The sequence below is a fragment of the Moschus berezovskii genome, chromosome 1 (genome assembly GCF_049115385.1).
Source record: "Moschus berezovskii isolate FMDL1 chromosome 1, NW_MosBer_1.0, whole genome shotgun sequence".
NCBI lineage: Eukaryota > Metazoa > Chordata > Mammalia > Artiodactyla > Moschidae > Moschus > Moschus berezovskii.
Genome location: NC_142460.1, coordinates 29,109,975 through 29,233,697, shown reverse-complemented (window position 1 = coordinate 29,233,697; position 123,723 = coordinate 29,109,975). Strand labels below are relative to the sequence as shown.

Below are 123,723 nucleotides of genomic sequence, written 5' to 3'. Positions count from 1 at the left end.
GTCGCGGAGAGTTGGACACGACTGAGCGACTGAACTGAACTGAACTGAACTGAGCGGGTCTGCACTCAGCTTCTCTTTGTTGTTTTCAGTCGCTCAGTCGTGTCCGACTATTTGCGACCCTATAGACTGCAGCACGCCAGGCCTCCCTGTCCTTCACCATCTCAGGGAGTTTGCTTAAACTCATGTCCATCGAGTCGGTGATGCCATCCAACCATCTTGTCCTCTTCTCCTCTGACCTTGGATATTTCCCAGCATCAGGGTCTTTTCTAGTGAGTTGGCTGTTTGCATCAAGTGGCGAAAGTATTAGAGCTGCAGCTTCAGCATCAGTCCTTTCAATGAATATTCAGGGTTGATTTCCTTAGAATTGACTTGTTTGATCGCCTTGCTGGCCAAGGGACTCTCCAGAGTCTTCTCCAAAACCCCAGTTCAAAAGAATCAATTCTTCAGCGCTCAGCCTGCTTTATGGTCCAACTCTCACATCTGTACATGACTACTGGAAGAACCATAGCTTTGACTATACAGACCTTTGTCTGCAAGGTTTTTGCCTATATTTAGCCAATAGCAATATAGACCTCAGAACACCTCCTGTTGACTTGGAGGGAATTTGTAGTCCATAGAGTGCTTTGCAAATTATCTAGATTAGCTTATATACTATATAGCTCCTGCTGCTAAGTCATTTCAGTCGTGTCCCACTCTGTGTGACCCCATAGATGACAGCCCACAGGCTCCCCCGTCCCTGGGATTCTCCAGGCAAGAACACTGGAGTGGGTTGCCATTTCCTTCTCCAATGCATTCATGCTAAGTTGCTTCAGTCGTGTCTGACTCTGTGCAACCCCATGGACAGCAGCCCACCAGGCTCCTCTGTCCTTGGGATTCTCCAAGCAAGAACACTGGAGTGGATAGCCATTTCTTTCTCCCGTACTATATAGAGAGCGTGGTAAAAGGGCATGGTAAAAGGAACCCAAGTTAAAGGGTGGAATCTTTGTGCCCAGAATGCTGGGTGGCACACAATGGGTGCTCAGTGTATATTTGCTGGATGAATGAATGCGCTTGCATTCAGTGTGGTGTCTGATTCCTTTGTCCCACTAGTATGTTGCTGCTATTGAAGTAAGCCTTCTGGAGGTGAAGTATGGAAATGCTGTTATTCAAAGTTGTTCATAGCTACGACTTTATTTAAATCGTGTAAATTAACAACCCGCTCCGTAGTCTTGCCTGGAGAATTCCATGGACAGAAGAGCCTGGTGGGCTTCAGTCCATGGAGTCGCAAAGAGCGACTGAGCGACTAGCACTGACTTCACTAACAAATTCACGCCACGCATTTTCTCCGTCGGCTCCTTGACTTGCTATTGAAACATACCACCACCAGATGGCGGTACGGACTAAGGAACAGATGGCACCACAAGGCTCCCTCCTGTGGGGGAAATTGGGCGGTGGTCACAAGGTACAAAATTGTAAGATAAGTAGGTACCGGGGATGTAATGTACATGAGGGCTGTAATCAACAATGCTATATGGTGTATTTGAAAGTTTCCAAAAAAGGAAATTCTTGAAAGTCCTCATCACAAGGGAAACTGTTTCGATTTTGAAACTACGTGAAGTGATGGATGTTAACTAAACATTGTGGCAATCATTTTGCATTACATATACATACATTGAATCACTATGCTGTACACCTTAAACAGTGTTGTACATTAGCTATAAAAACTGGAAGAAAAAAATCACTCTGTTCGTTGATAGATCTGTCTCCTTGGCCACAATTTTACATTCACAATTGCACAGGGTAATTATCTTCAGCTTTTAAAGAAGTGTTTAAGTGTCCTACCTTGAATTTATACCCAGTCCAAGTTTTATTCATTTAAGATTCTGTTTCAAAGCACAAAATATACATATGTCGATATATATGTGTAATATGTATGTGGGGGGAGGTGGATCTTTTGCTTCCTCCTTAAATCTGTGTACAGTTATTCCCTTGGCAATCTGTGTTTCACTAGTGAAGCTGTCTTTCTAGTGAAACTGTTTCTAAGAGGTGAAGTAAACTGCATCCCCTCTCTTTCTAAGAGAGGGGATGCAGTTTTAGAGAACTTGAAAGACCTACCTGAGATGGATCTTTGGTCAAGAATTCCCCCAAAGATGTCTTTACCCTAATTGAGAACACAGGATTCAGTTTGAATGGGGGCTCTCATTGTACAACTTTCAGTTCAGTTCAGTTCAGTTCAGTCGCTCAGTCATGTCCGACTCTTTACGACCCCATGAATCACAGCACGCCAGGCCTCCCTATCCATCACCAACTCCCGGAGTTCACTCAAACTCATATCCATAGAGTCGGTGATGCCATCCAGCCATCTCATTCTCTGTCGTCCCCTTCTCCTCCCGCCCCCAATCCCGCCCAGCATCAGAGTCTTTTCCAGTGAGTCAACTCATCGCATGAGGTGGCCAAAGTATTGGAGCTTCAGCTTTAGCATCAGTCCTTCCAACGAACACCCAGGATTGATCACCTTTAGAATGGACTGGTTGGATCTCCTTGCAGTATAAGGGACTCTCAAGAGTCTTCTCCAGCACCACAGTTCAAAAGCATCAATTCTTCGGCAATCAGCTTTCTTCACAGTCCAACTCTCACATCCATACATGACCACTGGAAAAACCATAGCCTTAACTAGATGGACCTTGGTTGGCAAAGTAATGTCTCTGCTTTTTAATATACTATCTAGGTCCACGTATGAAAGATAACTAATGAGAGCCTACTGTATAGCTCAAGGCACTCCACTCGATGCTTTGTAGTGACGTACATGGGAAGAATAAGAAGGGTATGTGTATCTGTACAGCTGACTCACTGTGCTGTACAGCAGAAACTAACAACATTGTAAAGCGACTCTCCTCCAGTGAAAATAACTTTAAAATGTATATAAGCCAGTTTCATGGAAGATGGACCAAAAAAGGTCAAGGACCTGTTTTCAATTAGAGGAGAGAGACGTGCAACTAACACCTGTTTGATCCTTGCTTGGATCTTGGATCAGAAGGGAAAAAAATGTACAAAGGATATGATTATGAAAGCAATTTGAATATGAACTGTGTGCTAAAGAATATTCTTGAATCAATGTTGTATTTGTGGATTTGATCATTGTATTGATAGAGGAGAAAGACCCTTTCCTTGGGATATAATGTTGAACTGTTTAGCAGTGCAGCCTCCTGATGCCAGTTAGTCAAATGGTCCAGCAAATATAGAGCGGGCAAGAGCAATTAAATAAATGTGGGAGCAAAACGCTTCCAATTGGCGAGGCTAAGTGAGGTGTTGATGGTCCCGCTGTTTCAACTTTACTCTCAAATTTTTCCAAATAAAATGTTGGGGGAGTGACCACAGTAGTTTTCAACCACAGAAGTTGGTTTTGCTCACACTGCATTTCTGGGGCAGCTGGTGCGTGCCCGCGGAGTTCTTTTCAGCCTTATCCTAGATTCCAAGCTGTTAGAAGCATTACTGAAACTGGGGTCTGATGCTCTCTGCTCAAAAACCAACAGAGAAGCCAGGTTGATGGACAGGAAAGTTTGCTTAATTTCAGATGCCAGCAACTCGGGATTGTGGGGGAGGGGGGCACTTGTGTCCAAAGGCCAAATCCCTCCACTGACAATCAAGGGGCAAGAGCTTTTATAGGCTGAGGGAGGGGTCTACATGCAGAAACAGCACAGTCAGCTCCAACAGTCATCTTGAAATTGGTCATCGGTGGTCTGATCAAGCTTCATTTTGATTGTTTTAAGTACAATTAATCTTCAGTTCCAGGGTCAGTAAGTTTGCATTTCTTAGAGGCCAGCTCTTGGAATTGCGTCACACTTTATGTCACAGCTACAGTCTTGTCATCATGCGGTTAACTTCTCCACCTGGTGGGGATTTGGGTATCTATAAGACAACTCACAGGCTATAGCTTAGAATATTATCCAAAATCCTTGTGCTGCTCTGCTCAGTCATGTCTGACTCTTTGTGACCCCATGGACTGCGGCACTCCAGGCTCTTCTGGCCGTGGGATTTTCCAGGCAAGAAAACTGGAGTGGGTTGCCATTTCCTCCTCCTTCCCAACCCAGGGATCGAACCTGCATCTATTCCATCTCCTGCATTTGCAGGTGGGTTCCTCATGACTAGCGCCATCTTGAGAGGGTGATTATGCTTCAGTCCGTTCAGTTCAGTCCCTCAGTCGTGTCCAGCTCTTTGCGACCCCACAGACTGCAGCACACCAGGCCTCCCTGTCCATCACCAACTCCAAGAGTTTACTCAGACTATGTCCATTGAGTCGATGATGCCATCCAGCCATCTCATCCTCTGTCATCCCCTTCTCCTCCCGCATCAGGGTCAATTTCAAATGGGTCAGTTCTTCACATCAGGTGGCCAAAGTGTTGGAGTTTCAGCTTCAGCATCAGTCCTTCCAATGAATATTCAGGACTGATTTCCTTTAGGATTGGCTGGTTGGATCTCCTTGCTATCCAAGGGACTCTAAAGAGTCTTCTCCAACACCACAGTTCAAAAGCATCAATTCTTCTGTGCTCAGCTTTCTTTACAGTCCAACTCTCACATCCATACATGACTACTGGAAAAACCATAGTTTTGACTAGATGGACCTTTGTTGGCAAAGTAATGTCTCTGCTTTTTAATAAGCTGTCTAGATCAGCCATAACTTTCCTTCCAAGGAGTAAGCGTCTTTTAATTTCATGGTTGCAATCACCATCTGCAGTGATTTTGGAGCCCCCAAAAATAAAGTCTTACAGTCTTTCCACTGTTTCCCCATCTATTTGCCATGAAGTGATGGGACCAGATGGCATGATCTTATTTGAGTTTTAAGCCAATTTTTTCACTCTCATCAAGAGGCTCTTGAGTTCTTTTTTGCTTTCTGCCATAAGGGTAGTGTCATCTGTATATCTGAGGTTATTGATATTTCTCCTGGAAATCTTGATTCCAGCTTGTGCTTCATGCAGCCCAACATTTCTCATGATGTACTCTGCATATAAGTTAAATAAGCAGGCTGACAATATACAGCCTTGATACTCCTTTCCCAGTTTGGAACCAGTCTGTTGTTCCATGTCCAGTTCTAACTGTTGCTACCTGACCTGCAAACAGATTTCTCAGGAGGCAGGTCAGGTGGTCTGGTATTCCAATCTCGTTCAGAATTTTCCACAGTTTATTGTGATCCACACAGTCAAAGGCTTTGGCATAGTCAATAAAACAGAAATAGATGTTTTTCTGGAACTCTCTTGCTTTTTTGATGATCAAGCAAATGTTGGCAATTCGATCTCTGGTTCCTCTGCCTTTTCTAAATCTAGCTTGAACATCTCAAAGTTCACAGCTCACGTACTATTGAAGCCTGGCTTGGAGAATTTTGACCATGACTTTGCTAGCGTGTAAGATGAGTGCAATTGTGCAGAAGTTTGAGCATTCTTTGACATTGCCTTTCTTTGGGATTGGAATGAAGACTGACCTTTTCCAGTCCTGTGGCCACTGCTGAGTTTTCCAAATTTGCTGGCATATTGAGTGCAGCACTTTCACAGCATCGTCTTTCAGGGTTTAAAATAGCTCAACTGGAATTCCATCACCTCCACTAGCTTTGTTAGTAGTGATGCTTCCTAAGGCCCACTTGACTTCTCATTCCAGGATGTCTGTCTCTAGGTGAGTGATCACACTATTGTGATTATCTGGGTCGTGAAGATCTTTTTTGTACAGTTCTTCTGTGTATTCTTGCCACCTCTTAATATCTTCTGCTTCCATACCATTTTTGTCCTTTATTGTGGCCATCTTTGCATGAAAAGTTCCCTTGGTATCTCTAATTTTCTTGAAGAGATCTCTAGTCTTCCCCATTCTATTGTTTCCCTCTATCTCTTTTCATTATCACTGGGGAAGACTTTCTTATCTCTCCTTGCTGTTCTTTGAAACTCTGCATTCAAACGGGTATATCTTTCCTTTTCTCCTTTGCTTTTGCGTCTCTTCTTTTCACAGCTGTTTGACTATGCTTAATGACTATGTAATTATTATTTGGGCTCCTTTGACTGCTTTCCTTTGTTTCTGCCTTTTCTCGTTTCTCTGATTAAACTTATTCTGGGGCTAGAGTTTTTCCACAGATGAAAGGCAGGCCGAGGACATGTTGGGGGTGGAGGCCAGGACTATAGGGGCCTGCTCCCTTTCGGAAGCGGTCCCTGCCTGGGCCTTGTGCGTCTGTGGCAGAGAGGAAGGAAAGCAGGGACTTTTCAGGACTCTACAGAGTGTCCACCAAGACCTGCCTGGTTCTCGGCCTCCCAGTCCCCTAACCCAGCAAGTCCCACAGCCCAGTCCAGTGGCGTCCGGCAGGAGGCATCTGCCTTCTCTATGGAGTCAGAGAATGAGGTCACAGACGTCTCCTTCCAGAAGCAGAACACTGAAATCAGGAATCCGGTAGCCCAGTTACTCTCCCCCGTCAAGAGATGAGTTCAGATGCAGATCCATCTCCAAAACCGATGCTTTCTTTTTTCTCAAGTTTGCATGTTTTTTGAGCCAAATACGTGACTGAACATCTTCAAATGATCATGCATTCCTTCACTTGGAAAATAAAACGTATATATATATTGTAGGGTACACACACCAGGAAAAGGTACCTCTCACCCTCTGTCCCCATTCACAGGTTCTCTCCAAAATCTCACCGGGGATTTAATCTTACAACTGTGATTAATTTCTTATGTATGCTGGAGAGTTCTTGAGTCCTTAGTCTGCTATTTCAAGTAGATGTTCTTATTTTCCACCCTTTTTGAACCATAAGCAAGCTCATGGTTCTTTGCCTTGAAAAGCTATACTTTTTTTTTTTTTTCAATCAGTTTGTGTTCACCTGGGTCCCCCGAGGAAAGAACCACAGACAGAGTGAAACAAGCAAGGGTTTTATGAAGGGGGTCATCTGTGAGGATAAAGGGGGCTCAGCCTGGTAAAGCCGATGCCACGCAGAAGAGAGAAGGACGGAAGGTAGAGCGGAGGTTAAAAAAAGAGTCCTCAAGGCCTGGGGGTGGGGTGCCCTTGAGCCAAAGTCCACCATCAGTGGGGTCCCGGTGCCCCAGGAGTGGTCTTTGGCTGCAGCAACTGGTAGGAAGAGGATGATGCGGCTGCCAGCAAGGCCATGGGTCTCAGAGGGCCATGGGTCTCAGAGTCAGCAACTGGGGCTCTCGGTCAGGGACGCCCCCTGTACTTGGAGATCTGGGAAGCACACAAAGTAAGCTGTGTCTAAGAAATTAAATAAAGACGCCCTTGCTATGCATTTTACATTTCCTACGTGTTAAACACACACACACACGTTTCTGTCAATTATTTCACATCAGGGCTTAACACCCCTGGCTTGCTCCTGGCCTGACAAGTGAGGATGGACAAGCTGCTGCTGAGAAACAGCAAGTGCAGCCCAGGGCTAAATGGTACTTCACTTCAACATCGGGCACGCGTGTTTGCTCAGTTGCTCAGTCATGTCCGACTCTTTGAGACCCCATGGACTGAAGCCCACCAGGCTCCTTTGTCCATGGAATTCTCCAGGCAAGCTTACTGGAGCTGGTTGCGCTTTCCTCCTTCATGAGAACTTCCCAACCCAGGGATTGAACCCTCATCTCCTGCGTTGCAGGTGGACTCTTGACCACTGAGCCACCAGGGAAGCCCCTCACTTCAGCATCAGGCCTTACCAGCTCCTTAATGGGCTGAGGTGGCGGTGGAGGGTGTGTATGTGTGTGTGCTGATGGATTTCTGGAGAAATGAAACGCAGTTGAATATAAAGATGTACACATAGTTCGCTTCCACTACCATTCCTCTTTAAACCACCCTTTCTTCTTTATACCATAAGAAAATCTTAACAGTTCTTTTCCTAATAGTAAAGAGAGAACCAAGGATACAGATCATCAAGGTATAGAGTTTATCGTATGCAATATTTTGTTTTTTAAATGTGTATATATACATGTGTATAAACTGTATAAGTAACACAGTTTCTGACTCGTTAATAAATGGGCTTCCCAGGGAGCTCAGTGGTAAAGAATCCACCTGCCAATGCAGCAGGTGTGGGCTCCATCCCTCGGTGAGGAAGATCCCCTGGAGTAGGAAACAGCAACCCACTCCAGTATTCTTGCCTGGAGAATTCCATGGACAGAGGATCTTGGTGGGCTACAGTCCGCAGGGTCACAGAGAATCCCACACGACTGAATGAATAACACTTTCATGAATAAATACCAAATAATTTTTATTTAAAATACGAATGGCTCCGTAAAGTTTTGAAAACTGTCAATTAAATCACAAGTTGAGAAGATAGTAAGGATCATTTATTACACACACACACACCCCACCTCATTTAATAGCTAGAGAAGATGAGTTACAGAAAGGCTGGTATTTGGCCCAAGGTCACACAGAACGCAGCTGTAGCGTCTGGGATGACTGGAGATACCAGGGCACGCGAAAAATGCCAGGCCTCCTGAAACGGGCATGTGTTCTTCAGAAGGCCCTGCATCCTCCCACTCTGTGATAGCCATAGCAAGGTTTCAGCTCACAGTGTGGCGGACACTGCAAGAATTCTCCCATTTGCTTAGGGTGTCAAAGAGGCACTAATCCGGCAAACACGTGTTAATACGGACTTTCTTTGATGAAAAGAAGCAGATACAAGCTTGCTTCTCCAGAAGTAAGCTCCTCCTTCAGGACCACCCCCTCACATCCTATTTCAGAATGGGAACCATGGCTACAAACTTAGAGTCTTGTTAGGATGGGGGAGGGGGAATAGGTCATGCTCCTGGCAGTGGGGTGAGAGTTAACCACTGTAATGCTCTTTTCTCTTTTTTTCCCGTTTATTTTGTCTGCACCGGGGTCTTAGCGGCAGTGTTCGAACTCTCGGTTGTGACCTGTGGGATCTAGGAAAGAAAGTGAAAGTGTGGGCCGCTCAGTCGTGTCTGACTCTTTGTGACCCCATGAACTGCAGCTGGCCAGGATCCTCTGTCCACGAGATTCTCCCAGGCAAGAATGCTGGAATGGGTGGCCATTCCCTTCTCCAAGGGATCTTCCCAGCCCAAGGATAGAACCTGGGCCTCCCGCATGCAGATATCAAACTGGGTCCCCTACATTGGGAGAGCAGAGTCTCAGCCTCTGAACACCAGGGAGGTCCCAAAGATGCTCTTTCAATGAAGCAGAATACTTTCGCCCAGAGTCGCTCTCACTTAATTAGACATAGCCTTTCTCCACTCTGTATTGCTATGGGAATTGCTTCACTTGCCCTGTCTTATTCCTTATCCCTCAGCTGGGACATCTGCCTGTCCTCTCTCCCCTCCCCACCGTCCAGTCTTGACCTGCCCTGGGAAGAACACACAAGCCGAGTCATGAACACCCAGAGCCACCTGCAGCCACAGGCTAACTCAGGAAACACGGTATACCAAGGACTGAACGGCTAAGTTAGATCCCAGATCCCGACTTCTTAGCCCTGTGGCCTTGGGCCAGTTGGGCCATGACTTACACAGCCACAATCTCTTTGATGTATACTGTGAAATGAAATATTTTGCAGCAGTGAGCATCTAGGTATCTAAAAATCTGTGCCTTGATGTAAGTATTCCGAAGAAGAGCTTCCTAGCGGTGGAACTGCTTGGTCAAACGTGTATCATTTGAAAGACAGATAAGGGCTTCCAAAATGTCCACTGACGTCATTAGCACACAAGATGAAGCAGAGATATGTTTATTCCAGATGGTAGTTGCAAATATTATCATAGTGGTAAAAGGTTACACTTTCCCGCCTCTTCAGATTCGCAGCTGAGGTCCCAGGTCACACCCTCTAATCTTGCTCGTTTTATGTTTCAAATGAGAGCACTGTTTTAATCAGGCCAGGCATTCACCTGTTCAGTGGCGTCATCAAAGAAAATGCAAACTCAGAGCCAATCATTTCAACTTCTGTCAACTTTTGGTTCAAAGGGCTGAATTGTATCTCTAAATCCTATAATAAAGGTTTGGCCACCTAACTATCTCCTTGATTAGAATCATTTGATATAATTAGATTTTTCTTGGTGTTTACCTCTAGACTCCCTCTTAACTATTTTTATGTTCTTTTTTTTTTAATTGCAGCTTTACATTACACAAACAGCATAGTCTATCTGTAAAAATCCAAACATTAGGAACATATAGGGGGTAAAGTATGAAAGACATCCTTCCTGATCTTGCTGCCCTCTGTATATGTATCTGGAGCTATTTCTTAGGCTTCCCTGGTGGCTCAGCGGCAAAAAATCTGCCTGCAATGAAGGGGACTCAGGTTCGATCCCTGGGTCAGGAAGATCCCCTGTAGAAGGAAACAGGCAACTCACTCCAGTATTCTTACCTGGAAAGTCCCATTGACAGACCAGCCTGGCAGGCAACCAGTCCATGGGATCGCAAGAGTCGGACATGACTTAGGGACGAAACCACCATGGCTACGTCTCAGATATTCTTGTTTTTTTTTTAATCCCTTACTTAGAGTCTAACTGCTCTGTAGTGACATTATGCAGGTTATTCAAGTAACTTTCCAAGTAAAGTGGCAAAAGCAATGAAACAGAAGGACAACAAGAATAAAGAAATAGCAACTCCCCGAACAATTCTCTCTGTGACAACTGTGGGAGTATTTTGATAACTGTTGGCAGCAGGACACCACATGTGACGTGGAAAAGGAAACCTTGGCATTCAAACAAGCAAATGGTTTGGCGACAATTTGTTACATTTCTGCCATGCTTGCAAATGCCAGTGACAATTTCTCAGAGGACAGAATTACTGCATGTGACAGGTTTGAGAATGTTTCACAATTGTCATCAAGTAAATCACCCTTCAGGATTCAAAATTCTATGAACTCTTTGAATAACAGTAGCTGGAGTTATTAATAAAGCTGGAGTTAACCCGTGCATTTTGTATGTTTATCTGCCATAGAATGAGGCTAAGCTAAAACATCGAAGTATTAATTAAATTATAATTCAGTTTTACTGGTAGGTTTCCATCAAACTATTGTATTTTCTGCAGGCCAAAAATAGTCCACAGTCTTTTGTAAATTTATGGCTCTAAATGCCTATGGGGTCACAAAAGTCGGACATGACTGAGCGACTGAACTGAACTGAAATGCCTATATTAAAAAAGATTTTAAGTCAATAGCTTTACACCTTAAGAAAATAGAATAAGAAGAGCATACTAAACCAAAGGCAACAGAAAAAAGGAAATAATAAAATTAGAGTGGAGAGTGATGAAAAAGAGAATCAAAAAACAGAATAATCAACGAAACCAAATATTAGTTCTTTGAAAGAATAAACAAAATTGACAAAACTTTAGCTAGATTGACCAAGAAAGAGAGAAAACACAAATTACTAAAATCAGAAATGAAAGCAGGCACATTACTGCCAACTTTGATGTAATAAAATGGATTATAAGAAAAGCTATAAACAACTGTATGTCAGCAAATTCGATAACTTAGATGAAAGGGACAAATTCCTAGAAAGACACAAACTACCAAAACTGACTCAAGAAAAAATAGAAAATAAGTGTCTCACAAGTAAAGAGATCACATTGTAATTTAAGACCAATAAAAGATCCACCAATAAAATACCAGGTTCAGATGACTTTACCAGTGAAGTTGGCCAAATATTTCAAGGAGAATTAATATTAATTTTTTACAAACTCTTCCAAAAGATAAGAGAGGCAGGAAAACTTTCCAGCTCATTTTATGAGGCCAGAATTACTCTGAAAATCAGAAAAAGATAACAAAAGAAAAAATGCAGGCCAATATCCCCTAGGAATATCTGTGCAAAAAATTCACAAGAAAACACTAGCAAATTGAATTCAATAATCTACAAAAAAAATTTTTTTATATTGTTTGGGATATAGTTGCTTAAAGTTGCTTTACAATGTTGTGTTATATGTACGTGGTGGGGGATGGGCTTCCCAGGTGACTCAGTGGTAAAGAACCTGCCTGCCAATGCAAGAGACATAGGAGACAGGGGTTCGATTCCTGTGTCAGGAAGGTCCCCTGGAGGAGGAATTAGCAACCCACTCCAGTATTCTTGGCTGGAGAACCCCACGTAAAGAGGAGTCTGGGACCCCCACAGTCCATGATGTTGCAAGAAAGTTGAACACAACTTAGTAACTTAACAGCAACAACACCCCTCTCTCTCTATATATATATATATATATATGTATGCTTATTTAACTTATATGCAGAGTACATCATGAGGAACGCTGGGCTGGAAGAAGCACAAGCTGGAATTAAGATTGCTGGGAGAAATATCAATAACCTCAGATATGCAGATGACACTACCCTTATGGCAGAAAGTGAAGACGAACTCAAAAGCCTCTTGATGAAAGTGAAAGAGGAGAGTGAAAAGGTTGGCTTGAAGCTCAACATTCAGAAAACAAAGATCATGGCATCTGGTCCCATCACTTCATGGGAAATAGATGGAAAAACAGTGGAAACAGTGTCAGACTTTATTTTTTGGGGCTCCAAAATCACTGCAGATGCTGATTGCAGCCATGAAATTAAAAGACGCTTGCTCCTTGGAAGGAAAGTTATGACCAACCTTGATAGTATATTAAAAAGCAGAGACATTACTTTGCCAACAAAGGTCCGTCTAGTCAAGGCAATGGTTTTTCCCGTGGTCATGTATGGATGTGAGAGTTGGACTGTGAAGAAGGCTGATCGCCGAAGAATCGATGCTTTTGAACTGTGGTGCTGGAGAAGACTCTTGAGAGTCCCTTATACTGCAAGGAGATCCAACCAGTCCATTCTAAAGGAGATCAATCCTGGATGTTCATTGGAGGGACTGATGCTAAAGCTGAAACTGCAATACTTTGGCCACCTCATGCAACGAGTTGACTCACTGGAAAAGACTCTGATGCTGGGAAAGGTTGGGGGCGGGAGGAGAAGGGGACGACGGAGAATGAGATGGCTGGATGGCATCACCGACTCTGTGGACATGAGTTTGAGTGTACTGCGGGAGTTGGTGATGGACAGGGAGGCCTGGCGTGCTGTGATTCATGGGGTCGCGGAGAGTCGGACACGACTGAGCGACTGATCTGATCTGATCTGATGTATATATACATATATTTGTACATATGTAAGTTTACATTCCCCCAACAGTGGTATAGGAGGGTTCCTTTTTCTCTGCACCCTCTCCAGCATTTATTATTTGTGGACTTTTTGATTATGGCCACCCTGAGCAGCGTGAGGTGACACCTCATGCAACCCTTGTGAATTACGTCATTTGCAAATAATTTCTCTCACTCTGTAGGTTATCTTTTCATTTTGTTTACGGTTTCCTTTGCTGTGCAAAAGCTTTTAAGTTAATTAATTAGGTCCCATTTATTTTTGCTTATATTTCCATTAATCAAGAAGACATAACCAAAAAAATTATTGCTGTGATTCATGTCAAAGTTATTACTGTGACTTATGTCCAAGAGTGTTCTGCCTATCTTTGCCTCAAGGCGTTTTATAGATCTGGTCTTACATTTAGGTCTTTAATCCACTTTGAGTTTATTTTTTGCATATGGTGCTGGTGAATTTTTAATTTCAGTTTTTTACATGTTACTGTCCAGTTTTCCCGGCACTACTTATTAAAGAGACTATCTTTTCTCTACCATTTATTCTTGCCTCCTGTGTCATAGATTAGTTTACTGTAGTGTGTTGTTTTATTTCTGGGCTTTCTATTCTATTCCATTACCCTGTCTTGATAAAAGTACTCAACAAATTAAAAATAGAAGGGAACTTCCACAGCTATCCACAGCTAACATTATACACAACAGTGAAAGACTAAATAATTCCCCTTAAATCAGAAACAAAAAAGAAAAGGGTATCTCGTCTTTCCTCTTCTATTTAACATTGTGGTTACATTAGGGCAGTAAGGCAAGAAAATAAATAAAAGCATCTAGATTAGAAAAGAGGAAATAAAACTATATCTATTTGCAGATGACATGATCTTATATATCAAAAATCCTAAGGAATCCACTAAGAAGTATTTGTACTAATAAAAGACACAAGAAGGTTGCAGGATATAAGATCAATATACAAACAGCAATTTTATTTCTATAGACTTGCAGTGATAATTCTGAAAATATAATTAATAAAATAACTCCATTTATAATATCATCAAAAAGAACACATTAGGTATAAATTTAGCAAAAGAAGTGCAAGACTTGTACACTGAATATCACAAAACATTGCTAAAAGTAACTAAAGACTTAAATAAACGGAAAGACATCCCATGTTTGTGGTTCAGAAGACTTAATATTGCTAAGATAGTGATACTCCTCAAACTGATTCACAGTTCCAGCATGCTGCTACTGCTAAGTCACTTCAGTCGTGTCCAATTCTGTGTGACCCCATAGACAGTAGCCCACCAAACTCCCCCGTTCCTGGGATTCTCCAGGCAAGAACACTGGAGTGGGTTGCCATTTCCTTCTCCAATGCATGAGAGTGAAAAGTGATCATCTCTACCAAAATCCTAGCTGGCTTTTGAGGAAACTGACAAACCCATTCTAAAATTCATATAGAATTTAAAAATAATCTTAAAAAAGCAGAACAAAGTTGGAGGACTCATATTTGTGATTTCAAAACTCAGTACGAAACTACATGAAAAAGACAATGTCACACAAGCGCAGACATAGAATAAACTGAGTGTCTAGAAACAAACCCTTACATTTATGGTCAGTTGATTTCTACAAACGTGCCAAGACATAACAGGGAACGAGTCATTTTTTCAAGAAATGGTACAATTGCTTTGGCAAACAGGCTTACATTTCCTCAAAATGTTGACTATAGCATTATCCTGTAACCCAGAAATTCAACTCTTAGGTATATACCGAGAGAAATGAAAACATACATGCAGACACACAAAAAATATTACATAAATGTTCATAGAAGTATTACTCATGATAGGCAAAAAGTGGAAACAACCCAAGTGTCCATCAACTAGTGGATGGAAAGCAAAATGTGGTCTATCCATACAATGAGATATCATTCCTCAGTAAAAAGGAGTAAAGTACTGATACGTGCTATAAGATGGATAAATCTAGAAGCCAAATGAAAGAAAGCCATCCATCACAAAATATCACATACTGCATGGTTCAATTTATAATGTGTTTGTCATGGGAAAGGGCGGTGGGAAATTGGATGGAAGGTGACAACTAATGGGTAACATTTCTTTTCTATTATTCACTCAGTCATGTCTGACTGTTTGCAGTCTCCTGGACTGTAGCCCACCAGGCTCCTCTGTGCATGGAATTCTCCAGGCAAGAATACTGGAGTGGGTTAGCCCTTCCCTTCTCCAGGGCATCTTTTCAACCCTGGGATTGAACCTGGGTCTCCTGCACTGAATGAAGGAAGGTTCTTTACCATCTGAGCCACCAGGGAAGTCCCTGATCTCTTACAGAAGGGACTAAATATTTTAAAATTAAGTGAGGATGACTGGACATCCCTATAAATATGTTAAACAACACTGAATTTATACTTTAAGCGGGTGAATTGTATGGCATGTGAACTATATTTAAATAAAGCTGTTTTTAAAATACTTCCTGACCAGTCTGGCTGACCTTTTGAAAAGACGCCTTATTCCTGATTCCCTGGTCATGACTTTTGCCCGCCTCTTCCCATCAACCGTGATCTGTCCTAACAAGAAGACACAGCTGGGTCCTGGCCACCCAAAATCTCCCTGCACGCTGGATGCGACCAGCATGAACTCCCTGTAAGAGAAGCATGGACTCCAGCAGCAAGCTGCCAGTGTTGAAATCTCTCCTGTCTACTGCTTAGTTTTTGATGTTTATTAAACTTTATTTTCACTTCATGGTTCCAATTAACCGTATAGTAGAATAATTGTTATACTTGCCTTGTAGCACTTGGGGATGATTAGAGCAGTTAATGGGCTTCCCTGGTAGCTCAGATGGTAAACAATCTGCCTGGAGTGAAGGAGACCTGGGTTCTATCCCTGAGTCAGGAAGATCCCCTGGAAAAGGGAGTGGCAACCCACTCCACTATCCTTGCCTGGAGAATCCCATGGACAGACAAAGCGGACGCAAAGAGTTGGACACAGCTGAGCGACTCTTACTGCACGTCTTCAGAGCAGTTAATACCTAGAGGGTGTTAAGCACTCTAACAGGTACTAGTACTGGTACTCAGGAGGGTCCAGACTTCTCACTCGGTATTAATTAGCGATGTCAAACATCTTTTTGTATGTCTGTTGGCCATTTGTATGTGTTCTTTGAAAGAATGTTTGTCTTCAGCCACACCACCCTGAACACGCCTGATCTCATCTGGAGAAATGTCTGTTTAGGTCTTCTGTCCATTTTTTTGATTGGATCATTTAAAATATTTATTGTTGTTGAGCTCTATGAATTTTTTTGTATATTTTTGGTCACTTCATTTGCAAATGTTTTTTCCCATTCTGTAGGTTGTCTTTTTGTTTTATTTATGATTTCCTTTGCTGAACAAGAGGCTTCCCTGAGAACTCAGTTGGTAAAGAATCCACCTGCAATGCAGGAGACTCCAGTTCGATTCCTGGGTTGAGAAGATCCCCTGCAGAAGGGATAGGCTACCCACTCCAGTACTCTTGGGCTTCCCTTGTGGCTCAGCTGGTTAGGAATCTCCCTGCAATGTGGGAGACCTGGTTTCGATCCCTGAGTTGGGAAGATCCCCTGGAGAAGAGAAAGGCTACCCACTCCAGTATTCTTGAGAATTCCATGGACTAGTATAGTCCATAGGGTCACAAAAAGTCAGCATGACTGAGTCACTTTCACTTGCTGAACAAAAGCTTTTAAGTTTGATTAGGTTGGGTGTGCTTTGCATTTTTTGAGAGAAGTTTGTTTTATTTACTTCTACACAAGTGAGAATTCCGGTGAAGTGTCCTCACATCCCTTGCCTCCCGCTTCTTTCCTGCGCTCTTCTCCCTGCAAAGAACAGCAGGAGCATTAGAATTAGTTGGAGAGAGAAAGACAGAAACAGTGAGCAGTTTCTGTTTTTCTCGCCCAGTGAACTTTCCAACTAGCAGTCAAATCCTCTGTAAAGTGAAACTCGTTTTGATAGTGATTACTTCTCATGGATCGACTAAGTGGAGTCAGTAACATAGCAGAGAGATGTCATCTGTTACTATCTTGAAGATCCAGCAAGTTTCCCCCAGGAGGAGAGGAGATCAAATTAAACCAAGGCTTTGGTTTCTTATTTATGAAGATGAGGTTAAATTTTCATTCACTTTCTGTTATGTGTATGAAGTTTTGAAAAGTGTGTGTAATATGTGTGAAACATGTCAACCCTACAGAAAAGAAGAAAAAATCATATAACAAATGTCATATCCCCACTGCATAAGTTAACAATTAGCCACACTTTGCTTCCTCCACTTTTTTACAAACTATTTTCTTTTATTCGCTTTTAAAATTGAAGTGGAGTTGGTGTATAATGTCATGTTAGTTTCAGGTATAGTATACAGTGATTTGGGGCTGCCTCAGCGGCTTGAGGTAAAAGAATCCACCTGCAAAGCAGGGGATGCAGATTTGATCCCTGGGTCTGAAAGATCCTCTGCAGGAAGGAATGACAACCGGCTCTAGTATTCTTGCTTGGGAAATCCCATGGACAAAAGAGCCTGGCGGGCCACAGTCAGAAACAACTGAAGTGACTTTGCACACAAGCACGCGTGCAGTGTTCTAACATTTGCACACATTATGAAATTATCACCACAGTAAACCTAGTAACCACCTGTCCTTGTACAAAGCTATTATCACATTATTGACCATTGTAATATAAAATTACAGATATTTTGACATTTCACTTCTAATTTTTCAGTGTGTATATTTTTTAAAAATAATGACATTTTCTTAAATAAAAGCAAGTTTCACTTGACTAAAACTTTTGAGGTTAAAATTGGAGAGATTTCCGGACCACAAAACTTTCATTATTATTATTTCCATCAGTCTCTCCCTTACTAGCAGGAGAGGAAGGAAAAGCGTGGACCTGTTAGAACTGGGCCAAGTACCAGCCAAGACTCTTTTTTTGGTGTTTCCAGAAAGTTTTTGACATCAGAAAGCAAAAATCTCTTTAATTCTAAACTATTAACAAAGACTGTGGTCAAGTTAGGCCAAAAGTCAAAGCTCTCCTCATTGAAAACTGAAGTAGAGAGATTTGGCTAAAATACCGGTAGCTTTTTCTTAATTAAGAATCTCAGTCAACATGTTGGAAGTTTTGGATGCAAAAAGAAAGGAGGGGAGTGTAGAAAAAAGACAAGCAATGATAAGAGGAAGATTAGAAAAGAGAAAAGAAACAGATAGTCTTGTAAATCCTATCTCAGATACCACAATCAAGGCATCTCTTTTATCTGCATATATCCCCTTTTTTAAAAAGGGTTTTGTGAGTTTCTGTTGTTTTATTATTTAGCATTCAGGATCTTTAGTTGCAACATGCAGGACCTAGTTCCCTGATCAGGGATCAAACCAGGACCACTGCATTGGAAGTGTGGAGTCTTAGCCAGTGGACCACCAGGGAAGTCCCTTTCCTGTGTCTCTTTCTATTCTAACATCCATAACTTACTACGATAAAATCAAATATGCTTTAAACAGTTTATGAGAGAGCAAGAGAGACTCTGTGTGTGTGTGTGTGTTCAGTGGTTGGGGCAGGAAGGGAAAGAAAAAATTTGCAGTAGTTGAGTAGAGATTGCTTATCATAGCGACAACTTTTCAGCAACAATAAAACATGATATTGTTATTAGAAGACTTGCTTATTCTCTGTTTCTGAATCTGAAACTTCAAACAGTAGACTAGTTCTGTATTAATAGTAGAAAAAGCCTTTAAAATTATATATGTCAGTCCATTCTCTGTATGAGTGACTGAGTGATAGTTGCTCAGTCATATCTGACTCTTTGCGACCTCAGGCAAACTGTAGCCTGCCAGGCTCTTCTGTCCCTGGACTTCTCCAGGCAAGAATACTGAAGTGGGTTGCCATTTCCTTCTCCAATTTTCTGTATATAAGGAACCAAAGTTCTAGAAGTTTTAGGTGGCTCATCTGAAAGTGTCTCTAGGAGAAAAATGTAGTTTCTAGAATGGCCAATATGTGTCCACTTTAGATTTGCATTGCTCCACGATGCTGAACCCCTATCCTAGGAAGAAATGACAAGGATGGCCATTTCCTCCATCGGACCTAACCCCTGTATGCTGCTTCTTAAAAGGCATGCAACTCCATCAGGCACTTTCAATGTCTTCACCAAAGTTCCCTGCCATTGTGTTCACTGGCCCCAAGCCAGCAGACAAATATTTGAACTTCTGTCCCTCCTTGCGAGGATTTCTAGCACTTCAGAGAATCAACAGCCTGGCCTTCATTATACTATCACATTTCCAGGAAAAAAAAATTTTTTTTGAAAACTGTTCCAATAGTAGCACTCACATCGATAAGGCACAAGTTGAACTTTAAAATTCAGTGAAACAGTGAGAGGGTTTTTAAAGGCCATCATATGAGGAAGCATGCCCTTTTTTGACTTCTCCACAAAAACACAAATCTTGGCTTGCGGGGTGAACAGAACGTGGTCACTTACCAGTGTTATCAGTTGTGAAAACAAATGTTAAACTTCTGCTTATTTTCCAGTCAGCTACTTTTCATCAGGGCCAAAAAGAGCATTCCAGAAAGACTAAAACTATCCACCTGCTTAAAAGGAGGCAGATCCAAGAGCACAGCGGAATTCCTAAATCTTTGGGAGTGAAAATGCATGGTTCTGTTTTTTGTCTATCCACCTAAGTTTCACTGTGACAAGTTTAGTCATGTTCTCAAACCTCTTCCCAAAGATCTTAAAGATCAAAGATGCGGTTGAGAGGTGGGCAAGACAGTTATTTCAGGTACAGAATTGCATCAGCATTAAGAATTTTTTTAAAAATGAATGGTTTATACAGTTACATTATAGAAAACTGTGTTGAGAATACATCAGCTCAGTTCAATTCAGTCGCTCAATCATGTCCGACTCTTTGCGACCCATGAATCACAGCACGCCAGGCCTCCCTGTCCATCACCAACTCCCGGAGTTCACTCAAACTCATGTCCATCGAGTCGGTGATGCCATCCAGCCATCTCATTCTCTGTCGCCCCTGTCTCCTCCCGCCCCCAATCCTTCCCAGCATCAGAGTCTTTTCCAGTGAGTCAACTCGTCGCATGAGGTGGCCAAAGTATTGGAGTTTCAGCTTTAGCATATAGTAAACACCAAATAAATCATAGAAAGCCTGTTTTTGCTGCAAGTTCTCTTATTTATCTGACTTAAGTCGGGAATACATACTAAATTTTTTACTTGTAAAATAAGCCTTGAGAACCAGGTCTAAAGAAAAAAGGCTACAGTAGATTTTATCTTTATTCCTATACTCCAGGATTGTTATTCAGTCACTAAGTCGTGTCCAACTCTTTGCGGCCCCATGGACTGCAGCACGCCAGGCTTCCTTGTCCTTCACTATCTCCCGGAGTTTACTCAAATTCATGTCCATTGAGCCAATGATGCTATTCAACCACCTCATGCTCTGTCGTTCCCTTCTCCTCCTGCCCTCAATCTTTCCCAGTTCAGGGTCTTTTATTCCAGGATAAATAAGTGAAAATACAAAGAATATTTAAATCATGTTTTTCTTTGTGGGTACAATGGTAAAACATACCCTCGTGGCAAATAGGCAGGTAATATAACCCACCCCTAAAACCTCAAATACTACTGTTTCCAATTTGGCTATATGAATAAAAACCTCTGACTTTTTATCACCAACTATCCCTAAGGAAATAATCAGACAAGAGGATAAGAGTATGCATATAAGAATATCAGACAAATATATAAGAATATGCATCACAGCTTTCTTTATGATATTAAAAAGTCAACACAACCTAAAAGCAAAGAAAATAAGGATCTGTGAAACAGTTATCATATCCCTACAGTAAACACAACGGTACCCTCAGGACTGATGTTGGAAAGATGGTCGTAAGAGTGGAGGTAACATGGCAGTGCTATAGAGGGAAGGCTTTAGATGCAGACAGATCTGAATCAAGTCTAGTTCTGCCGTTGACCAATGGCTGTCCTGGGGCAATTTATTGGGTCTCATTCAGACCCTCAGTTCCTTCACATGCAGAATTATAGTGAAAATGGAGCATTTAGCAGTGAGATTGTATGTAGAGATATTGAAGCTTAGAAGTACTATTGACTTCAAAAGACATTGTTAGGTGTTACAGACTGAATGTTTGTGTCCCCTCTAAATTTATAGTTTGAAACCGTAATCTCAGTGTGATGGTACTTGGAGGTTGGACCTTGGGAGATAATTAGGTCATAAGGGTGGAGTCCTCATGAATGGGATTAGTGTGTTTGTCAGAAGAGTCTAAGAGCTAGCTGTCTTTCCTCCAAGAGAGGATAAGTTGACTCTCTACCTACAGCCCCAAAGAGGGCTGATTGTGGAACCTGATTGTGCTGGCATCCTGACCTCAGACTTCCTATCCTCCAGAACTTGAGAAAGGAATTTCTGTTGTTTATAAACCACCCAGTCTCCAGTGCTTTGTTATAGAAACCTGAACTAAGCTGTTACATTAAAAAAAAAAAAATTTATACTCGCACTCGGGTGAAAGATATATGGCTCAGTATATCCAACCAGTAGCCAGATATTTATTGAGCATCTAATAACTGACAAGCGCTTCTTAGGAAAAGAGATGGTAATAATGAGATTCAAAATTAGACAAACCCTGTGTTCACGGAGTCCAATCCACTATTGGTGACTGATTGTGACCAAATGAGTTTCAAATCTCAGCTCTGATGCCAGAGAGGAAGGGGTGACGAGAGTTTTCAATAGTAGGGTTTGATCTCGTCAGGAAGGGCAGGAAATGTTCCTGAGGAAACTGAAGTTTAGCAGAGACAGAAGGATGAACATGTGGTGATGAGCTGAGATGGAGGTGAAGGGCTGGCAGTAGTCTTCATGGTTCTGTGCTTTGTGTCTGGACAAAGCCCAGTGTGGCCGCAAACTTCAATTCACCCCCACCGGCTACTGTGATTCTGGGATTGTCGGTCTACCTCTCTGTCCCAACAACCTCACCTGTAAAATGGAAATAATAGATTTTTCTCATTTATATGATTGTTATTGTTGTTGTTTAGTCGCTAAGTTGTGTCCAACTCTTTGTGACCCCCAAGGACTGAAGCCCACCACCCTCCTCTGTCCATGGAGATTCTCCTGGCAAGAATACTGGAGTGGGTTGCCATTTTCTTCTCCAGGGGATCTTCCTCACCCAGGGATCAAATCCACGTCTCCTGTATTTATGATTATGAGGATTAAATTAGGTAATATGAAAAGAGCTTAACACGGTGCCTAACATATGGCAAATATTCAGTCAATACTAGATAATACTAAAGAAAAAAGAATGAGATCCAAATGCAAAGAAAGACAAAGATCCAAGTACAAGGAGCGAACAGCATATGCAAAGGCTCGTGATGAGAAAAAGAGAGTGAAGGCAGTGTTGTGTGTTCTGCTTTTATTCTAAAAGCTGCTGGGAGTCCTTGAAGGTTTTCAGCTGGGGACTCCATGGCTCCAACACTGTCCCAGTCAATCTCCGTGCTCCAGCCACAGCTGCCAATTCTCACTCTCCGGACTTGTCACAAGGTCTGTGCACTTGGTATTCGCTTTTCATAAACTATTCTTTCCACCTGTTTGCTCCCACTTCCTTCAGCTTTCAGAGTCCCTCTCCTGACTTCCCAGATAGACAGACTCTTAATTAATCAGCGTCCCTGGTGTGCGCCCTTGCTTTGTCTGGTCAGCGTCAGTCTCCCCACCTACACATCCACGAGATGCGACATCGCACAGAAGTGTGTCTCAAGCCATCAGCATAGTGATTGGCCTATAGTTCGTGCTTATTTCATGCTGGGCACTGAAAGAAAGAAAAGATGGGAGAGAAGGAGGAAGGTTAAAAATCGGAGAAAAACGGGGACGTCCCCAGTAGTCCAGTGCTTGAGACTCTGCGTGACCACTACAGACGGTGTAGGTTCCCTAGTCAGGGAACTAAGATCCCACATGCCTTGCAGCACAGCCAAAATGAAAAAATAAAAGAACAATTTTTTTTAACTAGAGAAAAATAAAGTTGGGTGAAGAGGTGACAAGACCAGCTCAATTTATGCTTGATTTTACTCTAAATATTTTTAAATCAATCACTTTAGCTGATTTTGAGTGGTACATCTAGATGTTCTAAAAACAGGGAAAACCGATGTAAAGTTCAAGAGAAAAGTTTGAGCTAGAGAGATGTATAGGCTTCCCAGGTGGTGCTGGTGGTAAAGAACTTGCCTGTCAATGCAGGAGACATAAGAGACGCAGGTTTAATCCCTGGGTTGGGAAGCTCCCTTGGAGAAGGAAATGGCAACACACTCTAGTATTCTTGCCTGGAAAGTTCCATGGACAAAGGAGCCTGGCGGGCTACAGTCCATGGGTTGCAAAGAGTTGGACATGTCTAAGCATAAACATACACATTAACTGTAACTGTAGTTGTCCTGGACAAGGGGTGCAGGAAGAAAATTAGATATAAGATTTGTTGCTGTTTAATCACTCAGTCGTGTCTGACTCTTTGCAACCCCATGGACTGCAGCCTGTCAGGCTCCTCAGTCCATGGGATTTCCCAGGCAAGAATACTGAAACAGGTTGCCGTTTCCTACTCTGCAGATCTTCCCCAGTTCAGTTCAGTTGCTCGGTTGTGTTCAACTCTTTAAGACCCCGTGGATTGAGCACACCAGGTTTCCCTGTCCTTCACCAACTCCCAAAGCTTGCTCAAATTCATGTCCATCAGGTCAGTGATACCGTTCAACCATCTCATCCTCTGTCATTCCCTTCTCCTTGTGCCTTCAATCTTTCCCAGCATCAGGGTCTTTTTCAATGAGTCAGTTCTTCGAATCAGGTGGCCAAAGTGTTGGAGCTTCAGCCTCAGTCCTTCCAATGAATATTCAGGACTGATCTCCTTTAGAATGGACTGGTTGCATCTCCTTGCAGTCCAAGGGACTCTCAAGAGTCTTTTCCAGCACCACAGTTCAAAAGCATCAATTCTTTGGCATCCTAGAGTGGGCAGTCAAGTGGGATCTTCCCCACCCAGGGATAAAACCTGAGTCTCCTGCAAGTCTTTACCACTTTACCACTGAGCCCCTGGGGAAGCCCAGATATAACACACGTCAAGTTATATACAAAAAGGTAAACTCATTCCCAGCCAAAGCGGAGCGATTTACGTTGTTTGTGGGGCTGCAGAGGAGAGACAGGACTAGGGTTCATTCCAGGCCTGGCTCTTTTCTTTTCTTGCTGTGTCATCTTGAGTAAATTATATCACCCCTCTGGGTCTCATCATCCTTAACTGTGATATGAGGAAGGGGGAGGAATGGAGGGGATGGATTTGGGAATTATATTTCTCCCCCAGCTTTAGTTGTTATGACTCCATCCTTACAGACTAAAAGGTTCTCAATCTTTTTGGCACCAGGGACCAGTTTCGTGGAAGACAATTTTTCCATGGGTGGAGTTAGGGGGGATAGTTTCAGGATGATTCAAGGGCATTACATTTACTGTAAACTTCATTTATATTATTATTACATCAACTCCACCTCAGGCCATCAGGCATTAGCTCCCAGATGGTGGAGCCCCCAGGACTAACTGATGCCTGTCCTTCGTTTGTTTAACCCTGGAAAATATTTGTTAAATAATATCTCCTGCATTACCTAATTCCCTATGAAATTGCTAATTATTATCCAATTTAAAAGAAAATTGAGTTGATATTAAATGTGCTTTTTAATTAAAAAGGAAAAACTCAATTGGTCATGTCTGACTCTTTTGCACCCCTATGGACGGTAGTCCGCCAGGCTCCTCTGTCCATGGGATTCTCCAGGCAAGAATACTGGAGTGAGTAGCTAGTCCCTTCTCCAGGGGATCTTCCTGACCCAGGGATCAATCACAGGTCTCCTGCATTGCAGGCCGATTCTTTACCTTCTGAGACACCAGGGAAGAAAGTATTAATAACAAATAAGGAAAGGAAGCCTTAATAACTAGTTTACTGATCACAGGTGAACTTCACTTAGTGTCAGGTAGAGCTACCTTAGAGCTGTTAAATCATGTAGGGGCAGAGACTGAAAGACTGTCCTGCTTGCAGTAATTCAAACCAGGTGAGGCTAGTGAGGGTTTTTGTCTTTCTTGGAAGAAAGTTTTGAGCCTGTATTGTTATAATGTATATGAAGAAATACGTCACTTTGGGAGAGTCATGAAGGCTATGTGCTGGGGATACTGGGCTTCTCTGAGAAGGTTCATTTGACTGGAAAAGGCTGTGGTTTGAACACCAGCTCAAAAACACCTGAGCATTTTTGTGGGCATATCTGAATGCAATGCTGAAATCAGGTTTATTCCAGAAAAAAGATCTGAGGGATAATGATGAGGGATAAGTAATAAGGATCCCATGAAAGACCTTGAATTCTATCCATAGGCATTTAAAATGCATATGAGAGACTCTTGGGAATTTATGTGCTTCTGGAAATAGAAGGCTTCCCCCTCCTCTCTTTTCTCTAAATTGCAGAGCGTGGGCCACTTTCCAGCACCTTCTCCACACCCATGAGGGAAAATAACCCACTCTGCACAGAAACACCAAATCTGAGATGTTGTGAGAAGTCATTCAATTTAAACTCAGCCCTTCTCTGCATTGCTTGTTTTAGGAAATGCACCTTGCCACCTCCTCAGCATCACCTGGAATTCAGAATTAGAATGGGTGGAAAGGAGGAAAAATGGTCAGGCTTGCTGAAACACCAAATCCCCAATTTTACCTGACAAAATGCTTATAGTATCAGAGTGAAAGTGACTCCGCACGAGGGAGGGGCAGGGAGGGCACAACCATGGAGAACAGATCGCTTGGAGGGATGCCCGTGGCGAACCCTCCCATTCCTCCCTACAGTTGCCTAGTCCTCCGGGGTATATGGATTCTCACAAGCAGAACAATAATGAAACACACTCCCACCACCCAGAAATGAAGCAGTATAACTGTTACTGTTATTACTATTCCTTTCTCCATCCTGCTGCTGAGTTGGGGGTGGGGAGGGTCTTCACCACACAGCTTGTAAGATCTTAGTTCCCTGACCAAGGATCAAATCTGGGCTCTTGGCAGTGAAAGTGAGGAATCCTAACCAGTGGACAGCCAGGGAAATTTCAAGAGTGTCACACTTGAAGAACCATTTGAATTTTCCTTCTGGGAACTCTCTAGGGGTGGCTTGTGTGCTGCTGATGTTTGCAGTCATTTCAGGATTCATTTTTATTGTATGTACTAATGTGCAATATTGCATTTTTATTGTATGTACTAATTTTAGTGTACTTAATTATTAAGTAATTATTAAGTACAAAAATTATTGTACTTAATTTTTAAGTAAAGTAAATGTCTTTAAACTTTTTCTACAGGGAGGCTTGCTTTCTCTATCGTCTATGTGGGTGATGCCCTCGTAATTACTAAAGCAGGCCTGGCGTACTGCAGTCCACGGGGTCACAAAGAATCGGACACAACTGAGCCACTGAACCGAACCGAACTGAAATTACTAAAGTAGGAAACAATTCTCAGGCGTCTTTTTAGCACTGAAGATGGTAAATCCCTCCACCTCCTGATTCTCTCTGAGCTCCTCTCATACATTTCTTACTGCTCTTTCTTGTGTTCTTTTGTTTGCTCTAAGTTTGTTACTAGACTTTATTTTTTAGGTTTTATTTTACTTTTAAAAATTTACTTTTAAATCCAGCTGTACTGGATCTTCCTTGCTGTGCCGGCTCTTCTGTAGTTGCCACCAGTGGAGGCTAGTTGTGCATGATCTTCTCACTGCAGCTGCTTCTCTAATTGCAGAACGCCGGCTCTAGGGCATGCTGGCCTCAGTAGTTGTAGCACGTGGGCTCAGCAGTCGTGACTCCCAGGGTCTAGAGCACAGAATCAGTAGGCATGGTGCACGGGCTTAGTTGCTCCGAGGCACGAGGGATCTTTCCAGACAGAGATCGAACCTACGTCTCCTGCTCCGGCAGGCAGATTCTTTACCACTGAGCCACCAAGTGAAGTGAACGTCACTCAGCTGTGCCGATTCTTTGTGATTCCATGGACTGTAGCCCACTAGGTTCCTCTGTCCATGGGATTCTCCAGGCAAGAATATTGGAGTGGGTAGCCTTTCCTTTCTCCAGGGGATCTTCCAAAACCAGGGATTGAACCCATGTCTCCTGCACTGGCAGGCAGATTCTTTACCTCTGAGCCACCAGGGAAGCCCTACTTTTCAGGTTTTAGATTCACAACAAAGTTAAGCAGAAGGTACAGAGATTTTCCACATCTCCCCCTGCCCCCAGTGCATCACAGCCGCCGCCTTGGTCAGTGTCTCCACCAGGATGACGCATTAGCTACAACGGGTGAACCGACACTGACGCATCACAATCACCCGGAGCCCACAGTTTGGGTCCATTTTTTGTGATGTATATTCTAGAGGTTTGGACTGTGGACAAAGAAATGTTGCCTGCCATTTCAGTAAACAAAGAATATGGCCCACATCAAGCCATCAGTCACTGCAGCCTCCCCCAGTGGTGCACCCTGAGGGGAATTCAGGGTGGAGGAAAACAGGATACCGGCCTCAGATAGTTAAGATGTGTATCAAAGGAATGATTTCAATGAACTCTGACTCTTAATCTTCCTGTACATAGAAAAGCAGTAAAATCATTAACTCGAGATGTCTGTTTTTGTGATTAGCAGGACCTTTTCCTTCTGATGTTCGGCTACTGTCGCTGCTGCTTTTTTCCAGCAAAAAGGCTTATATATCCTGGCTCAGCATTCTAAGGCACCTAAGTCTTACAGAACTTTCTGCAGTAATGGACATGCTCTGTATCTGCATTATCCAGGAGGGTACACCCTACCCCCAGGTGGCTATTGCTATTGTTGTTCGGTCGCTCAGTCTTGTCAGTCAGACCTCATGGACTGTAGCACGCAGGCTTCCCTGTCCTTCACTGTCTCCCAGAGTTGGCTCAAATTCATGTCCACTGAGTTGGTAATGTCATTCAACCATCTCATCCTCTGTTGTTCCCTGCTCCTCCGGCCTTCAATCTTTCCCAACATCAGGGATCCAATGAGTCAGCTGTTTGCATCAGGTGGACAGGTACGGGAGCTTCAGCATCAGTCCTTCCAGTGAATATTTAGGGGGTTGATTTCCTTTAGGATTGACTGGTTCAGTCTCCCTGCAGTCCAAGGGACTCTCAAGAGTCTTCTCCAATATCACAGCTCAAAAGCATCAGTTCTTCAGCACTTTATGGTCCAACTCCCACATCCATACAAGACTACTGGAAAAACCATAGCTTTGACTATTGAGAACTTCAAATGTGGCAAGTGTGACTAAAGAACTGGATTTTAAATTTAATGGAATTCAAATTTATATAGCCATGTGAATCTAGAGGCTACCATACTGGACAGCACAGTTCTAAAACATGGATTATTTCATATCCTATGCTAGTGTCTTCAAAAAGCTCTTTATCCACAGGATAAAGAGTCAACACGGCTTAGCAACTGAACAGCAACGAAGATCTAGAGTCTACGATATGACATTGAATGACACATAATCCAGTAGTCTTTTCAACTCTTCTGCCAACGCCCCTGCCCCCTTCCACATGTTCTGCTCTAACACTGTATAAACTTGCTTTTCCTAAACAAGTCATAATATTTAGCTTTCTCAGCTTTTGATCCTTCTGTTTGCCTAGAATGTCCTTCCCTTCCTTCCTCCCTTTCAAAATTTGCCCCAACCCTAATAAAGCATATATGAAAGGATGTGCAATGGTTATATGCCCTGCATGCATCCCCAATGTAGAACATCTACTTATTCTTGATCTTGAGCAAGCTGTTTAGCATGTCTTTGCCTGGTCTTCTCATCTGTAAAGTGGGAATGATACTATTTTCTCTCTTGAGAGTTGTTGGAGGATTAGATACTGCACTATTCAGACTCCAATGCTGAGAAAGCACTCAATAAGAAACTGTTACTATTTTCTCCCAGGGGACACATGATGAGGTATTAGAGATCTTCCCAGATAGGACTCACTTTCTAGTGCTGGGACTTTCTTTCCTTAAGACTGTGAGCTCATTAGCACCAAAGACTTGATCTTGTTCGCTGTCCACCAGCATCAATGTAGCTATCTGATAAATATCTTGACTGGGGGTGACTGGGGCTTCCCTGGTGGCTCAGATGGTAAAGAATTTGCCTGCAATACAGGAGACCTTGTTTCCATCTCTGGGTCAGGAAGATTCCCTCTGAGAAGATCCCTTGGAGGAGGGCATGCAACCCATTCCAATATTCTTGCCTGGAGAATCCCTTGGACAGAGAAACCTGGCACCATACAGTATACAGGGAGGCAAAGAGTCGGACACGAGTGAGTGACTTTCACTTGACTGGATGATAGATAACTGAATCAATTATCCACATAGGAGGTGACAGCATTTCTTTAAAAATAAAAAGGACTCCTTTTTTGTGTGTGTATCTTTAGGGAGGGGCAAAAGAGACAGTTGTGGCAAGAATGAGAAAAGAGGGTGCCAACAACTTTTCTTGTAAAACATCGCATCTTTTTTGTTACTGCCCAGAAAAACGTGCGTGAGCCTGTTGTGTGTCCTTTCTCTTTGCTTGACTGGAGTATGGCTCTCACGTTTTTGCCACTTTGACTTTCCTTTCTGGGTCCTCTGCCCCTCTCCCACCATGGGCATTAAGCTTCCATCACCGTCACCGAGGAAACAGCAGAGACGCCTCACTCCTCACAGCTCTGCATGTCTCAACTCTGGTTGCCTTTGTCCCTGAGCTAACTCGAGTCTTCGTTTGCACACCACTAAATCAACTGTCTTCTATACAGAACTTTATTCGTTATTCTACGTTAAAAAAAAAAAAAAACCCACACGTGTAACAATTTCTTCCCTTGGGAATACTGACCTGTCAATACTGTTGAATGCATCAGACATTTCTGGTCCCTGGGAGGAAATAGAAAAATTGCCTGTTTAGCTCTTGTACCCTGAAAACTACAAGTGCAGGTCAATTTAAAAACACGCAACAGAGCATGCATAATGGGTTTCCCTTTTAAAAAGCACTGTAGACCAAAAATAAACCTGACAAAGGGCAGCTGTAGAGTTTTAACATGTGGAAAACTCCACAGGCGGCAGTTATATAACTGCAAAGAAACATGATAAATATTTCACACCGTTAGATGAACTTTTAACTCTGACACGGCAAAGGCAAAGAACACAAAACACACCCTCAGCCTCCAAGAAGCACAAAGCTTCCACTGAGACGAGGCCAAGACGATTACTAAAATCTGAGTCCTGCCTGCCAGCTCGTCTTGATTGCTTTTTTTATTTACCACCCCCGCCTCCACATCTCCCCCGCCGTCGCCTCCAAGGCGGAGCCGGCGAACCCCATGGACCCGGAGCACCTCCCTGCTCAGCTTCGCGGGTTGGCCAGAAATTTCCCCCAAATCCCCACCCCTGGGCTGAAACCGCACCCCCTCCAAAGAAGTTTGGGGCCCAGGAGGGTGAGCGCGGGGGCGGAGCGCGGGGGCGGAGCACCCCCCGGCCTCCGCCGCGCCCCCCCCGCGCCCGCGGCCAGCGCCCCCCGCGCCCGGGCGCCGCGCCCCGGGGACAGCTGGCGGCCCCGCGCCCGGACCCGACACAAAGCCGATCAATCCCGGCGGCGCGGGGGCGGGGGCCGCCCCGCCAGGGCTTCCCTTCCGCTCCTCGCCTGCCTCCCCGGCCCCCTCATCAGCAGCCGGCCGGCATCTCGTCCGGCTCCCTGCGTCCCCCCACGACCCCTGCAAAATAGAGCTGCCCAGACCCCCGCAGGCCCCGGGCTAGACCAGACCCGCCTCCGGCCGCGCGCGGAGCGGCGCCGCGGGAAGGGAGCTGCCATCCGTCGGGGTCCGCCCCTCCGCGCCCTCCCCTCCCGCCCCGCGGAGTCCGCGGGCCCCCACCACCGCCCCCGGCCCGCCTCCCGCGCTCCCGCCGCCCGGACCCTCGGCTTCCGAGGAGCCGCCAGCTCCCGACCCCCACGAAGATGGCGAGGAGGAGCCGCCAGCATCTCCTGCTCCTCCTGCTGCGCTACCTGGTGGTCGCCCTGGACTGTAAGTGGCTGGGGGACCTCCACCCTCCCACCCAGTCCTGCTGAGACCAGCGCCCCCCAGTCTTCAGCCCCTAGACCGGGTCCTGGCGGAGGACTGTCCCCGGGACCTCGAACGGAAAGGTCTGCCTCGGGGCATCTGATTTCACACCCAGGGAGCCCAGAAGTGGGGGTGCCTGCGGGGGCGGGGGGCAGGGGGGCAGTTCGGAGGTCTTTGGTTTATTCTAAATAATATCTGATTTGAACTAGTTAGAGAAAATTAAGGGCCCACACCAGCAGGTTCTCATATTCTGGGAAAGTTGGGTTAAGTTTTTAGACACAGCGACGTGAACAGAATGCAGAACTTACTAACTCCTTAGGAGATGCTGGGATCCCAAGATGGCATCATCACTCGGAGGCAGGGGCCCGCCACGCTCTAAGTACCAGAGCTGGGCGCAGTGTTAGAGTTTTCTCGGCGTCTGAAGGTCCCAGATGTGCTGGTAATATGCAGTGCACTTTGGGGGCGCGGGGTGGGGGGAATTCCTGGCTGCTGAATTAGAATTGCTTTTATCCACTCCACCTGCACATCTACATTCTGTCAGAGAACTCTGGTCTGGGCGCCCCGGTCAGCTGCTGTGTCCTCAGGGGACTTCCAAAGGGATGATTGTTAGAAAGTTATAAAAGCTGGATGATCGAGAGGCGGGGGACGTCCCAAAGCCAATTTCACAGGATGTTTCTAAACAGGATTGTTATGGATCCTGGGCTCATAAGATTTAAAATCCTGGCAATATCTCCTGTTATTTTGTCTTCCTCCCGTTAACTTTTTAGAAAAATGGAGGAAATTGCAATAGATCTTAAGCACTTAGGCAACCAAGTTTTCCGTTTTCTTTGGTTTTTCCTTTTTTGGTTTTTCTTTCTTTTTCGTGTCCTTTTATTTTTAATGGGATGGACTATTATTGTTGCTATTCAAGTTCTGGTAATAGAATACTTAAAATAACATGCAGGATGAGTGTTTAATAACATAATATGAGTTCAGTCTCACACCCTCATTGCCTGAGTTGCTCAGCTCAACCTGATGTGAGTTTTTGTCCCTTATTGGGGAAGAAGGTGCAAGTTGTCTCTGAAGGGACATGTCTGATTTATATATAGAAAATCAAACCAGAAAGTCAAGGCTTCACAATAAAACCATTATGCAGTTTTTAACTATCAATTGGTGTCATGTTGAGCACACAGAAAAATCACCAATGCCAAAAGGCAACAAAGAGCCAGGCTGGAGGAATTGTAACAAAACCACCAGGATAATTATGTATTTCACTGACAGTCTCAAATTTCAAGTCAAAGGACTGACTTTAGAATGATCAGTAATTAAAAACAGAGAAAATGGTTTTACTCTGGTATTCCTATACAGTAATCGAAATAGAAACAGTATACCCTAAATTTGAAATTGAGTCAAGAAATAACCCAGAGGCAAACACAGGCTTAGATGAATAAGCAAAATAAGCTCTTTTACAAGCTTTGAGTAAAGCTAATACATTGACCTGTCTAATCCTGACTCCTATAGGGGATTAATTTGAAAGTGTGCAGGGATCTTTTTTGTATTGTTCCTGGGATGCCAAAGGCCTGGTATGGCGAGAATGTTTTCTTTTGTTTTAAAATTTTACAATAGTTTAGACTTAAAGAAAAATTGCAAAGGTGGTATAGGGAATTCCCCTAGATACCACACCAACTTCCCCCATTATTAATATTTTACATTAGTGTTACAGAATCAGTTACACAGTTACAGAATCAGTATTGATACATTATTAGGAACCGAAGTCCACACTTTATTCAGACGTTCTTCATTCTTCCCTAATGTCCCTTTCTGTTCCAGGAGCCCATCGAGGACACCACAGCACATTTAGTAGTCCTGTGTTCTTAGGCGTCTCTTAGCTGTGGCAGTTTCTCAGACTTCCCTTGTGTTTTTGTTACCTTAACACGTTTGAGGAGTATTGGTGAAATATTCTGTAGAATGTCCCTCAACTGGTATTTCTCTGATACTTTTCTTATGACTAGACTGGGTTTATGGGTTGTGGGAGGAAGATACCTGAGGTAAAGAATGATTTGCATCACATCATATCAAGCGTACATCCTGTGAACACGACTTATCACTGTTGGAGTTAACCTTTATCACCTGGCTGAAGTAATACATGATATAGGTTAACTTCCCCTCCCCCCACTTCTTTACTGTACTTTTTGGAAGGAAGTCACTATCTACAACCCACACCTAAGGAAGAAGAGTTATATTCTCCCTCCTTGAGAGTGGAGTGGCTCCATAGATTATTTGAAACTCTGCTTGAGAGATGTGCCTCTCCCCTTCCTCCATCCATTCATCCGTTCATTTTTACATCGGTGTAGGCTGATCGGTATTTATTTTGCACTTTGGATTACAGTTCAGTAGTTTTTTTATTTATTTATTTATTTATTTTAATTGGAGGCTAATTACTTTACAATAGTGTATTGGTTTTGCCATACATTGACATGAATCCACCAGGGGCGTACATGTGTTCCCCATCTTGAACCCGCCTCCCTCCTCCCTCCCCATCCTATCCCTCTGGGTCATCCCAGTGCACCAGCCCTGAGCGCCCTGTATCATGCATCAAACCTGGTATAGTCCAGTAGTATTTTATTGATTTATTTTTTTACAGTCTAAATTGTCCAACTTTGGCCATTGGGAGTTCTTTAATTTGGTTCCTATATCCCTTTGACATCCCCTCAGCATTGTGTATGTATGTGTTTTTATTTGTTTTTAGCACTTTCTTACTTTCTAGTACCACAGAATGCTCCAGGCTGATCCTGTATATTTTCTGCTTCAGTTCCACAATTAGCCATTGCTCCAGGGACCCCTGGTTCCTGGATTGGAGAATGGCATTAGAAACCGAGGTCTGGCACTATGTACATTCATTGCTTTTAGGGTGTTGTTGAGAAAAATAAGAATGGTCTTTGAGACTAAGTTTCACTCCACTATCCTATTTGTGATTTATTGACTCAGGTTTCACATCCAGATTCAAAAACTATTGTTGTTCAGTCGCTTCGTTTTTGTTCTTTGAGACTAAGTTTCACTCCACTTTCTATTTGTGATTTATCCACTCAGGTTTCATGTCCAGATTCAAAAACTATTGTTGTTTTCAGTCGATTAGTTTTGTCCAACTCTTTTCGATCCCATGGACTGTAGCCTGCCAGGCTCCTCTGTCCATGGGATTTCCCAGGCAAGGATACTGGAGCTGGTTGCCATTTCCTTCTCCAGGGGATCTTCTTAACCCAGGGATCGAACCCATGGCTCCTGAATTGGCAGGCGGTTTCTTTACCCCAGAGCCACCAGGGAAGGCCCCCAAAACTGTACTGAAGGCTAAAACTGTACTGAAGGAACAGTATCACACTGTTCCTAGGACTTCCTTGTATAGTCTCTCTTTATAAGTTCTCAACAAATGTGTGAGATAGAACATATCTTCAACTTATAGAAAGGGTCCCTAAGGCTCAGAAAAGCTAAGTTACTTGTCTAAGCTCACTTACTTAGGCTGGAAAGAGATGGAACTGAGATTTGAATATCAGAGAATTTGTTCCATAGATAACTGGCCTTCACTCCTTTCATTTTTTCAAGTACTTGACCCTTTTTTGCCACCTTCATTCAAGAAAAGATAGTGGATTCCTTATGCTGTCCTTACATATTCAGCTTCTTAATACTCATCCTAATATATGACTGTGCCACTCTTTTGTCTCAGTCCTATTCTGTATAATATCATGCTCATCCCCGTGCTTTTCTTTTACATCTCTCTGTCAGTATTCTTTGTTTCTTTTTTGGTAGTCAGGAGAATTGATTTTTGTTGTCATTGCTGTTTTTTAAATTTTAATTTCCGTGTACCAGTTGATAAATGGACATTTATTTGTGCATTTACTTGAATTATATTTTTCTTTCCCACTAAAATGGAAGCTCCACGAGGGAAGAAATTTCTTGATGTTTGCTCACCACTGTATGTCCAGTGCTGAGTGAAGTGCTTGGTTAATGGTATGTGTAAATATGCATCGATTAAATGGGAAGGCATGTGGAGTGAGTGGAAGACATATATGGATAGTATTAATGATTGCATTATAAATCATTAAGCTCTAACTTATTCCAAGGAGGTGCGATGTCAGAGTTCTCTGAGGTGATGTTTAAGACAAGGAGTTCTTGACTCTACTCAGCTAGTAGCAGCTGGTCCTCAGATCTAGACTGGAACCCAAGCCAGACAACTTGGTCTGAGTCTCTAATCTCTTACCAACTGATAAGGACAGTGGCGGGAGAGAGGTTTGGATCTTCTTCAAAATTATAAGGTTCTGTTTTTATGATGGAACTGACCCAAAACAACACTCCAGGAAACCAGTGCCAGGAAAATTCTGCCCTCTGTCAACACTGTTAAGAACGAAACATCATAATCAGTTTGCCAAGGAGAACTTGTTCCATCTTGGCATAGTCAAGGTAAACGCAAAGGTCATCTTGGGCTTGCTGGTAGACCTGATAACCATTTCAGTACTGTAACAGACATGACATTAGAAAGGAAAAAGTCAAAAGCAAAAATGTCAGCGTGAGAGAACACTGAGTTCCGTATGGCCGAGGACACTCACTCCTCCCCAGGGCTTCCCTCATAGCTCAGTTGGTGAAGAATCCGCCTGCAATGCAGGAGACTCCAGTTCGATTCCTGGGTCGGGAAAATCCCCTGGAGAAGGGGAAGGCTAACCACTCCAGTATTCTTGTGCTTCCCTTGTGGCTCAGCTGGTAAAGAATCCGCCTGCAATACGGGAGACCTGGGTTCGATCCCTGGGTTGGGAAGATCCCCTGGAGAAGGGGAAGGCTACCACTCCAGTATTCTGGCCTGGAGAGGTCCATGGGGTCGCAAAGAGTCGCACACAACTGAGTGACCTTCACTTTCACTTTCAGGAGCAGCTCAAGGGGAGGAGCCCATATGAATGTACATACATTTGCTCTGCCCATGGTTTCTATCACACCAGCTTCCTCCAGGGGGTCTCTGGTGGAGAAGATGTATTAGACCACAGAGGCAAGAGCCGCTGTGTTTGTTAAAGTCACATCAGCACAAATCTTTAAAAGCCATTGTTTAAAATAACATTTCTTTACATCTCATAGCAATGTAGTGGCAGCACGGCTGAGCCAATACTCCAGGCTACCTGTATTACCAGACTGATGTTTTGAAGAAGATGAGGGGGGAGGGTGGGAAAGAGGAATCAGAATTGGGGTCAAGTGCTTTCTCTGGCAAAAAGAGAAAACTTAAAACTGGGCACTACTTTCTTGGAAGTTGTAACTGAGGTCAGAACTCAGAAAAACAGCCCAACTATGTTAGTTTCTTATTGCCACAGTATCATACATTTAATACAACATAAACTGAAAAGGCAAAAAGATAGGATACTGAATGAGGAATTCCCCAGGTCGGTAGGTGCCCAGTATGCTGCTGGAGATCAGTGGATTAATAACTCCAGAAAGAATGAAAGGATGGAGCCAAAGCAAAAACAATACCCAGCTGTGGATGGGACTGGTGATAGAAGCAAGATTTGATGCTGTAAAGAGCAATATTGCATAGGAACCTGGAATGTTAGGTCTGTGAATCAAGGCAAATTGGAAGTGGTCAAACAGGAGATGGCAAGAGTGAACGTCGACATTCTAGAAATCAGTGAACTAAAATGGAATGGGTGAATTTAACTCAGATGACCATTATATCTACTACTGTGGGCAGCAATCCCTTAGAAGAAATGGAATAGCCATCATGGTCAACAAAAGAGTCCGAAATACAATACTTGGATGCAATCTCAAAAACAACAGAATGATTTCTGTTCGTTTCCAAGGCAAACCATTCAATATCACAGTAATCCAAGCCTGTGCCCCAACCTGCAATGCTGAAGAAGCTGAAGGTTCTGTGAAGACTTACAAGACCTTTTAGAACTAACACCCAAAAAAGATGTCCTTTTCATTATAGGGGACTGGAATGCAAAAGTAGGAAGTCAAGAAACACCTGGAGTAACAGGCAAATTTGGCCTTGGAGTACAGAATGAAGCAGAGCAAAGGCTAATAGAGTTTTGCCAAGAGAACGCACTGGTCATAGCAAACACCCTCTTCCAACAACACAAGAGAAGACTCTACACATGGACATCACCAGATGGTCAACACCTAAATCAGATTGATTATATTCTTTGCAGCCAAAGATGGAGAAACTCTATATAGTCAGCAAAAACAAGACAGGGAGCTCACTGTGGCTCAGATCATGAACTCCTTATTGCCAAATTCAAACTTAAATTGAAGAAAGTAGGGAAAACCACTAGACCATTCAGATATGACCTCAATCAAATCCCTTATGATTATACAGTGGAAGTGAGAAATAGATTTAAGGGATTAGATCTGATAGATAGAGTGCCTGATGAACTCTGGACGGAGGTACGTGACATTGTACAGGAGACAGGGACCAAGACCATCCCCATGGAAAAGAAATGCAAAAAAGCAAAATGGCTGTCTGAGGAGGCCTTACAAATAGCTGTGAAAAGAAGAGAAGCAAAAAGCAAAGGAGAAAAGGAAAGATATAAGCATGTGAATGCAGAGTTTCAAAGAATAGCAAGGAGAGATAAGAAAGCCTTCCTCAGCGATCAATGCAAAGAAATAGAGGGAAACAACAGAATGGGAAAGACTAGCAATCTCTTCATGAAAATTAGAGATACCAAGGGAACATTTCATGCAAAGATGGACTCAATAAAGGACAGAAATTGTATGTACCTAACAGAAGCAGAAGATATTAAAAAGAGTGGAAGATGAAGAACTGTACAAAAAAAATCATGACCCAGATAATCATGATGGTGTGATCACTCACCTAGAGCTAGACATCCTGGAATGTGAAGTCAAGTGTGCCTTAGAAAGCATCACTACGAACAAAGCTAGTGGAGGTGATGGAATTCCAGTTGAGCTATTTCAAACCCTGAAAGATTACGCTGTGAAAATGCTGCACTCAATATGCCAGCAAATTTGGAAAACTCAGCAGTGGTCACAGGACTGGAAAAGGTCCGTTTTCATTCCAATCCCAAAGAAAGGCAATGCCAAAGAATGCTCAAACTACTACACAATTTCACTCATCTCACACACTAGTAAAGTCATGCTCAAAATTCTCCAAGCCAGGCTTCAGCAATACGTGAACCTTGAACTTCCAGATGTTCAAGCTGGTTGTAGAAAAGGCAGAGGAACCAGAGATCAAATTGCTAACATCTGCTGGATCATGGAAAAAGCAAGAGAGTTCCAGAAAAACATCTATTTCTGCTTCATTGACTATACCAAAGCCTTTGACTGTGTGGATCACGATAAACTCTGGAAAATTCTGAAAGAGATGGGAATACCAGACCACCTGACCTGCCTCTTGAGAAACCTGTATGCAGGTCAGAAAGCAACAGTTAGAACTGGACATGGAACAACAGACTGGTTCTAAATAGGAAAAGGAGTACATCAAGGCTGTATATGTACTTATATGTAGAGTACATCATGAGGAACTCTGGGCTGGAAGAAGCAGAAGCTGGAATGAAGATTGTTGGGAGAAATATCAATAACCTCAGATATGCAGATGACACCACCCTTATGGCAGAAAGTGAAAGAGGAGAGTGAAAAGGTTGGCTTGAAGCTCAACATGCAGAAAACTAAGATCATGGCATCTGGTCCCATCACTTCATGGGAAATAGATGGGGAAACAGTGGAAACAGTGTCAGACTTTATTTTTCTGGTCTCCAGAATCACTGCAGATGGTGATTGCAGCCATGGAATTAAAAGATGCTTATTCCTTGGAAGGAAAGTTACGACCAACCTAGATAGCATATTAAAAAGCAGAGACATTACTTTGCCAACAAAGGTCTGTCTGGTCAAGGCTATGGTTTTTCCAGTGGTCATGTATGGGTGTGAGAGTTGGACTGTGAAGAAAGCTGATCACCAAAGAATTGATGCTTTTGAACTATGGTGTTGGAGAAGATGCTTGAGAGTCCCTTCGACTGCAAGGAGATCCGACCAGTCCATCCTAAACGAGATCAGTCCTGGGTGTTCATTGGAAGAACTGATGCTGAAGCTGAAACTCCAATACTTTGGCTACCTCATGCAAAGAGTTGACTCACTGGAAAAGACTCTGATGCTGGGAGGGATTGGGCGCAGGAGGAGAAGGGGATGACAGAGATTGAGATGGCTGGATGGCATCACCGACTCGATGGACATGAGTTTGAGTCAACTCCAGGAGTTGGTGATGGACAGGGAGGCCTGGCATGCTGCGATTCATGGGGTCGCAAAGAGTCAGACGCGACCGAGCGACTGAACTGAACTGAAACTTTTTGTCTTAAAGTTCTAGAGGTCAGAAGTATGAAATAAGTCTCCCCGGGCTAAAATCAAGGTATGGCAGAGGCAGTGTTCCTTCCAGGTTTTCTAGAGAGAACCTGTTTCTGTGTCTTTTCTAGCTGCTAGAGGCAAGCCGTGGCCCCATTCCTCCAGATGCAAAGCCCGCAATGCCACGCTGCCATGTCTCTGGTTCTCTGTCTTCTGCCTCTGTCTTCCGTTTATGTGTGCGCATGCTCAGTCGCTCAGTTTGTGGCCTCCCGGACTGTAGCCCACCAGGCTCCTCTGTCCATGGACTTTTCCAGGCAAGAATGCTGAAACAGGTTGCCATTTCCTCCTCCATGGAATCTTCCCAACCCAGGGATCAAACCCGAGTCTCTTGCATCTCCTGCATTGGTAGGCAGTTTCTTTACCACTGTGCCACCTGGGAAGCCCCTTCCACTTAAAAGGACCCTTAAAATTACATCAGGCCCACCTGGGAAATCCAGAATAATCTACTCATGTCAAGGTCAGCTAGTTAGTGACTTTAATTCCATCTACAACCTTGTTTCCTATTTACCATGTAAGGTAACATATTTATAGGTTCCTGGAGTTAGGCCGTGGATGCCTTTTGGGGGGCCATTATTCTCTCTACCACACCAACCAAAATCAGGATGTGTGAAATCAGTGCTGTGGCCAAGAACATTCTAGAACCTATGGAGCAACCATAATTCTTCCTCGTCAATTATATTGCTGTTTATATATTTGCATTTTGGGGATTGTATTCCAGATGGCATAGTGTACTGATAAAGAGCATGTACTCTTTGCAACTCTTTGTAACCCCATGGACTGTATAGTCCATGGAATTCTCCAGGCCAGAATACTGGAGTGGGTAGCCTTCCCCTTTACCAGGGGATCTTCCCAACCCAGGGATCAAACCCAGGTCTCCTGCATTACAGGCAGATTCTTTACCAACTGAGCTATCAGGGAAGCCCCTTTAAATTTTATTGCTGCTTATATATTTGCATTTTTGGGGTTGTATTTCAGACGGCATAGTGTACTGGTAAAGAGCATGTACTGTAATGCTGACCTCTGTTCATTTACTAGCTCTTTGACCTTGTACAAGTTATTTGACTTTTGTGGGTCAGCTGACCCATCTGTAATAGTGATAATTACAGTAACAGTACCGATAACCTCATAGAGGATGAGGGAGAAAGAAATGTGTCCACACGTGTAATGCACTTAAAAATCAGGTACTGTTATTATTGTTAAATTTGGGGGGCCATGAAGTTAAGCACTTATATTATCGCTCATAATGGATTTCTGACATTTTTGAGAGTCATAGACAAAAATGATTTAGCCCTTGATTTAGCCCCTAGACAAAAACTACACTGTTTCATAAGCATTGTACTAGTTTAAATAACTTTGAGTGAAGCAATAAGTTCCATTTACTTTCATTATTTTAAGAATTTATTTTAAGGACTTCCCTGGTGGTTCAGTGGTTAAGACTCTGCACTGTCATTGCAGGGGGCAAAGGTTTGATCCCTGGTCAGAGAATTAAGGTGCTCCAAGCTGCACATCATGGCCAAAAAATAGAATAAAACAAAATAGCTAGATAAAAACTTTAAAATGTAAAAAAACCTCCAGAATTTAGAATATTTTTTAAAGTTTTAATACAACACACACACACACACATTTATCTCTGTATCTATAAAAGGTCATACTGCAAGGGAGTAAAGAAGATGGAAGAGACCAGTAGAGCCAGCAGGATGCATAGGTGTCCTTGAGGGACAGTGAACAGAAAGAGGGTGAAAGAATAATAGAAGTTCCGTAGGCCAGAGTGTGGACGGCGGCGAGGGTGAGAGGGGGCAGGTGGAGGTGGACGGACATATTTGGGATTTTGCATTTATAGCAAGATGAGCCAGTGAAGGCTTTTAAACTCTGACTGTCGGTCAGATTTGCATTTCAGAAAGAGAGCACAGTGGGCGGGGGATGGAGAATGGGCAGAATGGGGCAGGTGGGGAGTTGAAGCGGGGAGACCAGTTGGATGCAGTCGGAGTGGTCCAGACAATTACTTGCTAAGTATGTCTTTTTTAAAAAGTATTTATTTATATAGCTGGTTGTGCTGAGTCTTTGTTGCTGCTTGGACTTTTCTATAGTTGCGGTGCGTAAAACTTCTCGTTGCCATGACAATGAGAGTTTTCTTGTCGTGGAGCACAGGCTCTAGAGTGAGTGGGCTTCCCCGGGCTGTAGAGCACAGGGTCAGTACTTGTGGCTCAGGGGCTTTGTTGCCCTGCAGCATACGGCATCATCTCTGATGAGGGCTCGAACCCATGTCTCCTGCCTTAGCAGATGAATTCTTCATCACTGAGCCATCAGCGAAGGCCCTAAGTGTGTCTTTTACATCGTTTACTGAAATATATACATACACAATCATATACTATTAACTATGTACAGGTACCCAGAGAAAATGGTTTGACTATTTGAAATGTAGTTTATTCAACTGAATCCGGGATTTGCGGAAAACTGCTCTTTGGTTTTTAAGGGATTTAAAAATATCATGTATACTGCAGGTGTTTCCAACTTTCTGTTTAGCTCCTATCGTATAAACATAAAACTCCTTGGGTTGCTAGTAATATCTCTTCTTTCAATATTGTTTTCTTTTCCACTGCCTGAGTTTGTCTCCCACTAGTATTTTTTAAAGTGTTTTTAGAGTTTCCCCAAGTTACCAACCTTAGAAGGGTGATTTGATTAGATGTGAGGGAAGAAGAGTGGCCCTCTGTGTTACCAGGAGTGTGAGTGTGTGCGTGAGAGAGAGAGGGAGACGGAGAGAGGGCGTGTGTGTTCAAAGGAATGACTGCCGACAGAACCACAGAACCCTCCTCAGAATCTTCACACCGGTAAGTAGATTAGAAATGTTCTGCAGTTTGAATTTTCCTGTGTTTTACGAGCAGAGAAGCAAACACTGTCCTGAACCTCTGAAGCAGGCCAAGAGCTACTCCCTGAAACAGAACCCTCCCCCATTGCTGGTGGGAATGTAATTTGGTGGTCACTGTGGAGAACAATACGGAGGTTCCTTAAAAAAAACAGAACTACCAGCAATCCCACTATTGGGCATAGATCAGGAAGAGACAAACTCTAATTTGAAAAGAAACATGTGCCCCATTTGTTCGCTGCAGCACTGTTTGCAAGAGCCAGGACATGGAAGCCACCAAAACGTCCGTTGACAGACAAACGGACAAAGATGATGTGGTACATACACACAATGAAATATTATTGAGCCGTAAAAAGAATGAAATAATGACATTTGTAGCGAAATGAATGGACCTAGAGATTATTATACTAAGTGAAGTCAGACAGAGAAAGATAAATATCATATAATATCAGTTGTATGTAGAATCCTAAATTTACAAAACAGAAATAGACTCACAGACATAGAAAACAAACTTATGGTTACTAAAAGGGAAGGATGGGGAGGGATAAATTAGGAGTTCGGAATTAATAGATACACACTGCTATATATAAAATAAACAAGGACCCACCATATGACACAGGGAACTATATTCAGTATCTTGTAATAACCTATAATGGAAAAGAATCTGAAAAAGAATAGATGCAGATATGTTCACTTTGTTGTATACTTGAAACTAACACAACATTATAAGTCAACCGTATGTCAATTAAAAAATAATGATTTAAAGAACATTTTTAGGAAACAGTGTTGAACAGCTCCTGTAGAACTCTATAATGTTCTAAGGGATAGAATTTGAAGAGTCCTGATTTAAAGCATACTTTAACTCCTGGAAATTCCCTAAAACTGTTGAATAGAGGTAAACACTTCACTTTAAGTAAACAGGGGTCATTTATACCTGTCCAGCTGCTTTCTCTAAATCTTCAGAAGTTCTCCTTCTGCTTTTGTTAACGTTATTAATAGACCAATGGGAAAGAAACTTCATGGATAAAAATGTCAGATATTTCCTTCAAGAAACTGGAAGTGGGGAAACATGCAAGAGTGGACTATACGTGAGTAAATAAAGTGCTCTTGAATGATTAAATGATTAAAAAATAGCTACTCTCTTAGCTGTCCACTGTCTGGACTCAAAAAGTCCTGAGCAACAATCCCCGTGAGCGTAATAGACATGAGTTTTAGTCCTTAGCTGAACAGTCCTCTTTCTCTGTCTCTCATATGTGTTTGGCGTCAGGATTTTGTTTCGTTGGAAAATCTGTTTTGTTTTAGTTTTTAAAATATCTTACAGGGACAGCTTGGGACAAATTTGTCTTTGTATTTATACAGAGTGAAGAAGCCTAGCTGGTCTCTCTCCTTTATGCAAAGTGTTTCCAGTTTGCCGGCTTACATCTTGTCAAAATAGTCTTTGGCTGTCTTCAGTTTTAGCTTTCCTCACACTGTACAAACTTGCTCTTTGCTTTATGGTATACATAACCAAAGCCAAAGTAGATCACTGTTAAATGCACCTACTTACATGTTTGACAAAATTTATGTATGTGCTGAAATCAAGCATAACAGAAAAGTTGACAAATGACAAATAAGTGTATTTTCCAGTCCTTCTGACTTCTATTCCATTCCCACTTTCTTTATTTGATATTTTAATTGAGGTGTAGTTGATGAACAATATTATATACATTTCAGGTGTACAACAGTCACAATTTTTAAAAGTTATACATCCATTTACAGTTATTATACCTTCCTGGCTGTATTCCCTGTGCTGTGCCATATACCCTTGTGGCTTGTCTGTTTTATACTCAACAGTTTGTGCCTCTTAAGCTCCTACTCCGTCTTGTCCCTTTCCGTCACTCCCTCCTCTAGTAACCACCTCTCTCCTCTGCTGTTTGTTCTCTGTAGCTGTCTCTTGTTTCTTATCCTCACGAGTTTGCTTTATTTTTTTAGACAGCGTATATGTGATATCCTACAGTAATTGTCTTTCTCTGTTTATTTCACTGATCATTATGCCCTCCTAGCCCACCCCTGTAGTTGCAAATGATGACATTTCATTCTCCTTTTATGGCTGAGTAATATTCCATCGTGTGCATACACGTTCCACATCTTTATCCATTCATCTGCTAATGGACACCTAGGTTGCTTCTGTATCTTGGCTGTTGTAAATAGTGCTGCTGTGAACACTGGTGTGCATGTATCTTTTCAAATTAGTGTTTTTGTTTCTTCAGATACATACCCTGAAGTGGAATTGTTGGGTTACAGGATAGCTCTGTATTTAGTTTGTTAAGGAACCTCCATGCTGTTTTTCACAGCGACTGTACCAATGTCCATTCTTAACAATAGTGTACAAGAGTTCCCTTTTCTCTACTTCCTCATCAACTATGTAGCCCACTCGAAAGTTTGTTGCATGTGATTCCAGTAAAACTATGAGGGGAAATGTAGTTCCAGCATATATGAGCATACTTCTAGCATTTCTTTAAAAATAAAAGTCAAATTTTACTATGCTTAATATTCTGCACATCCCAACAAATCATATCATATTATGTATAGTATTCTGTGCTTTCCTACAAAATTCTATTTTTACTCTGAAAGAGATGGGAATACCAGACCACCTGATCTGCCTCTTGAGAAACCTATATGCAGGTCAGGAAGCAACAGTTAGAACTGGATATGGAACAACAGACTGGTTCCAAATAGGAAAAGGAGTATGTCAAGGCTGTATATTGTCACCTTGCTTATTTAACTTATATGCAGAGTACATCATGAGAAACGCTGGGCTGGAAGAAGCACAAGCTAAAATCAAGACTGCCGGGAGAAATATCAATAACCTCAGATATGCAGATGACACCACCCTTATGGCAGAAAGTGAAGAGGAACTAAAAGCCTCTTGATGAAAGTGAAAGAGAAGAGTGAAAAAGTTGGCTTAAAGCTCAACATTCGGAAAACTAAGATCATGGCATCTGGTCCCATCACTTCATGGGAAATAGATGGGGAAACAGTGGAAACGGTGTCAGACTTTATTTTTCTGGGCTCCAAAATCACTGCAGATGGTGATTGCAGCCATGAAATTAAAAGACGCTTACTCCTTGGAAGGAAAGTTATGACCAACCTAGACAGCATATTAAAAAGCAGAGACATTACTTTGCCAACCAAGGTCCGTCTAGTCAAGGCTGTGGTTTTTCCCGTGGTCATGTATGGATGTGAGAGTTGGACTGTGAAGAAAGCTGATCGCTGAAGAATTGATGCTTTTGAACTGTGGTGTTGGAGAAGACGCTTGGAGAGTCCCTTGGACTGCAAGGAGATCCAACCAGTCCATTCTGAAGGAGATGAGTCCTGGGTGTTCATTGGAAGGACTGATGCTAAAGCTGAAACTCCAATACTTTGGCCACCTGATGTGAAGAGTTGACTCATTGGAAAAGACCCTGATGCTGGGAGGGATTGAGGGCAGGAGGAGAAGGGGATGACAGAGGATGAGATGGCTGGATGGCATCACCGACTCAATGCACAAGAGTTTGGGTGAACACCGGGAGTTGGTGATGGACAGGGAGGCCTGGCGTGCTGCGATTCATGTGGTTGCAAAGAGTCGGACACGACTGAGCGACTGAACTGAACTGACTGAAAGCCACAACCCAGGCTTCCGAGGTGGCGCTAGTGGTAAAGAACTTGCCTGCTGCAGTGCAGGAGACCTGGGTTCAATCCCTGGGTTGAGACAATCCCCTGGAGAAGGTCATGGCAACCCACTCCAGTATTCTTGTCTGGAGAGTCCCATGAATAGAGGAGCCTGGCAGGCTACAGTCCATGGGGGTCGCAAAGAGTTGGACATGACTGAAGTGACAGAGCACGAAAAACCACAACCCAAAGCTAGGTCGCCGAATGGGAATCGTGATAACGTATTGAAGAGACCTTTTAAAAACCCGATAGCTCAGTTGGTAAAGAATCTGCCTGCAATGCAGCAGACCCCAGTTTGATTCCTGGGTTGGGAGGATCTCCTGGAGAAGGGAAAGGCTACCCACTCCAGTATTCTGACCTGGAGAATTCCGTGGACTATACAGTCCATGGGGACGAAAAGAGTCAGTGAGCGATTTTCACTCAGTTTCTGGCCAGAGAAGAGAGGACTGGTTGGTGAGCATGTGGGAGGAATTGGAAGATTAGTATTGACACATATACACTATGGATACTGTACTATAAAATAGTTCATTAGTAGAACTGATGATAAATTACTGTGTACCACAGGGAACTCTCCTCAATGGTCTGTGGTGACCTGCATGGGTAGGAAGTCCAAAGGGAGGGGGGTATATGTCTTTGCGTGGCTGATTCATTTTGCTGTACAGCAGAAACTAACATAGCAGCATTGTAAAGCAACTATACTCCAATATAAATTAATTTAAAAAAAAAACAGAAAAATACTTTTTTGTAACCAAAAAAAAAAAAAACCTTATGCCAAGATGCAGTAGGGCCAATCTTCTACTTAAAATCACTAAACATAAGTAGTGAAACCAAGTGATTTAACACAACAGAGGGAAATAAACTCCCAAACAAGTGATCAAAACTAGAAAGAGAGGAATTCCAAGGAGATCCAATGAAAAAATCCAAAGATAGTAAGGGCTGACACCCAGACAGGGTGGAGACACCAGCTTCAGCTAAGTTTTATAGACAAGTGTGAGCTGCTGCTATTTTTAAAAGAGACCAAAGAAGTAATGACCACAAATAAAATTGGAACACATTGAACTACTGGAAAAGTGCTAAATTTGAAAAGAGAGATTTGTGTTTATGTTTTAAAAAAAATGCTCTGGAGGCACTTTAAAATAGGAATGGATTTTAATCAGAAGTAGAATGGACACCATGAAATAAATGGTGACTCAAGTATAAATAAACACTGACCTGTTTAATCCAATAATGTAATTACTGGTCACTGGTAAAGACCCTGATGCTGGGAAAGATTGAAGGTGGGAGGAGAAGGGGACAACAGAGGATAAGATGGATGGATGGCATCACTGACTTGATGGAGAAGAGTTTGAGTGAACTCCAGGAGTTGGTGATGGACAGGGAGGACTGGCGTGCTGCAGTCCATGGGTTCGCAAAGAGTCGGACATGACTGAGTGACTGAACTGAACTGAACTGAGTTATTCTATTATTTAATCCAATAATTAAGCACAGTGTGCTATTCCATAAAAATATGATAGAAGTTTTATGTAAACTGATTGCAGTTATGGGATCTCTGTACTTTGATGAAAGTGAAAGAGGAGAGTGAAAAAGTTGGCTTAAAGCTCAACATTCAGAAAACTAAGATCATGGCATCTGGTCTCATCACTTCATGGGAAATAGATGGAGAAACAGTGGAAACAGTGTCAGACTTTATTTTTTGGGCTCCAAAATCACTGCGGATGCTGATTGCAGCCATGAAATTAAAAGACGCCTTCTCCTTGGAAGGAAAGTTATGACCAACCTAGATAGTATATTAAAAAGCAGAGACATTACTTTGCCAATAAAGGTCCATCTAGTCAAGGCTATGGTTTTTCCCATGGTCATGTATGGATGTGAGAGTTGGACTGTGAAGAAAGCTGATCGCCGAAGAATTGATGCTTTTGAACTGTGGTGCTGGAGAAGACTCTTGAGAGTCCCTTGGACTGCAAGGAGATCCAACCAGTCCATTCTAAGGGAGATCAATCCTGGGTGTTCATTGGAAGGACTGATGCTGAAGCTGAAACTGCAATACTTTGGCCACCTCATGCGACGAGTTGACTCACTGGAAAAGACTCTGATGCTGGGAGGGATTGGGGGCGGGAGGAGAAGGGGACGACAGAGAATGAGATGGCTGGATGGCATCACCGACTCGATGGACATGAGTTTGAGTGAACTCCGGGAGTTGGTGATGGACAGGGAGGCCTGGCGTGCTGTGATTCATGGGGTTGCGGAGAGTCGGACATGACTGAGCGACTGAACTGAACTGAGCTGAATGCTTTTGGTGCCAGAAGTCAGGTTCCTTTGTGTCCTGCCCCGTCTGTGCCTGTCAGTGTGTGTGAGGGAGTGAGCCTCTGCCGTTTTACCTGGATACATGTTTCTCCTTTCCAAGGCGCATCTTTGCTACCACTGTTGTCCTTGTCCAGATGTTCTCCGTGTTGCCAAACGCAATTGCCCTCTGAAGGTCTAACTCCAGAACCCCTGACCTCTTCTTTTAAGTCTTTCCAACCCATGCATTCTTCAGAGCCAGAGTCTCCTGCTGGTTATAATCCTGGTGCTCTTGCCGTGTTGCTGGCTCTCTTAACAGCAGTCGTGGGGCTGTACTCTTAGCCTTTTACACCTGCATCTCTGGTCTGTGAGTTTGCTGAGGGCAGAGACAGCACATCTTTGTGTCCCTGGAACCCAGCATAGTGGCTGGCACATAGTAATAACTGGTTAAAAGAAAGTAAGTAACCTGGAGTTTGTGTATTTGCCTCTTAGCTTCATACAACTACAAATTTATTTAGTAATGAAAATCCCAGGAGACATGTAAAATTCATAGTCCTTAATGAGTGCTTTTAGAAAAGGTAGAGGAACCAGAGATGAGATGGTTGGATGGCATCGCCGACTCAATGGACATGAACTTGGGCAAACTCCACGAGATGGTAAAGGACAGGGAAGCCTGGTGTGCTGCAGTCCATGGGGTCGCAAAGCGTCGGACAGGATTTGGCGACTGAACAACAGCAGCAACAATGAATGTGTAACTTTATTGCTCCTCAAACTCCCTCCTTCCTTATTAACTGTGACCTCCCTAGAGTTACTGGGAAGTATCAGGACAGGTCTGCCTTAAACAGATGCTGATTACCTGATGCCTCCTTGTACCATAAAAACACATAAGCTTCTCTTGAATTGTTAAGCATTGATTATAAACTCATGAATCAAACAGTACCTCCTTAGATAAAACATGACATAGGATGTTAGAGAGTTTTAAAAGAATTCTCTGGAGCAAGGGATTCCAGACTTTACCCCCATGGTCCTATCCCTTTGCCACTCAGTTGGTATCATAGCAATTCGTGTCCCCAAAGAGACAAACACTTCATGTTATTTTATTTGTTAATGTTTTTATTATTTATTTGTGCCAGATAAACAGTTGGGGCACGTAGGGTCTTCTCGTTGCAGCGCAAGAACTCTTATTGTGGCCTGTGGGATCTAGTTCCTCAACCAGGGATTGAACCTGCACCCCCTGCATTGGGAGCTTAGAGTCTTAGCCAATGGACCACTAGGGAGGTCCCAAACAGTTTCTGAAGGGAGATGAGAAGACAGGGCCTGCTAAAGTGATCTTTATCTCTAAACCAAAGATGGTTTCCCTAGGCATTCTTGTTCAGTAACCATAACATCTTCTTGTGGGGTCTGCTCAGTAGCACTGAAGAAACTTCCTCAGAATCCAGGTGACTCATCATCTTAGTCCAAGGGTATTATCACATAGTTCAGCATCAGGCAAATGCCAGGATTAGATACATCCTAAGAATCTCAGCTCTGTTGTGCTGCTCCCCCACCCTCCACCAAAAGCTGTCTGAGGATGCTGGAATGTTCAAAAATCACTGTCTGGATTACTGATCCTCAATCCTTTTTTTTTGATTCTGCATTCTACATTTTTTTTTAAAGAGAATATGTCCCAACATTAAGTTTTTGTTTGTAAATTATATACATGTGTTTTTGTATCAATATTTTACATTAATTATAAAATGTACATAAAATAAATATTAGATGAGATGATGAAAAATAAATAAATGCTCATACCTTTGGGTGGAGATGAGGTGGTGGTAGCCTTATATTACAGAATTTGAAGACATCTATGTGATTAAAACACTGTGGAACTGGTACTGAAAAGGCTGACAAACCGATGGAACAGAATTTGAAGTTCAGAAATTGGCCCAAGTTCACTTATAGATTTAGAAAAGTCAGGGATAAAGATGGGCTTCCCAGGTGGCACAGTGGTAAAGAATCGCCTGCCAATGCAGGAGACGCAAGAGACGCCAGTTCAATCTCTGGGTTGGGAATATCCCTTGGAGGAGGAAATGGCAACCCACTCCAGTGTTCTTGCTGGGAAAAATCCCATGGACAGGGAAGCGTGGCAGACTGCAATCCATGGGGTCACAACAGAATTGGACAAAACTGAGCAGCAGTAACAGTGGCAGGGATAAGAAGAGATCTATCTGTCTATACCTACCTTCCTATATGTCTGTGTCCATCCATCTATCTGTTTATCTACATATAAAATGGTGGCATCTCAAACTATCGAGAATTCTTAATAAATATTGTTATAACAGTTGTGCAGTGATTTAAGGGAAATTGGATCTGATCCTGATAGTGTACATGGGGATAAAGTCCAAATGACTCAGAGATTTACATGTAAGTAGATAAATCGGAGAAGGCAATGGCAAGCCACTCCAGTACTCTTGCCTAGAAAATCCCATGGATGGAGGAGCCTGGTAGGCTGCAGTCCCTGGGGTCGCTAAGGGTCAGACGCGACTTCACTTTCACTTTCACTTTTCACTTTCACACATTGGAGAAGGAAATGGCAACCCACTCCAGTGTTCTTGCCTGGAGAATCCCAGGGACGGGGGACCCTGGTGGGCTTCTGTCTATGGGGTCACACAGAGTCGGACACGACTGAAGTGATGCAGCAGCAGCAGCAGATAAATAAATAAGACAACAAAACAAAACGAAACATGGTACATTCTTCTATGTAGTGTATATCCAAAGAGTATTTGTGTGAAAAAATAAAACACTATACACAAATCAAAAGATAAATGTTCACTACTACATATCATAAAGCAGGTACAAGATATTTTACATTCACAGAGGTATGATACAGTACTGTCCTACATCTATAATACTAGAGGATATAATTAAAAAGGCATTATTTGAGACTTGATTCTACTTTTCCAGCAGACGGCCCAAAGGATGGTTATGACACAGCTCTGGTGCAGAAATGCACCTTTTTAGATAGGATTTCCTTTCTTTATTGGCATAGTTCTAGGTATTCACTGCTCTTCATGAACAGTGAGTGTAGATATGAAGATATGTAGTAGTGACCGTGCTTTATCAGATCTGTTTTTAATGACATTATTCTAGAATGTTTTCTTTCCAGATGATGATTAGAGAAACATAATTTAAAAAATGGTGCCAGGTACCACAACAGTAACAGAACTTTGCTGTTTTCTGAGGTTTTGGTTTTTTACCTTTTTTTTTTTAATGGAATGTGCTGGATGTCTCTATAATTTTGTTCAGATGACTGCAGAACTTGGAAAAGCTGTTTCTGCTATTGATGCATAACATATTGCTATTGGTCTTTTTATATAAATAAATCTATATATATATACATATACATATATAATTTGAATTTTTGGAAACTTTAGCTGTGCTGTCAACTTTGGAAAAAGTATCCCAGTTGTACCGTGTTGGGTTGGCATTGTACAGAAATTAACAGCCATATTGGTCTAGAAACGTTAAACATAATTTTTTCCATTTGTACAGAGGTAACGCACTGTATTAAATATGTAAGGTCTTATGTACATGGGTTTGATTACAGAAACTAATAAAGTATTCTCTAAATAAAAAAAAAAGATAAATGTTTAATTGGCAAAAGATGTTTGCAGTTTAAGCCTCAACCAAAGAGTATTGTCACTGATATAACAAAGAGCCCCTAAAAATGGAAATAAAAATAAAAAGAGCAGAATAGAAACATGGCTATGGGTGCACACAGATACACACATGCATGCACTGGCACGCACCTGCAAGCTCCAGAGAGCTCCCAGAAGAACAATTCAAATGGCTCTTCAAGCATGAAGTTCTTGGGAATTCCCTGGTGGTCCAGGGGGTAGCACTCCAAGCTTTCAGTGCCAAGGGTCTGGGTTCAATCCCTGGTTGGGGAACTAAGATTCCACAAGCTTCTCAGCGAAACAAACAAAAAACTGCAAAGTGTGAAGCTCTGTTCAACATAACTTGAAATGTAAATAAACTGCCAAAAAACCAGCATCTCCTGCCTCGGATTAGTAAGAACTAAAACATGTAACTCATCTGCATACTCTGTTACTGAGGCTGAGTGGAAACAGGCATTTCACACAGTCCCGATGGGCTGTGCAGTGATGCGTCTGCTCTGAGGTGGAGTTCAGGAACATACAGAAGAATTACACATCTACCCTTTGACTCATCAGCCCCCCTGCGGGGAACCAGCTCCAGAGCTGTATGAAACAGGACATGAGTCATGCATAGTATTATTTATTTCAAAATTATTTATTATAAAAAATTGAATGTCAGATACCCATCAAAAGGGAGTGGCCAAATAAATAACAGAAATTATTTATTATAAAAACGATTGAAAATAATCAAGTGACCATTAATAGGATGTTAGCTGAATAAATAACAAAATGGTTTGCAATGCAGTCACAAATAGGAATGAGGGTCATCTTCGTATATGGACATAGTAAGTGAAAAAAGCAAGGTGCAGACTTGTATGGTTGCCCAGGCGACCTTTTTCGTAAGAAAGAAATACTGGGAAGTTAATGAAAACTTTTCAAAGTGGGTGGAAGGGACAGGAATAGGATGGATTTCCCTTAAATTATTACACAGATTTGATTTTGAAAACTTTAAGATTATATTTAAAAGACAAAATTCATTAAAGCATCCATCTCTGAAAATTGAAAATAGAAAGAGGTGAATCTGCTGTATGTCAAATCAGAGAGGTAACCATACAGAGGAAAGAATTACTCCAGTTTGAGCTTAGCACATAATATTATACTGAATAGTAGGATGTACTTTCCGGAGAAGGCAATGGCAAGCCACTCCAGTACTCTTGCCTGGAAAATCCCATGGACGGAGGAGCCTGGTAGGCTGCAGTCCATGGGGTCGCTACGAGTCAGACATGACTGAGCGACTTCACTTTCACTTTTCACTTTCACACATTGGAGAAGGAAATGGCAACCCACTCCAGTGTTCTTGCCTGGAGAATCCCAGAGATGGGGGACCCTGGTGGGCTGCCGTCTATGGGGTCACACAGAGTTGGACACGACTGAAGTGACTTAGCAGCAGCAGCAGCAGGATGTACTTTAAGTATGCATAAAACTACAAATACTTTTGAAAACTATTTTCAAATCATGGTTTTGCTCTTTTGAAACTACTTTCTATTACAAACCAATTCAAATTAGTGGCTTATTGATACAGAGAGATCAAGATTTTCAGTGTGGGAAAATATACTATCAGGTATATAATATTTTTTAAAGCTAAGAAAAGCCCTATAATGTCATATTTGAACTGAAAATAGCACTATGAGCTCATCATGCTTTTTTTAGGAACAAGAATTTGAAAAAGAATATAGATATGTATATGTATAACTGAGTCCCATTGCTGCACATGAAACTAAAATTATAAATCAATTCTACTTCAATTAAAAAAAATACAAAAATAGAATAACACATTTCTTGTGTCTGTCCACTAAAAAGGCCTAGATGAAATCACAGCCTTTATCAGTCAGCTTTTATGAAGTAATAAATAATCTCCAAATCTCAGTCGTTTGCAACCGTATGCATCATTTTTGCTGGCATTCGATTTTGGTGGCTCCAGATCAGCTGCTGGTTCTCTGCTCTTTGCGTCTGCTCATTCCGGGCCTCAAACTGGAGGAGCTGGCCCTGTTGGGAGAGACAGCCCTTGTGGCCAAGGGCAAAGCAGGTGTTGGTGGTTCAGTTGCTCAGCTGTGTCTGACTCTCTGTGACCCCGTGGACTGCAGTGTGCTAGGCTGCCCTGTCCTTCACTATCTCCCAGAGCTTGCTCAAACTCATCTCCATTTGAGTCAGTGATGCCATCCAACCATCATCCTCTGTCATCCCCTTCTCCTCCCACCTTCAATCTTTCCCAGCATCAGGGTCTTTTCTAATGAATTGACTCTCTGCATCAGGAGGCCAGAGTATTGGAGCTTCAGCTTCAACCCTTCTAATGAATATTCAGGACTGATTTCTTTTAGGATGGACTGGTTTGATCACCTAGCTGTCCAAGGGACTCTCAAGAGTCTTCTCCAACACCACAGTTCAAAAGCATCAATTCTTCGGCGCTCAGCCTTCTTCTCACATACATTCATGACTACTGGAAAAACTATAGCTTTGACTGTACGGAAATTGTTGGCAAAGTAACGTCTCTGCAAAGGCAGGAGGCAGAGCTAAATCACATAAAATCTCTGAAAGCTTCTGCTTAACATGGTGGATGTGCATTAGTCAAAGCACATCACATGGCCAGACTGTGGACTTGGGTAGCGGAGTATATTCTGCCTGCCAGAATGCCCTGGAAACTGTGTGATAACAAGTGGGAAGGGAATGAGTAGTTGGGAATAATAATATAATCTATCCTACAACTTCATAAAAATGATCACAGAAAGACTGTGATCGCTCAATGCCATTACACACTGACAGTGACTAGGGATTTTTGGAGGAACATCTGACTCTGGGTTTAGAGTTGAGCATATATAAGATGGGACATTTTGTTGCACCAAAAACCAAGTTACAACTCTCAAAGCTACTGAAGATGTGTCTACAAGACACAGGAATCAACATAAAAAGGCTCCCTTTGGCCAAATTAGAGGCAATTTGAGAGTCAAAATATTTTTTGAAATATTGAGTGCAGTTGACTTAAAGATGTTGGACGTATTTTTTTAAATATACTAATTAAACAGATACCGATAAGAGGAAGTAAAAAAAAACCCATAGTTACCACTGTGATCACCATCTTAACTATCAGTTGCTTCTTACTCTGATAGTTGGCAGTCAATAGTAAGGTGCCGTCCTGATTTCCTTTATGTTTACATATCTAACCGCATAGCCTTAACATAGAAAGGTTCTTCTTTATAGACTTCAAGCTAATAAATGTGCAAAGATAAGAGAAAAAATAGAATCTAATTATCATTATCCTACAACTTGTAATTGGTTTAGGATATGATTATTAATGGGTAAAAACATTAGAAAAATGGTTAATGGGAATGTTTACAATAGAAGGAACAGTCTGTTCATCACCTGAATCACTAGTTAATCTTGCCCTCATTAAAAGTGGGACAACCAAGGGTTCAGTGATACAATAGGAAGGATATGGTGTTAGGAAGCAATGTAGTATTCTGGCGGGCATTTGTGCTAAGTTACTTCAACCATGTCTGACTCTGCGACCCCATGGACTGTAGCCCACCAGGCTTCTCTGTCCATGGGATTCTCCAGGCAAGAATACTGAAGTCAGTTGCCATGCACTCCTCCAGGGGATCTTCCCAACCTGTGTTTCCTGCATTGCATAGAGATTCTTTACCACTGAGCCCGTAATATTTTTGACCATCCTTCAAAAACAAAACAAAAGTGACCTTCCCTTGAATCAACCCTGTAGGCAAGCTGACTTCTTGAAGGTGAGAAGATGCATAGTATAAATGACCCCAGGAGGGGTCAAACCAGAAACTGGGTTTTTCTACAGAATGACTGACCAGGTTTCTGCAACAAGTCAATGGCATGAAAAGAAAAAAAAAAAAAAAAATTAAATGGAAGAAAGAGTAGGTTAGGTCTTTAAAACAAACAAGATTAAAACAACATAAAAATGAAACGACAAAAAGCCTACAAAGCCAATGTAATGCTGAGACATGGTTTGGATTCTGATTCAAATAAGACATCAAGGAAATTGGACTAGGATTGGATATCACGGGGTTGCAAAGAGCAGGACACGACTGAGTGACTAAACAACAATAAAAGGAATTATTTCAAATTTTGTTAGCTGTTCTAATGATGTTGTAGACATATGTCTTCAATTTGAGTTGATACTTAAATAATAAAGAAAAAAAATTAATGTGTGTGATTTGCTTGAAAATTTCTCAACAACGAAAAAGCAATAGATGTCAATGTGACAAAGTCTTTATAACAGTTTTTTAAAACCAAATAATGAAATACAGGGCTTATTCTGTTCTCTCCACTTTTGTGTCTATTTGGAAAATTTTGACAGTAAAAAACTACTTAAACCCATAAAAACAGAATGTGAAAAATACATGGAAGTTCTAATATTTTCCTTTACCCCTCTGGGCTTTCTTGTACAATCTTCTTTAAAGCTGGAGGCTTTAAAGAGAAAATAAATAGACCAAAGTGAGTATACTTAGATATCTGAAACATCTGTTCTCTTACACTGTACATTTTGGCCAGGGTATAGTCAGTATAAGAAACCAACATTCTCTTTAAATAGCCCCCTTTTAAATCTGATTTATCTTTTTCACACTGCTAGTGTGAAATGCTTACAAACAAACAAGCAAATACTGTGTCACTGACTGGAACTCCTGGTTACACAACAAAGTCTGTGAGTAAATCCATTGCATAACAGCTATGTTTTTCTTCATGATGTAGCCCAGACCTTCCAGTTCATTTCTTTTGAGAGGGACTTTAATATTTTATTCCCTAAAATGTAAAAGTACCCATTAGATGAGTGCATGTCACATCCACAGACCGATGGCAAGAAGAAGAGAATGTAAAAAAGAGAGTTGATTAAATTCCTAAATATTTAGGTTTTTTCTTTTGCATATATTTCATGGAGGCTGATTCAGTTAGGTGTTTCTCATCAAGCGTCTGGCTTTTACAAACAACAGAAGAGAATACTTGCAGCCTTCTTATAGGGTAAGGGCATATCCAGCAATCGACATTATCAACTTAAACACATTTCAAAACTGCTCGAATTGTCTAATATATTTGACTGATGTTCAAACCGTCGTCATTAATAACTTCATGCTGCTGCTAAGTCGCTTCAATTGTGTCTGACTTTGGCGACCCTGTGGACTGTAGCCCACTGGCTCCTCTGTTCATGGGTTCTCCAAAATGAGAATATTGGAGTGGGTTGCCATGCCCTCCTTCAGGGGATCTTCCTGACTGAGGGATTGAACCTGCATCTCTTATGTCTCCTGCACTGGCAGGCAGATTCTTTACCACTGGCACCACCTGGGAAGCCCTAATAATTTCATGTCAAATTCCAAATGAGTTTTGCATATGATTTAATTTCCCATATTCCTTGAACCCTGAAGACTCCAAAGCTCTGATGATTCTCTAGAGAAGACTGGTTGTGGGGGAAAAAAACAGAAGAAATAGAGGCAGTTGGAAGCCACCTAGAACCTCTGTCAGTAGCTTATGCATACTAGCAATGCAGTCATTTATGTCAGAAGCTATTTTTAATACTTGCTCCTAAATGCTGTGAATTCATGAGCAAGAGAATATAGAAGTTAATAGAGGATGGAGTTTCACTTCAACTTCAATTTCATTATTTCTTAGTTTTGAAGCAAGATTGCATCTCAACCCTCCAATAAAATTTATATTTAGAGTCCTCATTATTTGAACAAACAAGTTGTATCTCTTTGGTTTAGTTGCTAAGTCTCTCCCCACTCTTGCGACCCCATGGACTGTAGCCCACCAGGCTCTTCTGACCATGGAATTCCCCAGGCAAGGATCCTGGAGTGGGCTGCTGTTTCCTCCTCCAGGGGATCTTCCCGACCCAGGGATCAAACCCCGGCCTCCCGCATTGCAGGCAGATTCTTTACTAGCTGAGCTACCAGTACCATTTTACACATTAAACTATTTATCTTTAACAGTGAGACACCAAAATCTGCTGAGGAAGGATGAGACCATTCCCAACTAGCCTTTTGCATTACATGGGTTAGAATAGTGGAAGAAATAAATTTTAAAATTATTAGAAAATAAAAGGACAATAATTTTAGAAGTGGGATACGGAGGTACTTTATTTAAAAAATGAAGCTAAGTTACCTCACCAGGGAGTGTGCTGAATAGAAATGTTTCTTTTCAGAGGACAATGGACTCCCACCTTTTACGTGAAAGAACAGTTACCTTTGCCCTGCTGGGGTTACTCCAGCACATGTTCTTTCATACTGACTGGGATGTTGGGCAAAATCACATTCACTTTTTAAATTAATTTTATGAAGCGTATTTCTAATGTCTATTTGACAGTGACACTTTATTGAATCCACAGATTAAATTTCCATGTGAAATATCTCCACTGAGTGGTTCAAAGAACTTCCTTATGTTTTGAACTGTGAATTTCAAGTTTACTCACAAGAAGCAAAAAGTATGATGTGAATAAAACGGAGCCTGGGATCCAAGGAACTAAGATTGTGTCTGTTCTGTGCTGAGTAGTGATTTGGCTATTTTCCTTATTTCTAAAATGAGGAAGAGAGTTTGATTTAATGATGGTAAGGTTCTTTATGATCCCTAAGTCAGGAAGATCCCCTGGAGGAGGAAATGGCAACCCACTCCAGTATTCTTGCCTGGGAAATCCCATGGACAGAGGAGCCTGGCGGGCTATAGTCCATGGTGTCACAAAGAGTCGGACATGACTGAGAGTCTGAGCACAATGTTCTTTATAATTTAACATTTTATATTTTTAAACAGGGGAAAATGTACTATATTTAGCCTGTGATAATAAAGTTATTTTGTGTGGAGTTGTGAACATGTCTTTATTCTAAACTGCCTCTTTCAGAGATCTTATTGGTTAGAACACAGTTCAGTTCAGTCACTCAGTCGTGTCCAACTCTGTGCAACCCCATGAACCGCAGCACGTCAGGCCTCCCTGTCCATCACCAACTCCCAGAGTCCATCCAAACCCATGTCCATTGAGTCAGTGATGCCATATCCAAAATCTCATCCTCTGTCGTCGCCTTCTCCATCTTCCCTCAGTCTTTCCCACCATCAGGGTCTTTTCCGATGAGTCAGTTCTTCGCATCAAGTGGCCAAAGTATTGGAGTTTCAGCTTCAACATCAGTCCTTCCAGTGAACACTCAGGACTGATCTCCTTTAGGCTGGACTGGTTGGATCTCCTTTCAGTCCAAGGGACTCTCAAGAGTCTTCTCCAACACCACAGTTCAAAAGCATCAGTTCTTCAGCACTCAGCTTTCTTTATAGTCCAACTCTCACATCCATACACTACTACTGGAAAAACCATAGCCTTAACTAGACGGACCTGTGTTGACAAAGTGATGTCTCTGCTTTTTAATTTGCTGTCTAGGTTGGTCATAACTTTGCTTCTAAGGAGTGAGGGGCTTTTAATTTCATGGCTGCAGTCACTATCTGCAGTGACTTTGGAGCCCCCCAAAATAAAGTCAGCCACGGTTTCCACTGTTTCCCCATCTGTTTCCCATGAAGTGATGGGACCAGATGCCATGGTCTTAGTTTTCTGAATGTTGAGCTTTAAGCCAACCTTTTCACTCTCCTCTTTCACTTTCATCAAGAGGCTTTTGAGTTCCTCTTCACTTTCTGCCATAAGGGTGGTGTCATCTGCATATCTGAGGTTATTGATATTTCTCCCAGCAATCTTGATTCCAGCTTGTGCTTCTTCCAGCCCAGCGTTCCTCATGATGTACTCTGCATATAAGTTAAATAAGCAGGGTGACAATATACAGCCTTGACATACCCCTTTTCCTATTTGGGACCAGTCTGTTGTTCCATGTCCAGTTCTGACTGTTGCTTCCTGACCTGCATACAGGTTTCTCAAGAGGCAGGTCAGGTGGTCTGGTATTCCCATCTCTTTCAGAATTTTCCACAGTTTATTGTGATCCACAGTTAAACGTTTGTTTTAAAAGGAGTAAGATGGGGTGCCGAAAGTGGCTTGGTATTCATGGAGCTCATGTCTTCCTGTGTATTCTGTTTAAAGTTTCTGTTTGATTCAGTAGGAAACAGGGAGTTGATGATAGTTTTGATGAGTGAAACAATATACCAAAAAATGATATTTGAAGTAAACAGTCATTTTGACGCTTTACCTATGGAGTAAAGAGGAGGAAAGAGGTACTTTAGCCCAGGTATTAGGTAATAGAATCCAGGATTAAAGTGGCAGCTGTCAAAACATTGTTTAAAGAGAGTTAAATCCAGAAGACATGTAAAACAGAAATTCAAAGACTTCCCTGGTGGTCCAGTGGTTAAGACTTCACCTTCCAATGCAGCAGCTGCAGGTTCAATCCCTGGTCTGGGAGTCGAGATCCTACATGCTTTGTGGCCAAAAACCCAAAATAGAAAATCAGAAATCATATTGTAGCAATTCAATAAAGACATCAAAAATCTGCAAAAAATAATAATGAAAAATAATAAAATAGAAATTGGTAAGTCTTAGTGGTAGATCGTTGAAGAATTGATGCTTTTGAACTGTGGTGCTGGAGAAGACTCTTGAGAGTCCCTTGGACCTCAAGGAGATCCAACCAGTCCATTCTAAAGGAGATCAATCCTGGGTGTTCATTGGAAGGATTGATGCTAAAGCTGAAACTCCAATACTTTGGCCACCTCATGCAACGAGTTGACTCACTGGAAAAGACTCTGCTGCTAGGAGGGATTGGGGGCGGGAGGAGAAGGGGACGACAGAGAATGAGATGGCTGGATGGCATCCCCAACTCGATGGACATGAGTTTGAGTGAACTCTGGCAGTTGGTGATGGACAGGGAGGCCTGGCGTGCTGTGATTCATGGGGTCGCAAAGAGTCGGACACGACTGAGCAACTAAACTGAACTGAACTGAACTGAGTGGTAGATCAAATGGAGGGGACATCAAAGACACCAAACAATACTTGTAAATGTGAAGAACCGGAGAAATTGTAATATTTAAATGGAATAGAAATGATTACTTTCTATATTTCAGGAGGCAACAAAATAGTCAACTAAAAATGTCTGTTAGGCTAGTGGAAAGAGGGTGAGACGTGTCACTCCTCTGTACCTATCTCCTTTACTCAACCGGTAAATAAAAATAGAAAGGTTAATTCATTCTTGGAGGAAACATGGAGGTCAGTTAGTAGGGGTCATAGGACTGACCTCTGGAGAATGTGCTCAGTTAAAGAATATAAAGGAGCAGAGACAATGAAGAAAAAGTGCATGAGGAAATAATGGACAATCAGCAGAACAGTGTCCTGGACGCAGGAAGGAATTTTGCCAAGTTAAATTTTGCCAAGCTGTTATCTGGCGGCCAAGGATGAAGAAGGGGAAAGATCAGAATGAAGTAATGGGTAATCTGGGGGATTAAAGAGTAAAAAAAAAAAAATTAGCATTTGAATGGAACTCTAGGATTGAAAAAAAAGGAATGCTTTCAGAGGAATTATAGTGTTTAATTCTCGTGTTAAGATCCCTGTGTAGTAGCTCCAAACTTTTTATCACAGTTTCATACATGAGAAGCAGAAGCTTAGGATGTCTTTAGGGATATACGCAGAGGTAGGACAAGAAGAAGTTAAAACTGCTGACTCCAAATCTCTTTTTTTTTTGTGTGTGTGTGGGAGACAACGTATCAGGACAAGGAGAAGGTTGAAGAGATTGGATGCAGGTGGAGAGGAGACAGGCAGCTTCAGTCTTGTTAGGCAAAGATTTAGAATCGGCACGCAGCATCCCACAGGCACAGTGCAAAGATAACTAACTCCTATCATAATAAAATAATTTGAATATTATATTTAGGCTGTGGTTCATGGTTTAAATATCTTAATGTGTTATTAAAATACTTATTGACATTTAGTAATATTTGCAGTGTGGCTATCTCAACATTTATAAATGCCTTTCACGTTCACAACTCAAATTGAATTCCGAGCAGTATTAACCTGAAGGGTAACCCATAAGCCTGCAATAAATATTTCATGATCTGAAAATCCTACTTAAGTAAATGGGGAAAATATCCATCAATGAGCACATTCAATATCGTCAGGGATTTATTATTGAATTTAGTCAACCTAACAGCATCAAAGATTATTAAAAGGAAAATGGGAATAGTCCTAATTTTCTAGCCCTTTTTCTGAAAGTTAATATTAAAAGAAAAGCATTGATGCTGTTTTAAACAAAAATATTAGTATATATCATGCATTTCTTAAGTTTTCTGTATGCTTTTTTAAATTGCTAAGTGCTATCTGATAGCAAGGGTGTTTCTTCCTTAATTTTGAAATATAGAATAAATCTTTTAGCTCATTTCTTTGGTACCATTTTGCAATTTCTTTTGTTTTTTAAAAGCTGCTTCCCAACTTTAGTTTCCATGGGAGCAGGATCAGTCAGAAAGTATTTGGGACTTTTTTAGAATGTTGAGTCCAGGGTTCCTAATTAGGATTCAGGCGCTTATAGTTTAATTAATATGAGTCTCTGTATTATATCTTTGAAGGTGGGGAAAACTGGGTTATGATTTCATATTATATTTACCTTTTTGAAGATTTCAATGAATATTTAGATCAGAGATCTTTAAGATCATCTAAAAGTGTGATAGTACATACCTGATAAAGAATAAAAATATTTCTAGGTATACCATTATTGAGAGATAAGGAGACTTAAGAGACATTAATTATTCCAATTAAGTTCATCAAAGTTAGTTAAAATTTTCTTAACTGAAAATATTTTCCTTTGAAATACAGCCTATTGTGAGTAGGAAGAATTATATCGGGCTTTGATTAGGAGCAGTGAGTAATTCAAAGTTGAAAAAGGCAAGATGGGAAGTAACATAATTGAAAAGCCTCCAAACTGTATAAAATAGGTCTTGAATAGCTCCTGTATGCTCTTCAGTACCCAATTTGCAATTTTGTTATGAGAACAGGTACCACCAGTGGATCATAATATTGATCATAAGTTTCACTCTTGAAAAATTAACTTTATAGTTTTGTTACATCAGCTTTATAAGTGGGGAACACTCTCAGTTTATTAAACAAAGCTTCCAAATTTGTTAGCTCAAAGTGTGTTCAAGGAATTCAGTTGGGAACTACCATCAAATGGAGGGGTTCCTGCCTCAGGGGGCATCATGGAGTTCTGTGGGGCCTATTTGACTGCCACAGTGATGGGTCAGTGCTGCAGCTCTGTAGGGCAGGAGCCAGGCTGGTAAACATCGGTGTGCCATAAAGAGAAAGAAAGTGAAGTCGCTCTGTCATGTCTGACTCTTTGTGACCCCATGGACTGTAGCCTGCCACAGGCTCTTGCGCCCATGGGATTTTCCATGCCAGAACACTGGAGTGGGTTGCCATTTTCTTCTCCAGGGGTTCTTCCCAACCCAGGGATTGAACCTGGGTCTCCCTCATTGCAGGCAGACTCCTTACCATCTGAACCACCGTAAGTCCAGACCACATTGCAAAATAAAGAACTTCCCTGAGTCTCTCATCTTTCATTCTCCATGACTTTCTCAGATCTGGTTGCATGTTCATATGTGCAAGATTTTTTTACCCTATGAACACAATTTTTTTGTTGTTGCACAACCTTCAGTTCAGTTCAGTTCAGTCGCTCAGTCGTGTCCGACTCTTTGAGACCCCATGAATCGCAGCATGCTAGGCCTCCCTGTCCATCACCAACTCCCGGAGTTAACCCAAACTCATGTCCATCGAGTCGGTGATGCCATCCAGCCATCTCATTCTCTGTCGTCCCCTTCTTCTCCCACCCCCAATCCCTCCCAGCATCAGAGTCTTTTCCAGTGAGTCAACTTGTCGCATGAGGTGGCCAAAGTACAGTAACCCTGTTCTTTACTTTTCTGTACCATTTGGAATGATTTCCGATTTTCTTACTTCTCTTAAATCCAATTTAACCTTATTATTATTTTTTATGAGCTTTTTTTTTTGCCACACTGTGGCAGTCCCATTTATGAGCTTTTTAAATTTTTTTTAATTTTAAAATATTCTACATATAAGAGAGATTGTATGGTATTTGTCTTTCTCTGTCCGATTTATTTCACATAGCAAACCCATTCATGTTGTTGCAGATGGCAAAATTTCACTTTTTTTAATGACTGAATAATATTCTGTAATGGGCTTTCAGGTGACTCAGTGGTGAAGAATCTGCCTGCCGTTCTTGGAAACTTGGGTTCAGTTACTGGGTTGAGAAGATCCCCTGGAGAAGGAATCACTCCAGTTTTCTTGCCTGGAAAATCCATGGAAAGAGGAGCCTGGTGGGCTACAGTCCATGGGGTTGCGAAAGAGTCAGACACGGATTAAGAGTCAGACATGACTTAGTGACGAACAGCAACAACATTCTGTAATATGTATAGAATTACATTCTATACATATTATATATATAAAGAAACCACAGTTACTTTACCCATTTGTCCATATGTTGACTATTGTCAATAATATTATTAACATAAATGTAGATTAATATCTGATTTCTCCATTGTGTCTTCTATTGTAACATGTATAAGCATTTATAAATTGAAACCTATATTATGTTACTATAAGTTGTTTTCCTTTTATTTCTCATTAATATTAAAGAAATACTATATTTAGTTTTCCAAATTATATATATATATATATTAATACACATGAATATATAGTGTTATGTTATCTATAAATTTTGTTTCAGGATCATAAAAAAGGGCTTACCAGGTGGTGCAGTGGTAAACAATTCACCTGCCAATGCAGGATAATAAAAAAGGCATCAAAGATTTATTATGAAAAGAGATTCTGATAGTGCTGAGGGCCAATTGATTAAAATATATAAATTTAAATTACATGTATTTCTTATTTGCCCTGAATTCTTCAGTGTATGGCAGTTGAAGATAGGAAATTTATTACATATTCTATTTTTAGAGAACCAACCTTTCCCTTTCTGAGGTCCATTTTTAGCTGATATGAAAAAGAAAAGTTAAATGGGAGAAAAATTTTTAAAATAATGACTCTACAGAATATACTGCAGAACAACCGTGTGTGCTTGCATGCACCGTTCACTAACATATGCTAGTTTTTTTTCTTTTCTATGTAGTGAAGGTATTGCTAGTTTAGAATTATGGAGAAGTGGGTGACAGAGGATGAGATGGTTGGAGGGCATCACTGACTCAATGGACATGAGTTTGAGCAAGCTCCGAGAGATGGTGAAGGACAGGGAAACCTGGTGCACTACAGTCCATGGGGTCGCAAAGAGTCAGACACGACTTAGCCACTGAATAACAAGTATCAATATTACTTTTAGCTTTTTGTACAAAGAGGCTATAGATTTTTAATATTGTCAAAGAAATGTTAAACTATAACTAAAGCTTAATACTTTAATTTGACTACTCTTCCCTATTGGAAGGCTTCCCTCATAGCTCAGTTGGTGAAGAATCTGCCTGCATTGCAGGAGACCCCGGTTGAATTCCTGGGTCAGGAAGATCCACGGGAGAAGGGATAGGCTACCTTCTCCAGTATTCTTGGGCTTCGCTTGTAACTCAGCTAGTAAAGAATCCACCTGCAAGGCAGGAGACCTGGGTTCGATATCTGGGTTGGGAAGGTCCTCTGGAGAAGGGAAAGGCTACCCACTCCAATATTCTGGCCTGGAGAATTCTATGGACTATACAGTCCATGGGGTCACAAAGAGTCGGACATGACTGAGAGACTTTCACATTCATTAGTCTAGTATGTCAGGTATTGTGCTACTTAAAAATGTATATAGTTTATAGTATATTTAAAATATATTTTACATTAGATATACAGTTTATAGTACATATAAAATACAGTAAAAGAATATGTACATCTGATTTGAAGACAAAACATGTTCAGTCTTATTTACAACAGACATTTAATTATCTCCTTTTGTGTATTAAGCACACTATAGGTACAGATGTGTCGGATAGTTCCTAATATCACCATGTGCCAACATTACCCAGTGAAAGAATCAGATATGTAAAAGATGGTTTGTAAAAATAAGCAAATACGGGCTTGTGAAAAATGCTGTGTCAGGTGGATGGATGAGTGTGTATAGAAGGACAGAAGGGGTGGAGAAGGCTTTTTCTTTCCTGATATTTCAGCAGGGGATTGACTTAAACAGAGACATTGACCATTTCTCAGGGCAGTGTTGGAGAGCTGGCACTTTCGGCGGAGAGAATGGAGATTGCAAAGGCATTTGGAGTGGAGAGAACCTATGCGAATGGGATCCCTATAGTGGGTGACTTGAATGTAGGGTATGGTGGTAGTGGATGAGGGGGAGACTGAAAGACAGGAACTAGCTCTGGAAGGCCATTTGAAGGAACTTGGAATTCCTCCTGAAGGAAAAGGGGAAGCTCTGAAAGAAGCTAAGTATTGATCAGGTTTGTTTTCAGAATCTATAACTCTTGTAGGAGTCAGGCAGATTAGTTGCAAACTTGTCCACATCTGCATTCATTCTTAGCTGTTTCCCTCCTGAATCAAAGGAAGAGGAGTTTCTCCTGTTAAAAGCCAATTCCTGACCTGTAGTCATGATGCTATTCTTCTAGGCTCCCTGAGTCCTTTTCTTAAGCAGTTTTTCCCTATCTCATATATCTTCCACTTAAGGTCATTATTAGCTCTTTTACCACAGGCTTGTATAGGGCTTCCCTGGTGGCTTAGAGTTGGACACAACTGAAGTGACTTGGCAATCCCTGGATCGGGAAGATCCCCTGGAGAAGGAAATGGCAACCCACTCTAGTACTCTTGCCTGGAAAATCCCATGGACAGAGGAGCTGGGGAGGCTGCAGTCCATGAGGTCACAAAGAGTCGGACACGACTGAGCGACTTCACTGTATAGTTAAGGCTCCACAGTTTTGAGAGGGGGGGAAAAATCCACCATGATTCTGTAGCCAAACGCCGTGAATTGGTGCTCTATATTTATTTTCTCCATTTTTTACTGACCATTCAACCCACATCAAACTGCCCCTTTCCACGCCATTGCAATCACTAGCATTATATCACCTGTAACTTATTAGTTCCTAAATTCACGACTTGCTGCTGCTGCTAAGTCACTTCAGTCGTGTCCGACTCTGTGCGATCCCATAGATGGCAGCCCACCAGGCTCCCCCGTCCCTGGGATTCTCCAGGCAAGAACATTGGAGTGGGTTGCCATTTCCTTCTCCAAATTCATAACTTAACTTTCATCTAAATCTTAGTTGACCTCTAGGACATCAAGACATTGTTGATACTCCCTCCTTGCAAGTCTGCCCATCCTTGATTTCTATGACAACATTCTTTCCTGGTTTCTCTTACTTCTTTGATTGCCTCTTCTCAATCTTCTACATAATTTTTTTTTAACTTTTTCTGTCTTATTCTCCTCTAAGTCATAGTTCCTCTTGGAAAATAGTTAAGAATGAATACAGATGTGGACAAGTTCACAATTCATCTGCCTGACTTCTACAAGAATTAGATTCTGAAAACACAATCTGATCATACTTAGCTTTCTTCAGAGCTTCCCCCTTTGATTACTTAGTGTATTACAAGCTCTAAAAAAATTTCTACGGTAGATAACTTTTACTTCTTACCCAGTGTTTGTCAAATCTTTATGATTGTGGAAATTTCATCCTTCTATGAAATTCTAAATGTCAGTGGCCAATCTAAGGGATAGAAGACAGAAAAGGAAATCAGAAAATAAAATCAAGAGGGAATGGTGTCACAAAATCCACCAAATGTGGCAAATCTTTAAATGCTATTTAATTTTTATCAAAGTAGATTCAAAAGGAAAGTTCCATGGGTAGTCAAGATGTTATTCAGAGCTTCCACTGGAGAACTTCCTAGAGGTGATAAGATTTAAGCGGAATCTTGAATATCGGAAAGAATTTTAATGGAGAATTTTAGAGCCGACACTTCCCTTCCAACTGAAGACTATGTGAAAATGATAAGGAAGATTAAAAAACATGTTCTTGAAGATATAGACATAACTCCAAGAAGGGTATTTTTTAAGACTTAAAAGACAGTGATTGATTTTGTAAGGTTGTTCTAGATCAGCTTTCTGAGAAAATAGTTGATTACAGAACATTTTTAAAAATTACAGTGTGTTGCCAAATCTCCAGAAGAAACAAAGAAGAGTTGTATTGAACCCTTCAAAATTAATTTATTAGTGTAACTCATTATGATGCTTGTATTAGTCAGAATTCTCCAGAGAAACAGTCAATGGGATATGTGTGTGTGTATATAGATACATATGCTATGTTGTGCCAAGTCACTTCAGTTGTGTCCGACTCTTTGCAACTCTATGTACCATAGTCCGCCAGGCTCCTCTGTCCATGGGATTATCCGGGCAAGAATACTGGAGTGGGTTGCCATGTTCTTCTCTAGGGGATCTTCCCAACCCAGGGATCAAACCCACATCTCTTATGTTTCCTGCATTGGCAGGCAGCTTCTTTACCACTAGCGCCACATGGGAAGCCCCAGATAGATAGGTAGATAGATTTATTTTAAGGAACTGGCTCATGTGATTAAGAAGGCAGCAAATCCAAAGTCTACACAGTGGTCCAGCAAGCTGGATACCCAGGAAGAGCCAGTGCTGCAGTTTAAGTTCCAAGGCTGTCTGTAGGCAGAATTCCCTCTTGCTTGGGGGATGTCAATCTTTTGTTCTATTCTGAACTTCTACTGATTAGTTGAGGCCCACCCACACTATGGAGGGGAATCTGCTTTACTCAAATTCTACCTACTTGAATGTTAATCTCATCCAAAACATTCTCATGGAAACATCCAGAATAATGTTTAACCACATATCTGGACAGTGTGACCCAGCCAAGTTGACACAAAATTAACCATCACAGTGCTATTTTAAATTGTGCATAAAATCTTTTAAAAGCAAATACTTTTCTTTTAAAAATAAGATTTATCTATGTAATTATTAACATTAGAATTTTTAATTAAATTTATTTTTACTTTTAAGTGACAGAGATGTTTTTACAACAAGAATGGTGATTTATGGCATTTAAAATGACATTTAAAGTAACTACTCAGAAAGATATTTTAGGAGTTGATTTCTATCATTTTTAGCATTTAATTTTTTGTTGCTGCTGTGTTGTGCTTAGTCGCTCAGTTGTGTCTGACTCTTTGTGACCCCATGGACTGTAGCCCACCAGGCTCCTCTGTCCGTGGGGATTCTCCAGGCAAGAATACTGGAGTGGGTTGCCATTCCCTTCCTCAGGAGATCTTCCCAACCCAGGGATGGAACCCAGGTCTCCTGCATTGCTGGTGGATTCTTTACCATCTGAGACACTAGGGAATCCCCTTTTTGTTGCTATATTATATTAAAATTGACTCTCCACAGTGATGTCATAATAAACTAAGTGTTTTGTTTTCAAATTGGTGGCTTCAAAGTTTTTCATTGTTTGGTCTTGTGCATCTCTTCCTTAATTTAAGAAATTAAGCATAGCTCTTTATATTCCATTTTCATTTCCTCCATAGTTAACTTCATTTCTTCATTTAGCAAATATTTATTGAGTATCTACTGTACACCAAGCATTATTGTTGGCTTTTAGGATATTGGTAAAGACATAAAGGCCCCTGTCCTCAGTGTGTGTGCTGTGCTAAGTCACTTCAGTTGTATCTGACTTTTTATGACCTTCCAGACTGCAGCCCACCAGGCTCCTCTATCCATGGGATTTTCCAGGCAAGAATACTGGAGTGGGTTTCCATGTCCTCCTCCAAGTGATATTCCCTACCCAGGGATCGAACCCATGTCTGTCATGTGTCCCTGCATTGGCCAGCAGGCTTCTTTACCACTAGTGTCATCTGGGAAGCCTCTTACCCTCAATACATAAGCACATTATATACCATGTTAGAATGACAGCTGAAATGAAAAACAAGAGAAATCAAAACAAGATAAAGGGAATCAGGAGTTTGGAAAGGAAAAGGTCAGGTGAAGGTGAGGTTGTGATATCATTAGGGTCATCAGAGTGGACCTCATCACGGAGGTATCTTGAGAATAAACTTGAAGAAGTGAGGGACTTAGTAGACATCTGAAGGAAGAGGCTTTCAGACAGAGAAAATAGTCAGAGCCTGGCCTGTTTTAGGATGAAGAAGGAGGCCTTTGTCCCTGGAGCAAATGTTTAGGAAAGTGTTAAGGAAAGTCTGAAAGGCAATGAGGCCAAATCGTATAGGACTTTTACCTTTATCTGGTGAAATGAAGAACTAATCCAAGGTGCCACAATCTGATTTAGCATTTTAAAGGATCGTCTTAATGGATGTGTTGAGATTAAATTCTCCAGGGGCAGGACAGAGTAGAAGGTTGGTCAGGAGTCTACTGCAGTGATCCAGGCAAGAGACAAAGGTGCTCATACCACACGGTACAATGGAAGTAGTGAGAAGGGACAATTTCTGGATGCATTTTGAAGGTAGAGCTTGTAGGTTAGCTGATAAATTGGATATTGTACGGACTTTGGGCAGTGGGATCATTAAGAAGAGCTGTGAGATTTTTGGCCACAATAACTGGAATATCATTTGAGGTAGGGAAGGTGGAGCCAATTTAGCAAAAAAGATGAGACTTGGACACAGTGTTTGAAATGTCTGTTAGAGCTTCAAGATTGGATAGGCATTTAGATTTGAGTCCAGAGTTCATCAGAGACATCTAAACCAGAGATATGTGTTTGGGAGTTAACATCTGGGAGCATTTAATGCCATGAGTTTGGATGACATCATTAAGAAAGGACGTGTAGACAGAGAAGAGAAAATGTCCCAGGGTAGGACCCATGAGAAGGGAAACCAGACAGGTGTGTTGTCCTGGACTGGAAATGATAAAGGGAGAAGGGTCTGGTGAACTGTGTTGGATGAAGGTAGGCAGGGAAGGCATCCTCAAAACTCATGTTTAACAAATGACAACACACTGTCCACAGAGGCTGTTCCTGTCCCAGAGGTGTCAAAGGAAGAATTGGATCTTCGGGCTTCCTTCACTAAGCAGTCACTGTAATGAAGTCAAGCTGGTCATTTTAAAAGGAAGAAAAGTGAAAGTTTCCTGGTGGTCCAGTGATTAGGCTTCGGCACTTCCACTGCTGTGGCCTGGGTTCAATCCCTGGTCGGGGGACTGAGATCCCACAAGCTGCACAGCGCGTCCAAAATAAATAAGTAAATGGAAAGGAAGAAAAACTAATAACCATAAGAATTCATTTTCTGTTCTTACAGTCCATCCTAATTTATGATTACTATGGAATCATTTATGAAACACTGAATTTGCATCACCACCTGGGATAAAATTGTGGAGTGAGGAGCTGCTGCTGCTGCTGCTAAGTCACTTCAGGGAGAGGAAAAACAAATGTTTGTAGAGAATGGACCATGGGCCACGTTCAAGGCTAAGCAGTCAGATACTTCATTTAATTCAATCTTTGCAACCAATAAGGAAGGCATTATTAGCTTCATTTTACCAAAACGGGAACTAAGGCTTATAAGGTCGAGGCGGTAGCTTTCCCAAGGCCATGTGACTAGTCATTCATAGCCTGGTGGTTTTAAGCCTAGCTATGCTAAAGCTGAAACTGCAATACTTTGGCCACCTCATGCGACGAGTTGACTCACTGGAAAAGACTCTGATGCTAGGAAAGGTTGGGGGCGGGAGGAGAAGGGGACGACCGAGAATGAGATGGCTGGATGGCATCACCGACTCTGTGGACTTGAGTTTGAGTGAACTCTGGGAGTTGGTGATGGACAGGGAGGCCTGGCGTTCTGTGATTCATGGGGTCGCGGAGAGTCGGACACGACTGAGCAACTGAACTGAACTGAAATCTTATTTCCTTTCTGTCAGTTCTGACTTCCTGAAGACAAAAAACGATTCTGTTTGCATCTGGAATAAAGACTTCAGTTCAGTTCAGTCCCTCAGACTACCCTTTTCTCACCCATCTGGACTTTAATATTGCTTTTTGTTTGATTGTAGATAATATTCAGTCAAAAGCCAATTCATGTAAGGTGGCATTGTTGGCGGTACAATACTCTTCAGCTGTTTATATTCAGAGGTGCAAAGTCAGTTCTAATACTTCCTCATCAAAAACTTGCAATGCTCAGACTGACTTTGCGTGCGTGCATGCTCAGTTGCTCAGTCATGTCCAGCTCTTTGAAACCCCACGGACTGCAGCCTGGCAGGCGCCTCTGTCCATGGAATTTCCCAGTCAAGAATACTGGAGCAGGTTCCCATTTCCTTCTTCAGGGACTCTTCCCAACCCAGGGATCGAGCCCACGTCTCCTGCACTGGCAGACAGATTCTTTCCTACTGTGCCATGTGGGAAGCCCCCAAAACCGACTTTATATTATTAAAAATATATATATTTGGCTGATTCTGCCACAGACTCAGTCTTCCTCATGCTGTATAGGATGTCAAAGCCATTCCATCTGAAATATGTTATGGCAGATACACTTTTACATACCGTATTTGGACACAAATACCTTTGTCTACCTTTTAATACTTGATCTGAATAAATATAAAAAATTGGATTTCTAATAGGACATACTCATTTTCTGACCGTTCCAGGGTGCAGCTGTGTAGGCCCCACTGATTCAAATGTATGCAGACTGTCTTCGTTATGTTGAGCTGCTGTCCCTAAAATACCACAGACTAGATAGCCACAAACATTCATGTCTCACAGTTCTTGGGTAGAAGTCCAAGATCAATGTGCTAGAAGACTTGGTATGTGTGAGAGCCTGTTCCCTGGTTTCAGACTGCCAAATTCTTCTTTTGTTTTGTTTTTTAAACAGCTTTATTGAGTTAGAATTCACATATCATACAATTCACCCTTTTAAAGTAGATAATTCAACGGGTTGTGGTGTTTTTTTTTTTTTAGCATAGTCACAGATTTGTATAACTGTCACCACTATCCAATTCCAAAATAGCTCCATTATCTCCAAAAGAACCTCATAGCTAGTAAGTCACTCTCCATTTCCACCTTCCCCAGCCCCTGGCCACTACATACTGTTTTCTGTCTCTGGATTTGCCTATTTCATAAAAATGGAATCATATAATATGTGATCTTTGTGACTGACTTCTTTCACTTATCATAATATTTTCAAAGTTTATCCATGTTTTAGCATGTTATCAGTATGTCATTCTTAAACATTGTCAAATAATATGCCATTGTATGGAGAGACCTCATTTTGTTTATCCATTCATCAGTTGATGGACGTTTGGTTTGCTTTTACTTTGGGGGTATTTTGAATAGTGGAGACTGCAAACTCCTTGTATATGCACATGGTGGAGAGGGTGAGGGTGCTCCCTGGGGTCCCTTTTTATGAGGACACTAATCCTATTCATAAGGGTTCCATCCTCATGACCTAATCACCTCCCCCAAACCCCACCTTTTAATACCATCACATTAGGGATTAGGATTTCAACATTTAATTTTGGGGAGACACAAACATTCGGTCCATAACACAGATGTTCATTAAATCATTTTTTACTTGGCCTGATTGACTGGCCCTAAAAAGTATGTTTTGCTGTTAGCTCACAGATGTGTAGGACCGGTTTTGAAATAAAAGAGTGAGTCAGAGAACTGACTTTATCTTGGATTTGAGCACCCTAGAAACCACAGTAGCTAACCCGGAGCAGTCTTGCCTGACAGTAGTAAGATATGACAGTTAAGCAATGCCAAGCCATTGTTTCCCAGTTCTGCACTTCAAAATAAGTGGTTCTTGTTCCTTTGGCTTCCTGAAGATTAATCAAAGGAAGCATGAAGCAACAATAAACTGGGAAGGTTTCCCTTAGTTTTCAAATCTCTCCTGGAAGCATTTATGGTAATAGAATTTAATTAATAACACATGTATGAAGTGTAAGGGCTAAAACTTTTATGAATCATCCATCAGGAGAGTTGAAAAATAAAATCTGTACCACTGTCATATTTTAAAAATTAAAATTTGAGAAAGAAATCACAATTTAATTGGTCACATAAAATCTTAGTATTTTAAAGGTTGAGCTATCAGAAAATGGACTCTGGAGACCATTGTCTTTATTTTGTGTGTGCTAAGTTGCTTCAGTAGTGTCCAATTCTTTGCAACTCTATAGACTGTAGCCCACCAGGTTCCTCTGTCCACGGGATTCTCTAGGCAAGAATACTGGAGTGGGTTGCCATGCCCTTCTCCAGGGGATCTTTCTGACCCAGGGGTCGAACCCGTGTCTCTCACTTCTCCTGTACTTGTAGATGGGTTCTTTACCACTAGCACCACTTGGGAAGCCCCACTTTCTCTATCACGGATAGTCAAATCTAGAAAGACAAATAAATTCATTAATAAGGCGCTGTCCATAATTGTATTCAAGAATGAATTATTTAGAGTTCTCATTAAGAAAAATTTTACCAAAACAACAGTATTTTCCTTGCACATTTTACAAAATGTGCCCAGATTCCTGGGTCCTGTCCACATCCAGGGCCTTAGGAGACATCCAGGCACGGGAGGATTCCAAAGCTTGAAAGTTATTAAACTCATGGTCAGCCTGCCTCCTGTTGTGTATCTCTTCATTATGTTTTTATAAATCTTCTGATTCAGAAAAAGATCAAAAACATTAGCAGTGCTCTAGCTTCTTTTGAGAAATGCAAAGATAACTTCATTTGCTGATTATACTTTTAACAAATGGATGATATTAGAGGTCTTTTTGATACTTTTAATGCTATTCTCTGTAAAACAGAGCTCAGATTCTAAAGAGCCTGCCTACAAGGTGGGAGACCTGGGTTCGATCCCTGGGTTGGGAAAATCCCCTGGAAAAAGAAATGGCAACCCACTCCAGTGTTCTTGCCCGGAGAATTCCATGGATGGAGGGGCCTGTTGGGCTATGGGCCATGGGGTCACCAATAGTTGGACATGACTGAGCGTATTTTGTAAAACAATTTGTACTCATAGCTGTATGTTCATGCTTTCAAAAAATGAACTTTTTGGTATTACGCTATTGTTAGTGATTCTTGAAATTCACTCAGTAAGGTAGAGAGATAAAAGTCTTAAAGTGTAAAGAAAGTGTAAAACAAACATCTGTATAGAGTAGGGGCTAGAGAGAGCTTAGTAGATGGTAGAGAGCTATCTTCTCACATGCATCACTTAAGTGGACTTAAAAACAACACATGACTCTAGAATAACCATTTCTTGTCCCCTGACCCAGACAGCCACTGAGTAATCTGTACTGTCAGCTGTTGGAACTTTCTGTGCAGGTTTGCACACTGTAGAGATTCAGAACCAGAGTTCAGAATCCAGATTCAGAAACTTGGTTTTAGCTCTTTGCACAGAGCTGATCAAAATTCTGGGGAAATGATTTATTTATTTGAGAATTAGTGTGTTCATTGCTTCTGGAAAGTGTAACTATCAAATGCTGTTGGCAGTATTGAACGTTTAATCTTGAAAAACTATGTTGAAGTTTAGGAGTTAGCAGCTACCATTTTAGATTAAAAGGCAATGAATAATCTTAAATTATCATCAAGCTCTCAAAGCTCGATGCGCCATCTTTACTTTAACTGTGTGCCTGAGACACACCCCAGATAACCAGGGACCAATCAGTGAAGAGAGCCACTCAGACGTGTTGTTGTTGTTCAGTCGCCAAGTCGTGTCTGACCCTGTGACCCCACGGACTGCAGCACGCCAGGCTTCCCTGTCCTTCACCATCTTCCAGAGTTTACTCAAACTCCTGTCATGTCCATTGAGTCAGTGCTGCCATCCAACCATCTCATCCTCTGTCGTCTCCATCTCCTCCCGCCTTCAGTCTTTCCCAGCATCAGGGTCTTTTCCAGTGAGTCAGTTCTTCGTGTCAGGTGGCCAAAGTATTGGACTTTCAGCTTCAGTATCAGTACTTCCAATGAATATTCAGGACTGATTTCCTTTAGAATTGACTGGTTTAAGCTCCTTGCTGTCCAAAGAACTCTCAAGAATCTTCTCCAACACCATAGTTCAAAAGCATCAGTTCTTCAGTCCTCAGCCTTCTTTATGGTCCAACTCTCACATCCGTACATGACTACTGGAAAAACCATAGCTTTGACTATATGGACCTTTGCTGGCAAAGTACTGTCTCTTCTTTTTAATACACTGTCCAGGTTTGTCATAGCTTTTCTTCCAAGGAGCAAGTGTCTTTTAATTTCAGGCGTATTAAAAAGCAGGCGTATTATTATCCAGACCTTTATTCCTTGTGCCTGTGACATCTTTAGTAATGATTTCTTATTTTGCACTCACATAGTGTTAGGACCATCACTTCCTGGCACCTTAATCTTAGGGAGAACCAATTAAAACACTGAATGGTTAATATCTATGTCTTGTATTGAGTATGTGATTCTTATTAACATCAATATTGGAAGACAGCATTTCTTCATCTTGTCTTGAGGATCTACTGGATTTGAGTGGACTGCTGTTATCTATCTAAAATCTATAATCAATGCCACTGGTTAATGAATTGTGTTTGGCTGAGGTTGTCACTTGAGGAATGTCAAAGAAAAAATCTTAGAATGGTCAAAGGGCTTCTTTCATGTCCTAGTGTTAAGAAATTCAGCCACTGTTGGCTTTCTGATGCTGTTGTTTACTATTAAGCATTTGAAGACATTGAAATTTCTGAGAATTAATTTTATTGTAAGAAGTTAATTTATTTACTTCATTGTGGATATCACATGAAAAAATTTAATTGTCCAGTTCTTTGGGTAACTGAATGCTGTGAAAGTTTCTTTAAATTTGCTCATGCATATAATATTATGAAAACAACTGATACTCAGTTCCAGGACACCAGTTCTCCTTTTTACTCAAATGATTAAAAAATGAGAAAAGGGGAGGAGGCATAAAACTTTTGTGCAGTATATAACAAATATACAGAGTTTGTTCAGATTAATTCATTCATCATAAACATTTGCCAATTAATACTTTCTCTGTTAAAATGGAAATTTGTAATATATCCCCTGAATAATGTTTTTACAACCCTAAATATTGATGATACGTGTGAAATTGTCTGCAGCGTGTCTGACTATATCACTTTTGATACTGATTTCTCCCAATGCCTTGCACTGATGTGAGAATGGGGGTGAGGGGTGGGGTAGGAGGAGGCCTGTGGACTCAGATGAAACTGGCTGTAAATAGGCGCACATCTCGGCTTCCCTGCTTTCTAGTGTCGTGACCTTGAGTAAGGTCCTTAACCTCTCTCAGTTGTCACATCTGTCAAATAAAGATATTCACAGAATGGAGTCACATCTTTGTTAGATGCTAGGTTCTTAAGGGGAAAATTTATTCATTGTCAAAATCACCCTTGAATTCTTTAGGTCATCATCAACTCACCAGGACATCAGCCACCTGGTGACTCCCAGGTCAGAAACACCTCTTTATTTCTCCTTGCATTTTGGTATAGCTTCTCTTTGTTGGAAAATAGGATGCCAATGTCTCATTAAGAGGAAGGGCCAGAACGGCTGGAGACTAGAAGGACATGTTTGTCTGTGTGTCTGTTTCCCTTGCCCTCCTCCCTCCTCCCACTCTCTTCTCTCCCTCCCCTTCTATGACCTGTTATGGTTGAATGACAGCTGGTGAGAGAGATGAGCATATTGTCTACCATATCCTGATTTCTACCTCAGATTACTTTCTGTCCATATAAATATTTATCTGTAATAAATATTGGATGGCATTATTGTTGCTGCTAGCCCTGTGGATCTCACATTTGTTGCTCTAGGGACTTCCCTGGCAGTTCAGTGGTGAAGACTCCACTTCCACTGCAGGGGGTGTGGGTCTGATCCCTGGTTAGGGAACCAAGATCCCAAGTGCCTCACGGCATGGTCACAAAATTAAAAAAAATTGTCACTCTAATAATTGTGTATAAGTGATTATCAAAGCCATATGACTTAATATTTATTTTTGAAAATAATTTATACCCACAATATTTATAACTTGCTTCTATGCATGGTATTCTCTGTAATGTACTTTTAAAAGAAACAACAAACCTCTGTAATATGTCAGTTTTTGCCAATCATGTTTTCAATGAAAAGTAGTAATTTAAAAGTTTTTTATTTTTTTTTTTCTATGTCACTTTTTAAAAAAAATTTTAATTGGAGGCTAATTACTTTACAATATTGTGGTGGTTTTGCCATACATTAACATGAATCAGCCATGGGTGTACATGTGTTTCCCATCCTGGCCTTCCCTCCCACCTCCCTCCCCAACCCATTCCTCAGGGTCATCCCAGTGCACCAGCCCTGAGCACCCTGTCTCATGCATCGAACCTGGACTGGCGATCTATTTCACGTATGATGATATACATGTTTCGATGCTATTTCTCTCAAATCATCCCACCATCGCCATCTCCCCTGAAGTCTTTACTTCTGTGTCTTTAAAAGTTTTTGTTTATTTATTTTTAATACCAAAAACATTTTGTATTGGGGTATAGCAGATTGACGATGTTGTGATAGTTTCAGGTGAACAGTAATGGATACATGTATATGTATGGGCTGAGTCCCTTCACTGAAAAGTGTTAATTGAAATAACATTTTTATAGGAAACTTTTAAATTTATTCTTAGTCGAGCTAAATTATTCTAGATGGGTGATAGACAGTATAAGAACTTTCATTCTTACAGTGGAGGGTGGAGAAAAGAAACAAAAAGATTTTATTTGACTGAAAGGAATTACTTGACTTGGAGTTTAAGCAGTTATGGAAACAATCATCTCTTAACCTTACTTCATGAACTTCTGCCAGCAGCTCCGGAACATATCCATAACTGTGAGAGATGTTTTGTAGCTAAGTTTAAAACAGTTGTTGACCTCAATCAGTGGACCTTCATGACAGTTTTTTGTTTATTTTTATACTTAACTTACTCAAGATAAGTGAAGGAAAAAAAATCAGTTCAAGAAAGCAGCCAACAGAGCCTATTCCCAAAATCTGCCAGTGAAATGTTTATACAGAACATTTTGTTTTCATCTATAGAGTTATTGTGTGTAAGTTAGGGAATAAAACTGAATTCAAGGGCTTAGACTGGAACACAGTAGAAATCTTTTAATTATCTTTTCAAAATTGAGAACTTTCTGTGTAAGCTCAACGTAAGTGACCATACTTTAAAAAATATTTTTTGCTTAATTTGTACTGCAAGGAGATCCAACCAGTCCATTCTAAAGGAGATCAATCCTGGGTGTTCACTGGAAGGACTGATGCTAAAGCTGAAACTGCAATACTTTGGCCACCTCATGCGACGAGTTGACTCACTGGAAAAGACTCTGATGCTGGGAAAGGTTGGGGGCGGGAGGAGAAGGGGACGACGGAGAATGAGATGGCTGGATGGCATCACCGACTCTGAGGACATGAGTTTGAGTGAACTCCGGGAGTTGGTGATGGACAGGGAGGCCTGGCGTGCTGTGATTCATGGGGTCGCGGAGAGTCGGACACGACTGAGCGACTGAACTGAACTGAATGAAAGGCAAACCTTGAAGTAAATAGAATTACAGGGAGCAAGAAGAAGATGCTTCAAATTATAGAAAGAAATATTCAGCTACCAAGAAATGCTATCTTCATTAATATCATAGAACTAAACCCCTTTATAACTTGTTTGCATTCATAGCTTTTCCAGTGCAACCACTCCTTTCTTTTTCTTTGTCTGGGACATTTTTTCTCCTATTTAAATATATACATAGAAAAGTTATGAGAGAATTAAAATTCATAGAACTTTAAAAGCAATTTTTGAAAATTGAAGAAATAATTCTCAAAGGAAGTTTTAGCCAGTAGAATAGTGGGACTGAGAAAGGGGTAAGATAATTGAGCCCAGTCCTAAATCTTCCAGTCTCAGATTAGACTAATATTTGCCTCAAATGAAAGAAGATCCAAGACTCCTAAGGAAAATAAACATTCTCAGTAGGCAGTGTAGTGCTTGAAAAGCTCAAAGACATGATGTGAAGGGAACAAAGATTACCTTTTCCTATTTTGCCAACATTGTCCCTTCAACTAGTTTCTAGGGAATATGAATCTTCATTGTTTTGTCTAAGAGGTGTACTAAAACAGTTCAAAAATCACAAGAAATGCCAGTCATAACTGGACCTTCTCTGAGGGCGCTAATTTACACATTACTAAAGGGGAAAAGAAACTTTTTCAAAGTGTATTTCAAAAGTTTCACAGAATAATGGTTTAGAATCAGAATCAACTGCCAAAAAACTGCCTTAAATCATGTCATTTAAACGTAGGTATAATTCACAAGGACCCATGAGGCCCTGCCTTTCCTCCAGCTCATTTAAGAGGATGCTGACTTGGCCAGCCTACTGTCTTCCCTTCCTCTGTGCTCTGAAATTTTCCAAACCCTCCCTTTGGACTCTACAAAATAAAACAGGGGAAGGAGCAGAGAAGCTGGGAAAGAAAGATGTGAGGTGTGGGGAGAGGGTCAGAGGATTACAGGATATATACTGTTATATGACAGAAGTATGTGGAAAACAGAAAAAAGAGTATTTTAAAAGAGTTCTTAGACCCTTTCATGGTTTTTTAAATACACAAGAAAAGGAGTAATTTTGAAATTATTCTTTGGTGGTCCCAGTACCTCCCTAAGACTGAACCAGATGGGTTAACTGGTTTATGCAAATAAATTTTCTCAAGGGTCAATAAAAAGGATCCGTTCAGGCCTGCATTCTTCACATAGATTTGCCAGTTTCCTTAGTGAAAATGTTTACAGTTCAGTGATATATAAAACCTGAATAGTTTAACAACATTGAACAGTTAAGTAGAACTAGACATTTGAGGTTTGTAGATTTGTGAGATTTTTAATTTCACAATTAGATTTGCTGTTCAGGCTTCCAAGAGAGACAAAAAGGAAAGAAAAAATTATCCAGTATAGCATGTATTCTTCAGGAATGATAAAAGCTAGTGTAGTAGAAGATTCATTTAGGTGTCAATCTTCATAGAGATGAATGATTCAAAGATGCCATGCCATGTGAAAAATTATTCTCTCCTTCCTAGAAGTGTAATAAATTATTTCATAGTTAAGAAATTCTGATCTCATAGGAACTTTCAAAGCCCTTGAACTCGTGGTTTCTTGCCCTCCTTAAGTCTGTTCCTGGGTCATCAAACCAGCCTTAGCTGTAAGTCTAGAGCTGTGGTTCTCAACCCAGTGTGACTTGCCTATTCCATCCGCAGGGGACATTTGGCAATGTCTAGAAACAAAATTGGTTGTCAGGACTTGAGGTGGGAGAGTAGGGATACTCCTGAAATCTAATGGGTAGAAGCCAGTGACACTGCAGAGCACCTTGCAATGCACAGGACACTTTTCTACAACAAAGAATGATCCTGTCTCAAATGTTAGTACTTCAGCACTGAGCAGCCCTTGTCTAGAGTCATCCCTCTGAGATTACCTTGATATCCTCCCCCTCTAGCTTCCTCGTAGCCCCTTAGCTTCCACCCTCGTGTTATTCTTCTGAGCCAATCCTTGCCTTGATCTTAACCACCAATTTTTAACTTATCCCATCTTCATTAGACTGGTGGAATTGTCCAACAGGCATCTTTATTAATCTGCAACCCTTCCTCATAGTTCAGCTTGGGGGGAAAGGTGCTTCGGGCCCCAGTATGGAATAGTAATATGTAATGTGGACTTCGGGTATCATTGAGGTATGTTCAAATCCCAACTCTACCACTTACTACTTATATAACTGTGCCCAAGTCTCTTACCCACTCTGTGCCTCAGTTTCCCCACCTGAAAAACGTGTATAAAAATGGCACCCTACCATAAAGAATCGTTGTGAGAGTTAAGTCAGTTAATACTCGCAAAGCATTGGGAACGGTGCCTGACCTCATACTACTACATGTGTGCTCAGTCATGTCTGACTCTTTGTGACCCCTGGATTGTAGCCCACCAGCCTCCTCTGTCCATGGAATTCTCCAGGCAAGAATACTGGAGCGGGTTGCCATACCCTACTCCCCATTTCCTACACCTAGGGGTCGAACCTGAGTCTCCTGTGTCTCCTGCATTGGCAGGCAGATTCTTTACCACTTCGCCACCTGGGAAGCCCAAGTGCTTCATAAATGTTAGTTATTGTTCTTTCTCAGGAGCTCACTGAAGCCTGTGTCCTCCAACTCACTTCCTCCTCTGTACCCCAAGTCCAGGGAGAAGATATATTTTATTCATGATGGTTTCTCTCAAATGTTTCCCTGAGCTGTGAGTCATTTCCATTTTCTTCATGGTCAGCATTTCTAAGTGTGGAAAGGCAGGAAGTACCCTGGTTTTCTCTCTCTGGTTTTGGCTACCCACATCCCCTCCCTGAGGCAAATAACACCTGACAACATGTAGCTGGGGGGAGGACAAAGAAGGGATAGGGCAAATATATCAAAACATTGTCCTGAATGACACGCAGTGGTCAGTCTGCAGTTGGAAACATGAGTAAATGGATGAGAGGGTGGATACCTCATGGGCAGTGCTCGATTTTCTGGCACAAGTAACCATGTGGAGTGTGATACCTTTCACTGCTTTGAGATTTCATAGGAAGAAAGCAACGTTTTTGAAGGCAGGCAAAGTTCTGTTTTTCTATGAGTTTTTGGTGCCTGTAGGAAATGGAGACATAGATACCCCAGAGAAAGGGGACTTTTTAAATTTAATCTCAATAGAGAGATTATAGCCAGAGGTACAAATTTTTCAGCCAATAAATGGTAGTTGAGTCAATAAGAGTATAAAAAAACAAATTTTAAAAACAAGAGTATGAAAGATTGTGTAGAAAGGAGTTAGCTGAGTCAGGAAAGCAGTTTCTGGATGAATGGATGGATAGATAAATTGATGAATGGATACATGCATGGATGGGTGGGCAGAAGAGGAGGAAGAAGACCCCACAAGGAGATAGAAGGAAGGCTAGGAGTGAATCATGTCACAGAATGCCAGGAAGTCGAAAGAATCAGATGGCCTGGAGAGATCAAGTAAGGTAAAAACCCAAAGTGTCCGCTGAATATGGCAACAGAGTCATCATTTTTTGCTTGGCGAAAATAGGGTAAGTAAATTATATGAAGACAGAAAACAGATGGTAGAATGAGCAGAGAACTAGCATTTCTAGTATATTATAGAAATAAGTCTTCAAGAAATAACCTTCCTTAGATTTGATGATAAATTTAATTTCATCCTAGATTATTTCATGTATAATTTTGGGGTAGACAGCAGTTGGACTGCTTTGCCTAAATTGTTTACCCACGATGACCAGCAAGAATACTTTGCATTAAAATAATTAACATCAATCTATATTATATTTTTGACACCTTCGCAAAAGAATAACTTGCTTTCTGGAACCCTTCATTAGTATTATTTTGCTGTAACTTCGTTTACTTGATTCTTCTCATTAGTAAACAATAAGAAGTTGTCTCATCCATTTGTTCAATAAATATTTATTGTGCTTTGCTTTATTCCACGCACTGTTCTAGGTGTTTGGACTACTTCAGAGAATACAACAGGCAAATAATCTTGTCCTTGTAGCATTTAAATTTCAGAATTGCATACTACTAGGAGGTGATTGAAATTATTTTTAAACGTATTCATGAAACTGGGTCGTAGAATGACATCCATGAAGTAAAATAATACAAAATGAGCATATCAGAGATTGAATTAGAAAGTTTTTAGCTCCCGGTTCAACTACTTTGTTACTTAAGCCTGGATCATGCCTACCACACTAAATCGTTTCAACGATTGAATTTTATCAAGTAAAAGAATTTATGAAAACACCTTTTAAAATGAAAACTTCTCTGTAAGTTTACAGGGATGATGATGATGGTGATGATGTCACCATTATCATCATCATCGCATTACTATCAGACTTCATAATCCATCAGTCATTTCAACTTATGGACCAGCCCTGGAAAAGTCATTGCAGTGTTTAGGAGGAAATCGAATACATTCTGTTTTCATTTTTCATCATAAGTTTATATACATAGTTTACAAGCATTTTATGTTGTCTACACACTTCATAGTCAAAAATATGTTGAAGGACTTTATATTATTTAGGTATAGTCGGGGATAAGCTCATAAAACAATTTATAACCTTACATAGGGCAGTAAAAATAGTTAGCTTTTATTCACAGGGAATGATGATACCTTTTGACAGTGCTAGATCACATATTAGGTTGAATTTTAAGGACACAGACACTTTTTTAAGAATTGAACTTGTAAGAGTGTGTTATCTGTGGGGACAGCAGGGGTCAGGGGAGGAACGCAGAAAGATTCATGAGTTTTGCTTTGGGAAACGCTTACAGGGCTAAACCGAACTGTAGAAAATGCAAAAAACATATAGTTTGCCTTGGCTTTTCCTGTTTTATTTTTTATTTTTAGTTGGAGGATAATTGCTTTACAATGTTGTGTTAGTTTCTGCTCTTTCACAATGTGAATCAGCTATATGTATACTATATATCTCCTTCCTCTTAAGCCTCCCTCCCACTCCTCAAGGTCATCACAGAGCGCCAAGCTGAGCTCCCTGTGCTAGGTTTTTCCGATTTTGATACTGTAAAACTGAAGTATTATGAATTGCATGAAACCGTCACCAAACTTTAGGCCAGTTTTCTTTCATACTGCATCCCATTCAGACATTTGATGGACTTTGCACTATTTTAATTATCCTATCTGTTTTCATCTTTCAGATCAAAGGGCCTATGGATTCTCTGCCTCAAAAGATCATCAAGTAGTCACGGCAATAGAGTATCAAGGTAGAGTGCCTTGCTCCTTTTCACGAGCTGTGTTATTTGAAGAACTCATGGGGATGACATGCATGTTTTATTTGTCAGAAACTCATTTCACACTCGGAGAAGGCAATGGCAATCCACTCCAGTACTCTTGCTTGGAAAATCCCATGGATGGAGGAGCCTGGTAGGCTGCAGTCCATGGGGTCTTGAAGAGTCGGACACGACTGAGCAACTTCACTTTCACTTTCACTTTCATGCACTGGAGAAGGAAATGGCAACCCACTTCAGTGTTCTTGCCTGGAGAATCCTGGGGACGGGGGAGCCTAGTGGGCTGCCGTCTATGGGGTTGCACAGAGTCGGACACGACTGAAGCGACTTAGCAGCAGCAGCACTTCACAGCAGCACAGCAGCACTTCACTCCTCTGCTGGAATGCTGCTGCCTGCTCTTTCTACCTTGAGAACTCTTTCTCCACCTCCTCAGTGGTAATTTTGGACATTCCATGAAAGGCTTGATGTACAAAGAAGGTCTCTTATTACATAAAGTATTTGCAGCAAAAAAAAAAAATCTAATTTGTAAAACAGGGAGATGGAAATCTTGCAAAGTTGCAAGGTTAGCTAGATTTAGTCAATGGAAATTAACACTGCAAACACCACACTGTGTATTTAAGATAACATTAATATAGCCTATTAGGAGTATCATTTTTAAAATTTATTTTAGCTTCTTAAAATGTTTATAAGGGAGGAGTTGGTATTTAACAGATATAGAGTTTCAATTTTACAAGATAAAAGAGTTTTGGAGATTGCTTACACATTAATGTGAATATATTGAACAATACTGAACTGTACAGTAAAAATCATTAAGAAGGTAATTTTAAGTTATGTGTATTTTACAAAAATTTTAAAAAAACTTTAAGAGTCTAATGTGTGCATGCTCAGTCAGTTCAGTCATGTACGACTCTTTTTGACCCATGGATTAGCTCGCCAGGCTCCTTCATCTGTGGGATTCCCCAGGCAAGAATACTGGAGTGGTTTGCTGTTTCCTTCTCCAGGGGATCTTCCTGACCCAAAGATCAAACCCACCATATCTCTTGCATTGGCAGCTGGATTCTTTGCCACTGAGTACACCAGGGAAGCCTCTAAGGATCCAATAACCAAAAAAAATTGTTGTTCAGTCACTTAGTCCTGTTTGACTCTTTGCAACCCCATGGCTTTCTTGTCCAAAAAGAATTATAGAAGTTTTTATAAATTTACTTCAACTTTGACTATCTACTACTTCTCTGAAGAATCTTTTTACCTAGAACACATTAATAATGCTGGGCAACCTGAAAAATTACTATTACTTCAGTGTGATACTTCTTTAGACGATAAACGTTTAAGAAACTCGTTTCAAATGTCTGATCCCTCTTTTGAGGCATGTCTTAGGTTTCTTGAGTTGAAGAGAAATAGATTTGGAGTAAAGAAGCAAAAATTTTAAAAGAAGCCTGATGTGGGGAGGAATTAAATGACCTAGGATTTAACCAGTGCTTATAGTCGTGGCTGGCACATAGTAAGTTGCATGTGCTTGTTAAATAAAAAATATGCTTTAATAAGAACCAGTTTGTCATTCACTTAATTACTTAGGTTATTCAGGTTCTTTGAAGTCATAATATTTTTCATGATTAAGCTAATAAAACACTCTTTATCATGACACAGTTTAAATGGGGAGATGGTGGGGAAAAGAAATTAATATTTGGGAATAATTTGGGACTACAGAACACTTACAGGTAAGACAAACAGGGCTGGGTAAGATGCCAAAAAGGAGACTGGAAAAACCAATGAAGGAGCACAGTGAGAGGAAAAGATGGATCAGGATGTCTATGAGGGACAAAGGAAGGGAGTTTCTCATGCTTTTTCCTTTCCTGGAGGTTCTTACTATTGGGTTCAACTAGCTACCGTGTGTATTCATTCCTGCCCCCAGGCCCTGTGCCATGATATCTGAATTAGGATGCCAAAAGTATATACTTTAGTCTTACATTACTTTAAAAAAATGTACTGAGGGGAAGTTCAGTCAGTCAGTTCAGTCGCTCAGTCGTGTCCGACTCTCCACGACCCTATGAATCACAGCACGCCAGGCCTCCCTGTCCATCACCAAATCCCAGAGTTCACTCAAACTCATGTCCACAGAGTCGGTGATGCCATCCAGCCATCTCATTCTCCGTCATCCCCTTCTCCTCCCGCCCCCAACCTTTCCCAGCATCAGAGTCTTTTCCAGTGAGTCAGCTCGTCGCATGAGGTGGCCAAAGTATTGCAGTTTCAGCTTTAGCATCAGTCCTTCCAATGAACACCCAGGATCGATCTCCCTTAGAATGGACTGGTTGGATCTCCTTGCGGTACAAGGGACTCTCAAGAGTCTTCTCCAACACCACAGTTCAAAAGCATCAATTCTTCGGCGATCAGCTTTCTTCACAGTCCAACTCTCACATCCATACATGACCACGGGAAAAACCATAGCCTTGACTAGACGGACCTTGGTTGGAAGTTCACATAACATAAAATTAGAGACGCTAAAGTGAACAATTAAGTGGCATTCATTGTATCCACAATGTTGTGTGACCACCATTTCCAACACTCTAAAACCCGCTACCATTTTTATGTCACTTTAAAACGTGTTTTATTTTTAATATGGAAAATACTTATCTATTGCAATCAAATGTTAGTCTCATTTAATCCTGAATAAGCATTTTTAATTTTTTTTTAAATTTCACCTTTGCTCCTTTTAATTAAAAATTACATTTTTATTTTACTTTATATGTGTGCCAATCATTCCAACTTGGCTTTCTGTAAAGCCAAAATGAATATCTGTCTTCTTCAACATTTCACTTTGAGGATATTTTATACAATAACTTAATTTTACTTAAAGTTTAAAACTTTTTTTGCATTTACTTTTTTTTTTATTGAAGTAAGGTTGATTTACAATGTTGTGTTACTTTCTGTTGTACAGAAAAGTGACTCAGTTTTACATTTATATATTATTTAATTTTCTTTTCCATTATGGTTTGTCCCAGGACATTTAGTTCCCTGTGCTATACAATAAGACCTTGTTGTGTAGTCATTCTGTGTGTAAAGTTTGTATCTACTAATCCTGAACTCCCAGTCCGTCCCTCCCGGACTTTGCCTCCCAATTGGCAACCACAAATCTGATCTCTATGTGAGTCTGTTTCTGTTTTTTTAGATAGGTTCATTTGTGTCATATTTCCCGATTCCTCATGTAAATGACATCACATGATATTTCTCTTTCTGACTTCACTTAATATAAGAATCTCTGGGTGCATCCATGTTGCTGCCAGTGGCGTTATTTCTTATGGTTGAGTAGTATCCTTCTGTTTATGTAAACCACCTTTTCTTTATCCCTTCCTCTGTTGCTGAACATTTAGGTCGTTTGCATGTCTTGGCTATTGTGAATGGTGCTGCTGTGAACATAGGGGAGCATGTATCTTTTTCAATTATAGTTTTGTCCAGGTATATGCCCAGGAGGTAGATTGCTGGATCATATGCTAATTCTGTTTTTAGTTTTCTGAGAGACCTCAATACTGTTTTTCATAGTGGCTGCACCAGTTTGCATTCCCACCAACAGCATAGGAGGAGTCCCTTTTCTCCACACCTTCTCCACCATTTGTCATTTGTAGACTTTTTAATGATAGTCATTCTGACTGGAGTGAGATCGTACCTCACTGTAGTTTTGATTTGCATTTCTCTAATAATTAGCAGTGTTGAGCATCTTTTCATGTGCCTATTGGCAATCTGTATGTCTTCTTTGGAGAAATTTCTATTTAGGTCTTCTGTCCATTTTTTTGACTGGGTTGTTTGTATTTTTGTTATTGAATTATACTGAAATATTTTCTGATTTATGTATATGTGTTCCCCCAATTCATTGTTTTGTCCCTTGTCTCTCAGAAGTCAATCAGTCCTGAATTAATTCCTTCTCTTCAGTATTGCTTTTCCGTATCATTTCCCATAGTGATGCCAAAAGCATAATGAGGGTGAAATGAGGGCTTCTCTCCCAGACTTATAAATTATATGAGCAGCCTTATGCAGAGAGTGTTCAACTGTGTGAGCAGTAAGTCAGAATTTAATAGCATACTTTTCTCCACAGAAGTAATTTATAGTAATTTGTCAGAATTACTCTGGTAGTACCAATTCTATTCTTGCATTATGTAAGATTTTGATGATTTTTAACTTGAGCACAGAAGTGAAAGTCAAACAATAGTCAACAATACAGAAACTAGAAAAATGAATATTCACAATGATTCTGTGTGATTCCTAAAAATGATTATTTTGCTGCATGTTGAAAAGAATGCCTTTTCCAAACAAAGAATTATCTTTTCTCAATCCAAACCAACACAGGTATTTTTGACAATGTAATAATCATCCTACTAGAAAAATTTGTTGCATTTTTCTGTTTGAATATGCCTTGTTTTGGGAAAGTATGATTTATATCTATATTATTTTCTTTGCTGTCTCAAACACAGGTAACACTTCAGTTCAAATCTGAGTAATTTGGTAGCAAAAATATGATGGTTTTAAGTATGGATTTCTGTCATGCCAGGGCAAGCTTACAACTGTAAGAGAAGTACCTCATGAGTAAAAGTAATAATGACCATTTATGGAGCATGGACCATATGCACAGTACCATGTGCACCCAAATGTGTAAATACATTATCTCATTTAATCTTTATGACAACTTTGCAGGATGAATAATATTGCTCTTCTCATTTTACAGATATGATCACAACTATATATTTTTATAAAAAGTTAAATAACTTGCCCAGTAGCAACACATCTAGTTTATGGCAAAGGCCTGACTGCAAAGCCTGTGCCTTAAACTACTATATTATGGCATATTGGGTTTCCCATGTGGCGCTAGTTGTAAAGAATCCACCTGCCAATGCAGAAGACATAAGAGATGCGGTTCGATCTCTGGGTGGGGAAGATCCCCTAGAGTAGGAGATGGCAAGCCACTCCAGTATTCTTGCCTGGGAAATGCTATGGACAGAGTTGCCTGGCAGGCTACAGTCCATGGAGTTGCAAAGAGCTGGACACGACTGCACCACTGAGCACAGAACATGACATAATAACCCTGAGGGCTATATACAGAGAGAATATCATGCTGGTCGTGAGTGTTGGATTTGGGCTGAGAAGAGAGAAGAAAGTTCATAGTAGTTAGCTTCTAAGTCCAGCTCAGTTCAGTTCAGTCGCTCAGTCGTGTCCGACTCTTTGCGACCCCATGGACTGCAGCACACCAGGCCTCCCTGTCCATCACCAACTCCTGGAACTTGCTCAGACTCATGTCTATCGAGTCGGTGATGCCGTCCAACCATTTCATCCTCTGTCGTCCCCTTCCCCTCCTGCCTTCAATCTTTCCAAACATCAGGGTCTTTTCCAGTGAGTCAGCTCTTCGCATCAGGTGGTCAAAGTATTGGAGCTTCAGCATCAGTCCTTCCAATGAATATTCAGGACTGATTTCCTTTAGGATTGACTGGTTTGATCTCCTGCAGTGCAAGGGACTCTCAAGAGTCATCTCCAACACCACAGTTCAAAAGTATCAGTTCTTCGACACTCAACTTTCTTTATGGTCCAATCTTACATCCATATAAGACTCCTGGAAAAACTGTAGCTTCTAAATCCACTGAGTTCTTTATCCTCAGATGTTGGCCCCATGCTTCTAGCAGATGTACTGTTTCTCACAGCTTTGGAGGTCAAAGTGTTTCCATGCTTGTGACACTCCTGAAGAACCACAAAGCAAAATTCAGATTCTAGGGAGTTGAAAAATTCAAATTCCCTCTTTTAAGTCTTTGGTCAAATATCATCTTCTAAATGAGGCAAGCTCTTACTACTGTATTTATTTTAAAATTGCATTCCCTTCCCCCAGCATTCTCAAACCCCCCGGACTCTGACCTACCCTTTTTACGTGCACTCATGACCTCTTCATGTATAACTCACTGTGTGATGTTTCTTGTGTGTCTGATCCCCTGCAAATTGTAAGATCCCAAAGGGCAGGGATCTTTGATTTCACTGCTATAGCTCAAGAACAATGGCAGACACACAGTAAGTACTCAATATTGTTGTTGTTTAGTTGCTAAGTCCTGTCTGACTCTTTTGTGACCCCGTGGACTGTAGCCCGCCTTTTGTCCGTGGAATTTCCCAGCAGGAATACTGGAGTGGGTTGCCATTTCCTTCTCCAGAGGATCTTCCCAACCCAGGGATCAAACCTGTATCTCCTGCATTGGCAGGCGGATTCTTTACCACTGAGCCACCTGGGAAGCAAGTACTCAGTCTACTTTGGACAAATTCTATTTCTCCATATTTTATATGGTCAATGAGATTGAGGCTGGAATAGAGTCACTGCACTTACGAAAACTGTTGGTTACACTATTTAACATAATTTCTGCAGAGGTTTTTCATAGAGTAATGAGTATAGAAATCAGGAAGAATTCACCAAAAGGGGTGTGTGTGTGTGTGTGTGTATGTGTGTGTGTATTTGTCCAGTTAGATATGTGAAACAATGTGATTATTTGAGTATAAATGTATTCCTAAGACTTAGGAGTGTGTGCTAAAAATGAATGTGGGTGTGTGTTTAATTGTTGTTGGAAACTCAACAAAATACGGGAAGGAAACCTATCTTAAAACTCAAGACTCCGGAAGGCCACCACCCATTCTCCTTAATCAACAGAACAGAACTGTGTTTCCTCAGACAAGTCCCTCGGCACACATTTGTCTGTGTAGCATAGTTGTAAACATGTCTCTAAAATGATGTCAGTTTGTAATATAAAACCTGCTTTTAAAACTTTAGACATCCTTAGAAACATCTTTCAGATTGTTTTTTCCTCTTTCTTTTCTCCGTCCTACTTTTTATTTGCCATAACCTGTTATTCTATTTCTATATTTCTAGCAATGTGTGTGGAACAAGAAAAAATGTAGAAACTACATTTAACAGAAAAATCATACTTCTGTCACATAGAAATCATTGCTGGGTTAATATTTTCATACATATTCATGTAGGTTTTTTGTTCATATCTATGTGTATATTTTAATAGAATATGTAATGTAAATACAAGTATGCTTTTTAATCTACCATATCATTTAACATCTTGAAATAATTTTTAATGGTATCAGAAATATAAAAAGGATTTTTTAGTATAATTTCTCTTCTAGTTAAATATACTGTTTTTTAGGTCAAACTGTAATATACTGTGAAGGAAAAAAGTTTCAGAAATAAGAAATTAAGGAGAATGCTGCTTAATACTTTGTAATAACCTATATGGGAAAAGAATCTGAAAAAGAATAGATACGTATACATGTGTAACTGAATCGCTTTGTGTGTGCTTGAAACTAACACAATATGGTAAGCTATATCCCAATGTAAAATAAAAATTAAAAAAAAAAAGAATATGAAGTTGACACTCTGGAGAGCCTGACTAGAAACATCCTTTAAAAATACATAGGACTAGAGGTTTCCATTTGGCAACTTGAAGCAGTTGGTAGGCGGGCACTGGTTTTTTCCTCCCCCAGTCATCTTGTTCGGACAGTTAAAAGAGAGGGCACCTTGAGTAGTTTCTGGAATTCCTTTATGACGGAAGTGCAGTAAATTTCCTGTGATAATGTGACCCTGGTGAGCTGCACTGAGGCGGTTAAACCTGAGGCCTGGATTAAATCTTTTTATATTTTTTCTGGATTGAGGTGAAGGGTAGGAGTCAATGATTTATTTGGAGACCATGTTGGGTTGGTATTAATGTCTTCACAGAGAAGACTGTCAAAGGGTTCTGGGTGAGAAGGTAGCATGCTGAGGGGCCATCTGGAGTTCCATAATGTGACCTGGGCTGGGCTCAGTGTGTCTTTTTCAGGCAGTAGGTGTGATGCATCCACTACTGACCTCCATCCTGGCACTCATCACTGAAACTCCATTATCTTATTTGCTTCTTCTCCCGGGCTGTAAACTCTCTGAAGACTGAGATGGGGGAGAAAAAGTTAATTAATCATAGCAGCTTTTTTAAAGGACTTACTACGTCCAGGCATGTGTGCTTTGCATCTATTATTGTATTAGTGAAAACGTGTTGCTCAGTTGTCTGACTCTTTGCGACCCAGTGAACTGTAGCCCATGAGATTCCTCTATCCATGAAATTGTCCAGGCAGGAATACTGGAGTGGGTAGCCTTTCCCTTCTCTGGGGGATCTTCCGAAACTCAGGGATTGAACCCAGGCATTGCAGGAAGATTCTTTACTGTGTGAGCCACAAGAAAGCCCATTTGTATATGAAGACTCAACAACTCTATGAGGTACTGTCTTATTTTACAGATGGGAACTGAGGGTCAAGAACTAGGAAAAGTAGTGTAGTAACACAAAATTATTTTGTTAAAGAATTACAGAGCTTTCACTTCATCTTTAAGCCAACATGGTACCTGATGAGGAAATTTATAAATAAATGAATGAATGGATAAAATAATAAGCTGTTTAAAATCTTTTAATTAAGTAAAATATAATCTCAGAGGGACAGTTAGAAAACATATTTGTTGTTGTTGTTGTTTCTAGAAGCTATTTTAGCCTGTAAATACCCAAAGAAGACCGTTTCCTCCAGATTGGAATGGAAGAAATTGGGGCACAGTGTTTCCTTTGTCTACTATCAACAGGCTCTTCAAGGTAAGAAACTGGGGACTCAGTGAGGTGAGAGAAAGAGAGCGCCACATACCCCAAACCCTTTCATTCACCAACAAGAACAGGACATGGCTGGTGACTAAGAATGTGTTTCTGTGAGTGTGATGTGGAAACAGCAGAGTGAAAGTGAAGTCGCTCAGTTGTGTCCAACTCTTTGGGACCCCATGGACTGCAGCCTGCCAGGCTCCTCTGTCCATGGGATTTTCCAGGCAAGAGTACTGGAGTGGGGTGCTCTTGCCTTTTCCAAGTGTGATGTGAAACCAGCAGAGACCAAGACCCAAAACAACAGCAAAAACAGAGGACAGAGAATAGAAGTGGGTGGACTCCAGGGAGGCCCTGCACTGCTCATTTTTCAGCTCGCTCCTAGAGGATGTAAGATAACAGTTGCTTTTGCTGGTCTGGTAGATTAAAATTCTTGACAGAAAGGAGGAAAAGATGGTATGGGGTTAGGATGGAGGGTCGCTGCTCAGCTGTAATAACTTTACCCTATTCCTGGGTGATCCAGAAAGCTAGGTCATCACTGAGAAGCTTAGGGGGTTGGCACTTGGGGGAAGGTAACTATGACCACCTTTATCCAGGGTTTTCTTTATAAAATTTTTTGTTATACATTTCTTGATACTCCCTGATCTTGTTGAATATATAGTAAACTTTTAAAGTGTTGATAATGATAGATACAATGCAATGATGCTGGTATTTATTTCAGAATAATCCAGTGGTTAGAACTGAGTGTTCTTTTGTGAACAGTATGAGATTCTAAAAAAAAAAAAAAAAAAATAGAAATTTGAAAGAGCAGCATTCATAAACAATTTTTAAGTTTTTTAATTGAGTTTATTAATAGGAAATTAAATGCAGTGGTTACTGAACAAAGTGATTAGAAGAAGGTAGTATATAGAAAGTTATCGCCTCATTATTAACATCATTGTCTTCTTTTTCTAAAAGGTGATTTTAAAGATCGAGCTGAGATGATAGATTTCAGCATACGGATCAAAAATGTTACAAGAAATGATGCCGGGAAATATCGTTGTGAAGTTAGTGCCCCATCGGAACAAGGTCAAAACCTGGAAGAGGATACAGTCACTCTGGAAGTATTAGGTGATGTGCTTGTGTGTGGGGGGTTACTGTTCCCACCCTCATCCCCTCACCCAGCTCCAGAGCCATGAGGCAGCTCAGGGCCCCAGTGAGTAAAGTTATGAAGGTGGACCTCCAGCACCACCTTCCCTGTAGCAGCCTCTTCACCTCACTGGCTGCTGACATTTTACTGTTACTAATTTATTATGACAGAGTCTCTTTCCAGTTAAGATTGAGGTAAATCTTAATGATCCTACACTGTGCGCATGTGTGATCAGTCGTGTTTGAGTCTTTGCATGTGCTGTAGCCCACTAGGCTCCTCTGTCCATGGGATTTTCCAGGCAAGAACACTGGAGCAGTTTGCCATTTCCTTCTCCAGGGGATCCTACACTGTAAATAGAAGCATTTTCCTCAAGAGTTTATTTTTCAGTCACTTTCAGCATATGTGGTGATTCTCTTATTATATAAAATAGTCTCAAATGAGATGATAGAAAAGCAATAAAACTAAAGTATTGGAATTAGCAGATGCAAACTATTATATATCAAATGAATAAACAACAAGGTCCTACTCTATAGCTCAGGGAGATATATTCAGTATTCTGTGATAAACCATATTGGAAAAGAAGATGAAAAACAGTGATTATATATATATATATATATATATGTATCTGAATCACTTTGCTGCATAGAAGAAATTAACACAACATTGTAAATCAACTATACTTCAATAAAATAAACTTTTTAGAAACTATAGGCTGGGGAAGTATAGAAGTTATTCTGGTAAGAAAAGAAATTAGCATTTATTTTGCAACCAGTATGCGTTAGGCTCTTTCAAGTGTGTAATTTTACTTAATATTCACTGACAACCTGATTTTTATGGATGAATATATAGATGTTAAGTGATTTTCCAGGGCTGCACAGCTAGTGTCTGGGACCAGTATTTGGATCCTGATAAGGTTAAATGCAAAGCCAGTACAGTTAGTTACTCTAAGATGCACTGATAGACTGTAACTGCCCATGATGACCACTGGTGGAGGAACTGATCCATTCTTCTCTTAGATGTCACTATAAACTGTCAAGCAAAGAGAATAAAGTAACTCCTCTTCCTTTTTCTATTATATGTAGGCTGTTTCTAAAATACTAATGATGTACTGTTACAGAAGAAATTAAATTCAGAAAATCTTGCAGGAGATTCAGCAGGTGTATTAGTCTTCTGTTGCTACATAATAAATGATTACAGACCTAGCAGTTTAAAATACCACCCATTTGGGACTCCCCTCGTATTCCAGTCACTAACACTGCACGCTCCCAATGCAGGAGGCCCTCAACAGGGAACTAGATCGGACATGCCTCAATTAGAGTTTGTATGCCGTAATGAAGATTGAAGATCCCATGTGCTACAACTGAGACTCAGCTCAGCCAAATAAGTGAATAAAAACATTTTTAAAAACCCACCTGTTTATTAGCTCATGCTTCTGTAGATCAGAAGCCTAGCACCATGTGGCTGGGTTCTCTACCCAGGGTGTCTATCACAAGGCTGAGATCAAGGAGTTGGCTGGGCTCAATTCTTGACTGGAGGTTCTGGAGAAAACTCTGCTGCCAGCCTCATTCATGCTCATTGGCAGATTTCACTTCCTTATGGTTGGGCTTCCCTGGCAGCTCAGTTGGTAAAGAATCCACCCGCAATGCAGGAGACCCAGGTTCAATCCCTGGGTCGGGAAGATCCCCTGGAGAAGGAAGTGGCAACCCACTCCAGTATTCTTGTCTGGAAATCCCATAGACAGAGGAGCCTGGTGGGCTACAGTCCATGGGGTCACAGAGTCAGACACTACAGAGCCCACCTGGTTGGTGAACACATGGTTGTAGACCTGAAGTCCCCACTCCATGCTGGCTGTCAGCTGGGGCCACACTCAATTCTACAGCCACCACATTCCTTGGCCTGTCCGTCTACAACCCAACAAAAGCATGTTGAGTCCTTCTTGTGTTTTGAATGTCTGAATTTCCATTCTGTGACTAACCAGAGAAAACTGCTTTTTCAAAGAGAGCATGTGGGACTGGTCCCTGGTGGTCTAGTGGTTAAGACGCTGCACTTCCTCCACAGGAAGCAAGGGTTCAGTCCCTGATTGGGGAACTAAGATCCCACATGCTGCAACAGTACCACTGAAAAAGAAAGAAATTGAAAATAACTCATGAGAACCTACTGCGTAGCTCAGGGAACTCTACGAATGCTCTGTGATGACCTAAATGGGAAGGAAGTCCAAGAAAGAGGGGATATATGTGTGTACATAGCTGATTTAAGAACTGACCCATTGGAAAAGAGCCTGATGCTTGGCAAATTGGGGGCAGGAGGAGAAGGAGGCTACGGAGAATGAGACGGTTGGATGGCATCACTCACTCAGTGGACATGAGTTTGAGCAACTCCGTGAGGTAGTGAAGGACAGGGAAGCCTGGCGTGCTGCAGTCCACGGGGTCACAAAGAGTCGGACACGACTGAGTGACTGAACTGAACTGATACCTGATTCACTTTGCTCTACAGTAGAAACTGACACAACATTGTAAAGCAACTATGCCCAGATAAAGACAAATTAAAAAAACTAAGAGGTCATGTGATTAGGGCAGAACCATCTATGCAATCTCTCTTCCCTTAAAGACAGATTTGCAACCTTAATTTCAACTCTACGACCCCTTCAGAGTAGGACCTACATTTGTGTTTGATTGAATAACTGAAAGTGTATACACACCAGGGCCTGGGAACTTGGGGGACCATGTTAGAATTCTGCCTACACAGACAGTTCTGGATTTTCCTGGATTTAAGGAAAGTCTGGTTTACTTTACAAATTTGGCTTGACTTTAAATCAGACTTTCCTTAAATCCAGGAGTAGGATAGAACCCTAGAATAACACTAACACAGGTATTTTCTTTCTTGGCCTGAAAAGGATTTTTGTTTGAGTACTGGTCCTGAAAATATTCTCAGCTTTGACTTTGAATTTAGTTGATAATAATACATTAAAACCATTGGTGAGGGGGAAAGTAGAGATTGTTTATCTAAAAAAGAATAATTGTTGTAGTAGCTAATGTTGTGCTTCCTATTGTAACAGGTAAGCCTTGAACTCTCAGTGAGTGACTTACATAATAGAAGTTTCTTCCTCATGTAAATCAAGTCTAAATTGTTGGGGACAGAGATAATAATAGTGGTAATAGATAGTAGATAATATAGATAGATAGATAATAGATAAATAATAGATAATAATAGTCTTTGCGACTCCAAGGACTATATCCTGCCAAGCTCCTATGTCCATGGTATTCTTCAGTCAAGAATACTGGAATGGATTCCCATTCCCTTCTCCAGGGGATCTTCCCAAAGTCAGGGATGGAACCCAGGTCTCCCACATTTCAGGGAGATTCCAAATCAGTAGAGATCCAAGTTAATGCAAGACTAACGTCCTCAATACATAGCTTTCTGAGGTCACCATGGCTATTGACACCTAGCTGGTAGTGGGAGGGGTAGGAGTATTACCAAACCCAGGTCCCACTGCTCGCCCCTCAAAAGCCATTCAAGAGGCCAGGTTGGTGGAAAGGAAGTGAAGTGAAGTGAAATGAAAGTCGCTCAGTCGTGTCTGACTCTTTGCAACTCCATGGACTGTAACTCCATGAATTCTCCAGGCCAGAATACTGGCGTGGGTAGCCTTTCCCTTCTCCAGGGGATCTTCCCAACCCAGGGATCGAACCCAGGTCTCCAGTATTGCAGGTGGATTCTTTACCAGCTGAGTCATGAGGGAAGCCCTGGTGGAAAGGAAAGTGTGCTTTATTTTGGATACTGGCAATGCTGGGGATAGCGGCAGGGGCGGCCCTGTCCAAAGCTCAACTGTCCTCACCCCCCAACAATCAAGGGGTAAGAGCTTTTATAGACAGAAGAGGGTGTTACATGCAGAAACAGCACAGTCAGCTCTGACAGTCATCTTGAGATTGGTCATTGGTGGTTTGATCAGCACCATCTTGACAGTTTTAGGTACAATCTTCAGTTCCAAGACAGTTTGTTTCCATTTCTTTGAGGCCGATTCTCAGAATTGTGGCAGCTACAGTCTGGGCATCATGAGTTAGCTTCTCCATCTGGGATTTCAGTGTCTATAAGACTGGATATGACTCAGAATATTATCTATAGCCCTTCAGAAGGAACTGAAGGTCCTCGACTATGCTTGATGACTAAACTGTTATTATTTGGTCTCTTTTGACTGTTTTTGTTTCTGCATTTTCTCACTTCCCTGATTAAACTTACACTTTGACTAAATTTTTTCCACAGACGAAAGGCAGGCAGAGTGTGTGATTCAGGTAACTCGAACTGGGGCTCCGTAGCAACCGAGAGGGAGGGGACATATGTGCACCTATGGCTGTTTCATGTTGATGTACGCATGCGTGCTAAGTCACTTCAGTCATGTCCGACTCTTTGTGACCCTGTGGACTGTAGCCCACCAAGCTTCTCTGTTCAGAGGATTCTCCAGGCAAGAATGCTGGAGTGGATTGTCAAGCCCTCCTCCAGAGGATCTTCCTGACTCAGGGATCGAACCAGTGTCAATAACTTCTCCTGCATTAGCAGATGAGTTCTTCACCACTGGCACCACCAAGGAAGCCCCAGTGTTGATGTATGGCAAAAATCAAACCAATATTGTAGAGCAATTATCCTTCAATTTTAAAAAAAAGGCAGGCAGAGGGGGGATGGGGGTGGGGGCAAGGACCATGGGGTCCTGCTTCATTTTAGAAGGAAGGAAGGAATGGAGACTCATACAGGAAGTTTTCCTAGGTCAGGCCTGGGAATGGCATGTATTCCATTGGCTAGAACTCATGCATGTGACCCCATCTGGCTGCAAGGGGTCTGGTGAAGACAGGAAGTGGGTCTCTTGACTAATAGCCAGCCTCTATCACAGATGCCCAATACGTCCATCTTTACTGGGCTGCTAATAGACTTGTTCAGCTTGTAAATAACCAGTGCCGTCTGACTTCCAACCTTCAGTGGCTCCGGCAGTTCCATCATGTGAAGTACCCAATTCTGCTCTGCGTGGAACTGTGGTAGAGCTGCGATGTCAGGACAAAGAAGGCAACCCCACTCCTGAATACACCTGGTTTAAGAACGGCGTCCCTTTGTTAGAGAATCCAAAACTTGGCTCCCAAATCACCAACAGCTCATACACAATGAATCCAAAATCTGGAACTCTGGTAAGGTCATTTTAAGCACTGGCCTGATAACTGTCTTGCATTTGGGAAAAAGAATTATTACAACTAAAATAATGTGCGTAGAGGGCTGATGCCATTGCTTATTAAGTAGAGAGAGGAAAGGATAGCAGGGAGGATAGAGCCACTCACACAGGGAAGCGATAGGAAACACTGCCATAGGGGTTGAGAAGACAAAACAGAGGACTGCGGAGCTGGGCACACAAAGCTTGGCACCCAGGGCCTGAGGCGTGACTGAGATGCGGTCATGGTGATGGATCAGGCCTGGAAAGGTACTGAGTGCAGTCTCGTATTTATAATATCAGGGAAATGCATGAAAACTCTCTTGGGAAAGGGAATTCTCCTACCCCATTGGTGGAAATGTAAATTGGTTCATTCACTATGGAAAACAGTATGGAGATTTCTTAGAAAACTAAAAATAGAGCTACCATATGACCCAGCAATGTCGTGGGGCATATAGTTTTCCGGAGAAAACTAATTTGAAAAGATACATGCACCTCAATGTTTATAAAGCACTGTTTACAGTAATCAAACTGTAGAAGCAACCAAATGTCCATCAACAGATGAATGGATAAAGTAGACGTGATGTGTGTATATGTACGTGTGTGTGTGTGAAATGATGCCATTTGCAACAGCATGGATGGACCTAGAGGTTATCATTATACTAAGTGAAATAAATCAGACAAATATCATATGACATCATTTTTATGTGGAATCTAAAACATGATACAAATGAACTTATTTACAAAACAGAAACAGACTCATAGAGATAGAAAGGGAGCTTATGGTTACCAAAGGGGAAAGGGAAGGATAAATTAGGAATTGGTGATCAGCAGATACAAAGCTGCTGCTGCTGCTGCTAAGTCACTTCAGTCGTGTCCGACTCTGTGTGACCCCATAGACAGAAGCCCACCAGGCTCCCCCGTCCCTGGGATTCTCCCGGCAAGAACACTGGAGTGGGTTGCCATTTCCTTCTCCAAGATACAAAGCTACTATACGTAAAATAGATAAACAAGGTCCTTCTGTATAGCACAGGGAGCTGTACTCAACATCTTGTAATTTATATGTGTGTATAATTGAACACTAGAGACTAGCAAACATTGTAAATCACCTGTACTATAATAAAAACTATCAAACTTGGGGATGTCCTAACCTCGGAGCCAGCCATGTGAGAACAGTGCCTATTGCCTACCTGTGATAGGATGTCTGTCATTACACTCTGCCATGACTAGCTCATCAAAAACTCTGTGACTTGAATATCTAATACTTTAGCTTTAGTCCAGATTGATGGATCAAAAAGCTTTTCTAAGGAATATTGATGGAAACCTATTTTTAAAAAAAGCTCTTTCAAGTTAATGACATTTACAAATAAAGGTATTTTACTGTCTTGTCTCTGACTTTTTAGGGTCGAGGTGGAAGTGAAAGAAGATCATTAAGTTTGGAACTTTTTTTTTTCATTCAAAGTAATGTGTCAGTTTAAAAATGCTCCTTTTTTAGCAGTGCAGGATCACTGCCACAATCATTGTGAGAAAGTTTTGAAGGCCTGGTAATAAAAATTTTAATGAATTTTAAGAGGAGACTATAATGTTTCTTGTCCTCCCTTCAATCTGCAAGTGCACAGCAACATTTAAAAACTAGATCTTCTGGTGACTAATAAAGCATATCGGTAAAGTGACTGAAGGATCAGCATATCAGTGGGTGTGATTGCTCAATAAGGAAGGACGCCCTGCCCCTTTCCGAGTCAGCAGCCTTAGTCAGCAGGTCTGAGTGATTTTACACTGAGAAATTGGGCAGAAAACCTGCTGTCACACTTGGCTATATTTACTTCGCAAATTTATTTCTTCTCAGAGCAGGTGATGAAAAGCCCCAAGGCGAGTCTGAAATGATATAGATTTGCTTTCCTCAGCCCCAACCCTTGAAATATCTCTGATGTCAAAGGGGTGCGCCAGCGTAGAGCCAAGATGGGCTATTTTCTGAGAAATGAGCAAAACAAAGACTCCAGTGTATGGATGACGGCAGCTTCCTTTGAATCCCCAGTTATCGTGTGCTGGAAGGTCATTTTTGGTTTCAGTCTAACTTATTATTTACACATAAACCTTGGCTTCGAGTTCATGGTGAATATCGTTAAAGGAGCCTGGTTCTTGGGATTCCATAAAATGAGAATGCACAAGAGAAAGCTTTCTATCCCACCATGTTGAAGGATGCAGAAAGAAGAGGGATGCTGGCAGTGGGTAGAGAAGAGAGAGGAAAAGGCCTCAAAGAGGTCAAAACCCTGGCTGTTTCTAGGTACATATATTACATGAGGTTCTTTTAGGAGTCTACTGATAGAGTTATTGCTTAAAGATATATTTTTTTTCTTCCACGAATAGCAATTTAATACTGTTTCAAAACTGGACAGTGGAGAATATTCCTGCGAAGCCCGTAATTCTGTTGGACATCGCAGGTGTCCTGGGAAACGAATGCAAGTAGGTAAGCACAAAATATTGGGACGAACAAAGAGTTTGCAGTTAGAATGAGCAGTTATTTAAGAGTGGAGGCAGCAAGAGATAGGGAAAGGCTAAGTCACGGGAAGGATAAACCAGAAAGAATGTTTAAAGTCAGCTTGACATAATGTTACCAAAAAGCAGAGATGCTGTTTTAATCCACCTTCCAAACAAGCCAAGGATATTTATCATTGTATTTTACAGATTTTGGAATAATTATTGAAATAATATGCTCAGCTGAGCAGTCCTCTTTCAAACAAACGCTCAGAGTCTTGTTAAGTACTCAGGGTCAAGTATTGGGAGCTGCTGCTGCTGCTGCGTCACTTCAGTCGTGTCCGACTCTGTGTGACCCCATAGACAGAAGCCCACCAGGGTCCCCCGTCCCCGGGATTCTCCAGGCAAGAACACTGGAGTGGGTTGCCATTTCCTTCTCCAATGTGTGAAAGTGAAGAGAGAAAGTGAAGTCGCTCAGTCGTGTCCGACCCCTAGCGACCCCACGGACTGCAGCCAACGAGGCTCCTCCATCCATGGGATTTTCTAGGCAAGAGTACTGGAGTGGCTCGCCATTGCCTTCTCCCAAGTATTGGGAGAGGGGGTTTGAATTCCAGCTTTGCCACTTATGAAGTGCATGCTCTTGAACAAGTTAATTAACCTCTGTGCCTCAGTCTCCCCAAAATGGAAATAGTGAAATACTGTCCTCATAAGGTTGGTATGAAGATTAAAATAATATTCAAAAGTGTTAGGATGGCATTGATGAATTATGAGCACTGTCAAGTATTGGCTATTTTAATTGTTAATTTTTTCAGTCCCCCAAAATACTATGTTTATACTTATTGCAGACTAAACAGATTTTTTTGTTGTTTTTTGGGGTCTTTTGACTGTGCCTTGTGGCTTGCGGGATCTCAGTTCCCCAACCAGAGGCTGAACCTGGGACACATCAATGAAAGCACCAAGTCCTAACCGCTAGGCCAGCAGGGAACTCCCAAGACATGTTGAATATAGTTATGGATCTGCTGCTACTGCTGCTGCTAAGTCGCTTCAGTCGTGTCTGACTCTGTGCGACCCCATAGACGGCAGCCCACCAGGCTCCCCCATCCCTGGGATTCTCCAGGCAAGAACACTGGAGTGGGTTGCCATTTCCTTCTCCAATGCGTGAAAGTGAAAAGTGAAAGTGAGGTCGCTCAGTCGTGTCCTACTGAATGACCCCATGGACTGCAGCCTACCAGGCTCCTCCATCCATGGGATTTTCTAGGCAAGAGTACTGGAGTGGCTTGCCATTGCTTTCTCCAAGTTATGTATCTGCTGCTGCTGCTGCTGCTGCTAAGTCACTTCAGTCGTGTCCGACTCTGTGTGACCCCATAGACGGAAGCCCACCAGGCTCCCCCATCCCTGGGATTCTCCAGGCAAGAACACTGGAGTGGGTTGCCATTTCCTTCTCCAGTGTGTGAAAGTGGAAAGTGAAAAGTGAAAGTGAAGTCGCTCAGTCGTGTCCGACCCTTAGCGACCCCACGGACTGCAGCCCACCAGGCTCCTCCATCCATGGGATTTTCTAGGCAATAGTACTGGAGTGGCTTGCCATTGCCTTCTCCGAGTTATGTATCTAGTTTGCTGTAAAACATAACTCATATAAATTACATAAAATAAGCTTCTTAGAGTCCAATAAAATTCAGATTCAAGAATCTTTTCAGATTGCATGAATTTCAGAGTGAGCATGATAGTTTTTTCAACTTTATTTGTAATAAAATGTTTTAATTTTTTCTTGTATGAAAGTCATTTGTTTGAAAATGGTTGTGTAATAGAGAGGGATGAGCTGGAGATGGCACCCGCAGAGTTAAAGGACACTCTGGAGGGCTGCACCCTAAAGCAGAGTACTGAGGGCTCCCCCTGATTCAAGAACTTGTCTTCAGCTTTGTGGGGGTCAGAAGTTCATTTATTCAGTGCTTTTTGAGGTATGCAAATGTGTAGGCAGTCATTCATACTGTCTGTGTACAGTTAACTCTTAGCAACATTTTTTTTTAAGAAAACGTATTCTTATTAGACATCAGGATATCCGAAAGTAAAGATATTCAATAGTATACTCTAATTTCCACAAGTTTGAATTTCAGTTCTTTTTGAAATTCAGGTACACATACTGTCCACCTAACTGACTCACGAGTTAAACGTTTATAGTCAGACATGAGCATTTGGTAAAATTATCAGAAAATATCCCTCTCAATGCTGTTTTAGAGTTACTAGAAAAATTCATCCTTTTTCTTTTGTTTAAATGCTTATATTTAATGTCAATATCTAATTTATCCTCATCTTAAGAAATATTATCTATGAAGTCATAGTTTTGACATACTGTTGGTTTTTTCCTAGTGTGCGGTAAATAAATACATAAAATTTAGAATTTTGTGTTTTCCGAGTTCAATTCAGTTCAGTTCTGACTCTTTTCGACCCCATGGAATGCAGCACGCCAGGCTTCCTTGTCCATCACCAACTCCCAGAACTTACTCAAACTCATGTCCACTGAGTCGGTCCAACCGTTTCATCCTCTGTCGTCCCCTTTTCTTCCTGCCTTCAATCTTTCCCAGCATCAGGATCTTTTCCACTGAGTCAGTTCTTCGCATCAGGTGGCCAAAATTTGGAGTTTCTGCTTCATCATCATCCTTCCAATGAATATTCAGGACTGATTTCCTTTAGGATGGACTGGTTGGATCTCCTTGCAGTCCTAGAAGCATCACTTTAATTTGAACATGATATCCACATACCTACACTTTCTGGTATAAGCTGACTCAAAAGTTAGAATCACTTTGTTTAAGGTTCATCACTTGATCCTAGATGTTCCACATTCTTGGTTTGGAATTCACACCTTTGGAAATTCATAATTCACGAAGTCTCATTTCCAGTTTTCTTTTTGAATTCTCACCAGGAACTTCTCACCAAAACCAGATCTGTTGACTTCTCTAAATCAATGCTTTGTAAAGTGTAGAAGAAAGTGAATCGTAGGTTTGCTGGTTACTCCCAGGCTGCTTCACTGTACAGCTCCAGAAGATCCTAGTTCACACTGAGCATGTGGTTCCTTTCTTTTCAGCCCGAATAATGATACCCTCCTTTTATCGTGGCTTTTTTTGTATTTTTAAAAAGAAAACACACTATTTTCATACGTGTTACTACCTTTTCTATTTAGTGAGGCATGAGGTGGGCAGTATCGAGAATACTTGAACACACTGAACTTTAAAGTTCACTTGTAACCTGATATTTAATCATACGGATTATTGTGTCTCCAAATGCATGCCAGAGAATGCCATATATTTGTATTTTATTTCTGGATCATAGAACTTTTTCAAATATAAAAGGTTCTTATAAAACTTAGCTCTGTTAATATTTGCAGCCAATTTTGTACCGTGTCCTATAAGTGAGTTAGTTGACCAGGCTTAAAGAGCATGAAACTATCTGTTGTTTCTGGTGTGTCTACAAAGGGGAGCTTTTTGAGCTTTTGCACCTGAATGACTACATCTGTCCATCTTTTTGATGGACATCAAAATGTCCATCAAACCCATCCAATCATGCATGGATTCCTTTGCATTCCAGATGATCTCAACATAAGTGGCATCATAGCAGCTGTAGTCATCGTGGCCTTGGTGATTTCTGTCTGTGGCCTTGGTGTGTGCTATGCTCAGAGGAAAGGCTACTTTTCAAGTAAGTAAATTTCACTCTTTGCTAGAAAACTTCTGCAGACATTGAGTTTTCTTCCGAGACACTGTTTCTCCTAAGAGGTTCTAACAAACTCTGGAGAATATTTTTGGTTAACTTTCCTGCAGTAGGAAATGTTCAAGATGACACTCAGGTGAGTCATGAAGCATCGTGGCAAACACAGGGAGGAAAAGACAGAGCTGTCTCACCGCAGGATTTCAGGAAGCACCACAGAATATGTGACAGGCACCCTGGAGTGGCATAGTGCAGCAATACCAAGCGATGCAATGTGGGTGGGTATTTATAGCACATGTACATGTATTTAAGATCCTTTAAGTTAAGTAATTGTGCTTCTTAAGATATAAATTAATTTCTAGTTTTGTGATAAAAATTTCATTGGAATAAATCTGTGAAATGTTTTATCGGTGTAGAGCAATGGAATGTTAAATGTCACATTTAGCACACATGTATTTAGAAGAGAATTGTTCAATAAAAACTAGAAACCTATATAGTATTATAGTTGCTTCTGAGGTTTTGATTTCTTCGGGTTTAGGTCTCTTGGAGCTCCTATTTGGTGATACAGTAAGTTTGAGGTAAATGGATGAGATTTTTAAGTGCTTTATTCTCTTAATGCATTTCTTTACTCCTAGCCATTTTATGGTGAACACTACTTTTGGAAATTAGGTTTAAAAATTTTTTTATACCAAAATAAAACTTAAATTTAAAGGGAGTTTCTAATGATACCTATAAATATGTATTGTAAAATGTTTTAATGAATGTGGCTTCAAGAATATTCCCTATTATTAAAAATAACTGCTCTGTGAGTGAATAAATAGCTATTTATTCTTTTGTATGGTGTTTCATTCCAGTCCAGTGTAATGTAATCCGGATGAGTCCCCCTGCTGGTCATCCATGGAAATACAGACAGATTAGATTGCCCATTAAAATTCTTGTCATCTCTTATCTCTACCTGCAAAGAATGTCTGTCTGAGAGTTTTTATTAAAAATTTGGTCAACAGTTTTTCTTAAAATAATGAATAACTTGAAGATTTTATATGAATATTATTAATTCACTAGCTAGGAATGGTACTCTCATTTTCATCTAGCAGAAAACCTCTCTAGGAGAGTTGTTTTCTTGAACTTGCATTTCAGAAGGGGTTGCAAACTGTGATTCATGGACCAGATCTGGTCTGCCACTTGATTTTTCTATGGACCACAAGCTAAGAACTCTTTGTGCAAGCAAACTTTGCAATCTATCTGATAACAGGGAACTACTGTTGAACACCAATTAAGAAAAATATCCCCCCAAAAGAATTCCATGCTTCTAATTAGTAGACCTGTATTACTAGATTTTGATTATTATCATTTTTTTATTTCAGTAGGTTTATTGAAAGTTACTTGAAAAATATCTGTAAGTGCTTGGCAAAAAAAAAATGCACATGCTTTTTTTAACTTTTCATCTTATATTGGAGTACAGTCGATTAACAATGCTATGTTAGTTTCAAGTGTACAGCAGAGTGATTCAGTTATATTATGATTTCTTAATTCATTGATAACAATTTTTGGAAATTTGTTTTCTCTTTTGTTGTTAGTATCTACATAATATCCTTGATTTTACCTCTTTGCCCACAAAAGCCTATTTACCTTGTGGGCTTTTACAGAAAAAGTTTGCCAACTGTCCATTTAGAAGGTATAAATGTCAGCAAGTGAGAATCAAAATTGAAAACAAGGAATTAATTTCAAACTCATTTTTATATGAATCTGTATCATACCCTATTAATTCTTATATTAATGATATTTACTTATTCTTTTGTAGAAGAAACATCTTTCCAGTAAGTATACTTTCTTAATGCATGCTTTCCCCCATATCAACTGCTTTTTTGTTAATCATCCGTTTAAAGTCAAAAGTGGGAAGTTGGGTTGTTTGTGAGGGTTTAATTCTTTGGGCAGTGACTTGGATTCATCAAGGAACATATCCCACCTCATGCCTACTTGTCAATGATGTTTAATTATCTAGAAGAGAAATGTGCTGTGCTTAGTTGTTCAGTCGTGTCTGACTCTTTGCGACCCCATGGACTGTAGCCTGTCAGGTTTCTCTGTCCGTGGGATTCTCCAGGCAAGAGTACTGGAGTGGGTCGCCATTCCCTTCTTCAGGGGATCTTCCCAACCCAGGAATCAAACCCAGGTCTTCGGCACTGCAGGCGGATTCTTTACTGTCTGAGCCACCAGGGAAGAAATAGTCATTAAATTGACTTCTTAGGCATTTGCACAGTACTACTTGAAAAAGTGTTTTTTCTATGTTTCTCTAAATTTAGAATGTTCAAGTAAAATTTGCTCTAGCAGTCAATTTTACATTTAATTGGATATCAATTATGTGTCCAGTCCAGTCCTAGAGACTGATAACACAGCAGTGAAAAAACTAAACCAAAAAACCCCTCTATCCCATGGAGCGTCCATTCTAGTAGAAGAAGGCGGAAAGTAAACAAGTACATGAGCTCACCAGTATGTCAGACTGTGATAAGTATAATGGAGAAAAGTAAAGCAGGCAAGAGAACCAAGAATGCAGAGGGGAGGAGTGGAGATTGTCCCTGTACATAGGTGGTTAGGGAGGGCCGCGCTGATGCGGGGGCATTTGAGAAGGGTCTGCAGGAGGGAGGGGGCCAGGCAGATAACCATGAAACGCGTGCTCAAGCAGAAAGGAGAGAACAAGGGGAAAGGCTGGGCATGCCTGGAGCATCTGAGCAACAATAAGGGGATCGGTGTGGTTGGAACAGAGTGAGAACAACTCGAGGAAGACAGGAGTGCGCACAGCAGTGTAGTGGGGGCAGGTTACAGATCACAGGCAACCTCCCGGCAGAAGCCTGGCTTTCGCTCTGAGAAAGATGGGGCATCACTGGAGAGCCTTGAGCAGAGAGCTAGCATCCGCGTACTTCATTCTTAAAACTCACACTGGCTGCTCTGTTGCGAATAAACTGTAAAGGTGACAGAGGGTGGAGGAAGCAGAGAGGCCCGTTAGTTATTTACTAAATAATCTAGACGAGAGAAGATGGTGGATACTCCCAAAATGATGGTGTCGCCAATGTCAAGAACTGATGGTCAGTCAGTTCACTAACTCAGTCATGTTGGACTCTTTGCGACCCCATGGACTGCAGCACGCCAGGCATCCCTATCCATCACCAACTCTAAGAGCTCACTCAAACTCAGGTCTATTGAGTCGGTGATGGCATCCAACCATCTCATCCTCTGTCGTCCCCTTCTCCTCCTGCCCTCAATCTTTCCCAGCATCAGGGCCTTTCCCAATGAGTCAGTTCTTCCTATCAGGTCACTAAAGTATTGGAGTTTCAGCTTCAGCATCAGTTCTTCCAATGAATATTCAGGACTAATCTCCTCTAGGATGGACTGTTTGCATCTCCTTGCAGTCCAAGGGACTCTCAAGAGTCTTCTCCAATACCATAGTTCAAAAGCATCAGTTCTTCGGTACTCAGCTTTATGGTCCAACTCTCACATCCATACATGACTTGTAAAAAAACCATAGCTTTGACTAGACGGACCTTTGTTGGCAAGGTAATGTCTCTGCTTTTTAATAAGCTGTCTGGGTTGGTCATAGCTTTTCTTCCAAGCAACAAGCATCTTTTAATTTCATGGCTGCAGTCACCATCTGCAGTGATTTGGGGGCCCCCCAAAAATGAAGACTATCACTGTTTCCAGAGATTCCATCTATTTGCCATGAAGTGATGGGACCGGATGCCATGGTCGTAGTTTTCTGAATGTTGAATCTTAAGTCAGCTTTTTCACACTCCGCTTTCACTTTCATCAAGAGGCTCTTTAGTTCCTCTTCACTTTCTGCCATAAGGGTGGTGTCATCTGCATATCTGAGGTTATTAATATTCCTCCCGGCAATCTTGATTCCAGCTTGTGCTTCTTCCAGCCCAGTGTTTCTCATGATGTATTCTGCATAGAAGTTAAATAAGCAGGGTGACAACATACAGTCTTGATGTACTCCTTTCCCGATTTGGAACGAGGCTGTTGTTTCATGTCCAGTTCTAACTGCTGCTTCTAGTCTTGCATACAGATTTCTCAGGGGGCAGGTCAGGGGTCTGGTATTCCCTTCTCTTTCAGAATTTTCCACAGTTTGTTGTGATCCACAGTCAAAGGCTTTGGCATACTCAATAAATCATAAATAGATGTTTTTCTGGAACTCTCTTGCTTTTTCCATGATCCAGCAGATGTTGGCAATTTGATCTCTGGTTCCTCTGCCTTTTCTAAATCCAGCTTGAACATCTGGAAGTTCACAGTTCACGTACTGTTGACACCTGGCTTGGAGAATTTTGAGCATTACTTTGCTAGTATGTGAGATGAATACAATTGTGTGGTAGTTTGAACATTCTTTGGCATTGCCTTTCTTTAGGATTAAAATGAAAATTGACCTTTTCCAGTCCTGTAGCCACTGCTGAGTTTTTCAAATTTGCAGACATATTGAGTGCAGCACTTTCACAGCATCATCTTTTAGGATTTGAAATAGCTCAACTGGAATTCCATCACCTCCACTAGCTTTGTTCATAGTGATGCTCTCTAAGGCCCACTTGACTTCACATTCCAGGATGTCTGGCTCTAGGTGGGTGATCACACCATCATGATTATGTGGGTCGTGAAGATCTTTTACAGTTCTGTGTATTCTTGCCACCTCTTCTTAATATGTTTTGCTTCTGTTAGGTCCCTACCATTTCAGTCCTTTATTGAGCCCATCATTGCATGAAATGTTCCTTTGGTATCGCTAATTTTCTTGAAGAGATGTCTTATCTTTCCTGTTTTATTGTTTTCCTCTCTCTCTTTGCACTGACCACTGAGGAAGGCTTTCTTACCTCTCCTTGCTATTCTTTGGAACTCTGCATTCAAATGGGTATATCTTTCCTTTTCTCCTTTGCCTTTAGCTTCTCTAGTTTTCTCAGCTATTTGTAAGGCCTCCTCAGACAATCAATTTGTCTTTTTTGCATTTCTTTTTCTTGGGGATGGTCTTGATCACTGGCTCCTGTACAATGTCATGAACCTCTGTCCATAGTTCTTCAGGCACTCTGTCTGTCAGATCTAATCCCTTGAATATGTTTGTCACTTCCACTGTATAATCATAAGGGATTTGATTTAGGTCATACCTGAATGGTCTACTGGTTTTCCCTACTTTCTTCAATTTAAATCTGAAATTAGCAATAAGGAGTTCGTGATCTGAGCCACTTGTCTTGTTTTTGCTGACTGTATAGAGCTTCTCCATCTTTGGCTGCAAAGAATATAATCAATCTGATTTCGGTGTTGACCATCTGGTGATGTCCACTTGTAGAGTCTTCTTTTGTGTTGTTGGAAGAGAGTGTTTGCTATGACCAGTGTGTTCTCTTGTCAAAACTCTTATTAGCCTTTGCCCTGCTTCATTCCGTGCTCCAAGGCCAAATTTGCCAGTTACTCCAGGTATCTCTTGACTTCCTACTTTTGCATTCCATTCCCCTATAATGAAAAGGACATCTTTTTTGGGTGTTAGTTCTAGAAGGTCTTGTAGGTCTTCATAGAACTGTTCAACTTCGGCTTCTTCAGTGTTATTGGTTGGGGCATAGGCCTGGATTACTGTAATATTGAATGGTTTGCCTTGGAAACGAACAGAAATCATTCTGTCGTTTTTGAGGTTGCATTCAAGTACTGCATTTCGGACTCTTTTGTTGACCATGATGGCCACTACATTTCTTCTAAGGGATTCCTGCCCACAGTAGTAGATGGTCATCTGAGTTAAATTCACCCATTCCAGTCCATTTCAGTTCACTGATTCCTAGAATGTCAATGTTCACTTTTGCCATCTCCTATTTGATTACTTCCAATTAACCTTGATTCATGGACCTAACATTCCAGGTTCCTGTGCAATATTGTTTGTTATAGCATCAAACTTTACTTCCATCACCATTCACATCTACAACTGGGTGTTGCTTTGGCTTTGGCTCTGTCTCTTCATTCTTTCTGGAGTTACTTCTCTACTGTTCTCGTGTAATATATTGGGCACCTACTGACCTGGGGAGTTCATCTTTCAGTTTCCTATATTTTTGCCTTTTCATACTGTTCATGGGGTTCTTAAGGCAAGAATACTAAAGTGGTTTTCCATTCCCTTCTCCAGTGGACCTCTCCACCATGACCTGTCCGTCTTGGGTGGCCCCACATGTCATGGCTTATAGTTTCATTGAGTTAGACAAGGCTGTAGTCCATTGGTGATGGTATTCTGAATCCGTTTTGAACAATTTGCTGATTGGATGTGGGCTGTGAGGAGAAGAAGAAAGAAATCAGAGATGGCTCCAAGGCTGTGGGAAGGATGAAGTGTGAAATGTTTACTGAAGTGTGAAAGGTTTTGAGAGGAGCATGTTGGAGAATGTGGTTGAGACCTCAGGAGTGCTTTGTAATTTTAATATTTGAGATGTCTGTTATACTTCAAGTAGAGATAATTAGCGAGTAACTGAGCACATGAATCTGGGGTTAAGGAAGCATCTTAACTGGAGTTAACCAGGGCTTCCCCTGGTGGCTCAGATGGTAAAGAATCTGCCTGCAATACAGAAGACCCAGGTTTGATCCCTAGGTCAGATCCCCTCAAGAAGAGAACAGCAATCCACTGCAGTATTCTTATGTGGAGAATTCCATGGACAGAGGAGCCTGGTGAGCTACAGTCCATGGGGTTGCAAAGAGTCAGACACAACTGAGCAATTAGCACTTTCACTCTTCTTAACTGGAGTTTGAAATTTAGGAGTCATTGGTGCATGAGATCTGTATGAGATCAGCACAGCCTCCAGTTTGATTTGTCACTGTCCTTGCATGAATGGAAATGGCAGACCGAACCTGGAGTGTATGGGCATTCTTCTCTTCTCAGCCACCACGACTTCAAATGCCATTGATTTTCTGTGCCTAGACTTGCTCCTCAACACTTGTCTCTGAGCCCCATAACATCCCAGGACAAGTCCAGGGTGAGGCCCAAGTTAGCAGGGCTTAGCCATAGTTAGTTCAGGGGTGACCTTGGGAAAGCAGAGTAGCCTGATGATACAGCCACAAACCCCAGGCAATTGTGAAGATTCTTGCCTTTATTAAGATGGAAAGTAATTGTAGGGAGGGTTAGGAACAGAGGAGAGACATCATCTTATATATGGAGAAAGGCTGACCACACTATGGTAAGGGAGGTTATTATTCCTTCATTGAATTACAGTATGTCTATTAACCCAGGCAGTAATCTGGGAGAAAATATCTTTATTCCTAGATACGTCTCCTATTTGTCAAATCCATCTCCCTCAAAATGTGTTGGATAATGAATTGGATGTTGCATTAGCTTGCTAGAGCTGCCTTAAAAGTGCCATAGACTGGTGGCTTAAAGGATATAATTTTATTTTCTCATAGTTCTGGGATCTAGAAGCCCAGACCTCTTTCCTTGACTTAAAGATGGTGCTCTCCCTGTCTTCACATGGTCTTCTCGCTGTGCATGTTTATATCTAAATTTCCTCTTCTTATAAGGATATCAGACATATTGGATTAGGGCCCACTCTAACTAGTTTAGTTAATTTAATTACCTTTTTAAAGACCCTGTCTCCACGTACGGTCACATTCTGAGGTACTGGGGGGAATTGGGACTTGAACCTGTGAGTATTTGGTGGGAATACAATGCAGCTTGTAACAGATAACTGAAACCATAGTCACTGTGTAAAACTTTTTTTCCATGGAAAAAATGAAATTTGAGGTTGTAATGATCAAGCTTTCAAAATGTTAAATCTTGATGAGTTGGTGAGTTGAAAGTTAGTAAGCCTCTGGTTTTCTTATTCTGCAAACTTTGTTAGTATCTAGCCTGAGGCTACAAGTAGATTCACAGGGCTTCACACATACTGATATATTGTTGCATGCTTTTCTCTGTGAATATCATCTATAAATATAAGACATTCAGTTAGGAGTGCTGGGCTTTTTATACCTGGCTAAGATACATGTTCTTCTTCCTGTTGAGAAAAATGTATGGAGGTCACGTTAACTGAAAGAGGATATGTAGTCTAGAATTGGAAGCAATGATGTAGTAAATGTTCTTTTTTATATTCCACAAACAGGAAGAGTAGTTCTGCATCTAAAGCCACTACCATGAGTGAAAATGTGAGTATTTTTAAAGCATATTTATAGAACAAATGTGTTGAGGGAGTTGGGCAGGGAAGTGAGTTAACTGTACGGAATTGATGGATTTCTGCGTTTAATATACCTTGTGCCCATGTCTACCATTGGTCTTTCAGTTCAGTTCAGTCGCTGTCGTGTCCGACTCTTTGCGACCCCATGAATCACAGCACACCAGGCCTCCCTGTCTATCACCAACTCCCGGAGTTCCATTGGTCTTTAGAAGGAACTAAATAAATGCTAGCTCCCATGCCTGCCCGGGATGGCTGCATTTGCAGAGCAATGGGGCTCTCCCATCCCATCATTTTCTGCCCTGGTGTTTTCTCTTGTTAGCCTCCTTAGCATCATTAGATCTGGCATTGTTGGCTCCACTTTAAAGATGAGGAAATTAGGACACGCTTCTCACAGGATGACAGTGGCCAGGCTGGGACCCACGTATCTTTATCTTGGTCGGCTGGACTGAGCAGATGGCTTCCCAGAAGATCTGTGGACCTGGACTCACCTGTAGTTACTCAGAGCTCCTGGAAATTTAAGGGGTATGGAACGTCCTCTGCTTTTGCAGAAAGGAACATTTCAGAAATCCTTGAAAAGGTGCAACAATTATCGAACTCAGATTGTTCAGGGAACATAATTTGGATGTTTGGACCCTCGTGTACTTTTGATTAGTAAGCACTCCAGAGAAGCAGTCAATATGATCATTGCTCAGATTTTGTAGCTCTTTGGATGGCTATTCAGCCTTCTGGACTAGCTTTTAGGAATACAGTGGGAGGAGGGAGGTTTCCCATGTTTTTGAAGTCAAATTCCTTCCTTGACAAGTGGAGCGCTGCTTCCCTAAGTTCCTTAGTACATTCTGCAGGGATTCGCTTAGGTTTCCTTTCAGTAGAGCTTGGGGTGAGGCATGGACATCAGTTTTTTTAAACACTTCAGTGACTCTGATAAGACACTAACCTTTGAGACCTACGTACTAACCCAGAGTTTTTTCTACCAAAGATTTGAAAAATTGTCTACTCCAGAATCTATCATGGAAGGCACTTTATTTTGTGGTTTACAATACTGAAGCCTTTTATTCCATAGAAGACAAGCAACATGGAACTCCACATTTGCTCCTATAATTTGTGGAAAAATACTCCTCAAGTGTGGAATAAAATAATCTCATCCCACCAAACAAGAAGAGATACTTGGCGGCTGAGTTGGAAGAACAGAAGCCTCACTCTTTCTTGGTTACTCTCCATTGCCTTCATTAGCTGAGAACTAGAGTCTCCAGTTAGAGTTCTGCCCTAGAGCAGGGTTTCTCAAACTTGGCACTACCGACATGTTCTGCTAATTCTTAGAGAAGAATTTATATAAGAAACAACAGTTTCTTCTAAGGCCTGTCTAATTAAGTTTTGTGATTTCACATAATTCTTTGTTGTGGGGGGCTGCCTTGTGCATTGCAGAATGTATGGGAGTGCCTGACCACCACCAGCTGTGTGCCAGTAGCACGCTCCCCCCAAACAAGATTTCTCCCGCTCGGATCCCCATTCCTACTTCTTTACTCTTTAGGCAGAGTTTCAGAGATTTGTCTCCTAATATTTACTTGCCCATAAAATAGATTTAATTAAATCTGTTTGGTTTGTACCTGCAAGATTCTCATAATGGGCGTATCTTAGTACTTGTAAGATTTCTATATTTCTTAATATATGAATTAATACGTCATATTTAAACTTGATTTTTCTTTCTTTTCCTAGGATTTCAAGCACACAAAATCCTTTATAATTTAAAAGAATCCTACCTTGGCAATACAGCAAAACCACAGTTGTTGCACAAGCTATTAAAAGATTACAAAACTCTGCTTTGTCTTACATTTGCAAAGAGGTACATGAGGATGTGAAACTGGTATTGCATTATAATTTGTATGACTGCTAAATCACTTGAAATTTTTACAAGTAGTTCTGTCAGCACCTAAAATACAAGTCTGGCTTCTTGTGTCTTGACAGAGGTAAAGGAATCAAAATACTTTGTAATATTCTGGGGCTTGTGAAATGTTAAATATCCTAATTTCTAGAAAAGTTACTAAAATATATCATCCTGGTTGTGAAATTAATCCACAGAGTATGAAGATATCAGCTACATGCACCCTCTGTGAGAGTGTGATTGAGAGGGTTCAGAAAAATACTCTGACACAGAAGGAGCCTCTGGTCTCATTCCTGCCAGAATCCTCCTTTTCCTCTTATCTAATCCTTATTCTGCTGCTCGTTTATCACTGATCTAGTCACAGAATGGTGGCAGAATGGGTCTCACACCCAAGGATTTCACTGTGTGTTTACTTTCATTTCTGAGAACCACAAGCAACATGAAGGAAAATACCTAATACCAGAGCTCACTCACCTGGTGTGTGTCCTTGATTTCTTCATTAAACGTCCTTTTGAGAGTCAAACACAAACCCAAGTGTCTTATTTCACCCCCGTAGGTGGTTGTTGCCATTTCCTTCCCCTGAGACTCCTTTGAAGGGGATTGGTGACCTTGACACCAGAACTCACCACTGGAGCCGATGCATATAATCCTGTCGATACCTGTCGCTGCGTGACGGTGACTTCACATCTGTCTCTAAAACCCAAGCACTGAAATTTTGCATTCGGCCAAGTCCCTTGCTGTTATGGCCAGTGCTCCGCCAGTCCTTCTTATGGCAAAGCCAGGGACATGGAGGGGAGGAGTGGTCGTCTAACCAGTAAAATGAGATGAGCTCCCGGTGTTTCCTGGCACCCTGTGCCACACTTGATACATAGAAGACAGGAGAAATTAAATGAAAAAATGGGTCTGATCATCTGGGTTCTCAACTGACAGATCACGAAGACCTCCAGCTAGTGTTACAAAGTGAAAATTCCAATGATCTGTGTAATAGGAGAGCAATTAGATTGTGTTAAGAACATAATCATCTAGAACTTACTTTGATTATTCAACTCATATTGGAAAAACAATATGGCTAGGGCGTTCCCAGTTCTAGGCAAATATGGATGAAAAGGTCCCTCACTACCTTTGACAATTTTGAACATGGTTAGGCTGCTTTTGAACAACAGACCCTGGTGACTCAGATGGTAAAGAATCTGCCTGCAGTGCTGGAGATCTGGGTTCAATCCCTGGGTCGGGAAGATCCCCTGGAAAAGGGAATGGCTACCCACTCCAGTACGCTTGCCTGGAAAATCCCATGGATGGAGGAGCCTGGTGGGCTACAGTCCATGGGGTCACCAAGAGTCGGACACAATTAAGCAACTTCACTTTCACTTTTCACTTTCATGCATTGGAGAAGGAAATGGCAACCCACTCCAGTGTTCTTGCCTGGAGAATCCCAGGGATGGGGGAGCCTAGTGGGCTGTCGTCTATGGGGTCACACAGAGACGGACACGACTGAAGCGACTTAGTAGCAGCAGCAAGCTGCTTTTGGACAACAGACCCTGGTGACTCAGATGGTAAAGAATCTGCCTGCAGTGCTGGAGCTCTGGGTTCAATTCCTGGGTCAGGAAGATCCCCTGGAGAAGGGAACGGCTACTCACTCCAGTATTCTTGCCTGGAGAATTCCATGGACAGAGGAGCTACAGCCCATGGGATCCCAAAAAGTCGGACATGACTGAGTGACTAACACTTTCACTTTTCAAGCTGCTTTTAAAGGAGTCCACTCTTTTTGCCCAGTGTGTGCTAAGTTGCTTCAGTCCGACTCTTTGCAACCCTAGCAAATCCCCAGGATTCACTGAACTGACAGCTGGATTAAGGACTCACCAAGAGCTGAATATATGCCTGGACATGTCACTAGTCTGTGACATTCTGTGATTCTCACTGGAATTCTCACCCTTCCAACATTTTCTGTAAAGGGCCAAGAAGTAGATAGTTCAAACCATACAAGGCCATATGGTTCCTGCTACAACTGCCTGGGCTGTACTCAGCTCTGCCATTTTTCATGCCACTGGAGCATGAAAGCAGCCATAACAATAATTTTTTTAAATGGTCTCATTTGTGTTATTTCATAAACAGTAAGCTACTGAGGTTAGCAATATCAATAACCTCAGATATGCTAATGGAAAAGAGTGAAACCACTCTTAAGGCAGAAATCGAAGAGAAACTAAAGAGCCTCGTGATGAAAGGGAAAGTGAAAAAGCTGGCTTAAAACTTAACATTGAAAAAACAAAGATCATGGCATCTGGTCCCATCACTTCACGGCAAATAGATGGGGAAACAATGGAAACAGTGACAGACTTTACTTTCTCGGGCGCCAAAATCACTGCAGATGGTGACTGCAGCCATGAAATTAAAAGACACTTGCTCCTTGGAAGAAAAGCTATGACAAACCTAGACAGCATATTAAAAAGCAGAGACACATTACTTTGCTGACAAAGGTCCGTCTAGTCAAAGCTATGGTTTTTCCAGTAGTCATGTATGGATATGAGAGTTGGACCACAAAGAAGTCTGAGTGCCAAAGAATTGATGCTTTTGAACTGTGGTGTTGGAGAAGACTCTTGAGAGTCCCTTGGACAGCAAGGAAATCAAACCAGTCAATCCTAAATCAGCCCTGAATATTCATTGGAAGGACTGATGCTGAAGCTGAAGCTCCAATACTTTGGCCACCTGATGCGAAGAACTGACTCATTTGAAAAGACCCTGATGCTGGGAAAGATTGAAGGCAGGAGAAGGGATGACAGAGGATGAGATGGTTGGATGGCATCACTGACTTGATGGACATGAGTTTGAGCAAGCTCTGGGAGTTGGTGATGGACAGGGAAGCCTGGTGTGATGCAGTCCATGGGGTCACAAAGAGACATGACCGAGCAACTGAACTGACTGACTGATAAACAGCAAGCAGTCAGGATCTGGCCCACATGCATAGTTCCCCAGCTGCTGATGGACAAGCATTAAAAACAAAACATTTATCATTATAATTCTTAGAGCACTTTTTGTTTCCATAAAGCAAAATTGTGTTGTATAAAGGTTAGGGCTCTAGAATCTAATAGCAACTTTTGTTTTAATTATATCATTGACTGTTGTAACTAGATTTATTTTTAGTGGGGAGTATAACCTAACTAAATCTGGAACAATTGTTTTTCAATACAGCCTTGAAAAGGGCTTCCTTCCATCTCACAGTTTGTTTTGCCTGATTAGAGTCTACATTAAAAATAGCTGAACGTGTTCAATTTTTTAGCCCATTTAATGGTGCAGGGGAAGAGTCATCACCTCCTGTTGTTCAGCGAAACCCAGGAAACTACTCCCTCTTACTGTCTGTAGCTACAAGGCTAAAGCTTTAGCTGCCCAAGATGAGAATCTTGTCTCTCAGTCTGGGTACCTGCCAGCTTCTCCAGTGCTGAAAAAATGCTCTGAAAATAAAATGCCGAAACTATTTATTGAATACTTCATATATGTAATGGAGGCTGGGGTGGATAGAGGTGAGGGTACATAAAGTCTCATTCACCTCAACAACTGTATAAAGAGGGCAGTGTCCTCATTTTACAGATGAGACCGGGATGAACTAAGTCAATGACTGCCAAGTTTACAAAACCAGCTGAAGAGGCAGTCAGTGTGACCCAGGTCCCCCGATCCAGAATGTTCTACACAAGATGCTTTATCTCTGCCCCAGCTTTCCTTCCATTTACATGCTCAAACTTCCCTCCAAGAACACCTTCCTTTCGTCCTCAGTGATCTCTGGCCCATCCACTCCTGTCTAGTCTCAAAGCCTGTGACAGTCTGCCCTCCTACCCAGGTTAGAGTCATGCTGGAGAATTCCCTGGTCGTCCAGTGGTTAAGACTTGGAGCTTTCACTGCCAAGGGCCCTGGGTTCAATCCCTGGTCAGGGAACTAAGATCCTACAAGCCACATGGTACAGCCAAAAAGTTTTTTAAAAAGCTACGAATCCATTTTAAAAAAATGTCATGGTGAACCATTTTATCCCCTCACCACAGATACTCCAATCTTTAATCTTTTTTTCAAGATTGAAGCTGACCATGATAAATACATTTAAATTACATCACTACCACCCTGTCTTTAATCATCGTTTTTAACCTATTTAGTCACAGACTCTGTCATTCATTGGCACACTTAACTACTTTTATCTCCTGCTACCATCTCATACCTTTTGGCTTCTGGTACCTTCCCCTCAATCGCCCCGTTAGTTGCAATTTCAGTCCCACCGTTCTGAAGGTTCCTTTGTTCCCTAGTCCCCCACTCTCCCACACCATCAGTCAGCTACTGCCAGATTACTCTGGAACGCTGTCAACTCCCTTCTCCCTTTCGTCCCATCCCATTGCTAAAAGCTTTCACTCTTCCTTTACTTAGTCTGACCGAGGTCTAATCGTCTTAGCCTCAAATTCCAAGTGTTAAGTCACTCAGTTATGTCGCACTCTTTTTGACCCCATGGACTTTAGTCCGCCAGGTTCCTCTGTCCATGAAATTTTCCAGACAAGAATACTGGAGTGGGTTGCCATTTCCTTCTCCAGGGGATCTTCCTGACCCAGGGATCAGCCAGGTCTCCCGCGTTGCACTCAGATTCTTCATAGTCTGAGCCATCCATTGGTCACCAATTGAAATCCAGAGGTACCCCCAATCCACCCCCACCCATGCTGTCGTACTGTCACCCTTGCCTGTTCAGTTACATGGTCCACCGTTCCTCTTTAGTTGCCTTATGCACCCATCAAACTGAATTAAGGTCATTTAATCTTAACAACCCTTTGTTTCTCCTTTACTTGGAGAGCTGCTGATTCTAATCACAGGGTATGTAAATTCCAGTTACTCTTCAGGACACAGTTCAAATTCCACCTTCTCTGAAAACTCCTTGCTGGACGGTTTCTTTCTTCTCTGAATTTCCATAGCATTTGATTGGTTTTCTTATGGCACTTCTTGATGTCCATTTAATACAGTTATTATCGGTACATCTCTGGCATCACTACCAATTTAGAAGGACTTGAAGAACCATGTTTTACATACACTTTTGGCTCAGATGGTAAAGACTCTGCCTGCAATGCAGGAGACGGGTTCAGTCCCTTGAGTCAGGAAGATCCCCTGGAGAAGGGAATGGCAACCCACTCCAGTATTCTTGCCTGGAGCATTTCACTGAGAGAGGAGTCTGGGGGCTACAGTCCATGGGGTCACAAACAGTCAGACATGACTGAGTGACTTTCACTTTCGAGTACTGAATGAATTTTTAAAGATCAAAAGAGCATTTGGAAATAGCAATTCAGAGTATTTATTGATAAAATTTCTCTATACTTAGAATATTAATAATTATATTCTGCAATGTCATTATAATCCAATTCATTTACTATGCAATCACACAAATTAATGTTCCATGAACTAAGGCTGGACAAAAATTACTTTTCTATTATTCTACTCCTTTTAGTTATTAGGTATCCACTTGCACATAGTTCTTAAAAAGATCTTAAAATTTTTTTCCTCTTTCAAGTTTTAAAATTTAACTTTCCATCCTTTATTTTTTGTTATACATGGGCTTGGGAAAGTTTTAGTAGTAATAACTGGCCGGGAAATTCAAGATTAACTATCAGCTTTTACATACCAATACTTCAGTTGTCTAACCCTAGTTGATGTGCCCCATGCAGGGGCCAAGCACAATGCGATGTTGAAGTCTGGAGCAGAGAAAGGCCTACTGCATGAGCTAAGCAAGGAGTATCTGCTCAAAATGCCTGAACTCCCTGATGGTCTTCAGGATTTTAAGGGAAGAGTTTTAAAGCAAAATATAGTGGTGAAGTAACAAGGTGATGTCTCAATCTCAACCTTCTAGATCTGCAAGCTTGTGGCCAGCATGTAGTAACTGTCCTGTGAAGATTCTGCAGAACAACTCAAAGATATGCATCAGATTGCTGTCTATAGCTCTTTGTGGAGGGTGTGGTGGAATAAGAAAGCCAGTGACTCCTGTCCACTGACTGCTCGAGCCTGCTCACTGGAATTCAGAGCAGGGACAGGATAGGAGACTATAAAGTTTCTTTTTTCCCTACAAGCAAGAAACAGGGGACACAGAATTCGTCTATGCCACATTTCTATGTGACCAAGCTTTTTTTAACAGTACTAATTAAGACATACTAGAGTATAATAGGTCTTTATACTTCTGACTAAGAAAATGTTCTCGAAACGAACAGTTGCGTCAACAAAGGACTTGTTTAACTTCTTTAAGATTTAGGGCAGATGCTCCATTTTATGATGTTTTCAACACTGAGTGTGGGACAAAGTGCTTCTTAAAGATGGTGTAAAAATTGAGAATTTTTACAATCAGTTGCTAGATCCCTCAAGTTAGCTGCCATTTAACTTTTCATTCTCAACCTTCCTTTTCTTCCAAACATTTAACTACCATCAATTATACTGAAGTTGCTGTAGGTCAAGAAATTATTTTTCTAAATTTTAGGATACCATAGAGCAAAGAGAATGAGAAAGTTTTATATCCATGTAACAGAATGTTGATTGGGACTTTTTCTGTTACCTGAAGGCTGACAAGTACCTCATTTTCCAAAGAAACTCATAATTAATTTGGGTATAAACACCTGCTTCAGTGTTCATAAAAAGACAGTTGTGCTACCCTGAAATTATTACCATGGTTCTCCTTTACCCCAGCACACAAAACCCATAAACTGAACTGTGTAGGGATGGAGAGACAGAAAATGTGAAAGTCGCTCAGTCGTGTGACTCTTTGTGACCCTGTGGACTGTCCAGTCCATGGAAGTCTCCAGGCCAGAATACTAGTGTGAGTAGCCTTTCCCTTGTCCAGGGGATCTTCCCAACCCAGGTCTCCCGCATCGCAGACAGATTCTCTACCAGCTGAGCCACAAGGGAAACCTGAGACAGAATGAATTGTCCAAATTGTGTGTTTTTGTCAAAGCTGTGAGTTCTATTCCCTAAATCACCCCAAGGCAAGTAAAGAGAATTTTTTAAAGAGAACCACCTCCAACAATTGAAGGCACCTGCCAAATAGCTATTTGAGCAAAGGGAAGATACCCAGGAATAGAGCAGAGGAAATGGTGAGGCACCAGTCTTCCCATTGTGTCTCAAAGTAAGGATCCATTTTCAGTGATCAAGTAGGCAGCTTGGAAAGCAGATAGCTGGTCTTGAGCCTTCCTGTCAAACACACTGAAAGCAAACATCTGAAACAAAAGACTATGAATTGTATCGCTGAATTGGAGTGGAGGGGAGTTTGGAAGAGATGGGTTGGAGTGGACCTCCCATTTAAGGTAATCTGCAAGAGGAAAGTTTCTGGCCCACAGAGCGCTTCAAGAACTCATGAATTTAATGTATTTAAGCATCTAACCAGAGTCAGCACTATGGACCACACCAAGGGTAGCGACAGTCAGAAACAGAAAATCCTACACCAAATGGAGTTAAGTGAAAAATGCCTAGAACAGAAGCCCTCTTTGGCTGTTAACAGTAGCACTAGACAGACCCATAACAGGCAGGCACATGTCCGTTTCCGGTTCCCGTACCTTTCCTCAGCTCAAATCTGTCCTTAAGAATACCAGCGAGAACACCAGGGCTTCTCTGGTGGCTCAGACGGTGAAGAACCCGCCTGCAATGCAGGAGGACCCATGTTCGATCCCTAGGTCAGGAAGATCCCCTGGAGAAGAGAATGGCTACTCACTCCAGTATTCTTACCTGGAGAATTCCATGGACAGAGGAGCGTGGCTGCCTATAGTCCACGGGGTCACAGAGTCAGACACGACCGTGCAACTAACACTTTTATACTTTCATCAGGTTTAGATTTCAGCTAGCATGGTATGCCATAGTAAAAATCTATTCCTTTCGAAGTGAGATAACCTAGTAAGACTTTTTCTTGACTTCACTTTAAAAAAAAAATCTCCCAAGTTTTACTAAAGACACGTATTTATTGACACAAGAGAGTGTCAGATTTAAAAAGGCACAGTTGCCTCTTTTTAAAAAAAAAAAATTAAAAATAGAAC

General features: G+C 41.4%; 1 protein-coding gene and 1 long non-coding RNA gene across 5 annotated transcripts; one reads left to right on the top strand and one right to left on the bottom strand.

The window, feature by feature from the left end:
• Window positions 1–20,919: 20,919 nt before the first annotated feature.
• Window positions 20,920–31,616, bottom strand: LOC129553167 (uncharacterized). Of its 2 annotated transcripts, none has more exons than XR_008685413.2 (3): window positions 31,407–31,616; window positions 29,883–29,920; window positions 20,920–22,008 (listed from the first exon to the last, which is right to left on the bottom strand). It is a non-coding gene; the product is annotated as an uncharacterized LOC129553167 (long non-coding RNA). The 2 variants fall into 2 exon arrangements; XR_008685412.2 differs by lacking the exon at window positions 20,920–22,008 and adding an exon at window positions 22,060–22,834.
• Window positions 30,855–115,640, top strand: JAM2 (junctional adhesion molecule 2). 3 transcript variants are annotated; one of them, XR_008685402.2, is made up of 11 exons: window positions 30,855–31,062; window positions 84,472–84,537; window positions 93,078–93,185; window positions 94,140–94,292; window positions 99,277–99,479; window positions 101,864–101,963; window positions 105,551–105,658; window positions 105,784–105,945; window positions 107,469–107,484; window positions 113,752–113,794; window positions 115,537–115,640. XR_008685402.2 is itself a non-coding variant. In XM_055421842.2 (11 exons), the coding sequence occupies exons 1-10, from the start codon at window positions 30,996–30,998 to the stop codon at window positions 113,758–113,760; spliced, it is 870 nt and encodes a 289-aa protein (XP_055277817.2). In that variant the 5' UTR covers window positions 30,856–30,995; the 3' UTR covers window positions 113,761–113,794; window positions 115,537–115,640. The 3 variants fall into 3 exon arrangements, 2 of the variants coding, with proteins under 2 accessions (XP_055277817.2, XP_055277811.2); XM_055421842.2 differs by lacking the exon at window positions 105,784–105,945 and adding an exon at window positions 106,206–106,245 and having other exon boundaries at window positions 30,856–31,062; XM_055421836.2 differs by lacking the exon at window positions 105,784–105,945 and having other exon boundaries at window positions 30,857–31,062.
• Window positions 115,641–123,723: the final 8,083 nt, after the last annotated feature.

Bases quoted from the DNA above. Each gene is read 5' to 3' on its own strand.
- JAM2 (XM_055421836.2), top strand. From the start codon at position 30,996: ATGGCGAGGAGGAGCCGCCAGCATCTCCTGCTCCTCCTGCTGCGCTAC. The intron at 84,538-93,077 runs GTAGAGTGCCTT...TGTTGTTTCTAG, and splicing joins CACGGCAATAGAGTATCAAG to AAGCTATTTTAGCCTGTAAA. The intron at 113,795-115,536 runs GTGAGTATTTTT...TTCTTTTCCTAG, and splicing joins CCACTACCATGAGTGAAAAT to GATTTCAAGCACACAAAATC.